We start from the raw sequence: 110,292 nt of genomic DNA on the forward strand, positions 1-110,292 counted from the left end.
TAAACCCCAACTCACCCTACTAAGATGCTCATCATTAATTGTTAGTTCATTATACAATCAGAACAGAAAAATCTTATTTAAAGCTATTCAAGATTTCTGTAGTTGTAGTTCTGTTATAACAGTACCTGCTGTTTCAAATAGGATAGCGCATCTGACTAATCATAAAAGTGAAATAATATTAAACAATTTACATCTGTATAAGCAAATCAAAATTATTCCAGTATTTTTTTAACCTATATATAATAAAATTTACCTTTTAACTGTCAATTTTCCTAGATTAGAATTGGTCCCCAGCAGGCTATGCTTGTGGTAAGCGCATGGTCAGGCCCACTGACTTTGTTGACTCATATCACCCATTGTGTAGATCAGTGCTCATAGTGTTGATCACTGGATTGTCTGCTTCACACTCAGTTATTTTCAGACTGCTGATGTATTGCTGTAATATTGTTGAATGTGGCATTAAACAGCAACCAAACCAAACCAAATCCTATCTGTCTGTTTCTAATGATTGCTTGTGCTTGTTATTGTAAATATTGTTGAATGTGGCATTAAACAGCAACCAAACCAAACCAAATCCTATCTGTCTGTTTCTAATGATTGCTTGTGCTTGTTATTGTAAATATTGTTGAATGTGGCATTAAACAGCAACCTGTTTCTAATGATTGCTTGTGCTTGTTAAATTTGTAAATATTGTTGAATGTGGTATTAAACAGCAACCAAACCAAACCAAATCCTCTGTGTCTGTTTCTAATGATTGCTTGTGCTTGTTAAATTTGTAAATATTCAGGGAAAGGGGTTTTGTAAGTAGTATCTCTAGCTGTTCATAACTTGTTCCCAACCCTTTTCGCCTTGTGAATTAAATATTTTTAAACTACAACTGAGCCAACTTACTCACTGACTCTCTGACTCACCACACTCACTCACCAAACCCACTCACTCACTCACTCACTCACTCTCTCACTCACTCACTAGTCCTGTTATACACGAATCCTGTTGTACCCATCATTGCTGCTGGAATGTCCCAGGAAGAAGGTGAAAACCCAACTTACTCGTAATGTTAATACCTACAATTATCTGACTCAGATGTCTGTCGTGAATCATTGCAGTGATTTTCTCTGCAAGCACTGTATTACTGTTTTGATCAATAAATATTAGGAATAAGTTGCCTGACTACAATGTGATGTATCAGCAACAAGTCCAACCTCTCTGCCATCTATCCATTCTCCATCAATGTCGTGTGTCGCTGTCAGAAAGATTCGCACCCACTCTCAAGGCGGCAGCAAAAATGCTCAATTCCTGTCTTAACGAGACATTGCGCATATTTGCTGGAAGTGTGTTTCTTCAGCAGGCAAGGCAACTGTGATGAGCAGCACAATAGTGCATCATTACAGTACTGATCATCTGTGTCGACTTTTGCTTCAGTGTCATTTGGTAGAAGATGTGTGCTCTCTTGTGACACGTTAGTTGATTCGTCTTTATCTGATGATCAAACATTGCCAGCTTCTTCCATTACAGCAATCTTCTTCAATGGAGGTGAAATTGTCACAACAATACAGCTGATGATCGGCATATCACAACAGTGTGGTTGCTGAATTTTTGTGTCGATCATCTGGACGTCACAGGTAGGGCAAATATATTGACGTGAATCATTAAAAAGGGAAAAAGATTTGTCCTTAATTAGAACACCTCTCTGTATTTATGCTTTTACAGAGTTCGCTTATATGGATCAATAACACTTTGGGATATTTTTCTTTTACTTTGCTTCTATCATTTGTTAATTGACTTACAACTTTCCCCAACATCAAAAGGTAATCAATCTGATTGTTTGCTAGTGAACAAACACCTGTTAATTTTTTATCAGGCTTCCTTCTAATTACTGTTGAAAATAGTGAAGTGTTTCTTCCCTAACATTAATTCTGTCTTTTACTCAATGACCTCCAGTGAGAAGTCTTTTATTTCCTGCAAGGCTTCTTAGGGAGGCTGGTGTATAATAGAACGCATATCCTTCTGACATTGCCACTGTGTTCTCCATTGTGGTATAACATGAAAGGGTTCTGTAATAGCCTGCCTACTGGTCAGACTGCCCAGGCAGTTAACACATCTTGGAGGTCTTCCAGCCCACCGTCTTGATGGGATGATTTCATAGAAACCTCTCTTTTACTCAAGTTGATTCAGTTTCAAACGATGACCTACAGTTGTTATTGCTTTATGCAATTTTAAATCATTTCCCTGTTTTTTTGTTTCTTATTAAGTTTGTGTTCCATTTTACAGACTGTTCTATTTCATTCTGCAGGTGCTCCATGTCCAGACAATGCCTTGAATGTAATGACATTGTACTGTACTTTGTTTGGTAAGAGGCACGCAGTTATCGAGTCGCAATACTTCATTGTACACAATTATGTCATTCAGGCATGATACTGGGTCGGAATCCTGACAGTTGGTTTGTGAGCACCACTGTCTTGTGTTTTATTAGAGTATACATGTCTAATGCTTTTACTTCCTGGCCTCACTGCCTGACATTAGGTTGTTATCATAAAACTGATATTGTCCATATTGGTGTTAAACATAATACTCTCATTTACCAGGAACCTGGATACACAACACTAACATGTGATATTGTACAAGAAACTCCCATTAAAGTTGGACAATACAATAGATAGGATGAATAAAACCTGATATTTAACATCTAGATGATGTGATGTACATAATTACAATCTGCATATGAGATCTGTAGCAATCTGATCAGACTCTGGGACTGCATTTGTCAATGTTTGACAGTTGTTTAATAGAGTTTCCCTTTGCCATTCAATTTTTCTCAGTTTAACAAACATGAAATTCACAGATTGTTTGTATTGGTTGTGATTTTACGTTCTCAAATTACATACATTGTATATGTTGCATTATAGTTTCTCCACGTCCAACAACCAACACCTCACTTAAACAACCAATGATACACACATTTAACTCTCCAAATGACATACCCAATAATGAACACATTTAACAACTGACCTACACATCAATCCATATATCCAACAATCCAGGGCCCCGTTTCACAAAACTCTCGTAAGCCTAAGATCTCGTAAGTTTTGTCGTAGCCATTGTGCCTCCTATACTGAAACACAGGAGCTACGGATGCTACGAGAAAAGTTACGAGATCTTAGGCTTACGAGAGTTTTGTGAAACGCGGCCCAGATATTTAACAACTGACATAACCCAACCCCCATGATGCTGTAGTTATGAGCTGACTATGAAAGGCATTGCACATATATGTAACCTTGTTGATGTTTCCCTCAAATCAGGCTGTATTGGGTTCCAGTTGAATTTTAATTGCTTAGGATATTTTGGACTCATAATTTCTATTAAATTAAATTTGGATAAACACGTGTTGATGAAACATAGATGTACACAGCAAGGTGTCACTGCAGACTGGCAAAAACATTATTCATTATTTCATGCAGTGGTTTTATGCACGTATGCATTTATTTATTCCCCCTTCAGAAGATTCACAAAAAATATCTTACGCACTTCTCCAGCTAAACTTGTACCATATGTTCCGGTGTATTTCCAGCCAAGTAATTGACTTTCCATTGTGTGTGTTTGTAACAAGTGCTGTTGGTGACACCTCAGAAGATTCACAAAAAATGTCTTATGCAGTTCTCCAGTCAAACTTGTACCATATATTCCAGTGTATTTTTGAGCCAAGTAATTGACTTTCCATTTTGTGTTTTTGTGACACCTCTTAACTAACACCTGGTGCCATGGATATTTGACAGTGAACCAGAAACACATGACCGGGATTTGTCTGATTCACACAAATGACTCTTTGTACAGATTTCTTATGGACGTGGGCATATTTTACAGCACTATTGTTTGTATATGAAGTGTTTAAGGTGAGTGGCTGATCAGTATGAAATAGACCTGTACTAATAATGTATTTATGCATAAGAACATTCATTAAACAAAACAAATGGTTTCAGTGTAAAATTTCAGCATCAGGTATTGCCAACAAATATATTAATACATTACCTGTGAATGACCATAGCATACAGCTGTAGCCTTTGCAATAAGAAAAGACAACATAAGTCATCTTAAGGGATATGTCACAGTGGGTCAGATTCGATGAAAAGGATTTTAAAGGGCTATGATCAAAATTTATGTTGGATATCTTTTTCTGTTAATACTATTTTATTTACTATTTAAACTCTACTTACAATCATTTCTATGCTGGCATTGCCAGTTATATGTATATCAACTAAAAATATTTATTTTCTACTGTATAATAAAAATGCTGCATTTTTTAAATATGTTTAATGTATAAAGGAAAAATTAGCATAGATATATCATTTTAAAAAAAAAAAAAAAAGTTTAGATAGATAATGGACAATTGCATGTGAATCATGTGGGCTTATGACAAATTACTTAAATATAATGTCATTGGAACTTGCATATAGATATCAATGAAAATGAGATAACAAACAAAGACTTATGTTAAGACAAACATTGTTAAGATATACACAATACATTGATGTGAATGTGTATCTTTGTATTAGCTGTGCTTGTCTACAAGCAGGTTGGCTGGTTGTTAATGAAGCTCTTAACTGGGATACGATAACATATGTCCACAAAGTCAGCAAGCCTGACCACCCAGTCCTGTAGTCACCTTTTTAGGACAGGCACAGGTTGCTGAAAAAGAAGTTTAACGCAGATCAGTTTTTCTACAAACACATCCAACTGTCTGAATTCATGGAGTTCACCAGTAATGCAGGGAACTTTTAATTGGTGACTTGTCAGAAATGTGCGATTCCCAGCCATAACATGTTCAGCTACTTTCCAGGAAGGGAGATGTCACCATATTATTGAAAAAAAGTCATGAGACACATTTACAATCCTTTTGCTATAAGGTGCTGTTAAATATAATGAAAAACTGCTATTTAGGAGCAGCTAGTATTATTGCCCATGTATATTTACTGTGTCATCTGAATATATGAATATCTCCCAGTGTTTTATGGATACACATCTCTTGCAGTAGAGAACAGTCAGATTTATTGCTGGTGCGTGCATGGGCAGTGTATCAAAACCTGCGGGACTTGTGGAATTTTTAAACTGCTTTATATAAGGAAATAGAAATCCACACACTCAAACGTCCACACCCAGAATAATCCACAACCATCTTTCCCTTCAAGTATCCACACTCAACAATTTATGTCCTGTCTCACAATCTCACACCCAGCAATTAACAAATCAATGGGCATACTCAGTAATCCACAATCAACGTCACGCCCAAATGATCAAAATCGAACAAGTTATCCATCCAGTTATCTACAAATGCAATTTTTTTACATAATTCATCCACTCAGACAACTGTCCGCATGTACAAATCACCTTTTCAACAATCCACACATCCGGTTGTTCACACAAGAACAATCCACACACCCAACAATCAATCTTCTCTACAATCCAAGCAAATAACAATCCACCTTCTCACAATCCACACAAACACCAATCCCATACATAAACAATCCACACACCCAACAATGCACCATCTCAGCAATCCATTCAAAATAACAATCCATAGAAATAACAATCCACACAAATATAATCCCACACATAAACAATCCACCTTGTCAACAATCCACACACTTAATGCTCCACACATTAACAATCCACACTTTATGTAATTATAACCACAACTAAGAATAGGGTTGTTTATGGAAAGAAAACATAATGGACTATATGACCATCCTTGAAAACTAACTAGCTTTCTTCACAGCCTTACCTTCATTAAGATTGTCAACATAATTAGCCTCTCTCTTCAGTGGCACTGAGATGAGACAACCTAATATACCTCAATGGGTAATGACTGGTCTCATCGGTCAGTTGTCCAGGCCCTGTGTGTAGCTTGTTTTGGGTCTCCTCTATTTTGACATTAAAACTAAGATAATGTAATCTTTGAACTTGTTTCCCATTTAAGTGCCATCATGGCCATAACAGCAGCCATTTTGAAACTGTGGACCAGAATGCCACAGACCGTAGTATCTTATATTAATTATATTACCGTGTATAAGCTTACTCCTAGCTTGACCCTTGAAGTTAGTGTCAAAATGGTATGTTTCATACATAAACCAGTCTTGGATGTAAAATGTAAGTATGTTTGGTGAGATATTAGTATCTCATAAAGATTGTACTGACCTGACCATTATTTTAGAAACCCATGTTTGTTTTCCTTTTCCTATTCACAGTAATATGTTAATCCATTCAACACCATAGGCTGGAAACCAAATGAGCATAAATCATTGGCAACCTAGAATAAAATCAATGCTTAAAAGTTGTCAAAAATACATTATGTTAATCAGCTATTGCTCCATATTACAATTTAATACATGCAATTGGACTGAAATATGCCTATTCTTACATGTATCAGTTTATTACTGTTTCTATGTGTGGACCACACCCTCGTTTGTTATGCAGGTGTTCAAGTTTTTTTTTAAATCTATGTGCCACAAGGAAAGTGACTTTAAGAAAGAAATTTGTCCTGACTAATTTCCACTTACCCTGATTTTATGACATAATCCTGATGATGTAATTATGAAAGAATATGTCACCATTTTTCGAAAAGTGATAAATAGCAAGAAAGGTAACTCTAATTTATTATCATTGCAAAATTTAATAGCTACATTTAGAGCAGATAGGAAATGAAACCTGAGTTTATTTGCAGTTTGAAACCATACTTGGAAATTATCTTGTAGCCAATGGACAAGCAAGGTGCCATTATTTGATTGCCTGATAAGAAAATTGACTTGTCCTGGGTGTTGGGTGATGGGATTTTTAAACCCCTATTACTGGAACCAGCAGAAATCAGATGTTGCTTGTGTGTCACCAAGTACTATTTTGCCTGCCTGAGATTCCATTCTTAGCAGGCTGTAATGCAATATTTCTGGTAAACAAAACACAAATAAATTGTGAAAGGTGCCAGTTGAGCACAATTAATTTATTCCTGCAGGAAATCTGACAGAACTAGTTCCACTTTGAAGGTGGCATGACCCAATGATCAAGTGCCATAATGGCCGATTAAGTTACTCAGCTTTGATATAAATCAAGTTACCAGAAATGTTCAGCTCTCTTGTGTCATGTAATGGGCTGTCGTTGACGACCCATGTGGACGTGTGACACACAGATTACCCTTTCCTGATTTCACCTCATCACATCCATCATGCTTTCTGCTCTGACGTTACCATAATGGATTTTGCATTTTTGTTATCTACGAGAAGCTGTAGATAATGTGAATGCATCATAATTTGGGAAACGGACAAGAAAAGCTACTGTATAAATATTACTTGAGCATGTTCAGTTTATCTGCAAAATTCTTTTTGTAAGTCCCATCTTTTCCATGCTGGTGGTAAGTCCCCTGTCCCCCATGCTGGTTGTAAGTCCCCTGCACTCCATGTTGGTTGTAAGTCCCTAACCTATATGCTGATCATAAGTCCGCAAACCTCCATGCTGATGGTAAGTCCCCTAACCTATATGCTGATCATAAGGCACCTACTCTCCATGCTGGTCAAAAGTCCCCTAACCTATATGCTGATCATAAGGCACCTACTCTCCATGCTGGTCAAAAGTCCCCTAACCTATATGCTGATCATAAGGCACCTACTCTCCATGCTGGTCAAAAGTCCCCTAACCTATATGCTGATCATAAGTCTGCTCACCTCTATCCTGGTCATAAGTCCCCTAACCTATATGCTGATCATAAGGCACCTACTCTCCATGCTGGTCAAAAGTCCCCTAACCTATATGCTGATCATAAGTCCGCAAACCTCCATGCTGATGGTAAGTCCCCTAACCTATATGCTGATCATAAGGCACCTACTCTCCATGCTGGTCAAAAGTCCCCTAACCTATATGCTGATCATAAGTCTGCTCACCTCTATCCTGGTCATAAGTCCCCTAACCTGTATGCTGATCATAAGTCTGCTAAACTCTATGCTGCTTGTAGTCCCCTTTCCTCCATAGTGGTTGTAACTCCATTGTCCTCCTCGCTGGTTGTAAGTTCCCTGTCCTCCATGCTGGTGGTAAGTCCCCTGCCCTCCATGCTGGTGGTAAGTCCCCTGCCCTCCATGCTGGTTGTATGTTCCCTGCCCTCCATGCTGGTGGTAAGTCCCCTGCCCTCCATGCTGGTTGTATGTTCCCTGCCCTCCATGCTGGTTGTATGTTCCCTGCCCTCCATGCTGGTTGTATGTTCCCTGTCCTCCATGCTGGTTGTATGTTCCCTGCCCTCCATGCTGGTTGTATGTTCCCTGTCCTCCATGCTGGTCGTAAGTTCCCTGCCCTCCATGCTGGTTGTAAGTTGCTTGTCCTCTATGCTGGTTGTAAGTCCCCTGTCCTCTACAGTGGTTGTAAGTCTCCTGTTCTCCATGCTGGTTGTATGTCCCCTGTCCTCCATGCTGGTCGTAAGTCCTCTGTCCTCCATGCTGGTTGCAAGTTCCCTGCCCTCCATGCTGGTTGTAAGTCCCCTGTCCTCCATGAAGACCAGATAAAAAACTGTTTTAAGTCATGATCATCAATCTTTGCAATCGGGATGCATACATGAGTTGTTGAAGACCAATTCTTATCTGAATATTCACGGTTAGGTTTCTCTTTCAGGTCAAAGCTGTGATCAATGTATGGCACTTTTCCAAGGTCAGGTTACAGTGTCATGTTCGGCTTATTCTGTGTATCTGTACAGATGATTGTACAGCTTCATGTCCAGTGCATAATACAGGTCATAGTCCAGAACACAATACAGGGTATTGTACAGGACATAGTCTAGCTTCATGTCCAGGACATAATACAGGTCATAGTCCAGAACACAATACAAGGTATTGTACAGGACATAGTCTAGCTTCATGTCCAGGACATAATACAGGTCATAGTCCAGAACACAATACAGAGTATTGTACAGGACATAGTCTAGCTTCATGTCCAGGACATAATACAGGTCATAGTCCAGAACACAATACAGAGTATTGTACAGGACATAGTCTAGCTTCATGTCCAGGACATAATACAGGTCATAGTCCAGAACACAATACAGAGTATTGTACAGGACATAGTCTAGCTTCATGTCCAGGACATAATACAGGTCATAGTCCAGAACACAATACAAGGTATTGTACAGGACATAGTCTAGCTTCATGGTTATGGTAGAGCTTTGTGTCCAGGGAATAATAAGGTCATTGTGCAGCTTTATGTCCAGGGCATATATACAAATCATAATAAAGCTTCATGACCAGGACACAATACATGTTATAGTACAGCTTCATCGCCAGGGCACAATACAGGGCACGGTACAGGGCACAGTACAGGTTATAGTACAGCTTCATGTACATATTGTGTGATTACCTGTTGATGATTGTTCTATGAACCAAATAATGAGTAAAGTTGGTCATTGTAGTTGACCCTTCAAACTGATTGACATGCCAAGGCAGCTTCATGATTCATGTAGTCCCCTCCTGGGTCACGTGGTCACAGGATAGTGACTGGATCTTCAGCATGATTACACGATGCCATTTAGAAAGTGGTCAAATGCAACATATGTCATATTTGGGATTTCACTTTCTTAGTAAAGTACTAAGGGTGCGGGTTCGAATCCCGGATGGGACTCAACCGAAAAAAGTACTAGAATTTGTGGAAGTCGCGGTGGCTGAGCGGGCTAGGCGGCTGACTTTGTGTGCTGGCGATTAGGTGCCTGACTCTGAGGGTGCGGGTTCAAATCCCGGATTGGACTCAACCGAAAAAAGTACTAGAATTTGTACTTTACTAAGAAAGTGAAATCCCAAATATGACATATGTTGGATCTTCAGCAGTTTCACATAGCTGGTGTATTTTGAAGACCAACAGTGTTACAGCTTTAACTGTTTTGAGCAACCCTTGTGATATAACTGGAATATTGATGACAGACCCTTGTAATGTAACTGAAATATTTAGACAGACCATCATGATATAACTGGAATATATAGACAAACTATCATGATATAACTGGAATATCAATGACAGACGCTTGTGATATAACTAGAATATTGCTGACAGACCATGTGATGATAATAACTGGACTATTAGTGACAGATCATGTGATATAACTAGAATATTGCTGACAGACCATGTGATAATAATAACTGGACTGTTAGTGACAGATCATGTGATATAACTAGAATATTGCTGACAGACCATGTGATGATAATAACTGGACTGTTAGTGACAGATCATGTGATATAACTAGAATTTTGCTGACAGACCATGTGATGATAATAACTGGACTGTTAGTGACAGATCATGTGATATAACTAGAATATTGCTGACAGACCATGTGATAATAATAACTGGACTATTAGTGACAGATCATGTGATATAACTAGAATATTGCTGACAGACCATGTGATGATAATAACTGGACTGTTAGTGACAGATCATGTGATATAACTAGAATATTGCTGACAGACCATGTGATGATAATAACTGGACTATTAGTGACAGATCATGTGATATAACTAGAATATAGATGATAGACCATTGTGATGTAGTAGTAATTAATATTGCTGACAGGCAGGTAATACAAGATTTACTAGTACAAGCTTGCCATCATTCAGCAGATTCCCTCACCAGATCCTGCAATGTCATTCACTGTCCTAGGCAATGAAATCCTGCTTATAAAGACTGGTTATCTTGGAGATTAACTTTCTCTCTTTGGTTGCTCCAGGTATGTGCCAGGTGTGCCAGGTATGATATGTAAGTCTGTGAATCAGTATTTAGCTGGACACACAGCACTCAACACACATCTCACAAGAAGAACCCTTAAAATTACTTCCATGTTCGGTAAATTATTGAACTGACAATAATTTCAGTGATATGAAGTCATTCTGATGAGCCAACACCCTCTATTTTACATAGCACTGTGTTCAATTAAAAGTCCATATTCTCAGTCACCCTATTACTCCGTGACCAACAACTGTTTCAGCATAAAAATATCATTTCTTATATTTTAATAAGCTTGTGTATGTAACCTGGCCTGAAAGAAAAATGAAATACATCTGTTCTGGCCTCCCTCAGGAGTGGATTAAGATTAAAATATTCTCTTGTGCTTTACATGTGTGATACAACTGGTTGCCTGAAACAATAGCCTGTGAAAAAATATAAGCTTGCTGAAAAGGCACTATCTTGAAGGTCATGTATCCAAGGAAATGAATTTGTACATTTCCATGTTCCTCAGGAGAGCTGCAGCCCTCAAGTGTGACACAGTACACTGGTTCCAGCCGACAGGTTAATCATAATGAAAAACAGCTGGGGAATAAAATAAATCACTTTGCAAGAATTGTCAGCTGTAGTCTAGAGATATGATGCATGATATTTCCCATTCCTACATTTATGTGTGTTAATTTTCCAACCCTCATACATAAATGTATGCCATACTGGCTAGGATTTCATGAGAAAAATATTGAATTGTTTTCCAGAGAAAGAAAAGTTTGAAGGATGTGATTCCTTTCTGTAACATACTGGCCTTTGCTGATTATACACAGTGTGCCAGTTACCTGCTATGATCTGTAGTGGCAGATTTATAGTGTATCAAACTTTGAATAAACTTTGTCAACTCTATTCAGTTGTGTCCATTAGGAGATGAAGCAACTGAAATTTTATGTAGACCCACTGCAGAGCAGATATATACTGGACAAAATGAGTTAGGGATATCTGAAAATTTTGAAATTATGGATAATGATCTATGTACTCACTGACACACCGATAAAATATCAGTCATAAAAATACCAATATCCCTAACTTGTTTTGTCCAGTAATCTTATTCCACCCCAGGCCATTCACAGTAGTGTTTTGAAGTGTTTCTAAAAGTGTATGCTGAGTAAATACAGTCAGTGTTCTATTTTCTTTAAGCAAAGCATTTTATAAACAAGTTTATCAACACTATACAATTACAGTTATTACTTGGTCACATTTTTATGTGAGTAAAGGAGTTTTACACCACTTTTGGCAATATTGTACCCATGTGAGGAATAGAACCTGGATCCTAGGTGTTACAAGCAAGCGCTTTAACCACTAGGCTACCCCAATGCCCCATTAAAGGTCACATGCAAGCAAAAAATCAAACATAATGAAACCACAGTAATCACTAATTCATGACATATGAAATGCATTTCTGATCATGAAAAAACAAATAAACAAAATTAAAAGCATAAATGTGGAATATATTGTACTTGGGTTTACCTCTGTCAAAACGAAGAAGCCGCGATACTGAACCGAGTCAGAGCTGGTGGCTGTACACTCAAGAGTAACAGAGCCTTTTCATTGGCCGCTGGTGCATTTGCCGATATGCTTAGCCGGCTCTTTATTTATGGCTTATAAGCCCTATCGGTGTTAATTTCAAATTGCATATTGTCAATGACTGAAGTTGTACATTGCATGTTGTCATTAGCAGACAGGCAGGCAGGCATATAAGTGTCAATAAACTAGACATTGAGTTTTCTCTTTGACAGGTCTGCTTATAACAATCAACATGTTTATTTTTATTTTATGTAACGAGTAGACTATTTACTTTCTTGTGTACACAACTAAGATTAGATTACTGCTCACAACCACATACTCTGGACAGACATACTGATTCAAGCTCCGCAAGCCTATTCACTGTGCATGTCTTATGATTGTAGCGCAGCATAGCTGTTGAAACTACTTTTTCCCCCAGCGCTGGGGGAAAATTAGAGAATCGTTTGAACTCTGATTTTGCAGGCTTTTTTTTCATTTTGATTTTTTTCAACTTCATAGGTTTAATTGGCATTTTTGTTTCGGTAAGTGTATTCCGAAAGGTGTCAGAATCTGCAAAGTTGTGTTTTACATTGCATGTGACCTTAGCTGGGTGGGTGGGTCGGTCGGTCGGTCGGTCGGTCGGTCGGTCGGTCGGTCGGTCGGTCGGTCGGTCGGTCGGTCGGTCGGTCGGTCGGTCGGTCGGTCGGTCGGTCGGTCGGTCAGCAATATTGTACCCATGTGGGAAATTGAACCTGGATCTTAGGTGTGACAAACAAGCACTTTAACCAATAGACTACACAACTGCCACTTTAATGTTAGGGCGCAGGTACTTGTGTAACTGTTGAGAGCTTCTGGGAGAGCAGGACATGCTTAGACCTTTTCATGAATACCTGGTGTCACCACTAATTTTCAGTGATCATTGTAACAATTTTCACTAATGTTTTAGGAGCAGTGGGGAAGCCTAATGGTTAAAGCATTCACTCATCATGCCAAACACCCAGGTTCACTTTCCCACATGGGAACAATGTTTGAAGCCCATTTCTGGTATCAGGAATATTACTAAAAGAGGCAAAAATTCACCCTCTCCCATTTGACAAATCGTTTTCATTGTTTCAGTGGTGATCCAAAAAGTCTGTAGTTTTTTAGATGTTAAACAGGCATACACATCAATGATATATACAACAAATATGTCTCAGAGCATTTATTTAGCATTATACTACAGGTTTACTTCATTTGAGCACATGTACTACAATAATACGCTTTAATTCTTATACTACAATAATACATTTTCATTTTTACAGCACAACTACCATGAGCCTGCTAATGCCTACACAAAATGTTGCTAAAAGTGGCAGAAATTGAACTGCTGGATTTATAGTCAACATAAATAAATACCTCTTCATGTCGATATTTGTTTTGATACTTTAAGTCTTAAGTATACATAAGTCTCAATGCTGAAAAGCTGAAATCCTATAATATACAACTGCTGATGGGTATCCTAGACATTTTACCTTTGAACATCATAGCACTTGCATTTTTCAAACATGAAAGGGATCATTTGGCTGCGATTTAATTTCTCACCCCAGTCGTCAGTGATTCAATCAATGTACCCAACCACAGTTTGCCTCTATGAAAGTGTTGCCAAAATGGGTGATGGTTAAATACACATAGTAAAATTAACAATTCCTTTCAACTTTAAATGATATAAAACTTACATTACTTTCTTAGGCATCTCATTTTCAGCCATAATTATTAGTTCAGTATTTCATAATTAAACCACAGATATCAGCTTCAAAGTAAAAACATGAAATATTTTATACTGGTTTCATATATCCAGTGGCTGAAATGTGAAAAACTTTTGTGACAGTGATCTGATGAAGAATTTGTTTCCAAGATAGCTGACATGCCTCTCTTATTTTGAGTTAGGTCAGATGTTCACAGGTTTCTTAATTTCATCCACTGAAAAGAAATAAGATAGCTCTCTGAAGTTTTAATGAATAGATGTTTGAAAAAAGAAATACATTAGAACATTTTATGGAAATCATATACATTAGCTATATCTTTTTATGTTCTTAATTTTTGGCAAGGAGTAATGACGAATTAAAAAAAAACATTTGAAATGTTATATCCTTTCAAAGGCTTAGGATGAATATAGTTGCACAGTTCACAAACATGAAGATGCAAATTGTACAAAATGATATATAAAGCGTAGCACAAAACCACAAAAGATACAAGCGACCTTGTCCCCATGACCTTGACAAGGCTTCATTAAGAGCTCAACTCTTTCATGGACAGATGCATCACAGTAAAGATTATCAGTTACACGTAAGAAGACATCTTTCATATATTTCCTTCAGGGCTATGAAAGCTACAATCTTTGTGCAACAATAAAGCCTTTGTCCATCCTGGTTATTAACTCTCTAGAAGCCCCATAATATAATTGTTACTTCAGTCAAGTATGAATATTACAAATTCAAATAATACTTGTACCTTTTGAGTTTGATAATGAGTGAGTGAGTTTAGTTTTACGCCGCACTCAGCAATATTCCAGCTATATGTCGGCAGTCCGTAAATAATCGAGTCTGGACCAGACAATCCAGTGATCAACAACATGTGCATCAATCTGCACACATGGGAACTGATGACATGTGTTGACCAAGTCAGCGAGCCTGATCACCTGATCACATTAATTGCCTCTTACGACAAGCATAGTTGCCTTGTATGGCAAGCATGGGTTGCTGAAGGCCAGTTCTACCCCGTGATAGAATAGAACCACTTCACTGGTCAGTTTGATAATGAATGTTATGAGATTATTAAGAAATTATCCTCTTGAAAGAATAAAATCAAGACAGATTGCTGACCTGTTAAAATAGAAAGTGAGTGAGTATGGTTTTATGATGCTTTTAGCAAAGTTCCTATTATGCCCAAACCCAGGAAGCATAATGGAATAGAATGTTATCAAGTTTGACATTAGGTTCATTTCTGATGGGTTATATTTCAGTGCATTTTCACTCAACAGTTTCATGCATGGGTTTTATTTCAGGGTAAATATATGCAACAATTTCATGTACATTTATGGGTTATATTTGTGGGTAAATATTTTGAAATTTTCATATGTTGGTATATTCTTCCAACAGTTTCATGTACATATATGGGTTATATTTGTGGGTAAATATTTTGAAATTTTCATGCATTGGTATATTCTTCCAACAGTTTCATGTACATATATGGGTTATATTTGTGGGTAAATATTTTGAAATTTTCATGCATTGGTATATTCTTCCAACAGTTTCATGTACATATATGGGTTATATTTGTGGGTAAATATTTTGAAATTTTCATGCATTGGTATATTCTTCCAACAGTTTCATGTACATATATGGGTTATATTTGTGGGTAAATATTTTGAAATTTTCATGCATTGGTATATTCTTCCAACAGTTTCATGTACATATATGGGTTATATTTGTGGGTAAATATTTTGAAATTTTCATGCATTGGTATATTCTTCCAACAGTTTCATGTACATATATGGGTTATATTTGTGGGTAAATATTTTGAAATTTTCATATATTGGTATATTCTTCCAACAGTTTCATGTACATATATGGGTTATATTTGTGGGTAAATATTTTGAAATTTTCATGCATTGGTATATTCTTCCAACAGTTTCATGTACATATATGGGTTATATTTGTGGGTAAATATTTTGAAATTTTCAAGCATTGGTGTATTCTTCCAACAGTTTCATGTACATATATGGGTTATATTTGTGGGTAAATATTTTGAAATTTTCATGCATTGGTATATTCTTCCAACAGTTTCATGTACATATATGGGTTATATTTGTGGGTAAATATTTTGAAATTTTCATATATTGGTGTATTCTTCCAACAGTTTCATGTACATATATGGGTTATATTTGTGGGTAAATATTCTGAAATTTTCATGCATTGGTATATTCTTCCAACAGTTTCATGTAAAGGTTGTAATTATTTCTGTGATAAAACAGCCAACAGTTTCATATTAAGATTATATTTCAGAGTACATTCATGTCCACAGTTTCATGTTAACATTTGTGTTTGGTTAACAATATATTAGCAAAATATCATGTGCCTTATTGAACATTTTTCAGGATGCTAGTCCAATATTGCTTTGGTTAAAAATTGTCTCCCATGAAATATCTTGCTTTTACTGATATATTTTCCCTCACATTATAGTTTAATCGCCTCTGGATGATTTGATGGGTTAACAAGGGTTAATGTCAACCTTATAATGAGGATATTTGCTACTTTCTTTGTTCCTTGTGTGGTTTTGCCCGTCTCCCAAGGGTTAATTGGTCTGTGGGAAAAATGATTCATCCGTAGGAGGAGGGCTGCATGAGACGTGTGTTTTGTGTGATGACACTGAGTGGGACATCACGATCAATGATGTCCAGGGCCTCATTCCTGGGATGTACGGACATGAAATAACAAGGTGATATAACTGTCCATATTATCACTGGAATAAGTGCAGTGTGGTGTTTGTTTCATATTTATTTTTGCATCATGCTTTGCAAATCATTTTGATCAGAGTATGGCGCAGGTTAATTTTGTTCTGGAATATGGTTATAATACTGTAGGTGTTAACGGGAGTTTTCAAACATAAATGATACACTGGGAGCTATGTCTGCAGTATAGGCAGGAGCATGACAAACAGGTATTGTTTGACATCAACTGTATCAACAGTTCTAAGGGATCTTAATCTGTATGGGCCACATTGTATGATTATTGTATGATTCACCTAAACATTTACACAGGTTTTTTGCCTTGTGGTCAGTGCCAGGTGATAATTGGTTAGTGCAGGTAAGAATATTACAGGTAGGTCAGTTTTGACCAGTGTTCTTTGTTCAGAGAGGCTTATTTGAGATCAGTGTGAACATAGTGCTGTCATTATACTATCTACAAGGCAGATTTATGATTATTCTGCTAGGCAAATTTCCAGGCTCATCAAATCAAAATGTATTCAGAGAGATTATAATAGTTCAATAGTTTGATGTAGCTACCTGTCTTTACTTGTTGATGCACCAGATCATCACAAAGTATGATTGTTGGTTGTGATTCAGATGATGGTTGATTTTTTTTTAAATCACTTCTATGTTTTGTTATTAATATATAATTATTTGTTAATAGTATTCATTTAATTGTCTTATTATGCACCCACCATTTATGGCGGGGGGCATATAGGGTCACCCTCCATATCCATCCACATGCCTGTTCATCAGCGAAACAGGGAATGTACACTATCCACCTCTCACCAGAAAATGCTCTGTTGAATTCAATGAACATATGGATGGGCTTTCTTGGGACTGTAATGGTGTGCATCTCATATTTTGTTTTTGTATTTTATTGGTTTTTTAGTTTAGAGACATTTGAACTTAGGTACATTTTGCTGAATCTCTCTATGATGATGGTGTAATAGGGGATGATGGGGGAGTTGTATGTTATCCATTTCTCCTCAAAAACTACTTTATGGAATTCATTTAGATTACACATGTGCTTTAAAGGGACTCTAAAGGTGTGCCTCTCATATTTTGATTTTGTACTTTCTTTTTCCAGTTTGAATGCTGTTTGAACTTACATAAATGTTATTGAATCTCTCTCTGAATGTATTGTTTTAGGGCATGAAGTCTATCCACTCCACAAAAGCTACTCTTCAGAAATGATTGAGCTTCTTCCTGTGTTTTATTGGGACTCTAAAGGTGTGCTTCTCATACCTTGTTCATCCAGTTTCTTAATTTTGTCTTTTCTACTGATGTTTGAACTTAGTTGAATTTGGTTCTGTTCATCCTGTTCATCCCATACAACAGGGGGTGCACTTTATCCACTTCTCATAAAAAAAACAAAGCACAAAACTGATTTAGCTTACATATGCCTTTCTAAAGGTGTGCATCTCATATTTTGTTTTTGTATTTCATATTTTTGTTTTTGTATGTGTCGAGACATTCGAACTTGGATAAATTTTGTGGAATTTCCCTCTGATGATAGTGAAATAGGGGATGAAGTCTATCCACTCATCCACAAAACCTGCTCAACAGAATTGATTATGCTTATACATGTGTTACATTGGGACAGAAACGGGTGCATCTCATAGCTGCATGGATGTTTATTGAACTTCTGTAGTAGAAAATATTAACCAGAGCACATTCAGTAAAGGGAACACTTTCTACAGCAGTGGGGCATCCATCCTTTTTTTGTGAAATTGTTTTAATGTGAGTTTTGACCATCACAGAGTAAACCAAGAAATTAAGAAGCATGGGCTCTGTTATGACCTCAAAATAAGATTGGGACTTCCAACTTTCATCCTTCCAGTTTTGGTGTATGAAAATGAGATCCAGCTTTCTTCCATGTTTTCTGTATTAAGTTAAGTCCCAATAAGTTACACCTGACCAACATCTAGCCCGTCTGTAAGTAATCTTTATGAACTCCTGGTACTAATGACAAAAATGTCTATTTCAGAGCTTTTCCACAAGAAAACGTAGCATTGGTGAATAAAAACATAGTTACACAGTAGTGTTGTATGAAAACTGGTCAAGATGAACACTAATTAGTTACTTTGTTTCAGGTGGAAATCACACTAAAGTGTCAAGTCACAGAACCATCTGTCAGGTAAGCCCAGTGTAATTGTATTGTTATATGTGCTTTTATTTGTCAAACGATAGTTATCTTTAGCCTGAAACATTGTCAAAATGACATAAAATGATAACACACTCATAAAGCAAGGCAGGAATATTAGCTGTACATTGATGATGATGATGATGATGATGATGATGATGATGATGATGATGATGATGATGAAGCATCATGAAAACATATTTTGTGAATATATTCCTGGGATGGTTCTCATCCTGACCAAAGTCATACCCATAAGCTGAATCACTTCTATCCCAGTCTCTACAGTTAAGTATTAATGGACAAATCAGCACCTGTGTATACTGAACTTCATCAAACACAGTTTAGTTCATCAGTTATCTGGCCTCTCGGCTCCTAATGACAGATTGATGGATCTTTTTCCACATTTGCGGTTATTTTGAGCATTCAGTCACTGCCAATTTCAAATGTTACTAAATGAAATCTGTGTGTTGAAAAAGAGCCCTTGTTGAAAAAGAGCTCAATTTTACGGACTCTGTAAAATTGCTGTGTTCCTAGTAGTTTTGGGAAACCATGTCTCTTTATGTGAAGTCTGACCCCTATGAGAAATGACATTACTCTTGAATGCTATAAAATCAAACTAGAATGTAATAATTTTAAGACAGAATGAATAACATCAGGAAACAGTGGATGATGTCATGGTTCAATAGATGGTGTCATAATACAGTGGATGATGTCATAATACTGTGGGTGATGTCATGATACAGAGGATGTTATCAAGACACAATGGATGTCATGACACAGTGGATGATGTCATAAGACAGAGGATTATGTAATGACAGTGGATTTTTTCATAATACAGTTCATAATGGGTGATGTCATGGCACTATGGATGACATCACATCTATTGTGATAAGTTGATCTGCTTGATTAGCAGTTGTGAAATTTGTTTGGTAATATTGATGACATGTGACATTTAATGAAAATGGTGACCATTTTGCCGATCCAAATGGCATGCTTTCAGATTTGGGATTGAGCAAAGAAATACTCATCAAGAAAAGTAATGATGCACAGTGAAAGTCCCGGAAGCTTCAAATGCCATTTCATCATGTTTTTCAACCAATCAAATTGCAATATTCGCTACCATTCATTTTACATTCCAGAATAACGTATATATAAATAGAAAGAGAGGAAAAACTTATGTGCTTGGGAGATTGCTGTAAGGGAATGAAAGTACTTTGCATTGAAAGAAACCACTTTGTGAGATTGATGTTGCTTCCATTTCTTGCTATTTAATTCACGTGAAGCCTCCCTATATGGACTCCTGTTGAAAAGGTTCCAATGTTCAGTGCTTTCTGTTTACGGAAATCTATGTGCTGTACTTGCTAATTCTGACTTTTCTGACCTGACCATGCCTATTCATAACTGCATCAAAATATATTTACAGGAAATCAGGAAATCATGAAAGTTTGTGTGCACAGAGGATGCCAAATTTAAATTTGACAGCTTGTAAAATGAAAATCAATATTTTGAAATTTTGTTGTTAAGCATGCAGCATCTTACATTTTTTGTGTCATTTTTTTTGTTTAAGTACAAGATAAGAAACATGTTCCACTTTAGCTGAAATAATTTGTAAATTCAAGTTGCATAACACTGATCAATTCGCGTTTTTTCTTGTCCATTGACAGACGTTACTCGAGAGGCGTATATAGCTGTCACGCTAAAAGCCTTGCGTCTGGACATATTTCAAAATGTAATATTGTTTTTCAGCTCTAAGCTCTATGTCACAAAGATATTCTCCCAGTGGGGAGGTAGACGGAAATATATGTTGACAAGTAAAGGGATGAAACTGTCACAGTAACTATAGAGTTTCAGGACTCTGTCACAGGAACAGATAGCACTACTGGGAACTGTCACAGTAACATATAGTGTTGGGTGTTTGTGTGGGGGTGATCTACATTCTAGAGATTAGTCAGGATATATTGTAGACTTAAGGGAAGTTTTATAATTCTAATCTATGGGGAAACAGTGCTTGTTGTTAGACTTGAAAAACCTATAAAGCCCAGATGTGTTTGCATTGTGAATGAGTATGTTTCAGTGGTGAATATCAAATGGACGAAACCTTTAGACGACAGTTAATATTTGACTATATCTTCAAAATATGTGTGCAACTCAAATAGCACATCATCATCTTCTGCTGCAGTCAGAAAAACATGGTGAAGAGCTCCCGGCATTAGTAGTATATACTTCATTATGTTATTGGAAAAGGAGAACATGTCTAGGGCCCGGTCATCAGTTGTGTATTTACCTACTCATGAGACAACGTAATATGGATGGCCAACATTTTCAGTGCAATTGCAGCGGTTCCAGTGTTTTCAAAATATTGGAATTTGGACCAGTCAGTCTGCTGTGAATGATGCTGCAAAGAATGATCCATACCATTTTGGGTATAATATCATATGAACCTTGAATCTGACCTGACTACCTGAGCCATTTCGTTAAAGCTTACAACTAGAATAAGATGCAAGGGACCCTTTCTAACCCAGAATACCCACAGGGAAAGCAGTATAGATTGTTAGGGACTTATCCTATATTCGAATCTCCACAGGGAAAGCAGGATGGGTTGTTAGGGACCTGTCCTGTGTTTGAATCCCCACATTGAAAGCAGGATAGGTCATTAGGGATCCATTCAAACCCTGAATTCCCACTTTGAAATATGTATAACAGATCACTATAAAACAACTTTTTGTTCTGAAGTGGGAAGTGGGAGCAACAAAATTGATATCTTTGAAGGATCTTTTAGAATGGATGCATATAAGTCAAAGATTTTGATAGATATCACCCTCTTTCTTTGTTAAATATGATGTTTTGGAGTTATTTCTTACTTCTGCATCAGGAAGAAGTAAGAATAGACATAGTATACTATTGATTAACAAAAATATCTCCCCCTATGCACAGATTATTCGCTTCTAGACCCACTCTTACAATCTCTTGGTATGAGTGAGTGAGTGAGTTTAGTTTTATGCCACACTCTGCAATATTCCATCCATATGGCAGCGGTCTGTAAATAATCAAGTCTTGACTAGACAATCAATCTGAGCATCAATCTGCGTATTGGGAACTGATGACATGTGTCAACCAAGTCTGACCACCCGATTCCATTAGTCGCCTTTTACGGCAGGCAAGAGTTGCTGAAGGCCTGTTCTACCCCGGACCTCCACGGATCTCTTGGTATGAAACAATGCAGGAAACAAACCCCTACCTTCGACCCACTGGGTAGACACTCTTTCCACTGAAACACAGAATCTGCCATTTCTATGAGAAGTGTATGAGTTGATTTGTGTACCTTCTGGTGCTTGTGTCTCTCAGTAGGTCTAGCAGTTTCTGTTGGGATGGACAATTCTGACAACTTCATCGGTCAGTCAGAATGGATGACATCGTAGGGACACAGGTGAACCCCCTCACACACTCACTAACTCCTCCATCACCTCAAGCTGTCAGTATTGGTGTCACTTAGCCCCAGTCAGTAACAGCAGAGGAAGGGACTTGTCACTTCACACAGACAAAGCTCTTCAGTTAACAGACCTGTCTGCTGGTGAGGAACAGGTATTGATGAACCCATAGAAAATATAACCAATACATATATATGTCAACTAACATCAAAGGGTGACAAGCAGTCCATTTCATTTATACAGCAGGTGTTATTTCGTTGAGTGAGATAATGTTTGTGAGGAAAAAGTGAGAGATAGGATAAGTATATTGAGTGAGGAAGATGTGAAGGAAGGAAGGAATGAGGGGAAGTATGTGAGGCAGAGAAGGATGAGTGAGTGAAATGTAGAATGAATGGAAGGAATGAGGGGAAGTATGTGAGACAGAGAAGGATGAGTGAGTGAAATGTAGAAATGTAGGTTGTTATAGCTGTTATCACACATTCAGACACATGGTATTGCCTTATGTGTTTGTGTGTCTAAATGTGTGTATCCATATAATCTGTAAATGTTTTGTGATACTGATGTTTTACATTTCACATTCCACAATTTAGTTCTGTTTGTACAAGTTTCTTGGTATTTCAGATTGAGAATCAATATGTCACACTTTCTATAAGTTCTGGTTAAATTCTCAAATGACCAGATTAGCTGTTCATTAAACTGTGAATTTCAAACAGCACTCAGAAATCTTAGTGTTATGTTATCTTTATCTGGTTGAGGATAGATTAAATAAATGGTTCCTTACGCTAGGATTGTTTGGAAATGTGAAGCTACAGAAATGAGATTTCCTGCAGGTTAGCTGCTCGGCACCATGTAATAAGGAAGTGACAGTTGCATGACTCAGTCAATGTAACCTTCTGGACTAAATCGTGTTACTGAAACCAAAGAAATACCCGTACAATGTTGTTAACAGGAAAAGGTGGTATAAATCTTTGACATATTGAATTTTAGCATGCAATGTATTCATTATCAAATTAGGCAGCTTCTCATGTTCCTAAGAGGTTTGAATGATTTATGGTTTTACAAAATGGTTTTCAAATCATTCTGTCATCATACAATTCAAAAAGCATTAAGGCTTCAGTGATATTCATTTGTATTTTGTCAAAGACAAGATTTTGAAAATCCAAATGATGATGAAACTGATTTCAACTCATTCATGTTGATCGCTGTCAACTCATTCATGTCAGAAAGTTATATCAAGTTTTTTTGACAAAAGTACCTCAAAACACTTTTCTCAATTTCTGTTAATTGTTTATGTTAATTTTAGTTTATGCAACCCTTGCAAACCAACAAACAATATTCTGTTGAAGCTCAGAAATTCTGTTTCAAATTTCTGGTCTTGACCTGTCTCAGATCATAGGTTACACCAGTGTGTGAAATAAGGCAAAAAAACCAGCCAGACCTCAGGGCTGGTAACTTCAAAATGCTATCAGCCCAAACAAAGCTTTAACCAGACCAGATATGGTGAATTTACCCAGATATATGGAACATCTAACATTTTCACCAGACCTTCCTGCTGGCAAGCTGTTAATTTAGACCATCCGTCAGTCAGAAAGCTAGCCTGTCTCAGGCGGTTGGAGGGGACTTATTTCAAATAGTGGCAACACCCAGTAAACATTTTTTGATCAAGAAAAGAGAACATTCAATTTTACAATAGAACACAGGTTACAATTGTTTGGATGAAGAAAAAAACATCAATTTTAAAATGGCACTCTTGGTCTGTTTGAGAATTACCTTGTGTAATAATGGCAGTGGAATCATGTTCTTGCCAGAATTGTGTCCTTCTCCCAGCTTGTGACAACATCATCACCCATTTGCATTTAGATTGGGGACAGAATATTTCTTGACTCTAGTAATAGTTGGGCTAAATACACCAACGCTTGTGTCAGTGGAGATGTACTTTCCTGGGCTGTTCTTCCCCAAAGGGTGGACACTGCAGCCTTCTGAACCTGTGTAACATTTTGACCTCGTCTTGAGCAGGGAATCATGTCCTAGAAAAGCCTTATACATAAGATTACCCAGGCAGAGGATGTTATAGGAACTATTTCCTCACCAGTATGGTATATGTGCTGATATCACATTACCGAAGTGCAATATATACCATGGAGACTTTGGTGGGCTTTGGTGGAAGAATGTGTGTGTTTGTGGGTGTGTTTGTGGGTATATGATCATGAGTAAAGTGGGTGATTGAGTGATTCAGTCATTGAATAAGTGAGTAAACTGGTTGATTGACTGTGTGAGTAAGTGCCGCTTTTAGCAATTTTCCAGCAATATCATGGCGGGGAACATTAGAAATGGGCTTCACACATTGTACCCATGTGGGGAACTGAACCTGGGTCTTAAGAGTAACTAGTAAACACATTAACCACTAGGTTGCCCTACAGTCCCTGATTGATTGTGTGAGTGAGTGAGTCAACTGGGTAATGCAGTGATTGAGTCAGATATTGAGTGACAATGATGATATAGTCTGAGCTGAGAGACTGAGACAGACTAGTGGGACTGGTGCCAGATATTAAAACCCTTGATAGTAAAAGTATGCTAGCAGAAAAGTTCTAACCCAGTACATACCATAGCTGAGTTTGGTTACTATGGTTTAAGAAGAGTTCCCATTTGAAATTCAAACCAAACCTAATGTATACCCTGACTAATAATTTTCTGCCGATAATAAAACAAAACATGACTGTTCCCATTCTCATGCAATATCATGTGCATTTTACCACAAAAAAGCAGTCTAGTGCATGCCATAATGCCAGGTCTCTAGTTATCTTGTCAAAGATTGGCCAAGAAAGCTATTAAGCAAACTACTACCATGAAAATTGAAATATTAGCATGTGAAATGTCAGCAAAGGGGATGAGTTCCTAGGACTACTGACTTCAAGACTTTTGAGAGGTTCAAATGAAAAGATTTGATGTATGATATCCACAAGAACGTTTTATCTTGAAAAACGGCACCGTTTTAGCAAAGCAATAATGAAGTAAACCCTAAAACTGTGGAAGGGAGCAAGGTGTGCGATTACTCTCTGTGTGCTCTCTGCCTCCCTGTCGTGTACAGTGTTGACAAGAAATGATCGATACTGTTTAAAGAAGAAGAGAGATTGATTCTCTTTATTGGAGTAAGAAATGCAGTTAATGTTACTTTCAGAAAAAAACAACAACATCTGAAAATTTAAAGTTGGAGGAGAGTTAGTCAGCCTGGCTGTGTCAAGTGTAGGTATCTCTGCAAAATATATATGAGGTAATATACATGTCGCTGCTTGAATACTACTGCAAACTGAGGAACATAAAGAACTCTTTAACAAAATAATTTTAACTCTCAATTTATTTTATCATGTGTTCAATATTCAATTGAAAATATTTTGTGCTGGCATTATTGTGTGAAAAAGAGACCATACTGGGACAAAATGTTATCTTTTTAAAAATGTAACGTGATTTAAGGCTATTAAAAATTATCAATTCTTTGGCACATGACACAGCTGATGAAGTGAATCTTCTTTTATTTGAAAATCGCTAAAGTTTTTTTGAGTTTTTGGTTTTGAGACACAGTTTACAACTTTTTAAACATGGAAGGGTTCATATGCCTGCAAGTCCTTTTAACCCATTCTTCGTTGAACCAATTTCATTTTACTCCAAATTAGCAAATTTTACACCAAATAAAGTCATGGATGACCCTTTTTAAATGTTAAAAGGACAACTTAACAGTTCTTTCACTTGCATGAACAAAAAACATTTGTAGACTTATTTTTGTCAGTTAGTTTAGACAAATTAGTGAGGGATTTTGCTTTCAAATGTTGATTTTACTTGGTCTTGCTGTAGTTCAGACAATTGGGTTAAATATTGACAGGAGAGGTAATTGCAAAGGTTTATTTATTTTCAGATGACAACTGTGATTTGGTTAAACATTAGGCTACTAAAATCTTAGAAATGAAACTATGAAACCATTAATCACATTTAGATCTTTACATAAGCACCTACATACAGCTTCAACTTTAACTGTTATGTTTTATGATAGCTTCACTCACTCACTCACTCACTCACTCACTCATTTTCACTCACTCTCCCAGTAATAACAAATGGTGTTGCAGCCATAAAATATTAAAGACAGTTGTTATGAATAGGTCAAGAATAATAACACACAGATTATCTATTTAACTATTTTGACGAAACAGCTCAAAAATAGGAACAACAAAAAGCCCTGGTCACTAATATCAGTGAATCAAGAAACATGAGTCTTGTAATGGGTGTGGCTTAGCTGTTTTTTGGGTTTAACAACTGGAAAACACAAATTGCGAGGGGCGCAAATCAAACAGGAATAACTTTATATCATTGTTTTTAATATTTCAACCTAGAATTGCGTAGCCACATTGAGAATTGAATCCATCTTGAGCTATCTTGTATCCACAACAAACTGAACGATATTGTTTTGCGTTGAAGACAAGTAATGGCAGGATGTGTTATAGACAAAGATAAACACGAGCACATGTAGATTGATTTCACTAAGGGGTATCAGATCTTTCTACTTTTGTTGTGAATCTTTACATTTCCAAATACCACTGGTACTGCTAATGTACCGGTCTGGATATCGGGTTCTAATTATTTCAGCAAAAAGATTGAAATGATATTTTCTAAAATGAGAGTCACCCGATCGAAACTGATTATATTGTCTGGACATTATCAGCGTTAGCTCTATGACTTTGAAAGGTTAAATAAGTGTATGTCACAAAATGTTTGAGATCTTACAAATACTACCTGTGTTATCTATACTCTTGTATCCATTAACTGACTTCCAAATACGATCTGCAATGGATCCATTATCGCATCTGGTCATGTGACGTCTGACCGTGGAACTGCTGCCGAAGCCAGCCTCCTTCTGATTTCATGTCCACCTAAGGTCAGATATTCATTATTTTCTTCGCAGGTAACTGCCTTAAAAAACACTTGAAAGTTATTACTGGTCATTTGTATTTTTACTCAGTTTTTGCAGAATACTGGTTTGCCTGTTCACGTGATTATTTCAATACATTTATGTTAGTGGAACCACTGCCACACACAAATGGTCTATGCTTCAGGTCAGGTATGTGTGTACAACAGGATTCCCCTTGATGTGGAAAACTTGAGTATATGACACAGTGTACAGTGAAAATATACATAAAACAACAAACAATGCTTCGCTATAAAATCACTAATCAAAACCACAGTTCAATGCTATAGGTAATAAATGTAACTAGATTGATTTCTGATTTCAAACTGATTCAAAAGTGTACACAATAATTCTATAGAATTCAGACTCAAAGGCAAATACCTGAAAAAAAGAGAAATTATTACTTGAAGTCTACTATCTTTGTAAATTTTTGACCCCTGAAATTTGGATTCTGACTGCCCAAAAAAATTTGGAGAGTCAAGCTGATATAAATGTCTTGGGGGAACCCTGATACAAGACATGGGTAAAGTTTGTCTTCAGAAATGTTAAACAACAACTATGTATGTAGTCAGATCAACTAATGGGATTGACTGGTCAGCCTTCTGACCTTGTCAGTGCATGTTATTGCATCCCAGTAGGTAACGATAATACTGATTATGGTAAGTCAGTGGATTGTCAGGTCCTCACTGTTGTCAAACAACAAACATGGCTTTGCAGTGGCCATTTATAACTTCGACCACAATCTCGCACTGAGGTTGAATATTCCCAATCAGGGAAGTGGTATAGGTTGGGTTTAAGTTGCTGGTTGCATTGTGGAAAAAAATTATCAATTTTGTCAATGTTATCACTCTTTGTTTCAAGAAGCATACAAACATGCACAACAGTAATGTGGCATACAGAATTTAAAGAATGATGCAAATATGGCTGATATCTGGGAGGCATACAGTAAGACACCTTTGGTGGCCGGCAATGTATCTGTTGTGGGCCAGCATCAGAGTCTAGATCATTGCCATTCAAAGATCGCAATTTCATCGATCAACTTATTTAGGAGTTCAGTAATAGATCTAATCAGTGTTATTTGTGAACTTCTGTCATTCAGTTGTTTTTATTCATCAGCATTGTGATTAAAGATAAATGGGCAGCTGCTTGTTTGTGATGAAATCTTGGTGTTGTTGGACAGGTTTAATTCATCAAGTGTTCTGCTGGAGCTTGGTGAACCTGTTTACAAGAATGTAGTTTAAGTCATGAAACATATTTAGAACAGATGATGTTTTTGTCCAACTTACAGTGTCTTCTGTATGGAGCATTGTAGTATCTCAGCAGGTACATACAAACTGTTACCACAGGGTGAAGAATCAGTAAAAGATATGCATTTTGCAGTATGTTGCAGAATAGGTATCAGTATTGTAGCATGTGTTGCAAAATTTTGGAGGTGAACTGTCACACACTGATGGACATTGACTGCAGATATAGATGCCATTTCTTACAAACTAAAGCATATGTCCCTATCAGCAATGATGACACCATTTTGTAGTTATCAATACAGATGTGAGAAAAACATGAGAGAAAAATCAGTCCTGTGTTTCCACCAGTCTCTCAATCAAATTGGAATGGAGATGTCATTTGTGAATTATTTTGAGTTAAATGTTGCAAATAAAAAGAAAACTTTACAATAATGGAGACGAACAAACAGTAATGCTGACTTCATCTGCTGTGAAGGTTATTCACTATACACAAGTCATATGGTGCAGTTCCGTACAAACACATGTCATTCCTTATTGCAATTAAAGAGACTTTTACATCTTGGGTGAGATGCTTGAGCATTGTGTGACTTCATTAAGATAGTGATCAAAACAAATACGGTATCTTCATCTGCAATGAATAGCACTTGTGACAAGTAGGGTATTCCAAGATCTTTGAATACAACTTGTGGCCATCTCAAAACCATTCAGTGACCGAGTTCTATCTTCTAGAACAACTAGGTGTAATAAAAAGATAGATATTCACGTGACTTGCTACAAGACTGCTTAAATCTACATTGATATTTCTGTAATTGCTATTTGGGAGGTTTATTATTCAGTATAGCTGTAATGGAGACTGCACTGGAGACTGCACGGGAGACTGAACTGGAGACTGAACTGGAGACTGCATGCTTCCAAGATGACCATCATACCACATCTGTTACAGAGGTGGTTTGGGGTTAAAGCTTGAAAATATAAAAAACAAACAAACAAATCTCAAGTACTGATCTGTTAAATCTTTCCCCATTCTGTCTTAATATACTATGGACTACCATGTCAGATATTTGGTCCAAAAATACAGTCAACAAAATGCTTGACGAAGAACAGGAAACAGAAAAAATAAGTATACTTGTAAACCATACTCACATTCCGAAGGTGATGAGTCTTTATGATCAAGGTGACCGATGGATCTGGACCATGGCAGGGGTGACAGCATTACAGGACAACTGCATTAGTTTACATAGCAGGGACCTCCTCTTATTTCCTTGGTAGCTTCCACACTAGTCAGGTGCCACTGATGGGGCAGGATACTAACATTTTTTTGCAAACACCTTGAATCATGACTATTTCAGAATGATTCATAAACACATGCCCCGTCATCATATGGTGACCTGGTGACAAACACTGGATTGTCTGGTCCAGACTCAGTTTGTTTACAACCAACATTGTACAGCTGAAATACTGCTGAAACAAAGATATAGTCATGATATAGTCAGAATGGTACAGTTAAAGGCTTTTAGCTGAGATTTCATACGGATGTAGGTAAAGTTTTGTGGCTTCTATCTCACTTTTTGTTCTGTCAGATGGTTCATGTGTATTATTTCACAACCCTTGGTGGAGGCAGAGGTGTGGAAGGATTTTTTTCAGCATTGCAGTTAGATAAATAATTGCGTTCTATCCTTTCCAGTAGTGTAAACAATTGTAATATAGTCCAACTTTATCACAGAACTAGGAAGAAATGAGTATGAGGCCTCTCTCAACTACTCCTTCAACCAGAACTCACGTAAACATGGCACATGAAAATTACACACTATTACTAGCCCTCTTTCAACTACTCCTGCAACCTAAACACACACACAAGTATGACACACGTAAATTACACACTATTACTAGCCCTCTTTCAACTACTGCTGCAATCTAAACACACACGCAAACATGACACACGAAAATTACACACTATTACTAGCCCTATCACTCACCATTGCCCTAGTAATACTAGAAAGAGATGTTTATTACAACAATATATAAATATGATTGCAATGGGTTGGACTGTTTCATACATGCTGAAATTCCCACAAATCTTCTGTGAGGTTCCGCCGTTTGGCCGTGACAATAAACACAATTTAATAAGCCTGGCCCTGGTGATTTAACAAAGCAGACAGAATTACACTGCCAGATTATGTTCTAAATCGTCTGTCCTGGAATAAATGGCGAAGGTTTATCTAAACATAGCTGCAAGTCTTTGGTTTCGACATCAGTCATGTTTATGACAGACGCACATTAAGGATAGCTTCCCAGGAGCCACCGCCATTCTCTACTCACCTCTTGAAGTGAATTTTCAAATATTGTGTATTTGTGACCTTCAGATATAATAGAAGTTGAAAAATAGTTTCTGTGAAATGTTCTGGGATTGGGGTTGGAGCACATATTCAGATATTGTGGCTTGTTCTGATACTGGATAGCTGTTTGTGCTAGTTATCCTGTTTAGTATTGATTTTGTTTAAGAAAATAGCCATGTCCTCTACAACACTGATTGATTCTGTTAAAATTCAGGCAACATGGTATTGACCTAGACATAAATATTGACGAGTTTGTAAACAGTTTAATGGCTGTGCTTTGGGAAAGGCGGACACCACAATGCAAGGTTTGCTGTAATTTTGTCATCAATATTTTTTGCTTATCAATAGTTAGTTGAGTGATTTTATGCTGCTTGTAGAAACATTTCTCACTTGTCATGAGGGCATACCAAGAAAAATGTGCTTCAGCCTAGGGCACTTCTTGGGAACTGGGCTGCCGGGGTAGCCTAGCAGTTAAGGCTTTTGCTTGTCATGCTGGAGACCTAGGTTTGATTCCGAACATGGGTACAATTAGTGTAGTCCATTTCTGGTTTTCCCTGCTGTGATGTTGCTGGAATATTGCTAAAAGTGGCACAAAACCTCACACTCACTCACTCACTCACTCACTCACTCACTCACTCACTCACTCACTCACTCACTCACTCACTCACTCACTCACTCACTCACTCACTCACTCACTCACTCACTCACTCACTCTTTGGGACAGAACACTGGTGTTCCTTGTATTAGCAAACTCTTGTACATCTCAGCTTAACCCTTCTACCTTAATTCAGTTATATATATATCTTATAATTATGAACACAGATACCAAAGCTCCGTCAGTCCCGCAAAAGGATGACAAAAGGTAAGGATTGTTTTCTCCCATATAATATAACAGAGATATCCTGATGGTAAAGTGATTCTTCAAATAATCCACTTTAGTAAGATTTAAGTATTCAGTAGCGAGAACGTCAAAGCAAATATTCACCTAATACTACTTAGCCATATTCTAGCATTAACCAGCGCCATCCTTTGAAGTGGCAGCGCCTGTGTCTGCGGAGAAGTGGGTCTTGGCGCTAACATGGCAAATCTGCCTGTATGACATATAAAGCACTAGAACCATTAATGCAATTTCTGCTCATGTGGTCGATTCATCGCCAAATATGGGGTTATTTGTCACAAGGGATGTTATTGCCACAAATACAGTTAACAGTATTAAATTCTGCCTGAATAACTCATAGCATGCTATTTTATGTTTACACCATGTAATTTTCAATCTGTTCGCAGATGATAGACAAATTACTATGTTGGTTGTTCAGGGATTATTCTGTACAATTTTCTGAAGAATTTTCACCGTAACCATGGTAACATGAAGGAATATATGCAAGTACTTCCCTAAAGCTTCAGTTTAGTGATGGTCTCCCTGAGGGGAGGATTCCATGAAGACTGTTTGGATTTTCTACAGTAACAGCATGATTTGTAGTTTGTGGGATGTTGTCGCCATTGTTATTTGCCAAAAGCTAAAACAAGAAAATTGGCAATCGCTAACTTAAACTAAGCCCCTAAGCAGAATAACAACCTTCTAGTGTGTAAAATTACAATAGAATTACGGCTAAAAAAGTGAGGAGTTTGAGATAGGATTTGTTTTTTGTTATTGTGTTGCCTGCCTGGCCTGAGCACTGACACTATAGAGGACCCTAAAATAACACTGCATTGATTGGAAATAAAGAAGTGTAGTTTGTGTCGAGTTTGAAGCTAATTAAGAGGGTAAGGGAAAAAAAGTGGCCACATTTGACATGTGAGGAGGCTGCCATCACAGTCAGCTTTGATGTTGAAGTTTCAATATCTCCAGAGAATCCTGCTCAGTACACATGGAGGGAGACATATGCTTTGAAAGTAAATTGGTTTTGGTACTCACTGAGAGCCATTAGAAAGTTTCCTAGTGCAGGCGTACCCTTGATAACAGTTAGCTGTAGACATCTGGCAAGTTCTATCAGAGGTTGAATGGTGACCCTTTCTTCAGATGGGTTGGCCCTGTGGCCAGTATGTTCAATGTTGTTGGTAAAGTCTGTCCTCGATTGTAGGGGTGTATAAGTCAGCTTAATTTTTGTACACAGGCGATCCTCCCATATTCATCCAACATTCCAGTTCCATGGCATATCAGAACATTGTCACTCCTTGCAGTATCCCCAAATTGTGTCCCTCCACAGTGTCCCATTGGGTTTGTATATGTTGTCCCTATGGTGTCACTCAGTAGTGATGTACCAACAGTGTCTGACAGTCCCACTCCTCCAATCCACCCACAAGTGTACCACAATGTCCCTCCTACAATGTTGTTCAGTGCCCCTCCCTCAGAGTCCGATAGTGCCACTGCTCCAGTGTCCCTCCTACAATGTCCTTCAGTGCCCCAGCATGTCCCTCCTACAATGTCCTTCAGTGCCGCTCCCACAGAGTCCTACTATGTCCCTCCCACAGTGTCATACAATGTCCCTTTCAGTTTCCAACAATGTCCCTCCTACAATGTCCTTCAGTGCCAAACAATGCCTCTCCCACAGTGTGCTGCAATGTTCCTCTTGGTTTCCATCAATGTCTCTCCCACAGTGTCCCACAATACCCCTCCCACAGTGTCCCACAATGCCCCTCTGACTGTGTCCCACAATGTCCCTCCCACAGTATCCTACAATGTCCTGCCCACAGTGTCCCACAATGCCCCTCTGACTGTGTCCCACAATGTCCCTCCCACAGTATCCTACAATGTCCTGCCCACAGTGTCCCACAATGCCTCTACCTCAGTGTCCTACAGTGTCCAAAATTGACCAAACCCACAGTATCCCACACAGTTTTTTCTGTGTAGGGGTAAAAGCATTGTAAAAGTCCTTTTATATGGTTGAAAGTGACCAAAACATTTGCAAAGTCGCAATAAAAATGTATAAAGCACACACATATTTCCACCTATAACATAGACACCCGACATTTTTTTTTTTATATGTTATTTTTTTATTGTTCCCATCAATACAAGGTTGGAGGGTATAGATACATGTAGTAATGTGTGTGTATACAATGCAGAAACATTAAATATATATGTAAATATATTGCACATAGTAGTTCAGTGGTTAACAATGGTCATTCTAAATCAAATAGTGGGAATGGAAGGGACCATTTTTTGAGAATTTATCGAAAACATTGTTTCTTTCGGAAATAAAGTTTTTCACCATGGACACATCTTTTAAAATGTTTATAAAGTTTTCTAAGTTGGGTATTATTTTTTTCAGGGTGCAAATATGGATGTATCTTCTAGCAGAAAGTATTGTGTGAAAGTAGTGGGTTAACATTTAGAGTACCAAACCAAATGTGAAATTTTGTCAGTTGTGATTCTTGTATATTTTGATTAATCCAAATTTGAAGTTTGTTCCATAATCCTTTGGTTTCCCCACATTCCCAATATATATGACAAATGTTTTCATCCGCTTCCTTACAGAAAGTACTTTTAAAATTGTCAACCAATTTCATCTTGAAAAGTTCTCTTTTAGTATAAATGATTCCATGCAAAAATTTATATTGAAAATCTAAAAGTTTAACATCTTTTACATTTTTCTTACATACATTAAAGATCAAAAGGGCCATTCAAAATCAATATCTTTGAATACATTTTCCCATTTATGGCAATGATGTGGTGAAACACCATCAGATAGCAATTTATCATAAAACGGCGCCCAACAGTTAATGAACAGAAGCAGATATCATGTGACATGATGTCATTTGTGCTTGTTGCTGATGGCTTCCTGTTTGATTCTACCTTATGACTTGACAGTGACCTCAGATTCTGAAGTTGTACAGATGTTACTTGTGTCATTTTTGACATGGATGTTAGACCATATCAATGAAAGCTAATTTTACATCATACAAGAAGAAGTTCCAGTGAAGATGAAAAAGAAGAATTAAGCGAAATGGAGACACCACTTGATATCAAAATAACTTTTAATATAGATGATAGAATTATCAGCAACTCTATTTGTCTGCAAAATGTGTTACAGTTCCAAATAGCACACACCCCTATAATGAATTACCATTTTTTGTATTGTGTTTGCAGTTTCTTTTGTATTAAACTGGTGATTTCAGAAAGTCTGGAACTTGTTTGAAAACAAAGAAATTGATTACCCCAGACAATGTTTTAGAAAATAGGTATGATGAGTTAGATGAGGGATGATATTGTCCACTACAAAAATTACACTGCTGCAAGGAATGGGTTCGTTGATGAAAAATTAGGATCCTAGTTCTCATTAATGAATTATCTTGTCTCCATACAAGATCCGAGTCTAGTTGAACAGAGATAATATTAATGATGGAGATAATTTATGTCCCCCAAACTGGTGAATTGTAAATACTACTCAAGACAATGCATATTCCCTGGTTTTACCTGGGGGATATAGCCATGGCGCCAGGTCATAACAGAATGACATCTTGTCAGCCAGAGAATACAGAACAACTTTCACTGCACACAGCACTGGTAAGTAACGTGTCTATTGCAGATGCTTATTTCGAAAACGATGTACTTCATCATTTGCCATTGTGTGTACAGTATATGGGTATTTGAGGCTCCAAACTGGCATGTTTTGCTATAGCAAAACATTTTCAAGCTTGATTTAATCAATGTTAAAAGATACCACTGACAGTAAGTTGTAACATGTAATCATGTAGCATAAATGGAATATTATAAAATGAACATAAGATATGTTTGTACCAAATCAGTGGTGAATGGTAAAGGTTACGTCTACTGAAAACTGTTACCCAAACTGTTCCCATTGTTCAGTGATGCCAGCCAACCTGAGACAACATAATACGGCATCTTACAACAACAAAAAATGCACTTGAGTTTATTGTAGCACTTGGTCTGACACGTTATGGCTGACCTAACTCTTATGTGATCTCATGAGTCTGAAAGGTCAGCTGATCACTAGTGGAAAATGCATAACGTCCAAAGACGAGATGGCAGAACCTGTTTTTGCGATTAAAGTATACAAATAACAATACTTTTGCATTAAAATTTGGGATACATGTTTCTGATGACATTATCTTTCACCCAGTCAGATACTGCAATATTCTGGGCCAGTGGAGAAGTCTCATGGTTGAAGCTTTCACTCATCATGCCTATTACCCGGGTTCAATTCCCCACATGGGTACAATGTGTGAAGCTCATTTCTGGTTTCACTTGCTGTGATATTGCAGGAATATTGCTAAAAGTGGCATAAAACCTTACTAAATCAACAACAACTGCAACATCCCAGTATTCTCCTTTCAGTGAATTTCAGTGTTCTGTATTTCAGTAATGACACTGTTGTTTTGCCTTTAGAATATTTCACGTGATATACTTGATATACAGGCCACAGTATTCCAACAGAATCAGTTGACAGTGTTTTATTCTGATGTAAGTGCGTAGATTTGTGCTGAGGTCAGACTGGTATGAAGTGTTTGTGGACTGTAACTAGAGCTGTGTTGCTGCTATCAAATGTCCCGTCTTGCCCTGGGGAGGGGCAGGATTTTTCATCCATCCATACAGGATTCTATACTCTCATGGTATGTAGTTCTTCACATTTATATTCTCCAAGCTGTTGGAGGAATGTCCTTTTAATATTTTTCTACCACAGTGGATTCTATACTCCCAGGACTAAGTAATTTTTCTGTATTTTCCTCCTGAGGAACATTCATTTAAACTATTTACATAGTGTTAGCAGTGATAATTAAGGAGATTTACTGAGTATAGTTAAAGGACATGGTGCCAAAGTTGGTAGAGAAACTTAACATCATTAGATTTTGGAATTTGTCACCTTTATAGGTGTTTTTTGCCATGAGTCACCTTTGGGGGACTGTGATGTGTAATGACTTGTCCACATTGTTGCAGTCATGTAGTGAATATTGCTGTAAATCATGAAATTTATGCCAGAATTTTATTCATGCCAAAAATGTGTCTGTACTCTTCTTGCATTATTATAGTGACACATTTCAGTCTGACCATGTTGTCTTCTGAGAATTGATTGATGACAATGATGTAACAACAGAGTAAGTGTTGACACTACTCATTACACCAATACAGATCACTTCCTCATTTCAGGTATCTCAAGTCACAAGTAGTTATCACTGGTTACAATCACTGGTCATTGTTTAAAGTCACTCAAGCACATCAGCCAGACCAGATCATTTCATGATCTTTGCACACCTTTGAAATCAGATTACATTTATACATGTTGTCATAAGAAAAGTATTAACGAGCAATCACGTGATCAAACATGGCAGCATAATCAAAACATCAACAGCTCATTTCCATCAATTGCTTAACAGACTCACTTTAGGATGTTTGGTACATAAAAAATGTGAAAAGAAAATGAACTACATCAAAGATTCAGGTGTCACTTTTTATCATCAACACAGATTCCTGAGTGCACATTAATTTTATGTTGCATTTTAGACTAGACCTTCGCACTCACAGTAAATTTGTGCTGTATTAATTTATTTTCAGTATTACCATCACTTTGATCAACTTGTATATCTTTACTGTACACCCAATTCATGGCCAAGAACTTCATTCTTCTTTATCTCGAGGATGCTAGAGTCAAGTGTGAAGACTCTCCTGTTTGAAACAATTAACCATTTCTTCTGTATTTCTGAAAGTAAGCTCTATGTTTGTTAGCATAAGTGCAATGTGTGACAGACTATCACAATATAGGAACTTCATTATTGCAGTAATATCAGTATCAATGCTTCAGGACAACCCTTGCATGTCAGAGACTCATCTTTTTTACAAGGATGATGGGAATATTTGGAATCTTCTGTATTATTGCAGACCCTGTATTAAGTCTGTCTAACAGTCCCTGAACCAAATTGCTTTTCCTTCAGCCTAGCTCTGCCTATTATACAAGTGCTCTAAATGAAGCAAGTCTAGATTTCCTCAAGTTCAGGATCTCATTGGGGCTTCTTTTCAATATAATGTGAGCCCTTTGTTTCTGTCAGACATACATTTTCAGAGAATAAGTCTGACATTTCCTGAGTCTTTGTCCATTATGGCTTTCAATAGGTAGATACATGGGTCTCCTTTCACAGAGCTATCTGTACTAAGGTTAACGTTAACTCCCATTCTTCAACATTGCACTAAGGTTACCTTAGTGACTTAGTATCACCTTAGTGCTGTGTGAAAATAGGCCATGGTCTATAGTTCTTGTTCAGCCCACTGTGTTTGAGACTGGAGCAGACATTGTATGATAGTATGGGAAAGTATAGTGACCACAAAACCTCTACTTAAAACATTGTATTTATATATTGAAGCTCAAAGTTTTATTGGCACCAGTTCCAGAAGTCTGTCTGACAGTCCCCCAACTGTGTTCCATGCCCTGACAACCAACCCTTCCTGGAATACAAGCTGTGTTGAATTAAATGACACAAATGAGCATATATTTCTAATCAACATGAATAACAGGTACACAGAAACTAAACACCTGTTTCCATTTCTTGTACATATTGCTGGAGGACAGGGTCAGATACAGCTTTTTGAGAAGGTAGTAGCGGGATGCACACTCAGGAGAAATAGAGGAGGGCTCGGGAGGGTGCATACTCTACTTGTACATATACATGTGTTTCAGTGGTCATTTAATAAACTTTCAGGACAAAGGGGCTGGGGTTGTAGGGTTGTGCATACCCCTGCAAGTCCCTCTGGATCTGCATTTGCAAGAACTACACTGGTAGAGCTTAGTGGACTTTATAAGTTCTGTCGGCTAGTGGGTCAAGTCGCAGACAGTGGTACCATTACAAGAATGATATACATCCCAATAATAACCCAAAGTGTATTTGTATATACCGCACAGTATCCATCCCTGCTGCATGATTACGGTGCCAGACAATTGTTACCTTGTCAGTAGACATTAGGCACTGAGTGACGTTCTTGGCTCATGACGAGTGTACACCTCAAGCTCTGTTAGGCTCTAACAGGGCCTGACTACACATTCACTTCTCGTCCAACAGGGTAAATAGATGCAGGATTGAAGTATTCAGTTGTTTTACTGTCTGTTCAGAATGATACTGTATCAAGTTTTGTCTGCAAATAGGCTTTTGATGATTACGTTCCTGACTGTGGACTCTGGTTATGTTCTGAGAAAGCTGGTTCCGTCAGGGCCAAAGGAAGCCACGGAGATAAAGACGAGGATTAGCTACGACAAAGTTATTTGATTCGTGCAACTGTCACTTTAGTTGAAAATTCCACTTCCTGGATAACAGGGAATCATGGGATAGAATGTTCAATGTGAAACAAGTGTACGAAGTGTGCTGATTGATTCTACCAGAAATTACCCCAAAATCAATTGGAATTTGTCTGAATAGGGCACTTTAGATTTGAAATTCACTTTCAAGTACACACTATGAAATTGTTTGTAGGTCCAGAGTCATTGCTTGATCCAACTCTGTCGAGCTCCAAGCCAAACCATCCTCATAGATTTTCATGTAGAAGATGAAAAAAATAAAATTGGATTCAGCACAAAACCATCTCCTAGAATTTTTTATTCAGAAAATGTGGTCTGAAGAAGCCGATGAGATGGTTTTATCAAATAATCATGGTCTTTTTTATTCAACATACATGCTAGGTTAGTTCAGCTGCAATAGTTTCTTTGAAATTACTACAAAAATACCATCGTTTCTTTCATCCTCACCATTAAGTGTTTTTCATAAAGGAATGTTCAAGTCATAATTATTCATAAATTGATTCAGAACTGTTCTTCTCTGACATTTATTTCTCTGACAGCATTCCTTTGAATTTTGCCAGCTCACAACCACACCATAGAAATGTGGTTCTCTAAATTTGCCACAGGTTGACCTTCTAACGTGATGCAACATATATTTGCTTTCATCCTCCCACAGTATTGCCCCATTCTGTCTGTAATTTCTGCAATGAGTTTACTCTGTATTATTTCAGTCTTCAAATAGAAAAATTAGGAAGTTATAAATGACAAAGTATGTCTCAAGAATAAAAGAAGCATATTTCCGACGGAGTTTACAATCGCAATGTCTGGCGGGGCAGTTAATGTCAACATTATCACCCAAACAGAGCCCTGTCCTCAGACTTCAAAGCCAGATACAAATATGGAAAACTGCAAATCTTAATATTTCAAACTAACCCTTGAATTATGGGATCTTCTGTGTCATGGAAACGGTGTGTCTTTAGCTTTGTTGCCGCAGGAGATGGAGAATGATCACCATGATGAAATTTGTCTGCTGCGCTAACTGACTAAAGCCAGTTGCACAAAATGGATTTGGCTGGGATGATGACATTTAGGTGATAAACATTTTGGTTAATCTATTTTGTGAAATATATGAGTTAGCCGTCAGACGGGAGAAGAGTGGATTATCGGTGTCGTTGACAACGTGAAGTTTGGGATCTACATGTCATAATTTCTGGTTGCCGTGGAAACTCCTTATGTTGGATTCTTTTGCTAGTCACTGTTTGGAATTTACAGAGACTTGTAAGTGTGTCACATGCATGATCTATTTTGATGACCATATTTGGCAAGTTTAGCCTAGGTGTTTACGGAAGTTTTCCAAGCAAGGTCCGCAATGAATATGATAATACAGAGTGAGGACATTTGGCCATGTAGGATTGACCTCCTGTAATCTAATGATAATGTAGGATTAGGTAAAACACATCCCGGGGGTCCCTGTCAAATATGATTGTTAAAAATACCACAGCAGCGACCTGTGGTCTGTACTCAAACAAACATATTGTAGTCAGAGATGTTGTATGTGTATGTGGGCAGTTTGCAATACTGCAATATGTTAGAGTTTGGACCCGGCCAACTGGTGGTTGATAATGTGAGCATGGTTCCATCACACAGTGAGCAGTGTCTGAGCAGTCTGCAATATGTTTGAGTCTGGACCTGTCAACCAGTAGTTACTATTATTCAATGTATGGGAAGTTGCATACTAATCTCGTATGTAACTCGAGTGTCATATCGCGTTGACCTGTGCCATAACGACTTAACATAAGGTTCTAACAATTTGATTGGATAACCAATGACCTCAACAGATCATGTTGTGACAAAACTACATTCATAAGAAACACATATGAATGCATTCATTCGACAACTTATATGCATTGTGGAAATGTACACATTGTGAACGTTGCCGTATCCGTGTGTAAGTGTGAGTTGAACTGAGACATTATATTCTAGAACGGAAATTGTGTTTAATATACACATAGTTGAAAAACAAATGTCATGGCATCGGTTACCAAGGGGGCAGATGAGAATGGCATAGTGACGTCATTACAGTGTGACGCCATGTAAAAAGTGTACCACAGTATAAAATTCTTCCACAACCTCTTTTTGAAGCCACTTTCAACCATAAAAATAACAAAAATATGCTAGTTTCTCAGTTTAATGCATGTAAGTCATGGGTAATAAACACAATACCACACTCGGCCTCATTACATATGAATTATATGAAACTTGTGACCTTCCAATGGTATGTAACCAAGAGAAAGCAAAGATCACATACCATAGGAAGGACACTTGTTTTGTATAATTCATACGTAATGAGACTGAGTGTAGTATTCTGTATAAACACAATTCAATTTCATCTATACATAATCAACACTGGATGCAGAGACAGTGGTGGCATTTTTTTAAAAATCACATGTAATACCTGGAACACCTGTAAGACACGCTTACATTTAAGGTTCATCATAGCCTCACATATGATGCATATGACTCTAATGTCTCCTAATTATCATTGAACATGTGTTTTTCTTATTTTAAAGGGTCAGGGTTTTTCAGAATTTCTTTGTCTAAGTACAATATGATTATTTCCATATGTTCAGATGAGTTTACTTTTATATATACTTAATGCTGATATATGTATTTTCCTGTGCACATGCACATGCTCGTAGTTATTTTCATGCGGTCTTTTTCATGTGTACAGAATGGTGAAATAGTTTCTGTCCTACATGCATAATGGTGAACTAGGTATTTTCACGTGCACATGTTCAAGAATAGTTATTTCATACAAGTGTAATGGTGAGATAGGTATATCATACATTCCTGTGTTGATAATGTTGAAGGGGCGATGGGGCAGCCCAGTGGTTACAGCGTTCACTCATCTTGCAGAAGACAGTTTGGAATCCCCTCATGATTCCCTCATGGGTACGATATGTGAAGCCCATTTCTGGTGTCCATGGTGATGTTGCTGGAACATTGCTGAAAGTGACGTCAAACCATACACCCTAAGTCACTAATAATGGTGAAACAGTTATTTCATATATTCCTATATTCATAATAGTGAAATAATTGTTTCATACATTCATAGTGGTGAAATAGTTACTTCATATGGTTATCTGTTCATAATATTGAAAGTTATTTCATATATTCATATGATTACGATGGTGAAATAGTTGTTCATATTCATCAGCACATAATGTTGAAGTAGTTATTTCATATATTGATATATATGTTTACAATGGTGAAATAGTTATTCATATGTTCATCTGTTCATAATGGTAAAATAGTTATTTCATATATTCATCTGTTTATAATGGTGAAATTGTTGTGTCATATTTTCATAAGAGACGTGGTGATGTTATTTCATATGATTACAATGGTGAAATAGTTATTCATATATTCATCTGTTCGTATTGGTTAAATAGTTGCTTCATATATTCATGATGGAAAAGTTATTTCCTGAGTGGAGATTTGAGCCATCTGAAAGGGAAAGTGTGACTTCATCTTAACTCCTGATATTTACACATCGTCCAGCTATCTTGGACAAGTTGTTTGTCATGTACACAAGGCTCATTCATCACACTTGATCAATATGTTTGTTGTTGACCCAAGACTGACCAATCATAACTATAAACAGTACATTTCAGATATTTAAAAGAGACTAGTAACATTTGGTTTTGAATATTTTTCTTGTACATGAAAGCAACAATGGACAACCAAACTTTACAATTTTCCTAACTGTTTTATTATGTAGAATGATAAGCTAGAATATATACATATAATTAGGTTATAAGTCATTGGAACAAGACAAAAGAACATGCAAAATGGACAAACTCTATACTGACATTTTGCCTTCATGATCAAGCAATTACACTAAAGTTTTTGCTTCTTTCAGCTTGACATAGAAAGTCTGTTGAAACGTTAAAAAAACATCCTTACTTTCATTAACTTTTTGAAAAGAAAAGTCAGTAATTTTGTAACATAATTAACTTTAAGAAAAATTACATATGCACTTCATAGTCACCTCTCAGTGTTTCAGTTTAACAAAACAACATTGACATGATCGTCAATATGGCATAGGTCTCTCAGCTTGGTGACAAGGACATTTTGTCGTATCAACGGCATGTACTCCCTGATTTCATGTTTACTGTTAAACTGTCCCCCCGCCCAACCGTCAAAGTCCTCAAATGTCGAGCATACCCCGGACACTTTGTGGGTAACAAGGTTGTGACCTTTACGTCATGGAACCAGTATGCTTGGATAATCAGCAAGGCAATTCATGTTGACGTCAAAATCGGAAATGTTTTGTTTGTTCTGAAATCAGTAAACAAAATCTTAAAAAATTAAATTAGAAAGGTGTTTTTACAAATTATTTTATGTGAATGTGATATATAAGTATTTGACATTTGACTGAATGTTGCAGTGTACATGCTGACTTTACAGGTAGATGTTAATAGTGTATTTACAGTCTTTGTATCTGGCTGAGTGTTAGTGGTGTGTGTCTGGGATATGTTTTGTTTGCAAGCCTATCAGTATTTGCTAAGAGAGCATCGTTCCTTTGACACAAGAGTGGCACACAGTCCCCCAACAGTTGGCCATTTGTTTCCTGTGACCCCTATGTATGGTGAGAGTTTCAGGCATAGTTGCAAAAGCATCAGAGGGTCTAATTTTGAAATAACAGTTTGAACTATTTAAAACCTTTCAAACATGAAGCTAGCTTATCGTGATCTGGCCTGGTATTGTTTGGTGAGGGAGACCAAGCATGCATGTACCAAGTTAAGCTGGTAGTGTCAGTCCATTATTCAGTCAAAGTGGGAATTTTAAGCGGCAGCCTCTAAGTTTTATCCTATTGTAGAGGGGATGTAGGGGAGATCTACAAGTGCAATATTAGCAAATAAGAGAAAGGTACTGGTATGTGTCAACCCAGCTGCCACCATCTGTCTGTGGTCAAAGTATTGACTTATTCAAAAACATTACTGAGTCTCACAAACTGTTTAAAAAAGATGTTTTGTACGATATAACCTTACATTTTAAAGGCTTTGTATATTCTCAAAACATTGATCAACTGAGTTTGGGAAATGAAGTTAAGGTTTGTATAAATATACCTCTTGAATGAATTACAGATCATGTTGATTGATAATTGTATATAAGTGAATGTTTTATGTATTTTAATGTTTGGTTATGTGGAGTTTCCATCAAATGCAAGAATATGTAAACAGTCTAGTATCTTGATACTGAAATGTAACAACATAGGGATTCTGTGTTAGTGTAATGATTGATGCCCAGCACCCTTGACTTGTCATTAGAGACGACCAAACTGATGTGGTGATCAGACTCAGAGTTGATTATGTGCCACTTCTAGCAATATTCAAGCAATATCATGGTGGGGGACGCTTAAGAAATGGGCTTCACACATGGATTTAAATATCATCCAATTGGCGATATAGCTGTTTAAAAACAATAAGCTGTTAAACTCTGATGGGCCTAGTTTCACCAACTCTTATGGACCCGGTTTAACCAACACTGATTGGCCTGGTTTCAACAACTCTGATGGACCTGTTTCCACCAACTGGTGTCACCAACTCTGATGGGCCTAGTTTCGCCGAATCTGATGGGCCTAGTTTCACCAACACTGATGGGCCTAGTTGCATTAACGCTGATGGAATTGATTTCACCAACACCTGATAGGCCTATAGATTCACCAACACCTGATAGGCCTATAGATTCACCAACACCTGATAGGCCTATAGATTCACCAACACCTGATAGGCCTATAGATTCACCAACACCTGATAGGCCTATAGATTCACCAACAAGGAGCTTAAGCTTACTCAATTGACATCACAGAACATTGTTTTGCAAGTAACCCTTGCAAGTTCACAAATGACATCAAGCAATTGTTGTGAAGCTTTTGTAATCTTTGTAGTGCTGAAGTAAATTATATTTTTGTTGGTTAAACGATGTTTAATATTGATGTGAATCTCATAGATTGCTACATATTTACACATAACAGTGAAATGTTGTATTCATACACTTGACCTAATTTATGGTGGGAATTCCAATAGTTTGATCAAATGTGATTTTAAAAAGTTTTTAGTGGAAAGAAATGTATAAAATGCTCAACATTTTTCACTCCTTTAATTTTTCTGAAACATGGGAACAGAAATAGACGCCAGTTTTATAATACTAGTATTCTTTAGTATTCATTTTTTCTGCATAAACTCCAGAAATATGCCTCAAAGCAGACATACGACACAAGAGCAAAAAGTCTTTCTGAAGTAACCAGGTATTATGAGTTGACTTATGGGGAATAGCATCACCTGCTTGACATGGTAATGCCCCAAGCCATTATCAGCTTCAAGGAGGAAACTAATCCCAAGGAACAAAATTTTATAAGCCAAGAGCTCTTCAAGGCACTTTCATCAGATTGTGTGAAGTGTATGGGAATCAAGTATTTTCAATGCCAGTTCCTGGAGTGCTCCATGCAAGTACCTGTTTCTTGTAGATTGACCTTGTTACCCCGCGGGCTACTCTCTGATGGATTTCTTTACATACATACATATGGAAAAGGAGACTTAGACAACTGATTGGCCCATGGTGATGTTATCTTGCCCATATTTAGACATTTTAATGGTCATTTCCGGTGAGGATGGTGGCGGAGATTTTGTACATAATTGTAATCACACAAAAAAAACCTTTTTCCATCTTTGGCTTCTTTTAATGATTTTCTCTTGCAATATGTCTGTTGATAAGAAGCAAGGTTTGTTTGTTTTGTTTTATTTGTTGTTTGCTCTCAGCAGTGATCCTGCTGTATGAGGGCTGGTGGTGTAGCCTAGTGGTCAAGGTGTTTGCTCATCATGCCAAAAACCCTGTTTCAACTTCGCACATGTACAAAGTGAAGCCCATTTCTGGTGTCCCCTGCCATGGTAGTGCTGAAATATTGCCATGAAACAAAACTCAATCACTTCTGCTGTATGACAGTAGTCTGTAAACAATCAAGTGTTGATCAGACAATCAAGAGATTGATGTAATGAGCATCAAACTATAGTGTCAGCCAAGTCACTTTCATGACTGCCTCTTATAAAAATTGGATACTGAAGACCAATTCTAACACAGACCCCCATGGATCAGCAAGATTTTGACTGTTGTTGACAAATTCAATTCAGTTTAAAAAATTATCCCGATGAGAAACTTTAATACACAATTTTGCAAAAAAAGTACTGGTTACACACCAATTTAAATGAAATCCAGGATTTAATTTCTTCAATATTTTAACTATATATACCAGTAATGCTGTATTAACTGTTACAGTGAAGAATATTGTTCTTTAACACCGTCATAGAATTTATACTCACTCACTGACCTTCTCAATGAACTCAGTGCTAACCATGTCTCTGTCCCATCGTTCGTCGCCAAGAGTAACTGGTTTTGGTGTATAGGAGCAGAATCAAATGAGAAGAAGTTCAGTTCATAAAACTTTAATGTCTTCACTCACTCACCTTCTCACTAAACTTGGTGCTAACCACCTCTCCATCCCAGGTGCCGCCACCGTGAGTAACTGGTCTTGGTATACAGGAACAGAATCAAATGAGATGTAGAGTTCTTTGTTCAGTTATAACATTTAAAAAATGAAACATATTTTATGGATTACAACTTCTAGTTTATTGTGTTAAGTGATATTTCGATGTAGATTCTTATATCATTATCAAGCTGAACTTCTAGAATGTTGATTAAACAATAATCACATTTCCATTATCACAATGATAATTTATTTCAAATGCACAGTTTCGAAAACTAAAATTTATGAAATTACATTTGCATTTTAAATTAAAGTTAGATACATACTACATTTCTTCTGACAATGCATCTTCTCTTCTAAATAATCTGTTAACATAATGTTGATCTTTTTTCCACTGTAGCCATAAAATATTTCATTTTCAAAAAATACTTTAACATTGTCGAGCTGTTTATACAATGGTTGAAGGGTCCCAGGAAAAACATTTACAGTCAAGACAGTCTTTATGTTATGGAGCTGAGTTGAGCAAACAGATGCACATGTAAACATGCCTTGGATTATTGACAGACTTGAGTTGAGATTAAGCCTGATAATCTGTAACAGGGATGTACAAGAAGTGAAGCGACAGACTCCCCCCCCCTCCCTCCGATCCCATATCCCCTCCCCTTGCCTGCCATGCCCCATCTCAGTGGTGACATAATTACTCTTTGTAGATGATAACGTATGTGATAAAGGTGACTCATTGATGTAAGTTTGCAAGCTGAGGCCGGAGAACGGAGGAATTAAGGGATGTGTCTACGATCGTATCAGCACATATCATTGGAATATCCTTAGGGATGGTATAATCTGGTCAGTATGCCAGCACTTTCTGCCTGGCACAGTGTCGGCGATGTTGTGTTTGCTGGAGGAGGAGGAGGCGTAGTCTCCGATCTCTCAATGCTTCTTCAAGTAACATTCATGTAGTTGGGGACAGCAGGATTTCTTGTGTCGAAGATTCATAATGAAATCAGCTTAGTCGGGAAAAGTGTGGTTTGATTGAGCGAGGGGTTTGAGCTTGTGACAGCGTGAAGGTGAGACTGACATCTCCATTGTTGTGTCATTGCATTTCTTAATCTTACATGTTGCAAAGAGCATTAACACCACTGAATTGTCAGGCCGGCAACTTAAGTAATATTACTTATAGAAACGCCGCCAGGACTCGGAATCAGATAGAATGAACTGTTGCATTTTTCCATAAAAACCTGTTTTGTTGCTGCGTGATCAAAGTTTTCTTTTGGATGTGTTAGTCTGATGAGAAACTTAATATTTTTAAGTAGAATATTTTATGTTACAAGTTTTTAAAATCACATTTTGAGAAAGTGATTTTCAGGTTTTCCAAATGGGTAAGACCGGTTGATTACTGTCTCAACTTATATTTAGTAAGCACTCCCTTAAAATATATGTTCTTCTCTTCTTTAGGTGAAAATTGGAAGGTCAGAAAATGTTGAGCTGAATCATTTCATCTTAAGTCCTCAAATTCTGCTGCTAACTTTAGCAATGTCTTGCTTTTGGTTGGCTCTTATTTCTGGTTGATTGCTGAGCTCAGTAAAATGTGCCATACAAAATACGGAACAGTTGTCAGTGTTTCTGAAAAAGATCTTACAGAATAAGTGAACATAATAAAACAATACAAAATGAGACAGGCAAAAAGAAATATGCACCGCTGTTTGATGATGGGTTAACGTGAAACAGATGAGAAATTATTATTAGATGATTAAGTATTTGATGCAACGCGTCATAGCTGTGTTTTGTAGTGCAAGTTGGTAGTGTTTCGTCACCTTAGTTTTCAGCCTGGTAGCATTATGATAAGTTTGTAATGTTTTTGTTCCAATCCAGTTTCAAGTGAATAATTCTTCACCTCTGTTTAGAAGTATATTCCCAGTCATCTACATTGCTGCTTTGGGTCAACATTTGGACCAGATGGATATCATGAAAAGGGGAATTTTGTTAGTGAATGAGTGAATATGTCTTCTCTCTCTCAGCAATTTTGCAGTTATTCAAAGTGAGAAGACAGTTAGGCCATAGTGATTATTAAATAGTCATTAAATTTTTTAAACACTCTGAGCCATGTGGTGTGGCTTTTAATGTCTTATTATTTTGGAACAAAATATTCCAGGGGAACAATATGTTCTTGGGGTTTATAAACTGTAAATGGATCAAATTCACATGAAGCAGGCATTTATCCAGAGTCCTCTATTTAAGGGACTCAGGCTCAGTCACTTGGGACTAGTTTTTAGGGGTCCTGGACTACAAAATGGGAGTCTGAGATACTTAGACAATATTATTAATACTATGTTATAATATTGCTGTGATTCAATTACTGGTATTGTAATGTGTATCATGATCACCACATTGTTACAGGAAATAAGTTGCAAATGATACCATAACCCGGCTAGCAGCAGACTCAGTGATAACATATTGTTTCTTGATGGAAAGTTTTACAAAAAGTATTTGGGATTTTTCTCTGCGCTAATAAATATTGTTGTATCCTCTGTTAATATTAATGTGTATAGGATGCAGGAATTATAGGGATGCAGCATCCCGTAAATCCTTGACGTGAAGCATAAATGTTTTGAAAGAACAGTGATGGGAAGTCGAATAGTTTAAACATTTAATCTTTTATATACAGAAACAATTAAATTATGGGATGGGGATTGAGTGGAAAGAGAGAAGGAAATCTCATACATGTAATTACTTTATCATGTTATAATGTACCTCACTCACTCACTCACTCACTCACTCACTCACTCACTCACTCACTCACACTGATTTAAAGCCCTAAGGAGGCATTTGTCTTACTGATTTATTGATATTAGTTAAAACACAGAAAATATTCAAATGTCACCACAATTTGTTTAGGCAAAACAGAATGTGTTGAACTTACCAAACCTTGAAAGGCAAATTATACAAATGTCTAAAGGAAAAAGAACAGGCTATTCATCACAAAATATTTCTTGCTTCAAACCATTTAATATTATCATACAAGTGTTAACTGACTTTATCAGAATAGCCCAGTGAAGCTAGTGACATTAAACATTTAACATCGAAATATGATATTTTGACCATATCTGTGGAATTAACTTTCCAATTTCATCAAGGTATTCATGTCATAGCAATGTATACATAGTGATAACTATCAGTATGACTAATATGTATTAGATGGATTTGAAACTTGAGAGTGATGGATCGCAGCTCATAACTGTGATAAATTAAGTATTGGCTAATAGTGGGACTTTGTGTAACCGTCCAAGTGTCAGTTACATCATAAGGTCTAATTGGTCTCCCAGACCATAAGGAACAAGTTTTAAAAGGAATCTGACTTGATTGTAGAATGATTTGACAGAATAGACTCTGTTGTATGCGCCATTTGGATTTGGGGCAGCATAGAGCCACCCAAAAAAGAAGTATTCCCAAATATTGTTCATGTGAAATATGTTGATTTCATTCATAATTTGTTGTCATTTTGGCTCAAACTTACTCACAGATAAGCCATCCCCCTTCTATAGGCTGTAGTTTTTGGTCTTCTAAATTGAGGTTATCTACGGTAATATATGGTACTTTTCCAATATTTATCAGCAATCAAACAATATTCTTTTAATGATGATTGATCTCTATAATCCGTATCTGCCATAGTTAGATAAAAAACAAATAATCACTAAAGTATCTATTCAAATACATATTTTATTTTTAAAACAAATTTTAGATCCTCTTCTCTAACTTCATTGTACAAGAATTCTAAAACTTATTTATAGGACGAATGATGTCTTTTGTTGGGAGGAAGTCAAATATTCGTAAGATTCCAATTATGTGTTCATCAGTAACCCCCTGCCTTACTTCCCTCCGGCTCCGAAACACAGTGATTAAGGGCAGTTAACTCTGCAATGGTGGCACATGATTCCCTTAGTGCAGGGTACTCCCACAGTGCCGAGGCATGCTTATGGCTGGTTGAAGGGTGCATCCATGTATTAGATTCATTACAACCTATTCTTTCCACGTCATTCCCATTGTACCTATAGATGTTTCAGACATAACTTACTAGGGAAGATAACTTGTTTTAGGTGTCATTTGGGACTTCATGCTGTTTAACCCATGGTCCAGTTACATCATATCCTGAAGTGATGCAGATCCCTCACATTAACCGCTTTGGTGAAACCTACATGGATAGATATTATGTTGTCCAAACCTATGTACATGGGTAGAACTGGATTCAAACTTACAGTCATAGGTTTCTGGTGTGCACAAGGGAAGTAACTCTGGATCGTGTGAATTATTGAATGCCTCAGACAACTGGACCAGTATTTAATAATGAAGTATGGGATAGCCTTGTGGTATAAGCAATGGAGCAAGCATACACTCTGAAACCTCATGTTGGTCACATTAATGAAGTTTGCATGCATAAATCGTGCTTTTCTCACTAGCAATAGTAGTTAACTCATTCCTAATGTGACCCAAAATTACAAGATTTTGAAAACTGTGCGAGTACAAATTTGATGTCATAATGAAAAATAATGCGCCATAATATTTCTGATAATTTCCACCTCTTCTTTAGCAACTAAAGTGGCAGTACATAATAGAGTTGCATTAGGGGGATAGTAATGGTGATTGTATGGGATGGTGTTTGGTAAGATACAGGGAATACTGACTGGTCATAGTGACCATGTTATGCAAGCTCCCTTACCTTCATTTTTGGGGGCGGTGGGGTAGCCTAATGGTTAAAGCGTTCGCTCGTCACGCCGTCACGTTCGATTCCCCATATGGGTACAATGTGTGAAGCCCATTTTCTGGTGTCCCCCGCCGTGATATTGCTGGAATATTGCTAAAAAGCGGCGTAAAACTAAACTCACTCACTCACTCACTTACCTTCATTTGATTGGGAGTCTCCCCTATAAGTATATTTCAAAGTGGTAATAATGAGCTATACAGGTACAGTGCATAATTTATTCAGTGCAGGTGATCCATTATATGTTTATATTCAGGAGTAGTCAGACTGGGAGTAGTCATAATGGGAACATATCATTTGATTGTACTTTAGTATTTTCACTTTTCAATTATCAACTGAAGTACCAGTAGCCAGACAGGAAGTAAGTATGCCTGGGAATATGAGTGTACTTTATAAAGAACCTTGCATGATTTATGACAGATGTAAAGGAGTTGAGGAGTTGGGCAGTGATTGGTTGATGTATACAGTCCAGGTTCAAATCCCATAGTTTGAAGTGTGTGAGGCCTATTTTGGTGTTTTCCTGCCCAAATATGCCTGGAATATTTCTAAAAGTGTATTACACCAAATCACTCTCATAACATTGTACTCAGCATGGCCAGACTCTAGGGGATATTGAAGGTCCACACTGAATTTCATCTTTAGTGTATGAGACAATTATTTATTTATTGATTGATTTATTGATGTGTTGATTTAATTATTCATTCATTCATTTGTATTCATATTCAAATTACTATAGCACATATATTCAGTTTCTCTAAGGCGCTTTCTTTTTCCCTCAATCATTGGACGTCAGTGTCAAATGGCACATCATGTTATCAATCTCAACTCCCTAGGGATCATACAACTCTTGCAGCCACAAGACATACCGGGTTAGTGTAGCTTTGCCATCCTTAAGAGGTACCCACTCACAACTGGGTGGACTGGGACACTTAGTGACAGAACTTTGCCCAAGTTTTACTGCACATTACTGCACATTACTGCATCCACAACTAGGTGTTTGCACGTATGTGGCCATCATCTGGTTATTTGTTTGATCTATAAGGTGCACAAGTGTACTGTACGCTTGGGTTTGTGACAAAAATAAAAAAGTCTGCACACAAAGTAGACTCCAAAGTTTTTACACATGGTCACAGATATGGGCCTGATCCCCCCACCTCAAGCTCACTGGATCAGTATCCTAGCGCCTTAGATAGCTCGCCCACCACACCTCCAATCTAACTGCTGGTGGCACACAACTCCAGCAAATAGGTGCCCCAGATGATGTGACCAGGCCTAAAATAGGTGACCCTAGTGATGGGTCCAGACCAGGAATATCAAACTGACCTCTGGTTTCATACATCTCTCATTGAGATGTGACCAGACAAAGATTTACAGGCTGACCGCTGATCCCAGAAATGTGACCAGACATGGCTTACAGCATTGGCATAACATCTTTAGCAACAGACCCACTCACACATCCTGATGGAGATTGTTTCTACTTTGTTTAACATTGCTTACAGTGTTAGCCAATTAGTAATTAAGATAAGCCATATCCCTAATGCTAGCCACATGTCTGGTGGTGTTCATGCATGCCTTGTTCTGGAAGAAGAGTGCTTGAAGGGACTCTCATTATCTCACATGGAGGGGCGGGATATGTGGGTGTATCAACCAAGCAGAGAACTGCCCTTATCTCACCCTAATATCTTGCATGACCTGGTGTTGTCAACATGCCCCTGCCACTTACATAATGCTAGAGACATAGTACCTCACTATATCCCTAGAGACAAAGTGCCTTGGTGACTATATATCGGGTAATAGATTGGTCATTCATTATAGGGGAAGTCGGACATTGAGATTAGAGGATGATTAGGGGATGGAAAGAAGACACAGTGAGGGTCGCCAGATTATAGCACTGCAATAAGGTGGCCTTGCTCATAGGCTTCAGCAAAGTGGCAATCATCTTTAACCTTGCACACATTTCCTTCTATATTCACTGACTTGCTGGGATATAACTGACATAGGCTGGAAAGTGGTCCAAACTCAAAATATCAATTCCCCCAAAACAATTGAAGTCCAGAACATCTGCTGACAGATTTCAGTTGGCATGAAGGACAAATTGTGGGGCAAATTATGTGGCTGGATCACCAATGCCACCAGGTGTTTTGCAGACATGATGCATATTACTGATGAAAAGCGAGGTTGTGCATTACCTTTGCTAGTATGCATTAAATTGTCACCAAGGTTGTAAGGACCAAAGTTTCTTCAGGATTCCTAAAACATGTCTAAAGGGTTTCTATTTTGCACATGTACATATATGTTATATTTGGGATTACACTTTTTAATAAAATACAAATTCTAGTACTTTTGTGCAGTCAAATCCTATCAGGATTTGAATGCATACCTTCAGAGTCATGCACCTAATCACCAGCACACAAAGTGATCAGCTTAGCCTGTTCATCATCCCGCTGTACATTGTATATGTTTAAGGTTTCTATATTGTACGTGTAGCCTGCTGTAGTTTATCTGTAGAATATCTGTACTGTATCATGTATGGAGTATGTGTGTAGAATATTTCTACATTGTACACGATAAAGCTTTCTATAATATGCATAGTGATTTTCTATATATTTATGGGTAAAAGATTTCTCTACTCTGTGTGTTCATTTTTTTATATATTTTGCATATAACTTTTTTCTTAATTCTGTTTGGAGAGCTTTTTGACATTCTGTGTAATAATGGTTTGCATATTGTATGTGTAAGGGTTCATATACTCTATGTGTAATGATTTTCTATTTTCTTTGCATAAAGGGTTTCTACATATTTCATGTGTAAAGATCTATACTCAGTGTAAAGTGTTTCTATACTGTACAGTGTAAGATATCCATTGTGCCAGCTGATGTGTTCTGTAGAGTATCTATAGAGATGATCCCTCGAGTAAGAAACAGCTTGAGACTGTCCTGCTTTACCCCATCTTCCTGTGACATAGGCCATGGCCAGCATAGTCCACATACCTCCATGTGATAACGGCAGTGCTCCAGGAAGGGGCGGTGGTATATTGTCCCTTATACTCCTCCAAGACTGGTCATGGCTGCCATCCTTTGATATACCACATGACACTATACTACAACACACTGTATCTACCAGGTAGGATGACATTGTATTCCAGCCTGACAAAAGTGATTGATCTTTCTTGTGCATGCCTTTATATCATTAAGTAAATGAGTTTTCAGGTACATAGTATGTGCATGAAAAGTGATCATTAACCTCAGGCCTGACCAAAGGATGAAAAAAACTGGTGGGAGCTGTTATTGGAAGATGTGTATTGGTTTTGTGTTTTTTAAGATGGACAGTGTTTATGTAAATTTTTAAATGATTGAAAGATTCAGTGTTTAATTTTAGCCAGGTAGTTCAAGATTTCATTGCATAACTGAAAGAAAATCTATTTTCAACCAGTTGAAACTAAATATAACTTGAAAGCATTATGTTTATTTATCTATTCCTTGATTATATGAGATTTCCTAAATGTGATGCCACTTAATATATCTCATGTCAAAATGATCCATTCTGGGTAACTGTATTATATATCTTTGTACTAACGAAAAAAATGGTGGTGGGCTGGTTCCTGTGTGACATTTGTTTGGTTCGAGCAGACAAGACTTAATTAACAGGCTACTAGAATAATATTGTTCATTTAGTGTGAACTGCTTCAGGAATCAAATTTAATTAACTTCTCTTTAAAATACCAGGGAATTATTTAAGTCAACAGTAGGGTTATTTACCACTAACAATTTGTTGTTCAACTGTTTGAAGGAAACTGATGACGTATTCTTTGAGAACAAACACTTCTCCCAATGGATTTCATTTTTCAGATATTATAATATTTTGGTATGGTGGTTATTTTGGGCAGTTAATGCAATGGGATCTTGGAAAAGGGGGCAAGAATGCGAGTTATATTATAAAATAATCCTGTTCTGGGTCAACTTTTTGTATGCACCAAGTTGAGAACTGTGCTCCCAACTGATAACGCTTGACAAGTCGTTAACATAAATCTGTGTGATTGTTTCACAATATAATCACATTCTGCTATTTTTGCTGATATTATGATCTCTATAATGAGGATTATCTATATTTGGATGATTACTGAGTGTTTATATTCTATAAATTGGGATATTTATGTCAGAATCTTTAATATGAGATGCAGTCAAAACAGTGTTTAAAAATAAGCCATACATGTTGTTCAGACGGTGAGTATTGTGCTGCAAGGTGGGATGCAAGCAATATTAGCCAGGGTTCCCATGATTGAGGAAACACTAGCGCCAAGGAGTTGCAGTGTTACGGAAGAAGGAAAACAAGCATTGCCACTTAAGTTGTTCAATACACTTGAGGTTGTAGAAAATAGCCCATCTCAATGTAAGCCATATAAATACAGTCCCTGTGGTTATTTTAGTTGACTCAAGTTGATGTCTGGTATAGATAAACCCATGATTCTTTTCGTCTGTATATGATAAGTTCTATTTGAAAAGAATATTTCCTTTAGTTTTTTTTTAGATAGGATCTGTATGGTAGTTTGTTGTGACAGTTTGTTTTGAATTTTGAATATATTACTGTAAAGAGTCACACAGTTTGGTTTGGGAACACATTGTAATGGCTTCCATTGGGTCACAGAGTTGATAAACTGTTTCGTTGCCAGTTTCATTTGGAAATGAAGGTATAGGGTCTGATTGCCTTTATAGAAACATAATTTAATGAGATGAAGATCCAGGTCAGAAAGTTTGCAAGAGAACATGATAGAAGTTGGCACACAAATTGTGTGTCAGGAAATATATAGATGGTGCAAGATGCAGAGGGTGATAGGATTTGAACCACCAGCCAGATCGTCAGTCTGATCGGAGCAGCTGGGTAGGCTGGTAGCTGAAGCATTTGCCTCTTGTGCTGAATACCTTAACCAGGGTTTGCTTACCCACATGGATTCAATGTGTGAAGCCTGTATCTATTGTCCCCTACAGTGATATTGATGGAATACTTAGTAGTAATTAAAAGCAGCTTAAAACCAAACCCTTGCTTGTCGAAAGATGAGACTAACAGAATTGAGTGGCCTCACTGACATAGTTTACACATAAAGAATTTCACCCAAGTGTCTACTGATATCAAATATATCAACACGAGGTGATAAAGTAACACCTCGATATAACTGTTATCAGTAGACACATGGGTGAGATTCTACTCATCATCAAAAATCATTTTTCACTAGTTTTCAATGAAAAATGTACATCTCTGGACACAGCACTGCCATTAGTTTTGCAGTGCAGCGTTGTCATAGCATTGTGACATCATCAAGTTCATGATGTCGTAGCATTGTTAGGGCATTGTGCGAAATCTACTGTCCAAACATCCCTAGGAGATATCGTCTGATCTCAAAGAGTTTTGGATGATAAAAGTCACTGTATACCAATTGAGTAGATTGATGCTCATGCTGTTGATCACTCGGCCGACTTAAATTTACAAATGGGTGCTCTTTTGAACTGAACACTGTTCCTTGTACAAGGAAACACTTGTACATCTGAGCTACCCTTCAGCCTTAAATCTGGTATATTATATAATTATTGACACAGGGATACCAAAGCTCTGTCAGCCCCTGAAAAGAATGACACAAAGTAAGGATTTCCCCCAATATAATATATCAGAGATATCATGACAGTAAAGTGATTCTTCAAATAATCCACTTAGTGAGATTAAGGTATTTAGTAGTGAGAACATCAAAGTAAATATTCGCCTAGCCATTTTTTGGTGTTATTTTTGGCACTGGCTGACTGAAAAGTTGAAATCTCGAGCAATTTGATTTTGGTTTTGAAGGGCTTGTCTCTATACCCATGTTCTGATTGAAACTGGCCTGGCTATCCTGTTATTGTGGAGTGGGCGATGTATATGACGTAAATTATGCTTACATGCCATCTCATGCATGAGATTTCATATTAAAGATTAGAATCATTTTAATCAGCAGCATGGTGGACCCCCTCAGCAGGTACGTTCCTCATTTTCATGAATATTCATGCATGAAATAATATGCTGGATAATCTGAGGAGTGTTTTTGCAACCAAACTGTTCCAGTAACAACTATAATTACTCAGCAGTGTGTGCTAGGCAATATATTTAATAGTTACACTAATGCATAGAAATCAATACTGTAATTTCTTGATCACTTTGTACATCTGGAAGAAACTTATCATGAGCAACACCTGAAGCAAGAGCTTAGAAAGTGGAAGCAAAGTATCTGATTCAATATCTTTATAAAACAATTACTAGCTATTTGCTTTTGGCATGATTACAGTGGCGGAAATGTTTCAGTGACTCATTATAATCAATTATCAATTATAATCAGATAATTACTCACTGCCTATGCAATAATTGATTAGAACAGTCCAAAATTAAGTTAAGAAAGTAAGCTAAGAAAACTGCAGTTAAATGTCAAATGTTTTTAAATGTTCAATCCTTTATTAGATTAGATGACAATCTCATCATTAATTTAAAGCCAACCTGAATTTTGTATTTCGGAAAAAATGTTGATAAATTGCAAATTATGTTGTAATTTGAAAATTTTGACTTTAGTTTCAAGAATCACAAAAAGTAGAATTGTTATCAGGTTTGATTGGGAAATATAACCAGTGATTTATGATTAAAACGTAACCATTTCGACACATGTCTCCAATTAACCTACAGTACAAGTAGATGATGATGTTTGTCACATCTTTGTGTTGTGTGAAGCATGTTTGTTGGTTGTTTGGCTGGTTTGTTGCTTAGTACCAAACTGAGCAATACTCCAACAGTGGCGATGGTTTGTGAATAAACTGGACTACGCAATCCAGTGATCAGCAGCATGAGCATCGATCAATGTAACAGGAGTACAATGACGTGCCAACTAAGACATCAAGCCTGATAGCCCAATCCCGTTAGTCGCATTTTACAACAAGCATGAGGTGCTGGAGACCAATTCTATGCAACCCAGATCTTCATGGGTGGATGTAGGAATAGATTAGCTGGGAGTTTTCAAGTCAGGTAACAGACTTTGTGTGCCATCAGATGGAAAGGTTGACCATGCAATTAATGTTACAGTAGGCTGATGTGTCGTAACGGGCTCAGTGGGCTCATTAACTTCATCTTCATTGTGTCACAGCAGCATCCTGATGATGAGAAAGTAACTGATGTTTTACACAATATGTAAAATTTACATTTACATTTACATTTACATTTCCAGTATATAACAGCAGTACTCTTGTAACACAACTTTTATCTGCCTGTTGAAAAATCAGACTTTTCTGAAATTGATTGAATCTTTGACCAAATGCTTCTTTTGAATAAATATTCCTCTAAATTCTATACATCTATATGAACAGATTCTCCAGGTGATCAATGCTTTTTTGGCCTGCTTGTGACTCTTGAAGCCCCCAAGTCTCTGCTTCCAGATTCTCCAAGAGGTCCTTTGTGTGACTTGCATATTTTTAAGTAAGAATTTTATGAATCTCGGAGTTTACTGCATCATACTTTTTAAAGCCGAGTAACATCTGCATATCAGCATTGGAATACTCCCTGCTTGGATATTTGTAAGTCTTGTAGTTGGATGTAGGTGCTTAGATCATTGTAAGTCTTATAGTTGGATGTAGGTGCTTAGATCATTGTAAGTCTTATAGTTGGATGTAGGTGCTTAGATCATTGTAAGTCTTATAGTTGGATGTAGGTGCTTAGATCATTGTAGGTCTTATAGTTGGATGTAGGTGCTTAGATCATTGTAGGTCTTATAGTTGGATGTAGGTGCTTAGATCATTGTAAGTCTTATAGTTGGATGTAGGTGCTTAGATCATTGTAAGTCTTGTAGTTGGATGTAGGTGCTTAGATCATTGTAAGTCTAACAGTGGGATATTGGTGCTTAGATCATAATAGATCTAACAGTTGGATGTTGGTGCTTAGGTTATAATAGGTCTAACAGTGGGTTGTTGGTGCTTAGATCATCATAAGTCTAACAGTGGGATGTTGGTGCTTACATCATGATGAGTCTAACACTGGGATGTTGGTGCTTAGATCATAATAGATCTAACATTTGGATGTTGGTGCTTACATCATGATGAGTCTAACACTGGGATGTTGGTGCTTAGATCATAATAGATCTAACAGTTGGATGTTGGTGCTTAGGTTATAATAGATCTAACAGTTGGATGTTGGTGCTTAGGTTATAATAGGTCTAACAGTGGGTTGTTGGTGCTTAGATCATCATAAGTCTAACAGTGGGATGTTGGTGCTTACATCATGATGAGTCTAACACTGGGATGTTGGTGCTTACATTATCGTAAATCTAACACTGGGATGTTGGTGCTTACATTATCATAAATCTAACAGTGGGATGTTGGTGCTTACATCATCGTAAATATAACAGTGGGATGTTGGTGCTTATATCATCGTAAATATAACAGTGGGATGTTGGTGCATACATCATCGTAAATCTAACAGTGGGATGTTGGTGCTTACATCATCATAAATATAACAGTGAGATGTTGGTGCTTACATCATCGTAAGTCTAACACTGGGATGTTGGTGCTTACATTATCATAAATCTAACACTGGGATGTTGGTGCTTACATCATTGTAAATATAACAGTAGGATGTTGGTGCTTACATTATCGTAAATCTAACACTGGGATGTTGGTGCTTACATTATCGTAAATCTAACAGTGGGATGTTGGTGCTTACATCATCGTAAGTCTAACACTGGGATGTTGGTGCTTACATTATCATAAATCTAACACTGGGATGTTGGTGCTTACATCATTGTAAATATAACAGTAGGATGTTGGTGCTTACATTATCGTAAATCTAACACTGGGATGTTGGTGCTTACATTATCGTAAATCTAACAGTGGGATGTTGGTGCTTACATCATTGTAAATATAACAGTAGGATGTTGGTGCTTACATTATCGTAAATCTAACACTGGGATGTTGGTGCTTACATTATCGTAAATCTAACAGTGGGATGTTGGTGCTTACATCATCATAAATATAACAGTGAGATGTTGGTGCTTACATCATCGTAAGTCTAACACTGGGATGTTGGTGCTTACATCATTGTAAATATAACAGTAGGATGTTGGTGCTTACATTATCGTAAATCTAACACTGGGATGTTGGTGCTTACATTATCGTAAATCTAACAGTGGGACGTTGGTACTTGGATCATCATAAGTCTTATTGTGGCATCCTCAGAGGTTAGGTCATCGTAAGTTTGACTATACAATCTTCAGAATTCAGATCATTATAAGTCAAACTTTTAAGATGGCCAGAGCTAAATATTATCATTAGAACTTCAGCGCTCAGATCACTGTAAATATAATCATTAGATCTTCAGTCCTTAGATCACCATAAGTGAAAATGTGGAATTTTCAGTGCTTGGATCTTTGTAAGTCTGAACGTATGATGCTCAGCACTGTCACTATTGTAAGTCTACCTGTGAGAACCACCATCTAGATGCCTTGTGTGTGTAACACAGCAAGCAAGCCCAGTGTTGCTCTTTTAGAAGGTGGGAGTGTTTCCCACAGGGTAACATTCTCAGCACAGGCACAGTTTGGGCCAACACAGGCTGTCAGTGATGTCACTCTGCAGCCGACTTAGAATGTGTGTTTAATGTCTTGTACAACAAATCTAATACAACATGACTGAAAGGCTATTTTCTTACTAGCTTCTGCTATTCATTTTTATAAGCTTGCAAAACATAACATTTTATCTTAATGAATACATAATATTTTATCTCAATGAATATGAGATGAATATTTTGAAACTATAGTGACATTTGTTTGAGAGTGTATACATATATATATACTTAAGATGAATGGTTTAAAACTGCCGTGACGTTTGTGTGAATGTTCTATTTTGAGGATGTTCCTGAGACAAAATGAGTTACTCCAAAAAGTGAAGTTTGCATTTTCAATCTCTTCCTGTCTGTTCTTTCAATTACTTAGCTGATTCCATATTGATGGAGCAGGCTGTCAGGGAAGCAAAACCTCACTTTGTTATGTCCGTGTCTGTGTTTTTGTCATCTGATCAGGGAAGCAGGTTTTATGTTGGAGGAGAAAGTGTCGACTTTTTGTCATTCCACAGTCGTCGTCATTTGTTTCGTCAATGCAGACTTTTTTTGTTCTCTGTGGCTTCTCTGGGACTGATAAATAGAAGCTGTGGTGGATAAAATCACCAGTATTTGATTTCATTCTCAGAGATTTAGACCTGACCTTCAACGGACATTTTGCATGTGCTCATGTTTTTGTGAAGGCTCTTAGAAGTGTAGTCATAGGGTTAAGTTCATTGTTCCAGCAGCACTTCCTACTCTGTCTAAAAATGTACACGACCAATCTGTACATTCTTGCATTTATTACTTATTTTTTCAGAAAAAAAGGGGTGATGGGATAGCATAGTGGTTAAAGCATTCACTCATTATGCCAAAGATCCGGGTTCAACTCCCCACATAGGTACAATGTTTAAACCCATTTTCTGCTGTCCCCCGCCATGATATTGCTGGAATATTGCTAAAAGCGGCGTAAAACTAAACTCACTCACTTCAGAAAAAAAACAGGACAAAGAATGGGAATTTCATTGTTCAGAAACTATTATTCTTTCTGAATATAAATTTAAGTTGTTCAAGTTTTAAGCATTCAAAGTTTCAAAATATTCAGTAGATATTGATCTGGCTTCAACATGATGTCTTCAGTAAATTTAGAAATATACTCCTACATTCCGTTTCTAATATTTTATGGTTGATGCTGTAAAGAGACTGAATCCAGCCTAGATTAAACCATTCAAGCCTTGTAATTAATGACAGTGCTTGTTGTTTTATCAAACTCATGTTTTTTTTCCAGTGTTTAACTTCCTGTTCCTTAAACCTTTATGGTTAAATATCTTTCACTGTATCTTGTAGTAGTGACCAGATTGCATTACAAAGTGGTTATTGTTGAAATTATTGAAAAGAAATAGAATAGGCTTTCACTGAAATATCAAAGTTGCATTATATTCTTTACAAAATTGGAATATAGATTTGCGGTATAAAATCATCATTATTTGAGACTGAAAGCTTCAATTTTTTTAACCAAGGTTATCAATGGCTTGTTGAGGTAGTAAAACATTATTAATGATTTTGCATATGATATTTTAAAACTACACGCAGAGAAGAGGTTTAGTTCCCCTTCATGCAGAATATCATCGCTTTTGCTTAGAACAACCATACTCATGAAGATCCAGGGCCCTTATTCTCAAAACGTTCGTAGCCCTAAGAATTCTTAACTTTGGTTGTAGCCAATGTGTTAAGAATGGGCTTAAGAACTTTGTAGGGCGAAGAACGTTTCGAGAATAGCTAACCAGGGCCCTTATTCTTGAAATGTTCGTAGGCCTAAGAATTCTTAACTTTGGTCGTAGCCAATGTGTTAAGAATGGGCTTAAGAACTTCATAGGGCCAAGAATGTTTCGAGAATAGCTACCCAGGTTAGAGTTTGCCCTCAGCATCCCCATGCTTGTCATAAGAGGAATCAGATGGTCAGGCTCACTGACTTGGTTAAAACATGTCATTTTATTTCTGTCACATTAATCGATGCTCATGCTGTTGATCACTGGATTGAGACCGCCGCCATATAGCTGGAATATTGCTAAGTGTGGCGTTAAACAACAAATTAACTGAATTAGGACAGACAACACACATAAGGAAGCCATAATACAAAAGTGTGTGTGTATTTGTCAGTATCCTGAATGATAAACATTGTATCAAGCAAGCCTTGGTGAGCTAAATAAATATTGCCTATTCCCAATATGGGGAATTTATCGCCCGCAAGTGTTAAAACCTGTTTATTATTTCATGTCACTCTTCTGTCACCAAGTAACTAAATTTCTAATAATGCCCTGTATTGTTACCCCTTGACTGTAGTAGGTGTTACTTGGTCCAGAGGAATGCATCATGGAAAAATAATTGATAATAAATTCCTGTAGGAATTATTATTCCATGATGAGTAAATATGCAGTATGTCTGCTTGTGTCCTTATTACCTTAGGCAAGGGTTTATCGAGAAACTTCTGTGAAGTTTTGCAGTCATAAGTTATTCCTCTTTCAGTAGAATGTCTGTGAGATAAGTAATATTACTCTCGATTGTAGGCGTTCTCTAGGCTTTTAAAATGATGAAACTAATATTCTGTATTCATATTTTCCTAATATCTGAATCCTAATATATTGCTTGTAGAGATAATAATTAATAATGCATTCTTGTATGAATTATTATTCCATCATAAATGTCTTCTTGTCAAAAGAAGCTAGTCTGGTCTATGATTATAAAGTCACATTTGTTTTTAAGTCAGGATAGCCTGTCAACAGCTGGCCATATTACAAGTGCAGAGATCTGTTCACAAAATAACATTAAATGAAACAAGATGACAGTTCAGAAACTTTTCCGCTAAAGTGTGTCAAATTGGGGAAATGACCGAAAGCAACATAAATGTACAAGTATAGATGATCTTGCTTTGGTATCAATGCCAATAATTGTTTTGCAAAGAATATTTCCAAAGGTGTTAAAATTTGCAACATGTCAGACACTTACTTGCAGTATTAAAGCTGTTGTTTCAATAAAGATAACCATTACCCAAGACTAACATCTAGTCTCTGAGATAAACATATTTTACAGACAAAAGTTCATAGCAAACCAAATAAAATATAATGAAAAGGAGCCCTAAGACTTTCGTCATTTCCCAAGCTGTGGAAATGTAGACTTGCAATGGGCTTTCTTGTATACACTTGCTTCAGGGTCTGTTTGACAGACTACAATTACCCACTGAATTTTACCAGATTCCCAGTGGATAATTCTTTGCCAGTTGACAAGGGTGATCATGACTCCACGATTGTTTGAAAACACTTGAAGAAGTGCTTGTTTAACATTTTATACTTGCATCTTTATCTGTATACAACCCCTATATATAATGTCTCATTGTTGACTTTTCCTTGGCAAGAAACCTACCCAGTATATGATAAACTCTATATGTAGTAATAAAAACAGAGGTCTGTCTCACTGTCCCTGAACTACATTTGTTCCCTACTGCCAAGCCTTCTCTGCAGTGCCAAAGCCATAACTCTAGATTTCCTCTTATTCTGAATCTCTGGTCTCCCTTGGGCTGCTTTTCAATTTTAAATGAGTTAATTTGTTAAAATCAAAATTATGTTTTCAAAGACTAAGTCTGTGAAACCATCTGATGTTGTCAAATGTTATTTATTACTATTTATAGCCATTTTATGAAACAAATATTTCTAAATTCATGTTTATGAACATTAAGTTTGTGGCTTAGAAAATATTTTCATAATGTACAACCTTTTATAATTCCTTTTGCTCAATTTCTGCTGAAGGTGTACTCTCCATCAATAAATAGGGGATAAGCTTATTGTATGGAGTTTGGTTTACTTACCTGTACATTTACCATTTCCATTCCATAATGGTACATTTCACAATGGTAAATTGAATTTGAACTGAATGACCTGGAATCCTGTTTCAACCAAGAGTAGTCATCATTAATGTGAAACTAGACCGACCAGTCAAGAATTTTTCCATATATATTGAAATATTTGTTGTTGTCCTTGTTCTGAGTTTCTGTTGTCATGGGAACAGCATGTTGACATGTTGACTTCATTCTGGTAACCTTGACAATCTGTGACAAATGTCACACAAACATGTCTCTGACAAAGTCAGACTTGCAGTCGAAGGAAGGCACTCTTCAGGAACAATAAATTAGATTTGTCACCTTCATACTAACAGACTAAATGCTGGTGAATATTGAGACTAACTACTGGTGAAAACTCTGATGAACTGGCTTAAGATGGTGCTGCCCTGATCTGTAAGAGAGAGAGTATGGTCATTAGGAAATGATGGCATTGGTTGCCATGACGTTGTGTCAATGACTTGAGCCAGCCCTACAAAGTCTTGGCATTTTCACAGCTGGTTGTTTGAGGGACTAAACATTGGATAAAGACTTTGTAAGGATATGTTAAGACAGATGCATATATCTGACTGTGTCACCTTCACCTTTTGCTGTCAGGTTTCTTTGTGACTGGAATGCAAACTGGTTTGACGTATCTGTTGGACTGTCCTGGGTTTATCTCATGAGCAGCTTCCTTCCTGAGAGTGATGGACAAGCTTATGTTTAACATGATCACAGTATGTGAAGGACGTCCATTAAACAAATATTTGAGCTTATAAATTTTCTGTTGATTTTGGTCATGTTTTTTAAAGTTTTGTGTGCCTAAAAGTGTGAAATGTGTGATTCTGGTAAGATCATTAGGGAAGAAAGAATCTTCCTAGTGCCTGTCCTTGTCTGTTTCTTTGACAGACAATGAAAATGATGTGAAAATCAAAAAATACATTAACTTCCAATAAGCACAGATTCACAGTACATGGATGTTATATTGTTTATCTAAATATAATCTACCCAAAAAATAATTTTTGTACAGCTAAGATATAAAATGACATGTGTATGGAATGTAGTATTAAGTGGATAGTAGTCTCCAGGGAGACAATGTTGTTAGTTCTTCAGCATGTAATGTGCAGCTATATACGTTCACATGTTGATATGACATTTACTAACTCTGATATTTGCTCATATAGGTAATAAATTAGGTTATCACATACTGCCAGTCTGAGGTTAGTGTTGACAGGTCATTTTGTCATTCAGCAGACTCTCTATTAGGTGATGAATCTTGGCACCATTGGTCCATGGGTTCATGTTCTGGATGGATGGAATGCTGCATGCCTGGGGCTGATGGTGGATTGAACTGTTAGTGCTATTCTTCTAGGCCAGTACCCTTATCACATTGTTTCATGGGTATTAAGTTTTAGATGAGGGTTTTATATGCAATCAAGTGATCGGTGGCCTCTGTAATGGCTAGGTGTGTGAGTTATTGCACATCTAGCTGGGTAGATAATCATGATATTGCATGATTACCATGTATGTGACATCAGTAACTGACAGATTGGTCTGGGAAGTGAAGGTAGCTCCAGAAGACTCTGACCTCAGCTACATATGGTGCCATGAATCAGATTGTCACTCTCTCCCAACATACACTGTCTGTTCCATGTCGGTTTGGTGTAGTCCTTACTCTGCCTGTTTCCATGTTGGATTGTGTAGTCCTTACTTTGCTGTTTCTATGTTGGAATGTCAGACATGGTGCTTATACTGTTTCCATGTTGGACATTGTTGATCTTACACTATCTGTTTCCATGTTGGACATGTTCTTCTTTGCCTGTTTCCATGTTGAACATTGTCGTTCTTACACTGCAGATTTCTATGTTGGACATTGTTGTTCTAATACTGCCTGCGTCTATGTTGGACAATGTTGTCCTTACACTGCCTATTTCCATGTTGCACCTTGTTGTTCTTACATTACTTGTGTCCATGTTGCACATTGTTGTTCTTACACTGCTTGTGTCCATGTTGCACATTGTTGTTCTTATGCTGCCTATTTCCATGTTGGACATTGTTGTTCTTACACTGCTTGTGTCCATGTTGGACACTGTTGTTCTTACACTGCCTGAGTCAATGTTGGACATTGCTGTTCCTGTACTGTCAGTTTCCATTAGCTTAAAGCCTAAACAACAATAACTGTTTCCGTATATTGGCAGAACCCATCATTTGAAAAAAAAAGAAAACTTGAATCCACAGAAGAGATTCATTCATCCTAAATTTGACTGTGTATATAAAAAGTAAGGATTCCTTTCCAGAATGATTAATATCTGTCTGAAATAGTCAGAAACTTATTTTTCTCTATGATATTTAGATATGGAGCCTCATCTCAAAAGTTGCCTCATCCTTCAAGATGGCACTTGACATATGAAAACTGGAGACTGTGACCTTGATTAAGGCTGACATCCTGTCTTGCTCCTTGCTGATTACTTTTTGTTTTTTTAAAAGATTGACAAGCTACAAGTCAAACTTAAAGATGCAGTTCCTAAAATGTTGTCATAGAATGTAAACTGTAACAAACAGTTTCACTCAGACACCCAACATATAGGCAGTGTAAACACACCAAGAATACTCCAAACCCTCTGTTCAACTAAGCCGACATGCTCTGTGAATAATGGCTCTTTGACTTTATGTGAGAGTTGTGCCTAGCCCGTACTTAGCAAAAGGTCAATATGCCTGTACATGGCATTATGAGAGATTCAAAATGTTTTCATAACTGAAAAGTTTGAAAACCTGTCAGATGATGTCAAAAGATAAAAGGAAGAAAATCAGAGGATGTTGCTCAACTATCTCTGCTGTCCTTCAACAAATTCCTAGTGATCTTTCTAGGGGGTGGGGTTTAACAGAATTCATGATTGTTGCTTTTACATAGCAATGTTCATGTATGCGTGGGTTAAAAGCTTGTGAGATCGTACTGCAGAATTTAGATGCATGTGTCAAACAAGTCAGTCACAAGCATAGGTTACTGAAGACCAATTCTAACCCTAATTGCCCTAATCGTGATGAGTTCTACTCATAAGAACATCTAATATTTGTATACAGTTAAACTGACATAGCCTTAGAGATTAATATACAGAAAGCTATGTTGTAGCATGCCCCACCACCTGCTGTATGGTTTGGTCAAAATGCATACAATGAACTTTGGTTATAACAAGCTCATAGCAAGGTAACAGTTCATGATAACAGTAACTTACAATACTTTCAGCAAATAGTTTATTTTTGACATCATCAATTCTAAAATCAAACTGATATGTTAATTGTTTGACCTCATATTTGTTCCAGTCCACCCAGCTGTGAATCTGTACCTCATAAGGATGAGCACACAATTACTTGGTGCACCTTAAATGTGGCTGCAAGGGTTGTATGATCCCCAGGGAGTTGAGATTGACGTGCTGTTGAGATTGACATCAAGTGATCAAGAGAAAAATCAGCACCGTGAGAATTTACTAGTTGTGTGGAAATGTGTGCTTATAAATATCCAATAATAATAATAAAGTTCTTGGTGGGTTTAACTAGGCAGTGTTTTCTGGGCTGCGTGTAGAGGGGGCAAGGGCCCTGAGCTGTCGATAGGCCTTACTGGCCTGACTGTACCAAGATCACCCAAGCCCTCTCTGCTGCAAATTCTATCTTAATCTGTAAAACATGATAATACTAATAATAATAATAATAATAATGATATTTTTTTTTAAGTTGATTTTGTTGATGGCGATGTACTGCTGGACGGTACAGTGATGGGAGTAAACCAGGTGAAGTCTTTCACCAAGTCTGCCCAGAGTCGGTCCTTTGTGGAGAAGCTGTCTGAGAAGCCATTGCATCGTGTGTATATGCAGTGTGTGGAACAGAACAGCAATCCAAGCGACTCCTTCGCCTGGATGAAGTCGGCTGGTCTTAAATGTGAAACTGAGGGCTTCCTTTTTGCTGCTCAGGACCAGTCACTTCCCACTCGCAATCGCCAGAATGTGATTCTTAAAGAAAATATCAATATGAAATGTCGTCTTTGCAATCACTTTACAGAGACTGTCCAACACCTTGTCAGTGGATGCCATTCCTTGGCACAAACAGCATATGATGGCATGGCTCGCTGCTTTTATTATCGTCTCCGCCATGCCTGTGGCTTTGACTCTGAGGTCCATCCATGGTACGACCCTGAACATGTCCAGGGCGTCCTGGAAAATGATGCTTTCAAACTTCTCTGGAATAGGCCAATATACAGCCTGAGACGAATTCCAGCAAACAAACCTGATCTTGTCTTTTTTGATAAAGCCAATGAAATTATTTATATCATAGAATTTTCTGTCCCTTTTGACAGCAATGTGATTGGCAAGATTCAGGAAAAGCATGATAAATATGTGGACCTCGCCTTTGAAATGTCTCGATTGCATTCCAAGTACACTGTCGTCAGGCTCCCCATTGTTCTCGGTGCCCTTGGTTTGGTACCTCCTGATCTGTTAGCGCAGATGAGGAGAGTACCCGGGTTCTCCACCGGGAGCACAGCCCTTCTGACAATCTGGGTAATGCAGAAGGCTGCAGTGTTGGGGAGCCTTCATATTCTCCGAAAAGTTCTTGGTGGGTTCGACTAGGCAGTGTTTCCTGGGAGAAGTCCCATTTGCTGTCTGGGCTGTGTGTAGAGGGGGTGAGGGCCCTGAGCTGATGATGAGCTTGACCAGCCTGACTGTGCCAGGATCACCCAAACCCTCTCTGCTGCATTTCAATCTTACTCTGTAAAATAAATATAATATATATATGTATATGTATGTATGTGTGTATGTATGTATGTATGTATGTATGTATGTATGTATATTTCTAAAATACATTTTCTGAGATATTCAGTGTTTTAATCCGAGATGCACATATCACACATACCATTCACTCTGCCTACGTTAAATCGGTTTGGACAGCTTGAAGCCAGAGGCCATGAGATCATTCTCAAGTTGGTTTACAAGTAGGTGTATGTGATACCCCTCACAGGACAAGCTATAGACTACAAGCAATCCTAGACAGTTTACCGGGCAATGTTATGTTATTCTAAGAACAAAATGACCTTTCGATGAAGAGCTTGGGGACAGTGTTGGTCATGAGATTGAAGTCATGTCATTGTGGTTCTCATCAGTTCAGCATTGTGTGGTGCTAGACTACATTACCAGTGTGTTGATAGCACAATAGCGATGTAATAATGACCTTCTTCAGACAAATTGCTTGTTAATACCTTTTACTTCTGAGTTGATGGGATCTCCCAAGGTGATGCAACCTTTCAGTATAGAGGGGACACATGTAAGGACCAGGCGTTTAAGGTGCCACAATTCGTTGTGCAGAGTTGCATCAGTTTGGTACAGTGGAGACCTATGACTGTTAGTTCAAATCCTGGTTTTGGGTTGTGGGCACTGTGCCTGTGTTTGTTTGGTTTCACCAAGGTAGTAAGGCCTGAGACAACATCAGTTTAGCTTGCCGATGATTTGATATTGACATGTCAGAGTATAACTGTTATATAACTTCAGTGTAGAGTTGGCCTATCAGAGAGAGTCAGACTCAGTTATTGTCAGGACACTGATGTATAAACACTGGAGATAAGCCAACTCTAGACCAACAGAAGTAGAGGTGATAAGTCAGTAAGTTGGTTGGCATCTTAAACATTGGTTAGCAAGTTGTGTACCAACATATGCAGAGGCGATAAACCAGTTGTATGCCAACATAGGCAGAAGTGGTGAGCCAGTTGTATGCCAACATAAGCACAGGTGATGAGCTAGGTGTATGCCAACATAAGCACGGGTGATAAGCTAGAAGTATGCCAACATAAGCACGGGTGATAAGCTAGAAGTATGCCAACATAAGCACGGGTGATAATAGCTAGGTGTATGGCAACATAAGCACAGGTAAGCTAGGTGTATGCCAGCATAAGCAGAGATTAATAAGCCAGTGGTATACCAACATAAGGATTGATGATAAGTCAGGTGTATTAAGGTGATAAGGTGATAAGCCAGTTATAGTACTAACATAGGCAGAGATTAATAAGCCAGTTGTATGCCAACATAAGCAAAGGTGATAGGGCAGATGAATGCTAACAGTTTGCGTGCTGTTTATCTAGCCAGAGCAAAGGTATTCTTCCAAGGGCCAACAGAACACTTGTCACCTGCTGCTTTGTGGTCTTCAGTCATATACACAAGTAGGTGAGAAGCAAGACAAATAAACACATTGTATCAACATGTTTACTTTGAAAGGGAAGTATGCTGGTTATGCCCGTTTTTCTCATTCAATGGCACCACCATATTGCAGCCATAGTGGACATTGTAGAGGCTTACATTCCGGAACTGAACTCCAGCTTGAGGTGAAACCAGGAGTCATGTAGAGTATACTCTTGTGAGGGCTGGGAAAACCCTAATTGGGGTCAAACAAATACTGACCTCCTTGTTGTACATTTCTGGGAGAAGGGCACATCTGTAGGTTCAAGATTCCCTAATTGTGAAGTTTATTGGTATTTGAGACATGGCCAAGTTGCCTTTCCTTCCAGTGTGGAGTCCAGTGACATGTTGAGAGGTAATTGTGGCTAATCTGGGTTAATATGCACCTCAAGGAGGGAAAAGGGGGAAGCCGTGTAAAAATTCCAGTTAAAAATCCCAGTTAAAAATCCCACATGTTTAGAAACTACTGGTGAAGACATCATGCCATGCTGGCAAATAACCTTGGTGACCACAAAAGCCATGTTTCTATTCATCATAATGTGAGTGATCATAGGATTGACAGGTCCAGATTCAATTATTTACAGATGGCCACCATATAGCTGGAAATATTATAGCTTGTGTAATACTGCTAGACACATGATGTCAAAATGGTTTACATTCATGACGTCACAGTGATAATACATATACCAGTGTCACAATGGTATTAGACCTTCGCTGACATAGAAAGTGGAGGGTCATCACACTGAAGACAGACTGTTTTAGATTATAAACAGAATATTAAACTCACTTCATTGGTAAACTATTTTTATCAAACTTGTAAACGATTTAGTGTCAAACTCACTTTAGCTCATCTGATGCCAAATCATTAACATTTTTTATTAAAAATGGTATTACACAGAAGGATGTTTAGTGTCCTCTATATCCACCACTGGTTTGCCTGGTGGGCTAATACAATTTTAGATCTGAATTGTGAAGGACTGATTCATATCAGCTGAGTTTTTGGGCAGTTTCTACTCTACTCTGCTCTATGGCTAGTAAAAATCCAATCGGGCCAGGAAATCTTCCTAGTCACTGGCCCGGCTGGCAAGTGAATTTACATGGGGTCATTTTTCAAATATAATATTTTGCGTATTTTCTACATTCAAACTTCAGGCTAGTGAATCATTTGCTGGCTAGAAATTCTCAGGCATACTCAACCGGCTAGCAAAATCTGGAAACTATGTGGCATACTGATGTCATCTTGTATGCTGTACTTTGAATTGCAACATTAGTTAAAAGCATAATCTTCACACTTCAATGGTAATACCCATGTTGTTGGTTTAGTTGTGTGAAAACAGCACCCAAACAACACATTGACGCACAGAAATATGACCCATTCTGATTGTGCATTACATTAGCAACATTGAACATTATAAAGTCAACATGAAACACAAAGAAGTTTTATTTGAATTGAATTGTGGACAAATTGATGTGAAATGTGAGCCCTGGAGATGTGGCATTAGTGCTTGCATGTGTATCCATGTCAGCTGTCTACATAATCCCTGCAATAACTAGCACTTTTGTAAACGCGTGTCAGTGAGGGGTGTGCTCACTGCATCATGGTTGTTTATCATGTGGTTTGTGTGGGTTTCTTACATACATTTCTTCACTGCAAAGTTCCCATAAGTTGGCCAGTCTGTACACTCTAACCTATTTTCAAGTGAAGCCCATCAATATTGAAACACATTTACAGTATATAAATAGGCCTTGAGCACTATTCAACCCCATCATTGTTGCTCTGACTGATCCGTGTAGAAGTGCCCCAGGCATGAAACAGGCAGTCATCACTGATATAACATCTTGTCATTAGTCTGGGAATGTAATGCTGTTTAGGGACATATTGAAAGTGTGCCAGGTTGGTAAGATCATCACCAGGGAACTGACTGTCAGCATGATGATCAGACGGTCCATCTTACTAATCAATACATGTTCATATTGTGACATGGCCAAGGGATCATCCCTTGTCCCCCTTTCCTACAAGTGTCTGTATATGATAGAATCACCAGTTGCAACCTCCTGTACATTGTAGACCTGCTAGCTACAACCACCTGTGCACTGAAGAACTAACAGCTACAACCTCCTGTAAACTGTAGACTCACCAGCTACAACCACCTGTACACTGTAGACCCACCAGCTACAACCACCAGTACACTGTAGACCCCCAGCAACAAGCACATGTACACTATAGACTCACCAGCTACAACCACCTGTACACTGTAGACTGGCTCCAATCACCTGTACACTGTAGACCCCCAGCAACAAGCACCTGTACACTATAGACTCACCAGCTACAACCACCTGTACACTGTAGACCCCCAGCAACAAGCACATGTACACTATAGACTCACCAGCTACAACCACCTGTACACTGTAGACTGGCTCCAATCACCTGTACACTGTAGACCCCCAGCAACAAGCACCTGTACACTATAGACTCACCAGCTACAACCACCTGTACACTGTAGACCCACTAGATACAAGCACCTCTACCCTGTAGACCCACCAGCTACAACCAGCTGTGCACTGATGAACCACCATCTACAACCTCCTGTAAACTGTAGACCCACCAGCCACAAGCACCTGTGCACTGAAGAATTACCAACTACAAGCACCTGTATACTGTAGACCCTCCAGCTACAACCACCTGTACACTGTAGACCCACTAGATACAACCACCTGTACATTGTAGACCCATCAGCTACAACCACCTGCACACTGTAGACCCACTAGACACAACCACCTGTACACTGCAGACCCACTAGGTACAACCACCTGTACATTGTAGACCCACTAGCTACAACCACCTGTGCACTGAAGAACTACCAACTACAACCACATGTATACTGTGGACACAAAAATCTGTCCCTTCTGCCTTACAGTATTGTTACCTGTTCCTACCCCTACTGACGCTGTAACGATTCTCCCTCCTTCCTCATACACCCCTGTGACTTTGTCCCACAATATTGACGTTTGCCGTTCCACCATTGGTCTCTAACTATTTGTCGTCTGCTCTCACAGCATCCATAGAATCACGATGTTTGTTTTTCTCAGTCTTTGGCCACTTCTTTCGCAGGGCTGCAAATAGCAGCTGAGCAGTGTCAGAGAGCCAATCTCTCAACTCTGTGGTCAGTGGATATACCCACAGTGCAATCCTCAGTCTTCGCTGGGTGGTCACAAACTGCTTTTTACACTTGGCCTGTGTTTCCCTTCCAGGTAATTAACTCTGGATGTAAACCTCACAGGATCATCAGCAAAGGTTGAAGTTGCTCGGAACAGCGCTGTAGTAGAGGCAGGAGGGATACAGTGTGTGGATGTGAAGTAGTGGGACGCTGCTGCTGCCACTGAGTGACAGTCGTGCTGCTACTGTAGGGGTCGCGAGGAACGTACATCGCTGACAGACGGTTGTGGACAATAGTAGACCAATAGACAGGATTAGACATGGCTGTCTACACAGGAATTATGTGTCTGTTGCTGTTGGCAGGTAACCTGGAAATTTTATTTTTCAACAATGTCATTTTCAGTATTTATTTTAAATATTTGTCCCTTTCTTTCAGGGATAATATCCTGAATGTTTAGTTGAATCTGTTAAACAATCATTCATACCATATTGTATGTTTTTCCTAAGTTTCAAACATTTCGGTTTTTTCTTCTATAAGATGCAATTCTTTATTTGTTTTGTGACAAAACTGCACTAATTACGTATGTACTGTTATATATGTCCAGTTGTTTTGAAAGAACTGGTGAAGAAAGTGACAGTTAATTACTTTAAATGTCAGTTAAAGAAACATGGTGATCTGATTTTTACTTATCCTTTACCAGTGCTGTAAACTCCCCGACAAGACAACTAGTCCATTACACTAGTTCAAAGTCACCAACAGAACTCCAACATATGGAAATGTCTGACTAGCCCTCATGTCTTTATTGTTGATGCCTGAACACATTGAAAAAATATTCCATGGGGTAAAAAAGTAAAAACTTTTCAATGTCTCTCATATCAAGCTATTCAGATTTAAATGTCTTCTTTGCTGGATTGTAAGGATATAACATAAAAGAAAGAAAACACAATCTAAGATAATATTTACCACAAGAGGAATTACAAGCATTGTTAAACACTGGCTTGTATAGGAAATCACTGCTGGTGTTTGCTCCACCATGCATTTTGTCACCTTGTGTGACATGTACTCTCTAACTCTGTCGTCATAATGGGCCATTGTTGGACTGTGGTCCGCTGTACAATCGAACATCGCTACAATTTCCTGTTAAGCGACAGCACATACCTACAACATCATGCTGTCTTCACATCGCCAGTATACACTTTATGTTGTAACAGTTTGAAATAAAATGCAATGAACTTCACGATTATGACAACAAACAGTTGATCGTGCATTTGAAACATTTCTCTAAAATTCCAGATTTATAAAAAGGGTTTAGTCATTTTTTCAAGCCTGGTCCACATGATAGAAATCTGAGGTATTTCAGTATGGATTATGTGAAGTGTAGGTTACATCTGATGAATTTGAGAGCACATTTCAAAAAAATTTGGGGATTTCTTCTTTGGATATTTTCTGCTTATAAAAAGATTCAACCACTTGTATGTACAAGTGTACATTGACAAAGACAGACAGCAAGCTTTACATACATGTACAAGGCTCAAGAGTAGTTCCAGTTTCAAGAAGGTACAGTCAAGCACCATTCTCTCGATATTCATAGGACCGAGAAAAAATATCAGAACTTTAAGACATCCGACATATCATCACATATTGTGAAAGAAAACAAACAAAATGTAGTTGTCATGTATATTTATTTGTATATTCAATTTTACTCACAGGGATCGCAATCACACATGATACAGTGTCCTTGAATGCTACACGAGTTAGAAACAAGTCAGCAATAACATGTTAGTCACCTGATTAACAAAACCCTCAATGGATTCTCCATATCTTTTGATTAGAAACTATAATCCACTGTCAGTGGTGTTTAGTCGTAACAGTGAGTACTTCCTTTAATCTGAATTTAATAACAAGTGACACCTTCAACTAAATTAGCCCTAATTACTTTACACTACCACATCCCTTTGATTCATGCCACACTGTGTGTAAATGTGTGGAAACAACTTCAGTTCAGAGGGATGCTTACCCATGAAAGGTAGGTGAATATCAAGTTTCTTTGCAAATATTGAGTTAAAGGGGTAATATTGCTTGGTGAAACCATGAAATTATATCAAGACATCCAAAATATCAAGACATCCATGTCAAGTGGAAAGAGCTTGAATAATGATAAATAATGAAGGATTTTGCAGGGCCGAGATGCTATATCGAGACAACCGAGATATCGAGTTATCAGAGTTAAACACAATGGTTTGACTATATATGCTATCAGTTTTACCTCAGAGATCTCTGCATGTTTCTTTAGAGTTTGTATTTGTGTGAAAATGTGCCAAGATGGAAATGGTTGTGTAGCCATATCATATATAATCACAATCACAATATTCGGAGGATGATATATCACAGCCATATTCTATATCATGATTTGAGTGGATGATAGGTCATAGTCATATCTTATGTCATAATTTGTGAGGATGATGTATTATAATCATATCCTATGTAAGAATTTGAGAATAGCCATAGCTAGCCATTTTATCATATATCATAGTTTGTAGGATGATATGCCATAGTCATATCTTATATCAGAATTTGAGAGGATGATATATTATAGCCATATGATATATAAGAATTTGAAAAGATGATATGTCATAGCCATTTTATCATATATCATAGTTTGTAGGATGATATACCATAGTCATATCTTATATCAGAATTTGAGAGGATGATATATTATAGCCATATCATATATATGAATTTGAAAAGATGATATGTCATAGCCATTTTATCATATATCATAGTTTGTAGGATGATATACCATAGTCATATCTTATATCAGAATTTGAGAGGATGATATATTATTGCCATATCATATATATGAATTTGAAAAGATGATATGTCATAGCCATTTTATCATATATCATAGTTTGAGAGGATGATATATCATAGTCATACCTTATATCAGAATTTGAGAGGATGATATATTATAGCCATATCATGTGTCGGACGTTTTTGAGGATGTTATATGCCATACCTGTATGATATATTACAATATATTATTGGGATAAATGTTATAGCTATTTTAATATCAGAATATTAACAAAAATATGTATCTTAGCCTTGTGTTATGTTACAATTACAGAAGATGATATATTTGTTTTGATTTGTGGCTAAGTGCCAAGTATTTCTAGCTGAAACATTTCAGTGACTGGGTACAGATCTGTTGTCTGTCTCCAAGAAGGAAAATACTGGTTATTATTATCAAAATATGATTCCAAGTCTAGAATGATTTGACATGTCTGAATTGCCTTTGTTGCCTCTGGATTTATTTTGTAGACATACATTTTGAATAAAAACTCTTCATTTCTCAGTCTGAATGTTAGTCTGAGAGAAAGTGAGCTCAAAACAATCAGTGTTGACTGAATTTGCAACAAGTGAAGAAATAGATTGATGCATTTGAAATGTCAGTGCTATAAAACCCTGCTCATGTGGGCCAATATCCTCGCTGCTGAACAGGGAACTGTTTCCTTAAAGGGACACTCTGATAAGTATATCAGCACTGAACTGAACACATCTCTGTTTAACAAATATAGAACAATGTGTAGCTTACATAAAATCTATTTAACAAACATGTTGGACTGTAACTGACACACTAGCAAGCAACACTATAGGAGTGGGTGTGAACAGCATATGGTATTAGTAGTAAATAATGTACTGTGGTATTGACCTTCATGATACTTGTAACCATGCATATACATCATATATATCTAGAAATGACCCTTTTTATATATCAGGAAACAGCCCTTTATGGATCATATATCAGGAAACAGCCCTTTATGGATCATATATCAGGAAACAGCCCTTTATGGATCATATATCAGGAAACAGTCCTTTATGGATCATATATCAGGAAACAGTCCTTTATGGATCATATATCAGGAAACAGCCCTTTATGGATCATATATCAGGAAACAGTCCTTTATGGATCATATACATCAGGAAACAGTCTTTTTATGGGTGATCATGGATGCCTACATATTTAAGATGTTATGTCAGAATATCCTTACTTTGGACCCCACCCACCAAGGCCCAAATAGCTGTGATCTGGGGCATGCCGACATGGACAATGTGCCTCCCTCTGTATATCACAATGTTACAGTGTTGCAGCTACAGATGTTTGCTCTTCTGTGATGTGGATAGCCTGGAGATTATCTGTGCCAACATGGCGCGATGCTTATGTTTGTGTTGTCCAATCAGGGCAATATCTAGTGTGGACTTAATCACAAGTACAAACATCACAGACAGATAGTCATGCTTCTCTGTAATGAAGGGCTAATCAATTACTTCAGTCAGATGCTTCGTCTAAGTGGCGGAAATTACGATTTGTCTTCAGCATGTAAGAAAGATGAAGCACTTGTGTATGTGAACTTAATCAGTTAAGATATTGATTCTGACAATATGGGTATTTGGACATCTTTATTCTTATTTGAACAAAGTTGCATTGGTTTCCTGTGGGTTCTTGGTGTTCAAACGGCTCCTACAGCCTTGGAAATATTTTCCCAAAGTCGTTGTGCATGGTTTTTGTTTTGTCTTACACCAGGATACCGTTTTATTAAAAATAAACATTTGTATTATTTCGTCAGTTTTGACTATAATGCCAGAGGGAAAAGTGTATAAAAAAGAATGTTTAATGGTGGGTACAGTTTCAATACTACTGTTACGAACCTTTCATTTTTCATGTTTAGAGACAATGTGATTAAGATTTTAATCATGGTTATAATTTACACTGAGTGAGTGAGTGAGTGAGTTTAGCGCAGCAATATTCCAGGTGTATGGTCATGGTCTGTAAATTATGGAGTCTGGACCAGACAATCCAGTGAAAAACAGCATGAGCAAACCACAGTGTTACTGAAGACCAGTTCTCACCCAGATCTTCACAGGTTTTGTAATGTATAATATTTCCAAGTGTGTCTTTTACCTGCCAGTCCAGTTGCTGCAGAAGTTATGGAACTTATGTAAATTATATTTTGTTCATAATTTACAATCATTGTTTGCAGTCTTGACAGATGTATATGTTACTGTCCTTCACATCATTTTCCTGTAGGAAGGTAAACAAGTGTATTGGTCAACATCTTGGACTAAATATGTAATATTTAATAGCAGGGAGTGCTGGCTCCACTCTAAATACAATCAGGAACCACAATAAACACAGTATATTATCTTAATGCTGTATATAGGCACACCTGGCTGGTGTGTACAGGGTTTTGAGCAATCAAGTCATAATTTCTTCAGGAATATAGAACCATTTTTTCCTCTGTTGCCCTGTGAAGTGTTAATTTATCCAAGTCAATGTTGAATGCTTTGACAGGAACAAACCTATGGACAACTTGTTAGTGGAATTTATAAATTGTCAATTTTTTAATGTTTCTGCTTTTAAAACAAATATTTTATATGCTTCTGATTTTCAACTTTTGCATTATTTTGAATGTGGATCAACAAATTCAAATTAGTATTTATGAGACACTTGTTGTATATAAAATACTATTGTTGTTTAATTGACACTGAGACCATCGGGTAGTCTAATGATTAAAGCATTTGCTTGTCACGCCAAAGACCTGGGTTCGATTCCCTAGATGGGTACAATGTGTGAAGCCCATTTCTGGTTTCTCCAGCTGTTATATTGCTAATAGCACTGTGTAGATACTTACTCACTCACTCTCTATAATTAACTGTATTAATGGTACTGATAATTCCTAAAATATATATGTTATTATTACATCATCAAACCACTTCTGCCACTGATGATGAGGAGGAGGAAGTAGATAATATAATTTTTAGATTTGACAAGACAAACAAAATAAACATTTCTTCATGTTGATATTCCCCCGGTCAGTGCAGTCCCCTCATTCAGCATGTGTAGGTGTAATCAGAAGTTGGACATTGTTATTATCAACATGACACCTGTCCCTGGTGTGTATGATGGTTGGATATAAACAACTTATTGACTACTGTTGGCTCGAGGGCGTTGATGTGGAGGTGGAATAGGTACATGAGAAGCTTGAACCTGGTGGTTTATATAAGTATCACCTATCTTTAAATAGCAATTTGCAGTTGACATTGAGTAACAATTGTTCTTAATTAATGGTCAAACTACCAAACTGCTGCCATATAGTATGATTGGTGTGTTGATTATCTGTACTATATGACATACAGTAAACTATAGATATAACGAACAAGATCATAAAGTACCTGTGAAGATGCGGTGAAAAATTGATCTTCAGGAATCCGTGTTTGTCATAAGAGGCGACTAACAGGATCTGGTGGTCTGGGTCACTGACATTTTTGACACGTCATTATATCACAGCTGCATAGATGCTCATGCTGTTGATCTCTGGACTGTCTGGTCCAGACTTCACTGTAAGATGACTAAAATCCTGAGATTTAAATGTTCAGTTGGCAAGGTAAAATTATGAGGATTTACAATCTTAAAGTCACTTTGTTTGATTTACCTTTGTCTTATAAAGTGAAATTCATCGTTACATTTTCACTGCAAACTGACTGTAGAACAGTTGACCAAAGTCGTGGCTACATTTACACCAGTTAGTCAAAACTTTTGATGTGTTGTACAAGATAATTTAGCATAATAATATCTCCTTTAACTTTGAATGATGGTAAAAGTTGGCTTTATTGTCTTCCCTCAAAGATGGAGTGGTGAGAAAGGTGACAAAATAAATTTAAATGTGTGTAGTATATTTTGTGTTTTTAGTTTGAGGTAGATCTTAAGTCTTTACCAAAGGTGAGTGAGTGTATGTATATCTGAGTTAGTGAGTGAGTGAGCGTCTGAGTGAATGTCTTCATGAGTGAGCGAGGTTATGTGTATTTGAGTGAGTGAGTGAGTGAGTGTGTCTCTGAGTGTCTGAGGGAGTGAGTTTGGTTTATAAGCAAGCCTGTGATGTCCTGGCGAGTGAGGTTTAATGTCAGGGACAGTTACAAGAGATACAGGTCCCACTGGTGATTATGGACAGTAGTCAAGTGGATGCAGGATCTGCCTAGAAATCAGAAAGTCAGGTTTTCAATACCCGGACTGAGACATACAAACAGATGTTAATGGCAGTATTTGTTCATAGCCTGCTTTCACTTGGCAGTAAAACAGGCCAGGTTGGAGTCAGTATACAGTGTGTGAGTGAGATATCATCGTCAAATTGTGGCATGCTGTCTCAGTGGGGTAATCTCAAAATACATGCATTGGTCTGGACAACAGGCACACATGTATGCACATTGCTGTGTAAGTGGACTTGAATGATAAACATGGCATTCAGACTAATACATTCATGCAAAGACTGAGTTTATTTCTGCCACTTGCCATACTTGGGCTATTTCAGACTTAATTATATTCCAGACTCGAATGTTGGTGTGTGTGACATTAAAGGTAATACTGACTGGAGTTGGTTTTGCGTGGACTTGTGTGGGCTCATTTACAGACATCAGACGCATTGCAGTGAAGGTGTGGAACTGAGCCCACTCGGCTACACCTCCGTCCAAAGTCAGAAATGAGGAAATTCCTTTTGGATATACTACAACATGAACGCATCTTGCAGCACTGAATTGTGAAATTGCTACTTTCATTTTCTGAAATCTTGTATTGAATTAGCTCTTGTTTTCCTTGATCTTTTGGTGAAAATAGATGGGTTTAAGAACTTCTTCATGCAATACCGTGAACTTGCAGGTGTACAGAAATGTTAGATGGTCCACATGCTTGATAGAACCTATCAGTGCCACACAATGGTTTGACTTTCTGAAATGTATTTTTTTGTCTTGTGTCGATAGTTTCTTGTGACTGAACAATTCATGTTGAGCTAGTGTTACGTCCCATTCGCACATTAGAAGACAATTACTGTGGGTTCAAATCCAGGTGCTTCAGGGTTTGTCTGTACCATACCCAGAGTGGTATTCACCATAGTGGCAAACATCAAGGGTTGTGTAACAAGAATATTGTTGAAAGTAGTGTTAAAACCCCACTCACTCACTCCCTCACTCATGACTACAGACTCGTCTTCTTTCACAAGTAATGAATTCATGTTTCTTTCATGAACAAAAATTCATGGCACTTTAACACTTTAATTTTTAAAAACATATCTTTAAAGGTAATATCTCGTTTTGTCCCCATCAGGAACTAATATCATCAGGATACCTCGTCACAGAATGAAATTGTGACCAAGAATTGTGCGGACAATTTAACTTCCTTAATTTGATTTTTTATTGCTTTAAATATAAAAAAACATGTTAAAGACAGAGACCCATTCGATCAACATCAATATTGAAAATGTAAAACAGTGCTGGTGAGGAGACACAATCATTTTCTCAAACGTGAGTCTAAGCAAATGAACCCGTAAAGATCTTATAAGAAATAAATAAAGTTAAGGTTTTGTTTGCCATATTGATTTGAAAGTGTGGACGTTACGTGTCTGTGGTGCCATGACATTTCGGAATACGGAACTTCTCCAGGACTGCCTCCAGAAACATGTGAATGCCCTTAGGAGATCTCTCCTTGACTGGAATTTGAGAATACTTCTTTAAGAATTGTGTCTTCAAACAGTTTTAAACATTTATCAATATTACTTGTGACATCAGTTGCATTTTCATGAGATAATGGTTATCTCCCCTTTCACACACATCCGACAGGTTTGTTCTGTAACAAAATGGCTATTACATGCCAACAGATACAAGACTTTAGATGATTGCTAGAACTGAGTGTAATTATTCCAGTGCTATTAGCTTTTATAAAAAACACAAGAGTTTTATTAGAGACTTTGGTTCACAAAAAGTATGTCTTTAGATGTGAGGTAGGGAAAATACAGAGTGTGACATTATCCCATTTCTTTAAAGGTTGTAGTGAGCTGTGATGTGATGTTTGCTTTTATAAAATTGTTAGGAAGGTAGTTTATTGTGCAGCTTGTGGGCCTACAATCAATATGTGAGGAGAGAAACTACATTAAGATGGCCGTTTTAGGAAGCGATTAATAAAGGCTGGTACCGTTTTGATGTTTGCTTTGATTGATCAGTGTTGGCAAAAGAAATCAATATTACTGATCTTTGACAGCTAGAAAAAGAACATTTATTTTGCATTAGACAACACCCAGGACAGTGGTATGAATATGGTGCAATTTATGAGTTTGCTGGAGCAATATGTTGGCGTAACAGCCATTACTGAACTTTCAAAATTTCAATATTTAATCTTTTACTCGTACACCAGTTGATTTGATTGTAGCAGGATTTATATTGCAATTTGTGCAAAAATTGAAGGAATAAACATCTCATCTGTCACTTGCAAAAAAGTTTTAAATTTAAAATTGATTAGATCTGCTTCTACTGAACTGTCATTGAAGTCCTCTCGATTTCTATTCAGCGACCACTTTCAGCGATTTTATGTCTCCAAAGCCTTGAAACACGAGGGATGGTACTTGTTTCTCTCCACGGTGATGAGAGCCGAGGGGGAAACAAACATAATGGTTGATGCAGACCGGTTTCAAGATGCAGGATCAATTAATCCCCTACTGTGAAGCTGCGTATATCCTCGTTGTCGCTCATCTTCCCCTTCTTCAGTAAGAGTCTTAGTTCTGAGACTTCAGAAGGCTGTGGCCTCTGAAAGTCACCCAGTCAAACTGATACAGGTTTAATTCAATTGAAATGAAGTGTAATGTAGTGTGGGTATTTGGCGATAGTGGCATTTTGTAAGATATGCCAGCTGTCATTGAATTAAAGATGTCAAATTGAAGTGAAGCCGACATATTGTCTGAGTCTTGTGATACTGAACAAATATGAAGACTTAATTCTATTTCAAATTAACCAGGGAAGTGAATTAAGCTTGCAAATATTGGCAATTACAAAACAAAGTTCTCAAATTATTCATCTTAGTGTAATTTATATTTATTAAAGTCTGAATGGAGAACACAGAATGTATCTGTATTTGATGACGTTTATCCAGCTGTAGTCGATGATCTTCCCACCTTGAGGCAGACAAAGACGAGATCAGTGGGAAGAAGTAATCTCATGTAACACTCACAGAGTTGTATCAGCTTTATGAATAATTTCAGCATCTCATAATGAAACAGAATTTAAAGGTCACATGCAACGCAAAACACAACTTTGCAGATTCTTGTACCTTTCGGTATGCATTTACTGAAACAAATTATAAAAAATGCCAATTCAACCTATAAAGTTGAAAAAAAAGCGATGAAAAAAAAGCCCGCGAAATCGGAGTTCAAACGTTTCACCAAATTCCCCCCAGCGCTGGGGGGAAAACTGGTTCCAACAGATGTGCTGCGCTGCGCCCGTGACGCATGCGCAGTGAATAGGTTCGCGGAGCTTGAAATAGTATGCATGCCCAGCATCTGAGGTTGTGAGCAGTAGTCTAATCTTGGTTGTGTACACAAACAAGTAAATAATCTACTCGTTATGTAAAAACAACTTGTTGATTGTGGTAAGCAGTCTCTGTCACAGAGAAAGCTCAGTGTCTGGTTTATTCACACCTATATGTCTGCCTGTCTGTCTGCTAAAGACAACATGCAATACACAGCTTCGATCATTGACCACATGCAATTTGAACTTAACACCTATCAGACTATACGACATGAACAAAATAAGTTGATTTATGACTCGTGCACCCGAGTCCCGTGTCTGCCACATTATGTAATTAGGCACGTGTGATACACATGACATGTTTTTATGTCTGTGGGTTGCTAACATACTACATTCATTTTTTTCGGATGACTGGATCTGACGGAAACTGGTGCAAACTCTTGTCAGTTTCAAGTCCTGCTTTGTACTTGGACGAATGACAGATTCCAGTAGTTTATCATCTCTACTGAAATGATTTTTGATTGGATCAAGCGCAAATTCAGAGAACATGTATTTTCCAAATCCAACATCTCTACATTCTTCATGGATAACGACTTCTTTTAGTGTATATGATTTTGTTTGACAACAGTATATGAATCCATACTGAAACGACGCATCAAGTACACAAAAAGAAGTTGTTATCCATACAGAATCTTACTTTCTGGTGACTGGCTATACTTCTAAAATGCCCATCAAACAGATCATCTTTGTGTACACAAAATGCACCCTCGGCATATCAGCAAATGAAACAGCCAATCGGAAGCCGTCGTTACTCTTGGATGCATATCCACCCGCTATGACTGGGTTCGGTCTCCCGAGGGCTTCGTTTCAGGGGAAGTAAGCCCAAGTACAAAATATTGCACTTTTGAATCGCGATTGTACGCTTATAATTTTGTTTATTTGTATTTTTAAAAGCAGCAATGTATATTATATGTCATGAATAAGTGATAAATGTGTTTTAATTATATTTGATTTTTTGGTTGCATGTGACCTTTAAGTCAGAGTTAATCTAAGTACATAGTTGCGTTACTTTTAGGGACTGGTAGTTTATTAGGCAGGAAGATAGAGTGAGATTAAGAGGGGTCATGAAAAGTAAGTGAGTGAGTGGGTTAGTAAATATTGCTTCAGAGTGATCATGCAAAATAATACAGCAAGTGAAGTGATTCATAAAATATCCTGGTGGGTTAGGATTGTGGCAGTAAAATATTAATGTAAAAGCTGTAATTTTACATCAATTAATCAATTACTGATGCCTGATGTGAGTTGGTGAGTGTGGACGACATGATCTTGAACATAGTGTAATAATGCCAGTTTGGAACCAAGCAGCCAGGATATTATGACATGAAAAAGTGTTAGTTACACACACAATTTGTCAGTTACAGGAAATGTGTCAGATTTATGTTACAGGAACAATGTGTCAATTACAGAAAGAATGTGTCAATTACAGGAACAATGCGTCAGTTACAGAAACAATGTGTCAGTTTCAGAAATAATGTTTCTGTTACAGAAACAATGTGTCCATTATAGGAAAATGTGTACATTACAGGAACAATGTGTTTGTCACAGGAACAATGTTTCATTTACAGAAAATGAGTCAGTCTCTGCAAAATGTTCCTCTTTTTAATGATCAGTTTTTCAACAATATTTCACACTGTTCTTGGCCAATACATGTCATACTTCAGAAATGAATATCCATGCAGACTCACAGGGGTCTGTTTATGTTGGTTACATATGTGGGAATTCCAAATTAGAACTGTTCCCTAGCAATCAGGTATTCAATGACTTGTTGTGTCACCTTACCCCTTACACCTTACCCCAATAGCATGGATCTTTGATAAAATTGCCAATCACCCGATTTTCAGGTTAAGGTTGGATTATCAATGGCCTGCCATCATATTGTTTTGTGCAGTGTTAAGAAACAAAGTTATTTATTTCTATACTTATGTGTGCAATCTCTAGATGAAAAGCTTTGAGATAGAAATCAGTTCTGAAGTAGTAAAAATGTTCAAAGGGGCAGTGGTTTGTTCAAGACCTGAGTACAAAGGGTACAATGTGCAATATTGGTGAAAACACGCTAAAGGGGGATAAAAATAAAGTAAACTCACTCATGTCCATAGCCGTATGGGGCCAACCCAATATGGTTGTGATGTAAAGTATTGTGAGGTAATGTTAAAAGCCGATCAGTGAATCCGTTTTTCACATTCAGTTTGGTGGTGTTGGGACATGATTGTACCCCAGTCAACCCACTGATGACTCCATCACACATTTGGTGCTGGGATTCATTTAGTCTTTGTTTAAAAGCCTTGTGGAGTGATTTGCTGTTTTGTCTGTTTAATGTTTTGTGTGCCTTGTCATCAGCTTCATTAGGTTGATAATCCACTTGTCAATCTCATGCTGAAGTCAGGGTATTAGACTCAAAACAAAAACTGCAGCAATGTGATACCCATCATATATGTTCAGTGAATATAAGATACATGATATTAAAAGAATATTTTCAACTATTTCACATTTCAGTTTATAAGAAAGAAAATTAGATAAAAGTAAAACTATTCTTGAATCTTGAACAGTCATGCTACTCAACAGTTTTTAAGGAACAAGCTTATCAACACACCTTTGGCTCAGACATGACTGTTTTGTTTCTTTACAAATGTTGAGCTGTATATAGTGTGTATAGTGTTTATGTGATATACGCTAAGCATCATGGGAAATAAACTGCCACTTTTGTCACCATGTTTCTTTTCAATGATTATAAAGAGCTTTTCTGAGAGATATGAGCTAACATCTCTGAAAGTCACATTTGTGTCAGCATTTTTGTCTTTTGAAAAAGCTTGGCAAAGAAAACAGTAAAGATCTAGCAAATACTGTTAACTGATTATGCTGTTTGTTTTCTGTGTGCAGTTTGCAGAGCCAATGAGCAAATACTGTCAGCATCGGTAAACGTTAACACCTCCCGGACAACTCTGGAGGACAGCAGCAGCCTAACCAATCAAGCCGTCAGATCCTTTAATCCACAACTAGTAGCCAGCACCTCATCACTGCCAGCATCTCAAACATCCGGCCCTCAGGAGATGGGCGTGCTCACCTCATCTCTGACCCCACAGGATTATGGGATAGCAGCATCCGACTCAGTGACCTCTGATTACATGTACAAACAAGAAAATATACTTTCAAGTCATGACTCATTATCGATATATTCATCATCTGTTCAAAGGACAGAAATGTTACATACAAGCTATGATTCAAGTCATGTGAGTGTTCTTGCAGGTACATCAAATGTTGGTGATGTTGGATCTTCAATGCTGTTGCCGATGGATGCATCGACAATTGTGTCAAAATCTTACCTCTCAAATCATGGCACAAACAAAGTCACTGAGACAGTGCTGTCATCAACAGAAGAACATCTTATGCTAAGTTCTTTCACTCAACAAAAGCCAGAAAGTTTCAGTCATGTGTTCAGCTCTCAGTTACTCTCTTCTTCAACTCCTCTGAATGTTACACCAAAAGGGACACCATTACAAACACCAGTCCTGACTGGGTCTGTGTTTCAGGGCTTACAGTCCTCCTCCCAACTAAGTACAGTCATACCGTCTGCAATGCCAGAGCAGACGTCAGTTTTGTTTCAAATACAGCAAAGCATACTGAACAGCCAAGGACTGTCAGGGGTGACTGGGGCCATGTCATCAGGCTGGGGTAGGTTTCTGGACCGTGATTCAGACTCCCAGATACAGGCTTCCACTCAAACAGAGGATGTCTCCAGTCAGCCGATCCCCTTACTATCGCCGACAAGGTCTGTGGTACAGGCTTTTAGTTCAAGGGTTATGACACCACCTGTGTACCTGTCTACAGAGGATCAGGGTGTAGATGGTTCTTCAAACAATGTACAGTTTTTAGCGACAGAAGGAGTGAGTCAAATGCTGGTGATGGCAACAGAATCCTTTGCTGTTGCTGGTGGTGTACTTAAAACACAGTCATCCCAGATTGTACAAGAATCTGTGTCTGTCCTTACTGTCCCAAGCACAGAGTCTGTGTCCATGTCTGAGTCTGTGTCAGCATCAGTAGCTGTGTCTGGAGTCGTGTCTGTAGAACCATCTGCTACCAGTCAGCCAGGTCTTCTCACTTCTCTAACTCCACAGTCTGAAGAATACACCAGTGACCTTCCTGTACCAAGTCGTTCCAGCACAGAAGGGGAGATAACTCAGACAATTGTCAGTACATCATGGACAATGAGTCATGAATCTGTAGCTCCATCATCAACAACTGCACCATGGTCTGAAGAGACAACATCAACATTTGCTATGCCTTCCCGAACTGTTTCTGTGACATCTAGTATACCAATGGACTCGAGTTCCATCACTACATCTAGGAGTCCAGCGACAACCACCGTGACAACAACAACGCACAGTTCTTATCTCAAGGACTGTTATTTTGAACTGACATTTGATGTTGATTGCTTTTTAATCCTAAACAATTCCTTAGTGATGGCCGAATTTGTGGGATCCCTGGAGAATGTGCTTGTGATCAACCTCAATGTGACAGAGAAGCAGATAAAGCTCTATGACCCACAGTGCGGCTCTGTGATAATTCACGTGGGTTTCATACAGGTACCGTACCTGACTCTCCGCAACAAGCTTTACTCTCAGTTCCGACAGCGCCAGTTTGATGTTCCGATCATGATCAACAACCAGTGGCTGAAATTACCAGGGATGAAGGTCACTGAAATTGATCCCCCTGCATCTACATTCAGCCCGATTGATCCTCCTGATACCGGTTTGGACAAGGTTGACCTTATTGTGATCATTGTGGCTTGTTGTATCTGTGGTATACTCATTACTATTGGTGTCATTCTGTGTGGGAAGGAGTGTTGGAAGAGGAAGTATGCCCAATCCTTCGACCTTCTGGAGGTGCCGCATGTGAACCTAAAACTTGAGGACTTCACTCTGACACGAATCCCACGTCCGAAGGCTGTGTATAATGAGGAGTCTGTCACAATGCAGGGTTATGTGGACAACAGCTCGCAGAGGATTGTCAAAAACAGTGGCCACCAGGTTACAAATGGTAACAGTGTACATTCCAATGATATCCATGTGAGGATGAAGCAGAACAAGGATGGTTTAGTTGTAGGCGTGACTGGGTACACAACACAGACAAATGGCGTGTCCGACAGAGCGGCCAAGCGAAACAGTTCTGTGTGTAACGAGGCCTCTCATCAAGGGGATCCAGCGACAGAGAACCTGTTGAAAAGCACGGACCACAGCACCGCCACAGGCACCAACAATCCCATATTTGTGGACGACGAGAATCTCACAGGAGACCAGAAAGAATAAATCTGAACATATTTTTGCTATCATTTTTAGAATTGAGTTGGAATCTGAGATTTCAACCATTGTGTTATAATCAGTGAATTGTGAACATATTGTAAACAAATATTCATGTAATTTGCTGGCAAATTTATTTTGTATGACATTGTTTACATGAATGTGAATGTCCGTATCTGTATTGCTCGGTATGTGTGTGATGATGTCCTTCATTCCTACTGGAGAAGTGAATCCAACATTCATTATGTCAGTTACATTAATATCACTATTACAAAGCACATGTATGTAGATTTTCCACACAGAACATTAGACAACATGGATGTATAATGATTTTCCAACTTTGCACAAGATGAAGTCCAAATGCAAAGAGCTCTCTTGCTTTTTAGTTTCTCAATGCAGAAAGATTTTGTAATCAAATAATTAAACTAAACATGATGATTAGAAATTGAAACAAGTTTCTTTTTATTGGTTTCTGCTAGTGAAATACATGAAGCTTATGTGAAACATAGAAATTTTGTTATGAAATATGTTATCTTAACCTAGGTGTGGGAATATATATTTCCTTTTCATAAGTGGTATCTGATGGAGCTCTGGTGCTGCCTACCACCCTCAGATACTAGCTTTACTCATCAAGATCTGGGTTAGAATCGATCATAGTTTCAAATCACTATTGTTGGTTTGCATGAAAAGGGGTATGCACATTAAATGAAACACCAAGAACGTTGCGTTGGTCTAAGTTAACACTCATCCATACTGCACATGCATTTGTTTCACTGATCCAACTACCAAACTTACCCCCTTGTAATACAAACCAGTAATAGTGATTTGAAACTATGATCATTTGTTAAACAACTTTTCTCTTATGTTGAATAAAATTCCAGTTTAGCAGCTTGACTGTTGAAAGGGGTAATGATGTGTTGTTGTTAAGTAACTGTACATTTTGAAATTGGCAGTGGAGTGTGTGGGATGCATGTATCCATGGTTCCTGCTGTGTATCTTCAAACTGATTAAGGAATCTGTGAATATTAAGCCGCTTGGACATAGTGTGATATCAGATTTTCTTATATTGATAAAATATTTTTTTTACAGAAAAACACATTTACTTCATAAATCTGAACTTGAAATATTCATGACTGGAAAGGAAGAAGCTATTTACTTTCAGTAAATTTTACTCAAAATAGTGTTTATCAAATGTTAAATGTTTAGTGTCAGTTTAACTGGAGGAAAAATAAAGTATAAGCCTATGTTTGACTGTGGTTTGAAATAAAAGAAACAAGAAATGTTTGGTTGATGGCGATGTATTTGACACGAAACCTGGTGATTAACCTGAAGCTTGCAGTTCGGGGGAAATTGTTCTCGGTTTAGTCATGTTTCAGTAACATTTGTAATTTGTTTTTTTTTCCAAATCCAAGTTTGAAGGTCATTCATTTTTGTGAAGCACTATAGTTGGTGTACTGTTTAATGTCATAATTACCGTAAATGTTGATATAAAGGCATGACCTTTCATTGTTTCAAGTGCTACCTGGCTTCTGTCATTCCACGCCATGAGGTATATCAACATACATAGATGGTTATGTTTTCATTCATTATTTTTGTGTCACCATAGACCCAACCAAATGTGAACCAGCAATGCAATGTTATGTTTTTCCAGTTGCCAATGGCTTTGTCTAGTAGTGCCTGAATCTAGATGTAGAATTCTCCAAAAGCATGGTGCCAGGTAAATTGTAAATCTCCCGAAGATCGTTACTGATTAAACATGGGTACTTTAATGCAACAAACAATTTCTATGTGATACTTTAAAACAACATACCTCACACTGTCCTTCATGGTTGTGTTCTGATACATTCCAACCTAGGGGTTGTCGGTCAGCCTGGGACCTGTATTTGCCACACAAGACACAGAGGAGGTCACAAGTCAACCCAGGCCTTGTAGTCACCACACAATACATAGGGAACGTCACAAGTCATCCCTGGACCTGTACTTGCTACACAATGCACAGAGGAGGTCACAAGTCAACCCAGGACTTCTACTCACCACACAATACACAGGGGAGGTCACAAGTCATCCCTGGACCTGTACTTGCTACACAATGCACAGAGGAGGTCACTAGTCAGTCCAGGACCTGTTCTCACCACACAATAAAACAGGGGAGGCCATTACAGGACCTGTACTCACCATACAATACACAGGGAAGGTCAGCCCAGGACCTGTACTCACCACATAATACACAGGGGAGGTCACTAGTCAGTCCAGGATCAGTTCTCACCACACAATACACAGGGGAGGTCAGCCCAGGACCTGTACTCACCACACAATACACAGAGGAGGTCACAAGTCAGTCCAGGACACTTGTAAACAATATGAAAAACATGATGAGGGCTTATATTCATAAATTAGAATACCAGTCGCGAGTACAAGATTTGTGATGCTCACAGATTGAATACCCTCAGTAACTCAGAGCAAGGTGTTCACTCTCTCATGAAAAGGCTTGTAAGTTGATGAATATAGTCAGTATCATCAGGTATATTACCCATCATGCCAATTAATGGAGAACAGAGACAATACAACCAATCAAAAGATACGCTCAAGTTTTTGGTGACAACTTCTAACCAATCAGAAGTCATGTATCAAAGGCTACTGTGGAAGATCTCAGTCCTGAAATTCTCACTATATTCAGATTGTGTTAGGATATGTGTTTTCCAACCAGTTCGTGGTGCAGTAAAGCGTCTTTGCAGCAGTAGGGATCATTCATTTGGAATGAATGTGTGTGAACACTGTACATTTTCACTATGATAAGCACTATAATCTAATCACTACGTCAAGCATTTATATTTTTATGTATAGTCAATATATATGTTAGTTTGCTATTATTAGTCGTCATGTTTTGTACATAACTATATTAGCACGCTATTATATCCATTTTGTCATATTGAATTAATAGCTTTTATAGAAAGTAGTACACATATATTTTTGTTTATTTTAGCTCAAATCACATAAAATTCTATAGATGAAGACAAGCCAAAAATATTTCTACTAACATCAGATTTATACTCCAAGTACTTTTGTCCACAGCTCTAGTCACTGACAGTGATTACAGATAGACTAAATGTTTATCTTCACGTCACAAGTAATGGTTAAATATGAACCTACCTCATGTTCAAAAAATTATATGATGCATTTAAAAAACAGACTTGTATTGTTAAATCATATGCCAGAAGTGGAAGTGTTTTTTTAATGTATTATACCAGTTTGCATTTCAAATTTGTATTTTTTCATTTCTTATGCTTAAGTGGCTTTGAAGGCCAGTTGGGCTGATTAATCCACTCACATACAATGGCATTAATTTGTTGAGATGCCTTCTTGTGTCACAGATTCACTAATAGTTTGAGGGTAAAGAATAAGTCATTTTTTCCAATGTTGAAGTAAAGAGAGGTCATTTATATAGGGCTCATCATCCACTTGTACAGTGTACTCAAAGAAACAGGAAACGCAGATAGTTCTACTGCTGGTGAAGATGACAGAGTCAAGCTTGGATTCTAATTATCCTTTAAATAGGTTTTATCCCCAGCAGAGATGGTTGCCGACGATGACTGCATATCGCACGTGTTTCTGGTCCAGCTGAGTGTCTCTCTATCTCTCTTGTGTCTCCTGTCATATGACATAACAAGATTAGAGCCACTTAATAACATCAAGACTGAAATACCAGCAGATTTCACCTCTCATAAGAAAATAATGAGTTCACATTCTCAGAGACTGCGCTCTACAGCTTGTCTGAGATGTGAAGAATGAGAAGAACAAGATGTAATTAGTTTCAATGTGGAGGATGTTATCTTGAAAATACCTTCAACCTCTTTTTTAATTATTTTATGTGATTTTAACCCCTTTCATGAATCTTACTATGATGGCATCGTTTGTTGTTAGATCTTACCCTTTTGATATATTAGATGAGCTAAGTTTGTAAATGTCAATGTGGCATTGCTGGGATACGGAAAACATTATTACCTGGAAATTCTTGATGAAGAAAACAAGTAATTTGTTTGTTTTTAGATTCAATTTTGTTGTAATTAAAAATATGGAAACGTTCATGACAACATAAAAACTGAAGATTTGAATGTTTAGACTTTGGATGAGTACTTTTTAGCCCACTTGGCATATAAAATGTAGAAAACCTACGTTAGTCATTACAATACTCAACAGATGCTTCAATATGGAGGAGATTGAGACTTGGTTCATTCAGTAATTGAGTTCGATTCAGTTAGATTCCAGTTTCATTGTGTAGTTTCATCAGTATTCCATGTGAGACACAGCGCCTTCCGCATTGTGACAATTGGCTGAATCCTGAATGATCTGGCCATCATGACCACAGGATTTGCCTACTTCAAATACTCTCATTCCTGACCTTATAAGTAATGTGCGTTTTATCAGGTATTTTTTTCAATACCTATCAGTGTTATGAAACTCAATTAAGTCTTGCCCTACATCTTATACATGATGTTGGATAACAATTTCACCAGGCTAAGTAACCATATGTCAAAATACAAATAATTTGTACTGACATAAATCTTCTAAATCCCAGGGGTATTGTTTCGGTAAACATAAACTAACTAGCCAGTCACAATGTGACTGAAATATTGCCAGTGTAATGACGAATACTAACTCAATTCAAGCGTAAGGAACCAATCAGAATGAAGTTGCAAACTAGAGCCCCCTTTCCTCAAGGTGCCTGTAGCGCTACGACAGTCGTATGTCATAAGTTAAAGTATGGGAGTTACGATCGCTTTGAGGAATGGGGCCCTGCCTAAATGCTAGACTATGTTGTTGGCAATATCAACAACCTGTCCCTTTGCTTGCATTAGAGATTGTGAGAATTTCATTGAAAAACTAGCATACAAAAGAAAGACTTAAAACTCTTTAAGATGTTGGCAGTGTAGGTGTAGAGAAATGTCAGCTCTTTTGATACGGAGGATGACGCCAATACTGTGTCTGACGGATGCTTTAAATTGTTACGACTTCATCTCTTTAAATCCAGCCTGTGCCAAATTCCTTTTCAAGCCCAAACGAGTCTTTCATGATCACAAACAGCATCCTTCTCTACGCTGTGGAACCATGTTGACTTGACCAACAGAACTGTGCCAGCTTCCAAAAGTGGTTGAAGGACATAGACAGAGAAAGAACTCTTGTTATGTAGACTTCAACAAGGCTTAACCAAGCCCGAGTATCTTAGGCAATCCAGGAATAAAGTACTGTATACTTAAATGGGTGGCTTATAGCATTATGAAGTGTATGAAATATAGTATATTGAAGCTTGTGATTTTTAACAGATATGACTCTTAGCTCTCTTTATCAAATTAACAAGCCAGTAGAAATATTTTGATATAAATGATAAAAGGATTATAACCCAGATAGCATGGTACATGTATATAGATTTGTATTCATGATCTACCATTCCAAAAAAGTAGGGGATACTGGATTTACAAGTTTGACAAAATACAACTGATGCTGCCAAGGAGGAAACAAATGATGAAGAAACTAAGGGAAACTGTTTCATCTGTATGGTTATTCTGCATTGGCTACTGGTGTCCACGCAAACTGTAATATCACCTACTGTTTTGTAATGGCATATGTTCTTAGGTAACCTGTATAGTTTGTATTTTATTGTACTGTTGTTACTGTTTACTGGATAAGGACATATCAACTCACACAGTGAGTGAGTGAGTGAGTGAGTGGGTTTAGTTTTAAGCCGCTTTAGCTATATTCCAGCAATATCACAGTGGGGGACACCAAAAAATGGGCTCCACATATTGTACCCATGTGATGATTCGAACCCGGGTTTTTGGCGTGACGAGCGAACACTTTAACCACTTGGCTACCCCACCACCCCCTCAACTCACACAGAACAGGGCACAGTTTACTGGGAGAGCCTTGATGTACAGACCTGTACAACTCCTTGTTCATCTGTACAGTATGTTAACATTCATGAGTCAGTTAAGGCACTAAATGTGTTTTTGTGTAAAACATCAAAAGACCTCCGAGAATACTACCTTATACCAAACAGTTACTACCCACTAAATGACTATTTGAGGGTGCTATCAGTTCATGTCTGAGAAAGGAGGTGTGGTAGCCTTGTGGTTAAAGCATTCACTTGTCTCAGAAAAGGCCTGAGTTCAATTCCCCAAAGGGGTAAAATGTGTGAGCCCATTTCTTGTGTCTCTTGATGATATTGCTGGGATATTCCTAAAAGCACCTTAAAACTAAACTCACTCACTCATGCTGGAGACAGAAGCACCTATGCTGACACTGATTCAGAGGAGGCTCAACGCATCAAGTATAATTACCTTTTTCCATGTCTGGCTGAAAGCAAACTTATGGGTTTTCCAGTCCATAAAAAAAATCTTCATTTGAAACATGTTTCACCTGATGTACATTATATAACACTTATCCTGCAAGGGGTCTTTTTGGAATCACCTGGGACTGTTTTCTCATATTTCATTGCACCCTTTTGTGATCATTAATGTAAGTGTTGTGCACTTCAATACATAGTTGTGCACTGCATGCACCTATCATGCAGGGATAAGCCGATCAAACTGAGAATATTGTACAAACTGCAACCTTCTGGCATTCTTTATCGGAAATGTCATTCATTGATTTGTGTCCCTTACATCCTTTGTTTTTCAGTACCCCTTGTTCTTTTTGTACGACTCGTTTTTCCTTCTGTGTATATGATATGCCAGGCTTGTTTATTGATGTTTATGTTGTACTTGTGTTTCATTGTTCATATGTAAATACTCACCTTTAAGTAACATTTAATATCTTCCACAACATTCTAAAGTTACTGTTGACCTTTAGTTCAACTGATGTACTTTTTACTCAGTGGCCATGTATTAAAGTGTTACTGTGTTTATGCTGCAGTTGTAACCAAATGCTTCCGTAAATGTGCATAGGGTTAGGAATTGTGAGAATTTGTAATGTTTCCATAAAACATTTAGCATTTGTGTCAGACTTAAGGATTACCATGGCGATATGTATGATGAGCACTCTAGACATCAGCCACTGCTGTCACTGAGAAGTCGATTCTGTTACATATAAAATGATCTGAATAAACATTATATTTGACCACTTTAAATTGTGTTGTCTCATCTTGCTTGTCTGTCAGGGCACAACTCATATAGAGAAATGTGTGTCATTGACAGGGGATTTGTCTCCAGTTTCAGACTGGAAGACTGACTGTCTTTAAACTACACCATCTACACATTTGCTCATCCCATCACATCTGATTGACCCATACTATCAGGTACCCATTTCCTGGTACTAGTGAGTACCATTTCCTTTATACTACCAGGTACCAATTTCCAGTCACTACTGAGTACAAGTTCCTTAATACTACCAGGTACCCATGTCCTGGTACTAGTGAGTACCATTTCTTTAATACTACCAGGTACCCATTTCCTAATACTAATGAGTACCATTTCCTTCATACTACCAGGTACCAGCACCATTTCCTAATACTACCATGTACCCATTTCCTGGTACAAATGAGTACCATTTCCTTATCCTACCATGTACCCATTTCCTGGTACTAATGAGTAAAATTTCCTTATCCTACCAAGTACCCATGTTTTGGGGGGTGGGGGATTGGGGATGTAGTTCGTAGTAGTATATTGTTAGATGGTCAGTCTTAAATAAACAAGCACAAGCAGAGACAACATGAAGGATTTCTGAAATTCCAAAACTGATTTTAGGGGTACTGGTCGGAATGTCTGTTGGAGGCAATACATTCTGAGTGATTTTGACTCATGAATCAATATACGAGCGGACAGGAAAAGAGGAACGTGAATGTAGTAAACAGACGTTGTGTCAACGTGTATCCCAATATATGATGTATATTTTACATGCGCTTCCACATATGTGCATTCTCGTGTAACAGAGTGTTCAGATCGACAACATACTCACTGAGATACTTACAACTGTACTGTTTTAACTACATCATTCTACAGGTTAACACGATGCGATGTGTGAGCTTTCTGTCTCTTCACACTGGCGATATTTCCCCCAGTAAAAGTATTATGGCAACCCATCAGTCACAGTATACACCTTGATGTCGTTTGTTTTCGTTACAAGCACCGTCTGGTTGGTTAGTTGGTTTGTTGTTTAATTAACACCCACCCAGTAATATTCTAGCTATATGGCGTATCATAAGCGTCGTCCTACGGTAGTAGGGTACGATGCCATGTGTCAACCAAGTCAAAAGGCGACTAACGGGATCGGGTGGTTAAGCTCGCCGACTTGGTTGACACATGTCATCTGTTCCCTCTTGCGCTGGTCGATGCTCATTTTGTCGATCACTGGATTGTCTGGTCCAGATATGATTATTTACGTACCGCCGCCATATGGTTGGAAATTTGCTCTGTGTGGCGTAAAAACTAAACTCACTCACTCAGTCACTCAAGCAAGTCAGCGAGCCTGACCAACCGATCACGTTATTCGCTTCTTACGACAAACACAGGTCGCTGAAGACCGGTTGTAACCCGGATCTTCGCGGGTTTACAAACGTCACCACACTCCGGCGCAGCGATGACTTAGCATAACATCACTGCCACAGGCTTATTTGCATATCACGTGATCGGGCTTTTCTCTTGTATGTAAACAAATGCGCACATTCCTTAATATGCCGAGACTGGCATAAGGCAAACGATTCGACGAGTGATTTTAGTTTTACGCCGCACTCAGCAATATTCCAGCTATATGGCGGCGGTCCGCAAATAATCAAGTCTGGACTAGACAATCCAGTGATCAACATCATAAGCTTCGATCTGCGCAGTTGGGAACCGATGACTTGTGTCAACCAAGTCAGCGAGCCTGACCACCAGATCCCGTTAGTCGCCTCTTACGACAAGCATAGTCGCCTTTTATGGCAAGCATGGGTTGCTGAAGGCCTATTCTACCCCGGGACCTTCGCGGGTCGCGATTCGACGAGGTTTTCGTAATGTTTTACACTGTTGCGTAAATATTTCTCAACAACTGCGTCAGTAAGGTTTATGTAATACATATTAATATTTCAAACTGGCTGCATCGCTTGCTATCCATTTGGCTTCGATGACAGCACGTGGAGCCGTGCAACCCATGTAAACAAGGGTCCCTGCGCAAATCGAAATAGTGTTACAAGTTTTAGGATAATTTTTCAGCGAAACTGAACCATTTTAACAAAGATGTTTAATTAGATGTGTAGACCTTATCAAAAACAAAACACTATGAAATGTGTACATTTTATCGACTGAACTGTGTAAGTCCATGTGGCTTGTGGCAGAGGTACTATGCAGGTTCGCCGCATGGAACTCTGGGTAGGAGGGTGACACTTCACGTATCTTCACATTCAGCTGTCATGTATGTATTAGAGGTTTTGTGAGTCTGAAGGTGGGTGGTACGTACATGTAATGTACGTTATATTAGGGAAATGCGTATATTTCATAGTAAGCAGCTAATACTGCCGAAGCCGTCAATGAAGATCTGACTGGGATGTACTCTTGTTACCGGTCGATGTAACCGAGCGTTTTATGGAACACACCCTGGAAGTGGAGCGACAGGGCGTCATGATATTGTACATATATAATAATACTTCATTAAACCATTCATAAATTATTCTAAAATATTTTCATTTTGGTAAATATGTAAGTCAGAGCGGAAGTGAGCTTTTCCACACCCAAAGGCCAGTCCTGTAAACTGGACCTTTATGAAGCATTACGTATTTTACCATATTACGGATGTGACAGAGAACACTGCATTCGTTCTTGTACTGCACGTCTAACAATACATGTACTATAATGACGCAATGACGTCATCGCCTGATGTATGACGTCATTAACACTTGTCGAAATAAAAATGGCCGACAGAAAAGAGCGGAATGTAAACAACGCATTTTATCATCGGTTGTGACCACGATTTAGGACTGGAATATGCTGGTGAAAAATCTTCACGTAAACAGATAATGCCATACTTAATTGTCCTATTTGGTTTCGGTTTGATCACAGCGCAAACACGTGAGTATCTTTCAGCCAATTCCACCTGCGACAAACAGCATTCTGCCAATCCAGATGTTCATTTCTATTGTATATACACAATAATGATAACATATTTTCCATGGTGGATATTTCCTCTGGATAGGATAATAATATACACTCAAGATTTGTTTGATTGGCATTACTAGAAGCTGGTAAGTGATAAGAGGGTAAGATTCTTTATGGATAACAACTTCTTTATTGCATATGATGCGACGTTTCGGTATGGATCCTTATACCGTTGTCAAGCAAGAGTGGAGTAATACATCACAGAACAGACTTATATACATGGACAGGGATAAAGTAATAACATCTACAACCAAATCAGATCGGAAATCTGCTATATCCGACCACATCTTCAAATGTCCCAATCACAGCATAATTTGGGACAGTGTAGAGATATTATCCAAAAACCACAAGGACTTCACCCAAAGAAAACTGGCAGAAGCAGTTCAAATCAGGAGACACAAGCCCTCAATCAACAGAGATCAGGGATATCTCATCCCAACTGCATACAATGACCTCATAAAAATAACAGATTAGAGCTCACCAGCCACCATTACTAATTACCCTATCAGCCATGTATACTTTGTCACAGCTACAGCCACTACTGGCTTCCTCTTATTGTCTCATCATTACTACCATCCATTGTTGTTGTTGTTAATCCCCCGCCTTTGATTCATACCTACATGTTGTTATTACTTTATCCCTGTCCATGTATATAAGTCTGTTCTGTGATGTATTACTCCACTCTTGCTTGACAACGGTATAAGGATCCATACCGAAACGTCGCATCATATGCAATAAAGAAGTTGTTATCCATAAAGAATCTTGCCCTCTTATCATTCGAGACTTGCATAACTAAAGGACATAGTCCATTCACCTGAAGTTTATGATACTAGTCAGCGCATGCCTGTTTATCTGTCAGTGCATACCTGGGACCCGTCTCTCAAAGCTAAAAACTCCCATACTTTAACACGGACTTAGTGTCTGTCGCTTTGAGTAACAGGGCCCAAGTTCATGTGATGGTATACTCGTAAGCGTAAGGTGAGGGTTTATAGGGTTACCAGTCAATGTATGTCTGCTAACAAAAGTTGTAATGGGGTATCAGTAAGTGTATTTCTGCTTATTTAAATCGTAAAAAGGGTACTCGTCATTGCACGTTTATAAATGCTGTAAACGGGTACCAGTAAGTGTATTTTTGTTTATTTAAGATGTGAAGGGGTGCAGCATTTCTGAGAAATGTTACGGGTGTACGTTTGTGCATATGTTTAAATGAGTTTGTGATGGGGTACCCGTCATCTGTTTATAAGCATGCGCTAATCAGAACCACGTGTCTGGTGACAGCAGGGTCGATCCAGTGTTTTAACTGTACAACGACAACAGACGTTTGGTGCAGCGACCCCTTTGACACTCAGGGTAGGATGTCCTACACGTGTCGACAGGGACAGGCATGCTTCAAGGTCACCGCAGGATCGCAAGGTTGGTTCCATAAACAAATGAACGTGCATGCCTTGCACGCCATTCTGTGAAAGAGGAATTGTTACCCATAACATTTGTCCAGTATTGGATGTCCAATTTTCTAAAATGCCAAACTCAAAGAAGTGATTAATTAAGGATGAAATATATCTATCTGTCTGTCTGTCTGTCTGTATGTATGTATGTATGTATGTATGTAAACACACATAATTTCGGACTGTTAAACTGAATGCAAATCACTGTTTTCATCCAGTGACCAGGGGTTGCATGTTTCACTCTGTGGGACGAGAGTCCGCCAGACAGCTGAACGAGGACGGTGCTAATTGCTACACCGACATCATTAGCCCCACCTTCCAGGAGAGGACCGTCTGCACGTGCGATGACAACCTCTGCAACGCCACAGCACACGCCGTCTTCCCTGTCGCAGCTGTAGCTGTGGCCGTTGTAGCTGCTCTGGTCGTCCCACTTGTCATGATCTAGATCTCCATTCATAGATTACCTTGGTGCGACAGTGACGACAGTGTCTGTGAGTGTGTCCATTATCTACAACATCAACCATAGCGTGTCCTGGTGCAGCAGTGACGACAGTGTCTGTGAGTGTGACCATTATCTACAACATCATCCACAGCGTGTCCTGGTGCAGCAGTGACGACAGTGTCTGTGAGTGTGACCATTATCTACAACATCAACCATAGCGTGTCCTGGTGCAGGAGTGACGACAGTGTCTGTGAGTGTGACCATTATCTACAACATCAACCATAGCGTGTCCTGGTGCAGGAGTGACGACAGTGTCTGTAAGTGTGACCATTATCTACAACATCATCCACAGCGTGTCCTGGTGCAGCAGTGACGACAGTGTCTGTGAGTGTGACCATTATCTACAACATCAACCACAGCGTGTCCTGGTGCAGCAGTGACGACAGTGTCTGTGAGTGTTCTGGCGCAGGAGTGACGACAGTATTCTGTGAGTGTGACCATTATCTACATCAACTACAGCGTGTTCCGGCGCAGCAGTGACGACAGTGTCTGTGAGCGTGACCACTATCTACATCAACCACAGCGTGTTCTGGTGCAGCAGTGACGACAGTGTCTGTGAGCGTGACCACTATCTACATCAACCACAGCGTGTTCCGGCGCAGCAGTGACGACAGTGTCTCTGAGCGTGACCACTATCTACATCAACCACAGCGTGTCCTGGTGCAGCAGTGACGACAGTGTCTGTGAGCGTGACCACTATCTACATCAACCACAGCGTGTTCTGGTGCAGCAGTGACGACAGTGTCTGTGAGCGTGACCACTATCTACAACATCAACCACAGCGTGTCCTGCAGCAGTGACGACAGTGTCTGTTATGTGACCGTGGTTTGTATGCCACGGTGTATTCGTGGTCAGGCTTCTGCAGTGCACCACGAACAATTAAGTGTTCTGCAAGGGCGCCCTGTCTCCTCTCTGTCATGTAACGGTGGGCATTTGTACATTTCATCTTAATTTATAGAACAATAAAAAAAACCCAATACATTTACGATTTCATCCATGAAAACTTAACTATACTCACTGTTGACCGTATTATTTACAAATTCATCTGAGCACAATACATACAAAAGTGGGTGAAAGATACCGCCTGGCACCACCCCAACATTTGAATTAGATCTCGGTCACTGAATAGGTACTACCTTAAATGACCACTGTCTTCAGTTACTGTACATGTTACGAAGAGTGTCTTGCAATATCTGCCATTTGTAGTAAGAATATAGAGAAGCTTACGTTTGTATCTAAATGTGTTTAAAACTCTTCACACAGAACTCTTGACAACTGATGAATATATTCTCTCTCAGTACATTACGTGTCGATATATAACTACAGATGCACCTGTTATGGACTGTTGTGCACTGTTCTTCTCACACGCAGCAACATTTTACCTTCCCTGTTAAGTTTTTCTCAGTTAACTCCAATGAGAGGATTATCACCTAAGCATGTTGACTGATAATGGCTTCATCTATTCATCTCTAAAAATATTTGCTGTCTTTAGATAGCCTTCTTGTTATTTATTATTCACCAATAGCCAAACATCAGTCAGTACTCAGCTTATAGATCCAATTTGTAATGTAAAATAAAGTCGGTATGATGCCAATATGTGTCCAGGTGTTATAGCCTGTGGGGCATTATAACCAGGGAAGCCTTTCACTCAGTCAAGTACAAGTCACACATGAATGCATGTACAGTTAATACAAAATAAAGAGTAGAGAGATCATTATTCACACAATAAGTGCATACACATAAGACAGAAAACAAAACTGATGTTGACTGTGAACTGAATGGACAAAGTAAATTGTAGTACCAGAAGTCATAGTTTGGTGAATCACCTTCACACAAGGAGAGAAGAGTTTGTCATCATGTGATTTGGACAAACATATTTTCACAGAAAATACAATGCATGGAAGGATTAAATTTGGTGTTATTTTGAACGACAAAAAGATATGGGGAAATTAGACTGTAACGTCATTCCAAACAGAATGAAGGTTTTAGGATGCAGAAATCATGGACATAACATGTTAGTTACAGGATTTGTGACAGAAATTATTGAGTAGGCTGAACAGATTATCACTATGGGTTTTTGAGATTTCTATGGGGCCTTAGCATCTGCAAGCAATAACATGCTGAGCATGAAGAAGACCAAGAGTGACTATTGGTCAATTTGTTGGTTTGGTCCTCTACATTCCATGATATGTATCATAAGCTTCTGCCAGATTTTCTAATGAGAAGCCATCGCTGAACCACACTCATGACTGAACGACACTCATGACTGAACCACGCTCATGACTGAACCATGCCCATCACCACTGAACGACACTCCACCTCAGAACACACAGAATGCCAGTCAATAAGTTTGTGTAATCTTGAAGATATCAAACCAGTCTGCTCTTATCAGGTTGAACATGGACCTGTTTCTGAAGTACAGCTGCATATTGGCCGTCTGGTCATCATCGACGATGTTTCTGGCCATCCACTGCTCCAAGAGCCTGGAGTGGAGAGCGTGGTACAGAGACAACACCTCCACTCCACCACCGAACACTCCACCTACCATAATGTTAATATTCTTCTTATGAAGATCCTTGACCTTGGACCAGAGTTCAATGTCATCTCTGATTAGGAAAGTCAGTTTATGGGGAACTTGAGTCAGTCTGCGGGGCTTCCAGACATTGTCCCGGGGAAAGATGCCTTCTTTGCCATGTCCATAACCACCATCCAACCAGAAGAAGTAAGAATTGTTGAAAGGGTTCAGACTCGTGGCTTCCTTCACAAGATCTATTTTTGACAGCTGCACAATATCATAGTCGGGGTTAGTTGCTTCAACATGATCTCCTTGGACTAGCAACTCATTACCTCGCTGAAACTCTTCACTTGCCATAATCTGCTTCATTCTGGACTTATACTTGTAATATGGAAGATCAGGCAGTTGGATTGGGAGAATGGCGGTGGACCCTTCTCGCCCTCTTCTCATCCATTCTACAAACGACCGCCCCTTTTCCTCGATGTAGATCACCATATTGACATCTAGCCTCAAGACCTGGGACATGTGTAGCAGGTACTCATTGTAGCTGCGACTCTGCTTCGACCATGATCCCCTCCCTATGTCTATCATCCCCGTTACCACGGTGAAATTGTACACACCTGCAGAATAAAGATAGAGTGAGTGTTATTGTTCATGCTGTAGTCATCTACATTGGCTGGTCAATCTCTACACAAACTGTGTGTGTATCGTTTCACAACAGCAACGTCCCAGCAATATTAATAATATCACAGCTAGTGACAACAGAAATGAGCATCACACACTGTGCCCATGTGAAGAATCAAACCTGGGACTTTGGTGTAAGGAAGCAATACTTTAATCATTGCCACGACAACTCAGTTGCCTCAAACAAGCAAACGAATAAATAAAACTGTTAACACAATATACTGAAAAAAAAACGAAGCTAAAAAAGCAAAATGTGCGGAGGCAATGCTTTAATCACGGCACCAACAACTCAGTTGACTCAAACAAGCAAAAGAATAAACAAAACTGTTCACACAATATATTGCAAAAAACAAAGCAAAATAAAAAAACAAACAAAACACATACAAAAAAAAGAAAAGAAAAAAAAAAAACAAAACGAAAAACACCCCAACAAAACAAGTACATAAAGTATTACATAAAATCCATGATGGGACAAAAGACTATAAATTACATTGTTCAAAATGTATTTTGGAAAGAACAGTGAACTGTTTGCAAATATTACATATTGCAGGCTGCAACTATATGCTTGACCTTGAGGCACTAAACCGTTAGGAACAGAGTGAAGACAAATTTTCTGATTCGTATTCATGCGTGTATTAAACCTAACGATTCCAGCGGTAATTCATAACTACGCTATGACAAATAGCACCTCTTAAAATCGCTTTAAAAGACAACACAAAAATCCTTTATGGAACAACTTATTAACATTTGTTAAAACAGGGATACTCTAAAACTCTACATAGGCTCCCTGGTTAAGATGACCTACAGGTGCATCATCCTTGAGCTTAATAACAGCGAAAACGTTAGATCAAGTCAGTGCGCCTGAATATCGTTCATTCACGACTGACGTGTGGTCTGGTGACGGTGAAGTGTTGATACACCTGTCAATTGTTTGAAAAGTAAACGGGTAGAATTTGGGAAATCTAAAAGACAACCATCCCACAAGTACATCTTGAAAATGTTTTCTGTCAGAAACTCAATAGGTTTGATTAAGCAAAATTTCGTTCTGTAGAAGGATTGTTACAGTCAGGTCACTGGCCCCAGCAGTGTACAGCAGTTTCAAGAAGGATAACTCCAGTCGGAATCCACGTTAATGGGAAGCCTCTATGGAGCAGATCATCGACTTACACAGGAGTCCTATTAAAGTGGGTAGACCACCATAAATTGCACCTGGGAATAGTGTATGTACAGAATGAAGTTGTACGGCATGCAACAAAGACTGCAGCGTCATGGCGTCTGTCTCAGGCAGAGGATGAGTGGCCAGAGCAGTGGCGTTACAAGGGTTTGACAATAATGTATTGAAGGACTGATGTTTCACATTGATTGAAGAGTAACTGTTAACTAATTGAACAGTTTTGTGCCTGTGAATGTGCATGATTTTACGTGCTGGTATCCCATTGTCAGAAAGGGTCTGGATGAGACTCTTTCGGGATCGGGGTTAGCCTAATTATAGCCATGTTTGTTACAAACAATGCAAACGATTGTTTTGTACGCTTATATATTCATAGAAAAAGTAACACTACTACACATGTACTTACAACGTAACTTTATTGGAAAACAATGTATAATAAAAATAGTACTCACATTTATGTTTTCTTTTTCTAAATCTCGGAATGTGTGAGCACAGCACTTTCTAATTATCAATATGAATGGTAAAAGTTGTCAATGAACTTGGATCATGAAAAGTAGTTCCGTCAACCTCAGTAGTTTCTGTTCTTCTTAGCTGACCAATCAACGCCGAGAATCACTAAATTGCAAATATCGAATAGATATTGTACGGGGTCTTTTTTTTTACATTTTTCACTGAAAACGAATGAAGAATGACTTTTTATGATTCACAGAATCTCACCCTCGTGTCTTCTGTTATCAGTTATAAATCAATACTCGTTGATAAAGGTACAAATATTTTTTTCTGTAACTTTATCAATTCGTTTTGATAGAACTGATATCAGTAGACATTTTGGTGAGATTTTCTATCTATCATTATTACACATCTGAATGTTGACTAAGGCAATAAGGGGTGAATAAGGATTTGGGCTCTCTAAATCTAACATTCAGAACAACAACTTTCGGGATTTTCATAAGGAAAAATCGGTTTGGACAAATCACACCTGATTAATAAACAGCGAATAGATCTGTCGGGCTGATGAGTGTGCGTATAAATGTAATACCTCTCTTTTCTCCAAAGCCTTGCCAGTGCGTTACCATTTTGCTGAGCCGTACATCGTCAGGCGTTCGTCGGAACATCGCCAAGACTTGGAATCCACACACGCAGACGGTGAATGTCGTCGCCACTACCACAAACGTCCATGAGGCGACAACCGCGTAGGTCAACCCTATCCGTCTCTTCATCCATCTCCAACATATCTAACATGGGAAAATATCGACATGTATGTCTTGCACAGAGGACTGGTCACAACCTGATTACATACTTGCCAACTCTCTCGCGTCTGGCTTAGTCTAAAGACTCACGCGTTTATTACCCTGGTCACGAAACTGCTTAAACACACACCAAACTGGGTTCATATGAAAACTGAAAATAACAAAAGCGCTTCTCCCATTCTGTTTCATATTCAGACCACTTAAAATCACACAAAAAGTCTGAATTCAGTGTTCGCGTTAACGCAGAAACCTGCAAACATTTTTTTTGCGTGCGTCTCTTGTACAGATAGATCTACATACTTTTAAAAGGAAACCTAAAACAGCAACATATCAACAAAAAATTGAAATTATTAAAGACTGTACTAAACATTTCACGCGCAAAAGACTTGGACTACATATTTATGACTTTATTTCCGCATGCACTCGTACCGCGGACACTGGTTTGAATGAATCTTTTTCGGACAGACGGCCGGTCTGTGTCTCTTGGACCCAGAATCTCCAGCATTTTTCTCTCCTGGGGTAATAAGCTCTGCGTTTATAATCTGTGTAACAACTTTGACAGGTACGTCATGTACCTACCCAACCGGAACGAGAAGGTTGACATCTCCAGTATAAACAACGCTGCATCGCATTCAAGCAGCGACCACACACTGTTATCATACTGCAGACAGTATACATACTGTACCTTTTGAAGATCCATTCATCAACAAGACGTCTTTCGGGCATGTATATTTTCAGCAAACACCTTTGTTTTTGTGAGCAAGACGATATATCAGTTTGATGGAACGAGGGCAGAACGGCCAACGTGTAAAAACGGCCAGTGTGTGGTTAACAAAAACGGACATAATATAGTAATTAACAGTAGTAGGAAACATGTATACTAATAAGAGTAAGTCAAATTTTGTTAGTCACAATAAAGAAGTTGACACCATTCTTGCTCTTCTTATGACAGTGAGGACACATATACCATCGTAAAATGTAAAGTCATCAGACCGACCGACCCTTTGCGAAGTGACTGAGAAAATCAGGGAATCTATGCACCTCATCCAAAGTACCGCACCACCCACATTTTAAGAAAGTTGTGGTACATAAAGATGATTGTGCAAAAGAAAATGGTATTCAAAGGCCGTTGATTGGGATATTTGTGATCTTTAGGTGTCCTTCTCAGTTCTCAATGGCAAATCACCTGTAAAAAATGGTAATGCATGAGTTTGAGGCAACATCTTTTAATGACAACAATACCAGCCAAAACAAGCCCCTGAAAAGTATTGCAACCCACAGTTATTAAATGAACACAAGACATCGAATGTGCATAGAAACTGAACCTTATATGGGACAGTTTCACACAGAGAAATGTCTTCAGTATCTTGTGTATCCATCTCTGGCAGCAATGGTCACTCTAACACGACGTCTATTCTGTTCCACTCCTCCACCAAAGCCTGGGACAATCCCTGCAGGGAATTGACTGGAAGTTCCCTCTGCTTGACCTTGTGGCCAAGAATGTCCACAGATGCTCCAGGGGGTTGAGGTCAGGGCTTCGAGCCGGCCATGGCATCGTGTATATGGCATTGTTCCTGAGAAAATGGCGAACTGCATGGGCTCGATGAGGTCTAGCATTGTCGTCCATGAAGATAGGTCGGCTTGCAAGATTGTGGTTGTCAAAATGAGGCACCACATGTTCATTCAGAATCTCATTCTAGTATCTCTGCCCATTAAGATTCCCAGGAATGATGATCAGATCAATCTTGCAGTCAAATGGAACAGCAACCCCACACCATGACACTACCCCCTCCAAAGGGTACCTCCTCCTGGATGTTTCCCTGGTGATATGCTGTTCCTCCTGACCTCCAGACTCGCGCACAGCCGTCTGTAATGTGCAGGAGGAACCGGCTTTCGTCGGACCAATGAATGCGCCACCATGATCTAATGTTCCACCACTGCCTTGCTGTGCTCAAATTTAGACGTTTGTGCATGGAGGTCAGTAGTTGTCTTCTGACTGGACGTCATGCTCTCAGACCATGCTTCATGAAGACAGTCTCCGGACAGTGCCGGTGGACAGTCTCTGGAAAGGGCGCCATAGGTTCAGTAGCTGCACACTGTTGAGGAATGGAGTATATGTACGCCGAGCCATTAGAACCAATGATCTGTCCTCTCTAGCATCTGTTTTCCGTGGCCTCCCTGTCCTGGATCGGTCCTTAACCTCTCCTGAGGCACCATGTTTGCCAATTAACCTGCTAATCGTCGTGTGGCTTAGATTCAATTCTCGGCCAATAGCATACCAGTGATCAGCCATCTTTGTCCTAAGGACACCATGGGTGCCATTTAAACCCGAAAAGTCACTCGGGGATGAAAAACGCAGCCTTATTTGGCTGCGGGTAAACATGCATGTTCGTGTTGAGATGGCGGCCTGTTACCCGTGCGTTTCACGTGCACGTGAATTTCCTCAAGGTGCATGCTTTAGGCAGAAAGTATGCACAGAACAACGTTTTTTCATATAGACCTATCGTAAAAATCATCCCTGGAAAAATTGTTAAGTTAGGGTAATTAATATTGGGTGGTGCGTTACTTTTGATGAAGTGTATATAATACTGTCTATCGTTTATACCACGGCATGTTTTTAAAGACTCGTGATAAGATCAAACTGCTCACCCTCGGAGGCGAT

General features: G+C 38.1%; 5 protein-coding genes across 5 annotated transcripts; 2 read left to right on the top strand and 3 right to left on the bottom strand.

The window, feature by feature from the left end:
* The first annotated feature begins 1,208 nt into the window (after positions 1 to 1,208).
* LOC137273974 (uncharacterized) lies at positions 1,209 to 91,720 on the top strand. The gene is made up of 4 exons (XM_067806905.1): positions 1,209 to 1,622; positions 18,886 to 18,929; positions 74,342 to 74,609; positions 87,526 to 91,720. Exons 3-4 carry the CDS (start codon positions 74,567 to 74,569, stop codon positions 89,949 to 89,951), a joined length of 2,469 nt encoding a protein of 822 aa, XP_067663006.1. The 5' UTR covers positions 1,209 to 1,622; positions 18,886 to 18,929; positions 74,342 to 74,566; the 3' UTR covers positions 89,952 to 91,720.
* LOC137271896 (mucin-22-like) lies at positions 7,979 to 8,521 on the bottom strand. Its single transcript, XM_067804281.1, has one exon. The coding sequence runs from the start codon at positions 8,519 to 8,521 to the stop codon at positions 7,979 to 7,981; it is 543 nt and encodes a 180-aa protein (XP_067660382.1).
* On the bottom strand, positions 8,702 to 9,172 carry LOC137271897 (uncharacterized). Its single transcript, XM_067804283.1, has one exon. The coding sequence runs from the start codon at positions 9,170 to 9,172 to the stop codon at positions 8,702 to 8,704; it is 471 nt and encodes a 156-aa protein (XP_067660384.1).
* Positions 33,135 to 33,710, top strand: LOC137271898 (uncharacterized). Its single transcript, XM_067804284.1, has one exon. The coding sequence runs from the start codon at positions 33,135 to 33,137 to the stop codon at positions 33,708 to 33,710; it is 576 nt and encodes a 191-aa protein (XP_067660385.1).
* Positions 91,721 to 102,989: 11,269 nt separating the features above from the next.
* On the bottom strand, positions 102,990 to 108,431 carry LOC137272720 (protein HtrL-like). The gene is made up of 3 exons (XM_067805104.1): positions 108,316 to 108,431; positions 107,420 to 107,615; positions 102,990 to 105,145 (listed from the first exon to the last, which is right to left on the bottom strand). The coding sequence occupies exons 1-3, from the start codon at positions 108,328 to 108,330 to the stop codon at positions 104,352 to 104,354; spliced, it is 1,005 nt and encodes a 334-aa protein (XP_067661205.1). The 5' UTR covers positions 108,331 to 108,431; the 3' UTR covers positions 102,990 to 104,351.
* Positions 108,432 to 110,292: the final 1,861 nt, after the last annotated feature.

The sequence above is a fragment of the Haliotis asinina genome, chromosome 2 (genome assembly GCF_037392515.1).
Source record: "Haliotis asinina isolate JCU_RB_2024 chromosome 2, JCU_Hal_asi_v2, whole genome shotgun sequence".
In the NCBI taxonomy this organism is placed as follows: domain Eukaryota; kingdom Metazoa; phylum Mollusca; class Gastropoda; order Lepetellida; family Haliotidae; genus Haliotis; species Haliotis asinina.

Coding starts and splice junctions, on each gene's coding strand:
- LOC137271896 (XM_067804281.1), bottom strand. CDS start 8,521: ATGGAGGACAGGGGACTTACAACCAGCATGGAGGGCAGGGAACTTGCA.
- LOC137271897 (XM_067804283.1), bottom strand. CDS start 9,172: ATGAAGCTAGACTATGTCCTGTACAATACCTTGTATTGTGTTCTGGAC.
- LOC137271898 (XM_067804284.1), top strand. CDS start 33,135: ATGGTGTCACTCAGTAGTGATGTACCAACAGTGTCTGACAGTCCCACT.
- LOC137273974 (XM_067806905.1), top strand. CDS start 74,567: ATGGCTGTCTACACAGGAATTATGTGTCTGTTGCTGTTGGCAG. Junction 74,610..87,525: donor GTGTCTGTTGCTGTTGGCAG/GTAACCTGGAAA, acceptor TTCTGTGTGCAG/TTTGCAGAGCCAATGAGCAA.
- LOC137272720 (XM_067805104.1), bottom strand. Junction 105,146..107,419: donor AGGCTTTGGAGAAAAGAGAG/GTATTACATTTA, acceptor TTTATTCTGCAG/GTGTGTACAATTTCACCGTG.